Below are 140,628 nucleotides of genomic sequence, written 5' to 3'. Positions count from 1 at the left end.
CCCGACGTGCGTCGTGGCGGACTTCTGCCAGCCGTGGACCACGGTGCTCGCGACCAACCTCGGCGTCCCGCGCCTCACCTTCTTGAGCATGTGCGCCTTCTGCCTCCTGTGCCAGCACAATGTCGAGCGGTTCAACGCGTACGACAACGTCGCCGACGACAACGAGCCGGTCGTCGTGCCGGGTCTGGAGGAGAAAAGGATCCTGGTAACGAGGGCGCAGGCCCCGGGCTTTTTCCGGGGGATCCCAATCCCGTGGTGGGAGGAGTTCGCGGACTACGTCGAGCGCGCGCGGGCCGAGGCCGACGGCGTCATCGTGAACACCTTCGAGGAGATGGAGCCGGAGTACGTCGCCGGCTACGCGGCGGCCAGGGGGATGAAAGTCTGGACCGTCGGGCCGGTGTCGCTGTACTATCACCAGGAGCGCGCCGCAACGCTGGCGGCGAGAGGGAGCACCGCCGACATCGACGCCGGCGAGTGCCTCCGGTGGCTGGACGGCAAGGAGCGCGACTCCGTCGTGTACGTCAGCTTCGGGAGCATCGCGCAGGCGGACGGGAAGCAGGCCGTGGAGCTCGGCCTCGGGCTGGAAGCGTCGGGGCACCCGTTCATCTGGGTGATCAGGAACGCCGACGAGTACGACGGAGCCGTGCGCGTCTTCCTGGACGAGCTCGACGCGCGCGTCGCGGCCGCGGGGCGCGGCCTGCTCATCAGGGGGTGGGCGCCGCAGGTGCTGATCCTGTCCCACGCTGCGGTGGGCGCGTTCGTGACGCACTGCGGGTGGAACTCCACGATGGAGGCCATCACCGCGGGGCTGCCGGTGGTGACGTGGCCTCACTTCACGGACCAGTTCCTGAACCAGAAGATGGCCGTGGAGGTGCTGGGCATCGGCGTCAGCGTCGGGATCACGGAGCCGCTCATGTACCAGAAGGTGGAGAAGGAGATCGTGGTCGGCCGGAACGTGGTGGAGGAGGCCGTGAGGAGCGTGATGGGCGGCGGGGAGGAGGCAGAGGAGAGGCGGCGGCGGGCCCGCGCGCTGGCGGTCAAGGCGAGAGCGGCCATGCAGGAGGGCGGGTCGTCGCACCGCAACCTGCTGGATTTGGTCGGGCGCTTCGAGGGTGTCATGGCCGAGACTACCAAAGGCGCGTGAAGCAACAGAGCACTGCATAGTGCAGGTCTACTGTGGAGAAGGCGCTATTATATTGGCTACGTTTTAATCGTTTTCGATTTTACAGCAAGCGAGTGTCTGCGTGTTGCTATGGGGAAAAAACTTTTATACGTGTGGATGATTCATTTAAGGTCTTGTTTACTTCCAAAAAAGTTTGTAAAATATGAATAGTAACACTTTCGTTTGTATTTGACAAATATTGTCCAATTATAGATTAACTAGGCTCAAAAGATTCGTCTCGTCAATTACGACCAAACTATACAATTAGTTTTTATTTTCATATATATTTAATACTTTTTTTAGATAATGGATAAAAAATTATCCGACATATATATTTAATACTCCATGCATACGTCTAAAGATTCGATGTGACGGGGAATCTGAAAAATTTTGCAAAATTTTTGAGAACTAAACAAGGCCTAAGTGTAACTATCATGATAACGTGCTTTCGAGAAATTAGGCATAAGTTACACGAAAAAGGATATCATGATCTTTAGAAATGTTTGTACATGGCTTAATAGCAAAAAAGTTCAAAAAATTATAGGCAAAGAGGATTATAAGAATATCAATTATGGTTATGCAAAGATTATACGTCCCTTTTCGAGCCTATTTGGTTGGCATTGACCTAGCTAATGCACAGTACACTTGAGCGCGTGCGAGTCATTTTAGTGTATAAATGAGACCTAGCAACCCATACAAAGGCACCACCAACATGCATTGCGACTTCTGGGTTAACCCCTTCGGCCCTTCACGATTATAACACATGACCTTAACAATGGTCTGCTACAAGAGGATTGAACAAAATGGATCCCACAAACAACCATGTATTAAACACTTAAGCAAAATGAGAGAAATGGGAAAAATATTATGGTAAAGTCTGAATACAATGAGCCCCATGTAAGAGAACCTACCACCGATTCTTTTTTTTTTTGAACATGCCATAGCATGTGTTTCATTAAAGAGAAAAACCTACCACCAATCTGAGAGCAAACCCTTCAAGTGATGTTTTCTTCCTTTTCTAGTCAAGTTATTTATGCGGATATCTAGAGTTTAATTAGTTGCAACTCAGCTCAGAACAAGCGACACCATTCATATCCAATATCTTTGACCTTGCAAGTGCCGAGTGTTGCATTTCTTAAGTCAATAGTAATAGGCAGCCAGCTAGGCAAACAATCGTCAACACAAAATACAAGTCAATGATAGTGTACCTAGATGTTACTATTGGCTTCAAAGACAAAAATTGCTTAGTGAATTGGTGTTGCCATCCCCTTCCAGCGACCATTTTAGATCACCCCTCTATAGCTAGTAAATTTCTTGGTAATGACTTATATATGACAGTCCGTCTTTAAGGGCTAGAAATAGCCACCCACGTGCAACTCCGCACGCGCATGTGACTCTCCACTCGCCACGCGCACACTCACCTCTCTCTCTCTCTCTCTCTCTCACTCACACACACATCTCTAGCAACTTCCTCCCCAACCCTGGTGAGCAGATCTGGCAACGACATATATTCTTGTCTTCCCCCCTGTCTCTCTTTCCCCGGCGACCTCCTCTTCAACTCCGACGTGCGGATCCGGCGACGGCATGGAGTCTTTAGGTGGATCGAGCGACGGACATGGCGGATCCGATGAGGTATGTCCTCCTCCACCTGGATCTTCGAGCTAGGGTTCTAGTGACCTCCTCACCAACTCCGATGAGCGGATGCAGCAATGACATGGAATCTTCGGCCGGATCCGATGAGGTATGTCCTCCTCCACCTAGATCTTCGAGCTAGGGTTCTAGTGACCTCACCACCAACTCCAATGAGCGGATGCAGCAATGACATGGAATCTTCGGCTGGATCCGATGAGGTATGTCCTCCTCCTCCTCCTCATCCTAGATCTTCAAGCTAGGTTCCGACAACCTCCTCCCTAACTCCGACAAGTGGATTTGTAAGCGACATGGAGTCTTCAGGCACATCTGGCAGCGGCCATGGCGGATCCGACGTGTCCTTCTCCTCCTCCTAGATCTTTGAGCTAGGGTTTTGACAACCTCCCCCCCAACTCCAGCCAGAGGATCTTGCGATGCCATGGAGTCTTCGGGCGGATCCGACACAGACATGGTAGATCCTGCGAGGTATGCCCTCCTCCTCCTGGATCTCCAAGGTATGGTTCCGGCAACCTCCTCCCCAACTCTAGCGAGCGGATCTAGCGACAACATGGAGTCTTCGGGGAGATCTGGCGGCAGGCATGGTGTCGACGAAAGCTGGTCGGCAGTCTACCTTGGGGTATGCCCACGGTAGTAGTTTATCGGTAGACGGTGCGCAAGCTACGAACTTGATGGTGACGCAAGACACAGACAAGGTTTTTATCTAGGTTCGGCCGCCGTGTGGGCGTAATACCTACGTCCTGCGTCTGATTGTATTGGATTGTATTGAAAGAATAATATGTCCTAAGGGGGGTCCCTTGCCCCTCCTTATATAGTCCGGAGGGCAGGGTTACAGATCTGGAAACTAATCCTAGTCGGTTACAATTGCCATAGATAGTTCGATATCAATTCCTATTCTAACCGACTAGAATCCTGCTTGATCTTCACATCTTGTTTCCTTGCGCGAAACTCCAGGCAGTCGGATCAAGCCTCGGGCTTGTCTCGTAATGGGCCAAGCCTCCTGGCCCAAGTCTAGCCGTAAGGGTATAGGAGTTTATACCCCCACAGCTAGTCCCCGAGCACCATGTATTGTGATGTAACACGCCGTCTTGAGCTTCTTCGACCAGTGAGGATTGACATCTTCAATAAGCAGGAAAGTCGCCAAAATAGTTGCAACGGTATTTTGACCATCTCAAAAGATAGTTGATCAACACTGATATCGAAGAAGCAGGTTGTTCGAAGAGTGCATGGTGCTCTTGAGAAAAAATATTTCTTTTCTCGATGAAGTGTGCCCACTGTACTTTTATGAAAAGCACAGTCTATCAATTCTGCAAGCACATTCACCGCAAGGTGAAGTGTGCCCACTTAGTCCCCGAGCCTGGTAGTAGGTGACATTGACACTTGGTACCGATGTAGTCCCCGAGCTTGCTGGAAGGCGAAAAAAAATTGAAGTTACCAGTCCCCGAGCATATCATGCTCGTTTGCAATCATATAGACTAATCGACCAGTCCCCAAGCATATAACGCTCGGTGATCGGTACAGTCCCCGAATTTTCAAATTGTGGGCTGGTCGACCAGTCCCCGAGCGTATAGTGCTCAGATTGGTCGGTGCAGTCCCCAAGTCTCCAAACTGGCAGACTGGTCGACCAGTCCCCGAGCGTATAGTGCTCGGTGGTCGGTGCAGTCCCCAGGAATCCAAACTGGCAGACTGGTCGACCAGTCCCCGAGCGTATAGTGCTCGGTGGTCGGTGCAGTCCCCAGGAATCCAAACTGGCAGACTGGTCGACCAGTCCCCGAGCGTATAGTGCTCGGTGGTCGGTGCAGTCCCCAGGAATGTCAGTCCTCCACCAATTCTGACTGTTATTTTGAAAAAAGCATCTTGCCACATTAATGTGTGATGTGACGAGACATCCTGGCATATTGTCAGATGGCTGCGTGAAAAGGTGCGCCTGGTAACTATGCAGCCGCTCTTTGCGCGGTTCAAGAAAAGGAAACCACCAATTATACAAAAAAGCCGCCGTATTAACTGCCGGTAATTGTTGGAAACCGAAACGCCGCATCCGCCGCTGGGCCCGCCCACTTCCCAAGAATACGGGAAGTGGAAGAGGTGGAGCTGTTGCTTATAAAAGCTTGACGTTACACCCGTAATCTTTACCCTACCTTTGCCTTCGAGCTTTCCATTCTTGCCATTCCTGCCTTCTGCAACCACCACCAGTTCTCCCAGCTCGCAGTCGTTCCCGCAGCATCAATGGCGAAGAGTGACTCCAAGAAAAGGGCCGAGCTGATGGCAAAAGAGAAGAAGTCCCGGAGCAGCACGAGGTCCCTCAACGACCTCGTCGGAATGGGGCTACTCCACAACCAGGAGCTCGGTGGCTGGAGGGCGCCGGAAGGGGAAAGCTACCCCGACCCTCGTGCAGGTGAGATCGTGGTTTTTGAAGATTTTTTCAAAAGGGGCTTTGGGATTCCTGTCCATCCTTTTCTCCAGGGCCTTCTTCTTTACTATGAGATCGGGATCTGCAATCTGCACCCGAACTCAATTCTTCTTATCTCCACCTTTATTCATTTGTGCGAGGCCTATGTTGGGATAGAGCCGCACTTCGATCTTTTTCGTTATCTGTTCTGTCTGAGGAAGAAGGGAGCAGTTGGAGGCTCCAAGATTGTAGGTGGAGCATACCTCAATCTACGCGATGGAATGAAGAACCGGTACCTCAACTGCCCATGGAACACTTCTCTCACCGAGTGGTACAAGAAGTGGTTCTATATCAGGGAAGAGCCGGGCAGCTCCACGTTCTGCGACGTGGGCCACATCCCCGAGAAGAGGGTCAGCTGGAAAGATCGCCCAGACTTCTCCGGTCAGGTTGCAGACCTGATGAAGCTGATCGACTGGTCCCGTTTAGACGGGCCAGGGGTGGTCGGGAACTTTATTGTACGTCGGGTGATGCCCTGTCAGAGGAGGGTACACTCGGCGTACGAGTACGCGGGGAGCCAGGACCCGACCAGGATGAGCCCCGATGGTCTGGAGAAGACGGAGGTGCAACAGCTGATGAACGAGTTGTTCAACTTTACGGATGACAACCTCATTCGAAGCAGTGATCGGGTGCATGCCTTCAAGCTGGGGCGACCAGCTCCAAAGGTAAACAAATAGTGTTATTGACTGGTATTGCTTTTTGAGTACTCGTCTGCCTAGTTTATGACTTGTCGATGGTTCTACTGCAGATTGGAGATGTTGACCGGTGCGCAGTGTATGTGTCACTGGCACCTGGTATGGAGAATCCTGCGAGGGTGGACCTGCCAGAGGACGACGCTGCTCGGTGTCATCAATACACCAGCCGCGAGGAGGAGCAGAACCATCCCGCCCCGACCACCGAGGACAAGGTAGCAGGGAAAAGGCCACTGGCAGTGGATCCGCCCCCTGCGGAGGCACTGCCGGCAGAGAGCAGCCAGACGCCGAAACGTCGTTGGCTCGTCAGGATCACCGACGACGACGAGGAGGAGGAGGCGACGCCATATTTGGTTCGAAGGCCGCGTAGTCGTCTGGACGTTGTGCCAGCCACTGCTGGTCGGATGACCAGCGACCCGCCTGGCCCACACGCCGAGCCGACGTGTGTTGGAGAGACAGGGGCAGCGGCGGCGGCTGGTAGGACGAGGAGAAGGTTCTTCACAGCAACGCACAGGCGTTCCGATCTGTAAGTTGCTCAATCTCACTTTTACGCTTCATCCTATTTTTGTTATTGCTGCTTTTGACATTGGTTAAATGTCACATTTTTGTTAGCGCGGCATCGGACGTCGACCCTGACCACATTGCTGGCCAGAGGACGGCTGAGCCCGTGGCTGTCGTTGGAGACGCCGTGCCACAGACCACCCAGGAGCATGCCAAGGAGCAGCCCGCGACGACGACCGCGGCTGAAAGTGCCGAGGAGCATCCGGCCCCGGCAAGGGCCAGAGCGGGCACCCCTACAAGGGACGGAGAGGCTGCGAGGACGCCTCCCCCAAGCAATGCTGTGGAGGAGGAAGGTAGAGCTCCAACCCCCCCGCCAGCTGAAGAAGGGAGAGTCCCAACCCCGCCCCGAGCAGGCGCCTCTTCACCAGTAGGCTCCCCTTTCCTGGATCAGGGTCCAGTGATGCCTGCGACCACGGCCGGGGGGAGTGCGGAGGGCGAGGAAGCCCGGACGGCCTTCGACGATGAAGTGGAGGAGATCCAAGGTCGTCCCCAAGACGGCCGCCAACACGTGTACGTGTGGCGCCAACGTGGGGACCACTTCATTGGTCATGAGGAGCTCGCGGAGACGGAGGAGGCCGCGAGGGTGGAGCGCGCAGCGAAGCGGCTTGTGGACGAAGTTAAGGTAAGTGGTCTTTTGCACTGCTCAAAGTTTATATGCATTGTTTCTGGATTCAGTATGTATTCTTCTTGTAGGGCGCAATGAAAATGGCGAAGTACCGGAAAAGGTGCTTCGACCAGATTGAGGGCATCGTGGCTGAGAACAAGGCCCTGTCCGCGGAGTTGGACCGGCTTCGGTCGGAGGCCGAGGAGAAGACGGCCGAGATGGGTGCTCAGGAAGAGCGCCTGCTCGACCTCAATCGGCGATTAGCTGACAAGGATCGGGAGAGAAAAGGTTAGTCATGTGTTCCGAGCAGTTGTATATAACTGTGTAGTCATTTTTATTGACCAAAAATTGCCCCTGCAGACTTGGAGGAGGAGGTTGCACACCTCCGGCAAGAGAAGGAGCGGCTCGACCAGGAGCTTGCCGGGGCGCTGGAGACCGGGCGCCGAGCTGGCGAGGAGCTAAGCAACAGGAATCGGGAGTTGTTTGGTGAGAACCGTGCTACCCCTTTTTTCTTTGATTGCTCAACGTTCCTTTTCTTATTTGCAAACTGACCTCCTGCTTGGTTTGTAGTGCTCAAAGTGAATACCAAGAAGCACTTTGACGAGCTGATTAAGGACCGGGACTCCTGGAAGGCCAATTGCATCAAGCTTTGGAAAGGAGTGGCCCCGAGCTCCCTGAAGACCAGCCTCGCGCGCCGAAGCTGACGACAGTCGAGAAGGCGCAACGGGCGTGGGACTGGCTCCAGCAGTTCGTCAAGGACGCTGGGGAATTCGCTGGTGCGCACGTCCTTAGCATGGTGCGCACCCACTATCCCCTGGTCGACCTATCCCGACTGGAGAGAGGGTACCCCAAGGAGGTTGGTCCGCAAGAGGCAGACAACCTTCGTGCTGGTCTACTTGACCTATTGTCGACGGTGATCGGCGACATCAACCTCTGTGGGACGGCAACTCCCCCCGACCAGCCCGGGTCAGATAGATCGGCCAGGGAGTTATCGGGAGCTTCCATTGCCGGAGATGGGCGGTCGACGCCTGCGGTCTCGACCAGCCAGGCGCCGGTGGCCCCGACCCCTTCGACCGGGCAGCAAGGCCGAGCGGGTGATCAGCCCGAGCAGTAGGCCTATAGAGTAGTCTGTAAAAATAGACTAGGAACCGCCCAGAGGTGTGTTTATTGTAAACTCTGTACATAAAGTTTGTAATAAAGTTTGATTTATCATGACCATGGTTTTGAGCGCTGTAATATTGTCTGAGTGATGTATCACTGAGTTGGGTTAATAACTCTTAAGGACTTTCGTCCTAAAGGTGGTTGTTGCACTTTGTCGAAGGCTCTGCATATAAAAGAAGTACATAGGAAGAAAGAGAAAATTTATTATTGCTGATCATAAGAGATTTACAAATAAAATGTACTAGAACTTATGGGTAAAAACGCCGCAGGTTGTTTATGTGCCAAGAGTTAGGTAGACGTGTTCCGTCTGGGTACGCCAGTATGTAAGATGTAGGGCGCGTGACTTCTGCGACCACAAAGGGTCCTTCCCATGGTGTGGATAACTTGTGCGTTCCCTCTTGGCTTGTTTTCCACTTGAGCACAAGATCACCGACCATGAAGGAACGGTCTTTGACGTTCCTGTTGTGATACCTCCTAATGGCTTCGAGATATTTTGCTGTTCGAAGGCACGAGAGTAGGCGCTTTTCTTCCATGCAGTTGATTTCAAGCTCCCTGGCGATGTCAGCCGAAGGCTGGTCGAAGTTTTCGACTCTTGGAGATACAAAAGTTACATCCGACGGAAGCATTGCCTCGGTGCCGTAAACCATGAAGTAGGGTGACACGCCCGTGTTGCGACTAGCCTGTGTTCGGAGGCCCCAGACCACGGCCGGTAACTCTTTCGTCCAACGTCCCGGTGCTCTGTCGTTTTCTGTGTACAGCCTTTTCTTCAAAGCATCGATAATCATTCCATTTGCTCGCTCTACTTGACCGTTGGCCCATGGGTGAGCTACTGATACATACTTTATGACTATGCCCCTGTCATCGCAGAAGTCCCAAAATGTAGTGCCAGTGAACTGAGTGCCCAGGTCGGTGATTATGCTGTTGGGAACCCCATATCTGTGTATGATTTGGTTGAGGAATTCCACAGCCTTCTCGGAGGTTGCTTTGACCAGTGGCATGTACTCGATCCACTTCGAGAATTTGTCGATTAACATGAAGACGAACTTGAAGTTACCGGGGGCCGGCTTAAATGGCTCGATCATGTCCAGGCCCCAACAGGCGAAAGGCCTGGATGATGGGATAGTTTGAATCTCGTGAGCAGGCACGTGAGTCCTCTTGGCAAAGAACTGGCATCCTTCGCAATGTCGGACCAGTTTCTCGGCGTCGGCGACCGCAGTTGGCCAGTAAAAGCCTGCTCGGAAAGCCTTCCCGACGAGTGTTCTGGAGGTGGCGTGGTTGCCACAGGATCCGGCGTGTATGTCATCTAGGAGCTTGATGCTGTCATCTTGGGATATGCACTTGAGCAATACTTTGGAATTTGCGTTCTTTCGCATAAGTTTGCCATCCGCCAGTATGTAATTTTTGGACCGTCGAATGAGGCGCTCGTTCTCTGTTCTGTCTTGAAATCCCAATCCATCAGATATATACCTGATGAAGGGGGTGCGCCAATCACGGCTGCTGGTCGCCGGAGTGGTGTCGTCTATGAGCATTGCCTCGTTGGATTGCTTGTCGATCGAGTCTATGCCCACACTTGGCGCGTGGATGTCCTGAACAAAAACGCCCTACGGAATCTGGGCCCGAGATGATCCTAACTTTGACAACGCATCCGCTGCCTGGTTCCTGTCCCGAACCACGTGGATGTATTCTATGCCGTAGAAATTGGATTCCCATTTGCGGATTTCTTTGCAGTAGAGGTCCATCTTCTCATGGGTTGTGTCCCATTCCTTGTTGAGCTGGTTGATGACTAAGGCAGAGTCGCCGTGGACATAGAGGTGTTTGACTCCCAGTTCGACGGCTAGTCGTATGCCATGTAGGCATGCTTCGTATTCAGCGACGTTGTTTGATGCCGGAAAGAGGATCCTAAGGACGTAGCATAGTTTGTCCTTGTTAGGGGACACGAAGAGTATCCCGGCGCCGGCGCCGTTGATGCTTAAGGAACCGTCGAAGAACATCGACCAGTGGTCGGAGGTGTCGGAGACGGAGGGCTGATTGAGGTCCGTCCACTCTGCAATGAAATTGACCAGGGCCTGAGACTTGACGGTGGTGCGGCTCTGGAAATCCAGGGAGAATGGGCATAGTTCCATTGCCCATTTTACAATTCTACCGTTGGCGTCCTTGTTGCGCAAAATGTCCCCCAGAGGAAAACTGGTGGTTACGAGGACCCGATGACCGTCGAAGTAATGCTTTAGCTTTCTTGACGTTATTAAGATAGCGTAGATGAGCTTCTGTATCTGAGGGTACCTGGTATTGGACTCATTTAAGACTTCGCTTATGAAGTAGACTGGTCTTTGGACTTTGTATACGTGGCCTGGCTCGTCTCGCTCGACCACAATTGCCGTGGAGACAACTCTATCAGTTGCTACGATGTAAAGGAGTTGGTCTTCATTGGGCCGAGGTGCTGTGAGAACAGGCGGTGAGGTGAGGAAAGTCTTGAGCTGGGTGAACGTAGCGTCAGCTTCCTCTGTCCAGGAGAATTTTTCCGATGCCTTTAAGAGTTTGAAGAAGGGGAGGCCTTTTTCTTCCAGTCTAGAGATGAAACGGCTGAGAGCAGCCATACATCCGGTGAGCTTCTGGATATCCTTGACATTTTTAGGTGGTCTCATGTCGAGCACTGCTTTTACTTTTGAGGGATTCGGTCGTATGCCGTCGCGGCTGACGACGTTGCCGAGTAGTAGACCGGAGGGGACCCCAAAGATGCACTTTTTGGGGTTAAGCTTCCACTTGTATTTATTTAGTGCCTTAAAAGTTCGGTCTAGGTTGTCGATTAGAGTGCTTGCTTCCCTTGTTTTGACGACGACGTCGTCTACATAAGCCTCGATGAGGTCATCACGAATCTCGTCGTGGAGGCACTGCTGAATAGCCCGTTGGTAAGTGGCTCCAGCATTTTTAAGACCGAAGGACATGGTCGTGTAGCAATACGCATCGAAAGGAGTGATAAAATATGTTTTGATCTGGTCGTCTTCCTTTAGTGAGATCTGGTGATAACCAGAGTAGCAGTCTAGAAAGAAGAGGAGTTCGCATCCGGCTGTTGAGTCGACCACCTCGTCGATGCGAGGGAGACCAAAAGGATCTTTAGGACAGTGCTTATTGAGATCGGTGTAATCAACACACATTCTCCATTCATTATTCTTTTTGCGTACAAGAACCGGATTGGCGAGCCAATCGGGATGATACACTTCTTTAATAAATCCGGCTTCTAGAAGCCGTGTTATTTCTGTCCTAATAGCCTCCTTTTTGTCACGAGCAAATCGTCGCAACTTTTGCTTGATGGGTCTTGCGGTCTTCGAGACGTTTAAGGAGTGCTCGATCAGGTTTCGTGGGACGCCGGGCATGTCTGCGGGTTTCCATGCGAAAACGCTCACGTTGTCCCTTAGAAACCTGACGAGCGCGCCTTCCTATTTAGGGTCCAGGTTGGCCCCGATGAGGGCCGTCTTCTTGGGGCTGCCGTCGACCAGCTGTACTTCCTTGTGCTCTTTGGACTTTGAATTCTTCCTCGCAGTCTCCTGCTCGGGTAGTCGGAGCTGGTCGAGTGGGACCTGTGCAGCTTGGGCTACTGTTTCTGCCATGCAGATTGAAAGATCAATTGCTTCGGTGATCTTGAAGCTTTCCTCCTCGCAAGTGTATGCGGTGTAGACATTGCCCCTAACAGTTAGGATGCCCTTCTCTGTAGGCATTTTGAGGACCACGTATGAGTAGTGTGGAACTGCCATGAACTTTGTCAGCGATGGTCGGCCCAGTATTGCATGGCAAGTTCCATCAAAGTCGGCGACCACAAAGTTGATGAACTCTGTTCGAAAGTGGTCGGACGTTCCGAACTGGACAGACAGTGTTATCTGTCCGAGGGGTACTGAGCTTTGACCTGGCAGGACTCCCCAGAATTGAGCGTCGTAACGCTTTAGCTGTGTCGGGGTTATCTTGAGAGCAGGCAAGCTGTTGCGAAAGAGGATGTTAATGGAGCTTCCCCCGTCGACGAGCACGCGCTCGAATCTGATGCTGTTGATGCAAGAATTCAGGATTAGAGGGAAACGTCCTGGCTCCGGGATGGCGGCCCACTGATCCTTCCTGCTGAAGGAGATTTCCCTATGCGACCAGGGAGGAAATTTCGTATCAGCGATCAGACCATCTGTGCTGTCCACGTTGAGGCAGGCTCTCTTTAGGAGCTTTCTTTCTCGCTTAGACTCGATGAAAACTTTGCCTCCGAAGATAGAGTGGACCACGTCGGTGGGATTGACATACTGGTGTCGTGGGTCCCTGTCATGGTCCTCGTCTTTGTCTTCATGATCGCGCCCGTCTTGTTTCCCGTTCTTCTTGGCGGGATCGTCTTGAGCAGCCCGCCGCGTGTAGATGCTTTTGAGGACACGACATTCTTCCATCGTGTGATTAGACTTGGGGTGGAGTTGGCATGGTCCCTTCAACGTCTTGTTGTAATCTTCCTGGTAGTCCCGTCGCCCGTTGGGGCGTTTGACCGTATTCACCTCGTGGTCGTGGTCGCAAGGGCGCTTGCCCCTGAAGTCATCACGATTGTCACGCCGCCTATCCCAACCTTCTCTGTGGTCGCGGTTGTCGGGGCGATGATGGTTCCTGTTGTCAAAACAACCACGACTGTCGTCCCGTCGAGGAGGCTGGTCGGGACCTCTCGCATCGTCCCGGATGAGCTTTTCTGCATCATCAGCGTCGGCGTAATTTTTGGCCGTGGCAAGGAGTTCAGCCATCGTGGTCGGCCTTTTGCGCAGTAGCTTGTTCCTCAATGCTTCGTGGAAACGTAGCCCTTTGATGAAAGCCGATATGGCCTCGTCGTGAGAAATTTTCGGGATTTTAAGACGCATATCCGAGAATCGTCAGATGTAATCGCGCAGAGGCTCGTTTTTCCTATCCCTTATTCTCTCGAGGTCGTATTTGTTCCCGAGCTGCTCGCAGGTAGCGATGAAATTGTCGATAAACGCTTGGCGCAGTTCTTTCCAGGAGTCGAAAGAGTCCTCGGGCAGGCCCAGGAGCCACTGATGACCAGCCTGGTCGAGGACGACTGGGAAGTAGTTGGCCATGACGTGCTCATCTCCTGCTGCTGACCAGACTGCGATCTCATAGAGAGTGATCCAGTTCTCTGGGTTTTCCTTGGCGTCGTACTTTTTGAGTTTCTCGAGCTTGAAGTTGCGGGGCCACATGACCTGGCGAAGGTGTGAGGAAAACTGTCTCAGGCCTGGGGGACGGTGCGTGGCATCGTACTCAATGCGCCGCAGGTTTTCATGCACCGCTCTTTCCGTGGCGCGCCTGTTGATGCGGTCCCGGGTGTCCTTGGGAGGGATGTTGTATCGTAGATCCCTGTCCTGGTTTACTTCCTGACCACGCCCACGATTCTGCCCGTGGTAGCTGCCGACGTCCCGACCACCGTTGCCACGCCGTGAATCCTTCCGGCGATTATTGGGGGAGCGGCTACGGTGGTGCTCGCTGGGTTGTGGTGAGGTCCAGCTGCGATGAGTCTGCTCGGAGGAGACCTCTGTGTAGGAGATAGCTTGGACTCTTTTGAGTAAGGTGGTTGTCTGTCCCATCGCGGCGATCAGATGTGCGCGTACGCTGGATCGGACACCCTAGCACTCGGGAGTGTCAGGGAGTCGGTCTAGGTTTGCCATAGCAACAGCTAGGTTAGTGCTTGGCGTTTTGTAGACTTGCTGATCTCCGACTATGTCGAAAGCGTCACTGAGGTTATGCGGTGGGAGCTGTCATTCCTCGTCCGCGCGTCGCCGAGCACGGTCGGCATTACGCTGTTCGCGGAGCTGCCTCTGCTCGTCTGTCTCTCCATCGACGACCGGTTCGTCGTTGCTGACATTGAAGACGAGATCTCCCCGCCAGGGCGGAAAGACCGGGAAGCGAGAGAAACCCGGAGGGTACGGTGGTAATTCCAGGTCGTAATCTTCGCCCTCAGAGTTTATAACCTCGGTGGGAACAGATCTGGTGCTGGAGTTTGTGCTGGAAGCATGGTCGTTTGGTAGTTCTCAGATCGTCACCATGTTGACATGGTGACGAGCTGGTCGACTGCTCCGTTTTGGCAACCAACCCGCCCTGTTAAAAAGGGATTGGATGTGCCGTGAGTAGTAAGCGGCTGAGTTGTTTAGCCCGTAAGGAGAACTTTGATCTGGGTCTGCCTTGAGTTCAACGAACCGCCCTGAGGGGGTGGAAGTTATTGTCAGAGACGTCCCCAGCCGTTCGTGTGTGATGACACGAGTTGGCCGGCAGAAGTCGAAAGAGTCCGTTGGCGCGACTTGATCAGATTGGCGCGATATCCCATCTACTAGTCGGGAAGCTTCGAGGAGCTTGAGATCGGCGCGATCAAGGGCTCGAAAAAGGTCCGAGCCGTCGACCTTCTTTCCCTTGTAACGAGGGAGCGGTGGTCGGGTGCTCGGTGTCAGCGTGGTCGGAGTCGACGCCGCCGTCGTCCCAGATCGGATCTGGGTTTCTTCCGCAGCCGTGGTCGTGAGACCGCCGCCATGAGTCGTCCACGTGATCTGGCCGACGGTGAACGTGAGGCCTTCAGGCACGGCCGCGGAAGCTGGAACGATGACCATCTTGTTCGCCGAGAGAGCTGTACGCACACCCCCTACCTGACACGCCACTATTGACGAAAGCTGGTCGGCAGTCTACCTTGGGGTATGCCCACGGTAGTAGTTTATCGGTAGACGGTGCGCAAGCTACGAACTTGATGGTGACGCAAGACACAGACAAGTTTTTTATCCAGGTTCGGCCGCCGTGTGGGCGTAATACCTACGTCCTACGTCTGATTGTATTGGATTGTATTGAGAGAATAATGTGTCCTAAGGGGGGTCCCTTGCCCCTCCTTATATAGTCCGGAGGGCAGGGTTACAGATCTGGAAACTAATCCTAGTTGGTTACAATTGCCATAGATAGTTCGATATCAATTCCTATTCTAACCGACTAGAATCCTGCTTGATCTTCACGTCTTGTTTCCTTGCGCGAAACTCCAGGCAGTCGGATCAAGCCTCGGGCTTGTCTCGTAATGGGCCAAGCCTCCTGGCCCAAGTCTAGCCGTAAGGGTATAGGGGTTTATACCCCCACACATGGTGGATCCGTGCAAGGTATGTCCTCCTCCTGGATCTCCCAGCTAGGGTTCCAGCGAGCTCTTCCTCTCATCTTCCCCAACTCTAGCGGGCTTAGAAAGGGAAGTTTTAGGGAGGAAGCCATGTCAGGTGGTGGGGACGACTGGAGGACGGTTAGGGGTCTGACGAAAGTGTTGGCAGTCGAACCAAGTCGGGGCGGGCGCGTTGCGGCTAGGGCGAGCTCTAGCAATGGGAAAGGCGCCCCACGTCCCCGGTGCTCCAGCCAATCCCTACGCGGGGCGGGGGCAAGGGTGAGGAGGAGCACGACCACTAGGCAAGGAGGAAGAAGGGGGAGGGAGGAGGAGCACGCGAGGTTGAAGACGGACACAGTTGTGCATAGTGGCCGACTATAGTTTAGAAGTGTCTAAATTTCTTCTTTATGTAAATACTTCCAATTGCTTTTCCAAATTATATCTATCAGCCCATTCACTAGAGGTCAATTGCTAGTGCATCCCAATTATTGATTTTATTAAGAAGATTACTTTAATCTTTTTTTGGTCCACCGATTCTCAGTAGGTTCAATCCTTTCCAAATTTTTGTGATGTTAACCAGGCTCCTATGCCAGTTATCAAGAGAATGGCCATTAGGCAACCGAAGGTGCTCAGGCTCATCTTCCAAATCTCGCTGAAGGGAAGGATGATAGTAAAATACTCGTTGGGTTCCAGGGCCCTAGAGCATGAGATGGATGCACTTAGGAGGCCCATCAAACGGCCTGGTATGATGATCGCACGTGTACAACGGCCGAAAACAAATTGCAGTCATGCATACAAAACTGGAACTGCAAGACAGTAACAATGTATCCCCTCAAAAAAGGATAGTATAACACACACACACACAATCCACTCAAAACACGCCACGACAGCGCCGGGCAGCAGACGGAGCGAAGAGCCGGCGCACGGGGTCTCGCCTAGCATGTTGGAGCTCTGCTCGCATGTGTACGGCATCCGTTCCTAAGGGAGCGAGCTCGTGATGTGCGGCGGAAGAAGGCGCTTTCGTCGCGTGCAGAATAATGTTTTTTGGCCGCCGGTCGCGGGGACTACTCCGCTAGAACCGGGGCGACGGGCGTCTGGCGCTACCCTCCGTGGCTGTCGCAGGCGGCCATTATTGAATTGCGGGCGGAGCTCTCAAAATGGCATGATAGGGGGGCCGCGCTGGCGTAGCCTCACAGGCGGGGCCGCCGAGGCGCCATAGAAAATTGCCGAGGAGAGGAGGACCGGCTGCTTTGGGCATTGCTCGGTCAAAAATTTTAGGTTTGGTTATCATACATTTTTTTATATTTAATAATTATTTTTGAATAATAGGCTAATTAGATTTAAAAGATTCATCTCGCAAATTACACATAAATTATATATTTAGTTATTTTGTATCTATATTAAATACTCTATGCAATACGTCATATGATTCGATGTAACGAAAAATCTTGACAGATTTTAAAAAAATTTTGTGACTAAATCATGCCTTAGGCCTCGTTCGATTAGAGCAAAATGAGGTTGGGATTCCTTCCAGAAAGTTAAAGCTTATACTATAAGGGTCGGTTCGTTTATGGGCTGGAATGGCCTCTGTTCCGAGCTTAGAATTATTTAATATTTTGTACTGGACTAAAAATATTCCGAACCGTTCTAAGCCACAAATGGCTAACCGAACAGGCCCTAAATTAGCTAACAGTTCCGGCCACGAATCCTTCCATGGAGTCATTCCCAGCGAAACGAACGACCCCTTAGGCGAAAAGTTGCTGGAACCCGGCAGCCGCTGTGAAAAGACGACGCGAGCAGCAGCCGAGTAGCGGCATGCCATCGCGGGACCCGTTTCACACGATGACAACGTACGAGGCCAGCCACACCACACACATCCCCACGGCCACGCCTTGTAGCGAAAACGACGGGGGTGATTGGGTCCCTCCGTTCGTGGTTTGCGCTCGAGCGGCCGGACAGGATGCCGCCACTCGTTGGGCACAAGCGCACTATACCGTCGCCAACCCGCGGCGTCCTGCAGGCACCGACACGTTGCGGGACATCGCACCTCTTATTTTATTCATTTTCACTGGTTGAAAAGAGAGAACATTTCGCTATTAACATCCAGTGCCCCTGAGCCACATTTGGAATGGCCTGATCTAGACCGACCTGGACCTGACGGTTAGGGTTTATAGCAAGTGTTAGTTTTCCCAATCCCACTCCCACGATATGCGTCCACTCCACTCGTGTACCCGTCGCGCCGCAATCCACTCTAGTTCCCGCCGCATCGTCGTCCACTCAAGTGTCCATCGCCGCTGACACCTCTAGCCTCTGTCGTCGTCCTCTATGGGGGGCTAAGGATCTGTAGCAACCCCACGAGTCCACGACCAGAAGATGAAGTCCCCCCACCAGGATGAACGCGCAGTGCCTAGGTTTTTCGCTGAGGGTGCTTCAATTCAAATGAATTCCAAAAGGGTTAGTTTTCTTGAACCCGTGCTCGTTCGATTTGTATGCCTATGGATGCGTTAGAAAGATTGCGGTTTGAAAGCGTTTAGTTTGGATCTCGTGTTTTTTCTTATTTAGGATGGATCCAACAGCCGCATGTAGGGTGGTGATTAGAGTGCCCACTTGATACCTATGTAGAGCAAAGACTAGACGGGCTCGATGTGGTAGACAAGGATACTATCAATTGGATAGATTTTGAAGGATCAAGCACTGAAACATGACGTTGCGCTGCCTAGCTATCCCGTGGTCCTCTCCTCTCCTCTCTAACCGGGCCACTACTATCTATCCTCCTAGTCAGGAAAAGGAAAGGGCCCCCCGAAAGGAAAAAGGTAAGCTAGCTCACGAGTCATTGAGTGGAAGTCACACAGGGGTGGCATATGCGCACCTAATGCGGACGCTTACGACTTGCAAGTGTATGAACAACAAATCAAATATCACCGACATGGCCATATCGAATAAGAATTTTTTTTCTCCTGAAAGCGAATCAAAAAAGGATAGAGTTCTGATTGCAACATAGTAAATATAAATAGTTTGTTTGGGTTCAACACTTCCGAGCACGTATTAGGTGCATGGTTGGTTGCCACTGACACGCATGGGCAACACCCGCGCCAAAAATACGGCGATGAATTCGTTTGCTCGACTTTCGGCAGCTCATGGCGTCAAAATACACAGGAGTTTTGTGCATGCGGTGCAGCATGCTGCAACTACCGCAAGCAACCAAACGGTTGCCAAAAATATGGCGCATGCCGTGCGGTGCGGCAAGGTGAGGCTACGGACTAAATGCGCTCTGGATCTGTCCAATGCAACATCAAAAGAAAACTCATTGCTTGGCACAATATCAACAAATTAAGACAACATTATTTCTCATCGCCTCTCCCACATGGCCCCTGGTCCTCTATCTTACCATCGCCATCTATTTTTGTCATGTAAGAGATCCCAAAATGTCATTTCGTACAAAATTTATCCTAGAATTTATTCGCAATAGCCATTTTGTTTATTTTTTAGGTCTTATAGATCACCCAAGTAAGACATGAAAAAAACTAGAACATATGTGGTTGTGGATGTCACACACAAGAGTTTAATAAGTATTGTGGCGGAATCAGATTGTAATCTCTTAGTGCTTGTTTGGCGGTATCCAATGCCCCCAACCCCTCCCAGCACATATGGATTTTGGTGGATAGAAATGCAACTAAACTAGCATTAGATGGTTTCCAATGTCATGCTAACTTTGGTAGTTGTCCTAGTCTCCCTTGTCTGTTGTTATAGTAAAATCCCGAGTCAAGAGTTAGAATTGCATTTAGAGTCCGGTTTCTGCCTCTAGGCTCCTTACTTATGTTTGTGCAGACATTTGTATTCTTATTCACGAATGCAAATGAGTTTACTCGGTTCAGAAAAAATAGAATAGATGTCATACTTTGACTTAGACTAACAAAAGCGATACAACCTATGGTTTGTGAAGTTTGATTGGGCATGTGGAAAAAAGTAAATTATAGCCACACAAGTTAAGCTTTTTTTTCTTACCAAAATTTGCTTGTCACAATTGTCATGTACTAGGAATATTACGTGTACACCTTGGCAGACCCATTATCTGTAGGCGGCCCTAGAAATACACTTTACTACCATTGAGTTTGATTAATGTTGTTGGGACAGAATGTCTTTGGTTCCTAAAATTCTCGTCGAATACTTAGAGCCAATGCGTTTTGTTCTTGATCTTGTCTCGCCTAGCCTTATCTCGACTGACAGGGTGGGACCTTGCGTCAGCATTCTTGGATCCTCATCATTGGCCGTGTTCTGAACCGACAGTGATATGAGCCCCCCATCACTGCCGGTTGTGTATTGCCGGTTCAAAATCCGGCATTGATGGGGGATTTTTAACTGACGGTGTTATGAAGAACTGGGGTAGTGCTCGCCTAACCAACATAGAAAATGAGAAGCTTGCCTACATCAATGAAACAAGCCAGATCTTGCCAGCACATGATCCAACGTGCCTAGACAAACTAAACGTGTTCTTAGACTTCCCTGAGTATGAACATAAATGTGGATTTCTTGTTGCGTTTAGCGAACCAGTTTTCACTACTAAACTTTTGATGTGGAACTTTTGTCGCATTTAGCGAGTCAGTTTTCACTACTAAATTATCATATGTTAGATTCACCGCCGCATGAAAGGAACAAATGCAGTCATATTAAGCACATCTTTAAACAAAATTATCATTATATATTAGGTTCTCTTAGAGGCGCTTAATGATGTAGTAGTTTTTCTCTCCTTAAATAGCTCTGTAAGAGCAATATGCATTGTACATGCCCTTATATGAAGAACATATAAAACCGCAAGCCGTGACATAAGAAAACTCGATTATTACAAGAACAATTCTTGCTCGTTCAAGAATGACAACCCTAACTTTTAGCTTGTCCAATGGAATGACCATCGTTTTAACAGTGAAGTGAGCAGAAGTCTTTGACCACATTCCTAAAGCAAACTAATCTCTTTTATTAGCAAAATAAAAGAGAAAACAATTAAAATACTCTATTTCCTACAAGTACTAGGATATGTTCCCATTGTTTCTTGCCTACTTGTATCAATCAATCTACCATCTCCTAAGTTTAAATCATACAATTAACTAAAACAGGAGTAAGAAAATGAAACTAATAGTTGACAAACGAAACTAGTAGAACACTCCTCGCTCATTCTGGCACTAAAGCCCGATGTTGATGATACATAAGCTCAGTGTGTGTCAAGTGTCACTTGTAATTCTAAGTTGTAATAGTGTATCAAAAGTGGAAGTGTTTGACCGACACACCCAAAAACCTGTTGCCATTTTCATCTGGTGTGGTGTGGTGTGGTGTGGATGTCACACACAAGAGTTTAATAAGTATTATGGTGGAATCAGGTCGTAATCTCTTAGTGCTTATTTGGTTGTATCCAATCCACCTCGATCCCTCCTAGCACATATGGATTTTTGCGGAGGCAAGCGCTGCTGTGCAGGAGGCATGTTGAACCCAGATAAACTCTTGAGAAGTGTATGATTAAATGTTGGCAAGTACGAAGCCTACAAGATGCATGACAACTATGAACTTCTTGAGTCCTTGCGCAATGCTTTGCAGGACGAGGAAAGTGGAATTCAGACTCCTTATAGGAAAAGAGGTGATCCAACAGTTATTGATTCGGTTTTCATCGAGACGTGGTCCTACGTATATTGTCAGTCTACTTCGGCTTTCCATGAACACTTCTGAGATCTCTCACTATCGCTGACATGAAAGGAGTATCCATGCAAAAGTTCTACATCATCGCCACAAGCAAGCAAGAGTCTCAAATCTCAACCTAATAAGAATGCTGCTACTAAATTACTTTCAGTAAGCGAAAATAATAACCTGGGAATGATTTGGTTCTGGACAAAACACTAGACCCTATGGAAGGATGTGACTTGGTGAAATAGCGACTAGACCATCTCACACATGATCCTACGTAGGTAGGCACTTCACTGCAAATAACAGACGCAACCATGTTAAGCGTCTTTAAAATGAAATTATCTACAAAGTTAGTTGATAAATGAAACAAGCAAAGCACATTCTAGTACCACAGCGGGATCTTATTACTCAGGACGATACATATAAGGAAAATTGTGTCAAGTGTCACTTGTAAGTTGTAACAGCGTGGCAAGTGGAAGTGTTTGATCCACGCACCCAAAAACCTGCAGTTGTTTTCATCCAGTGTGGTGTGGTGTGGTGGTCCGTGTGCATGAGGCACATGGTGTGGTGGTCAGTGTCACATTTAACAAATTGTTTTTCACAACTAAACATTTAGACATGGATTCCTTATCGCACTTAGCGAGTCGGTTTTCACTACTAAACTTTTAGATGTGGATTTCTTGTTGCATTTAGCAAATCAATTTTCACTACTAAATTTTTAGATGTGGATTTCATGTCGCATTTAGCGAATCTACTAAATCTTTTGGATGGGCCACTTTGCTTGCTAGAATCAACAAGGAACAAACGTGAAGCACTTCGCTAGCTACCCATATGGTGCTACCCACTGGCATCATGATATATTCTTGCATAAGCAAATTGCCATGTGGTTACATAGTGTGGGACATGGTCATTGTTTTTATCTTGCCGGACTAGCACCTATTGCTATCTGGTATTGGTATCTTTTAGATGCATATATCTTTCTATCTCTACCCACAATCGCAAGACTACTACTTCGGTAAAAAAAATCGCAAGACTACTAGCCCTCCTATCCCTTAGAGTTCATTTTGGGTTGTTTAGGGCTTGTACAATACTAGACGTTTATGGGTTCTTAGGCTGTTTTTTTGGCAGCGTGGAGTTTAGCACAAACCAGATCAGGCGTTTACAGCACTTCATGAAGCCGCGACGCTTGGATTGTCTCTCACATGATCCTACATAGGCAGGCACTTCGCTTCTACATGACATAGGGTGTGTTTGAGACGCTGTCTACGAACCACATGGTGCGGTATGTGTACTGTGAACATCCCACTGTGGCACAGGAAACACAGCTTTCACTTCATTTTCACGGCACGGATGCCATGTGCAGTGAAAAGAATTGCTCGTGTCGCACGACATTTGGCATGATTCTTCTCTTGTTTTGGACACCACCACAGAAAACGCGAACCCAAACACACACATATGCAACCATGTTAAGCGCTTTTAAAACAAAGTTATCTAAAGAGTTAGTGGATAAATGAAACTAGCAAAACACTCCTTGGTCATTCTTGCACTGCAGCCTGATCTTATTACTGTGGACGATACACACATAGGTGGTGTTTAGATGGGGTTGGGATAGGGATAGGGAAATATAGTTGTGTAAGAAAGAGTGGGTATGGGTTAGGGATGTGATGTTTTGTACCTATACCCAAGTTTGGTTATCCATATGGTTTGGGTCAGCGAAAAGTTGTGGGGCAAAAAAAGTAACACCTCCTCGCTTGTGATCCCAATCATCTCGTCGTCCCTTTCATTTTGCTCATCCCTGCTGTCAACTTCTGCCCCCTGCTTGGCGTACAGTGGGGCTGCTGTGGAGTGGCAATCCTACCGTTGCTCCGGTAGTGTCGACGACAAGACTGTACACTGGTTCAGGCGGTTGCTACTCCACCAATGCATGCGGCGATGTTGGCTAGGGCTTTGGCAGCACACGTGGTGAGGGTGGCTCGGCCTCTTGCATCATGGGCAGTGGAGGCGGCTGCAGCTCCTACTACAACGGCAACGCAAGTGGGGCCGTTCTCCATGCCCTCGTCCCCATCGACGACAATGGTGTGTTCCGCCTTTCTCTATCCAACAGGTTCGCAATCTGCAGCCTTTCTCAATCTAGCAGACAACCGCCAACCAACATTTGGTGCTCCCCTGGTGGACGCAGTCGATGAGGCTGGCGGCCTTGGAGACACAGTTCACCACGAGCACCGGGGTAGGGGAGTGCGAGCCCGCCCTCATGGTGGAGGCAGCGAGCGCCAGGAGGACGCATGCCACGACGAAGGCAGTAGCATAGGAGGTGAGGGCCATGAGTCAGTGCCGACACTCTGAGCTTCTATCATGGCCACAACCTACCCTTCATGGTGGGATGGGATTGGTGGGATTGAAACAACTTATTTTTTTTTCTTTCCCATATTCCTTTCCCTTAAACCAAACATGGGATCAGATTTTTAGCACTTTTTATTTTTCTATCCCACCTACCATAACCCACAATCTAAAAGCCACAAAGTTGTGTACACTTACAAGTTGTAACAGAGTGGGAAGTGTTTGATCTACACATCCAAAAACTCACTTGCCGCTTTCGTCCAATGTGGTATGGTGGTCACTGGTCCATGTGCGCGAGGCATTGTGGCAATCCGCTGCACCCCGCTGTCTGGCACCCCCACTACCATAATCCTCTAACTGGCTGTGGGGCATTGTCGTCCTCAAGGTGACACCTACTCTCCACCAAAGCTTGAGTTCCACATCCCTCGGCCCCCCTACGCTCTGATCTCTTTTTTTAACCTGAGCCTGCCCTGCTAAACTCGATTTCCTCTTGCTAATTGTGGTATAGCACGTTGGCTGCAACTAATCAAGGTCACACTCCCCTTTGAGCGGAGCTCTTAGTCTCCTCCTCCCTCCTGTTGCTTCTGCCTACCGCTACCACTGCTGCCCGGCTACCCATGTTCGTTTGGCTGATAAGCTATGATAGAAAGTACTGTTGGTTGATTTATTGTGAGAGAAAAACACTGCTGAATGGCTGGCAGATTCAGCTACTTCAAAGTTTAAAAGAGCGGGCTATTGTAAATGGCGGTAACTTTTTTTCAGCAGCTGTGTAACTATAGCGGTGCTATAACGGTGTTATGACAGATAGCGTTTTTTATAAAAAAATACATGAAAAACATGAGTAATTGATGAAAAAGATATGGTAAATATGAATTTCAATGAATAAAAATGTGTTTCCATAAGTCTAGGTAACATTACTAGATACCAATATGACATTACAATATAGTTCATAAAAACTTAATTGTCCAAAATACCAAATTAGTTGCAAATAATAAATAATAATCTAGTCTAAGATGAAGTTTTGAGAGTCACCGTAATAGCGGAGAAAGTTGTCATAACAAATGCAACTTAGCAGCGCTATAGCACATAATAGCGGTGAAAGTTGTGATAGCGAAAAAAATACAAATAGCTTAGTGGCAAGTCTGTCCACCAGCTATAGCACCACTATAGCCGGCTATTTTTTTCTCTTTTTTTTGTAGGGACCGCTATTTTTGCTCACTTTTGATAAGTTCGAGAGCACGCTTGGTGCCGGTGTCAGCAAGGACTTTGGCTTGGTGAACATGGGACGAGCTCCTGCACAACACCCTCAAGGCGATGGAGCTAGAGTACGTCGAGCCGCATGGGCCGAGGTGTCACGCATGATAACGAGCCAGTCGTCGTGTCGGGTCTGGAGAAAAGGATCCTGGTAACGAGAGTGTTGGCCCCGTGCTTTTTCTCGGGGATGCCAATCCCACGATGGGAGGAGTTCGCGGACTACATTGAGCGTGCGTGGGCCATGGCCAATGGCGTCATCGTGAACACCCTCGAGGAGATGGAGCCAGAGTACGTCGTCGGCTACACGGTGGCTAGGGGGATGAAAGTCTCGACCGTCGGACCGGTGTCGCTCTACCACCAGCGTGCCACAACACTAGCAGCGAGAGGGAACACCACTGACACAGATGCCGACATCAACACTAGTTGGACGCTGCAGGTGCTGATCCTGTCCCACGCTAAGGTGGGTGGATTCGTGACGCACTGCTGGTGGAACTCGAAGATGGAGGCCATCGCCATGGGGCGGCCGATGGTGATGTGGCCTCACTTCATGGATCCGTTCTTGAACTAGAAGATGGCCATGGAGGTGCTAGGCATCGGTGTCAATGTCGAAATCATGGAGCCATTGTTGTTCCAAAAGGTGGAAAAGGAGATTGTGGTCTAATGGAACATGGTGGAGGAGGCCATGAGGAGCATGTTGGGGTAGGGAGGAAGCAGAAGGGAGGAAGCAAGGGTCCCGTGAGCTGGCGGTCAAGGATAGAGGGAAATGCAAGAGGGAGGGTCGTCGCACCGCAACCTACTAGATTTGGTCAGGTGCTTCAAGAGTGTCATGGCTAAGACCACCAAAGGCGCGTAAGTCTCCAACAAGGAAGACCTAAAGTCCTAAACATAGCACGTATTTCCGGTTTTGGTTACGCATAGAAAAGGGTCACTCACCTATAACTTATCCCTCTCCAACAGCGACGCAAAAGCAGGGCTCCGCCCCAAAGCCGAGGACGAACGTGCGGTGGAGGACGCCACCGAGCTGTCTACCTCGCCTACCGCTGTGGCGATACGCATCCCGACGTGGAGGATAACTACGCAGCCAAGGACACCGCCGAGGTCCCGTGCGCCTCCTTCCCGGTCCTCATCCCTCCGCAGCGGATGACGGAGAAGACAAACACGGCGATGTGCATGTTCTCTCGGGCAGGCATAGGCTCCTACGACGGCTCCAGCACAGGCATGGCCTCGATGGCTGGTGGAGGGCACCGCGGCTCTAGCACATCTCCAACCTATGGTGGCGGAGGGTGCATCTCCAAGTCGCAGCCGGCACCAGCGCTTCCACTCACGCCGTAGCAAGTGGGCCACCTCAGCGGCACGAAGGCGTGTGCGGGTAGGAGGCGGAGTCATGTAAGGTGGAAGGTGAGTGAACCACCACCAAAGATTTGCGTAGTGAGGAAAGAGGCAACACTTTTTTGCGTATCCTTTGGACTTAGGCAAAATGGGTGATGCGTTTGGGTCACCTGTTGGAGGATGTCTTTGATAGCCAAAGCATTATTTGGGACACAATTTTGAGTTTGAGTCTCCCTGTTGGAGAGTCTAAAGCAACAGAGCGTGGTAAAGGTGTACTGTGGAGAAGGCGCTATCGGCTATATTTAATTGTTTTCTATTTATTACTATAGTCTATAGGTGAGTGTCAACACATTAATGTGGAAGAACATGTTTATATATGTGGATGGTACATGTGATATTCAAATGTCTAGGTCCTTCTGTCAACCAAATTTTCCATGCAGTTACACAGTCTTATAGTTATATTTACAATTAATTCTTGAGTGTAATTTACTGGACAATGTGATATAATTTGCGAATAACATAAATATATGCCATATTTTTGTAAAAAAAACTAAATTATTTTTATGGATTCTAGACATTAAAGAAATAAAAGTCAAATTATTTACAAATATTATTAAATTATTCAAAAAAATTATTTATAACTTTTTGAAAAATACAAAATAATCACAACTTGTGGTGGAAACCACCCCCACCTTATCCCTGCCCTTCCCTAACCTGGGCAACAGCGGCGGCTACCAAGGCTATGGCGGCTACCACAACCAGGGGGCAATGACGGTGGGTACCAAGGAAGGATACCATCGTCACTCAGGGCACGACACTGTTGCCGGCGGCGGGGATGCGGCTACGTACTCTAGCAATGGTTGCTCCCCTACCCCTACCACCAAGCCCATTGTCAGTTGTGGACATGAACTTGTCCCCGCTGCTACCAGCCGCAGCTTCCTCGGTGTCCATGGCGACGATGCAGATCCGATGAGATGGTCTGGCCGTGGATCCAGTGGCCACAAATTCGGTAAATGGAGGCCACAAAGTCATTCTTTTGACATATAGCAATACTATTTTTTCGTAAGTCAAGTGGGTCGTACATTCAACAGATACTGTCATGATATACTGATATCTATCATGATTTTAGAAATATTTGTACATGGCTTGATAACAAATAAATTCAAAAATTATAGGCAAGGACGATTATAGGAATATCACCTATAGTTATGCAAAAATATTTGTAGACTTCCCTTTTGGAGCCTATTTGGTCGATATTGACCTAGCAAGTAAAATATGCATGCTAGGTTGAGCGCATGCGAGTCATTTTAGTATGTAATGAGAGCTAGCAATGGGTCATGAGTTTTTTAACGGGCAGATTTTATTTTCGTAGGCATAGGTTTGGGATGGCAAAACCCAGCGGGTTTGTACCCGTTGCCTAATGCCCGACTTGGACCAAGTGTGTACGAGTAGATCGTATATCTCTGTCTACGAAATTGGCTTTGCTCCAAATGCAGTAGCATTATACGTGGGTACATCTGGGTCTAGGAACATATATTTTGTATTGCAATGCTGCGGACAGTTTCCCTTCAGAATATATGAATATTTTCATGCTTAGACTGCAAACATAGCTAGTCATATACAGCTTTCTCAGCATATAAGAGAGGTACAAGTATAACACAATGGCGCAATGACAACTGGTTTCAAGGCAATATTCTTTACATACATCAGGTTCACTAGACTGTTCATGCTCGATAAGCTTTGGTAGGGCTCAACACTCAACAGCATACAAATTACAACATCACGAGTACATCAGAAAGTACAGCCGGATTACATAAACACTAATACATTCATCATGTATGATTTGAACCTACTGTAATAAGTTTCCAATAGATCTTGGAGTATCTAGTGGCTCCTTTTCCATCTCCGTGGTGTGCTAGTGCTACTGCTACCCTGCTTTCAAGAAGAGCCCAAGTAGACTCTGCACCGGGCAGCCACGGCGAGCAGGAAGACGCCGCTCAGAGGTGACGGCGTACTCCACCGGGGTGGTGATCCCTAGCTGCTTCAAGTGTCCCGGGTGTATGCAGTCGAAGATGGGCTTCGCCTTCGCGTTCCTCTCCATCTCTTCCAGCTTTTCGTAGGCTCTCTGCCTCTCGCGCTTCTTCTCAAAATCCTTGGCATAGAAATGACCAATGGTGCCTTTTGCAGCCGCAGCCCTCTCGCGCTTCTTCTCAAAACCCTTGGCAATTAAATGACGAACAGTGCCTTGTGCAGCCGGCTGAGGCTTCGGTGGCTCGATATGGACGGCAGGAGGCAGGCTGCTTCTGAGGCATTGGCCATTGGTGGATACTGTACTGTTCACGGTTTCAGCAGACTTCTTTGCAGCCACCTGCTCCTCTTCTATCTCGCCATCTTCAAGTAATGAATTGTTGCTTCTTCGGCTGTTCCTGGTTTCAGCAAACTCCTCTTCAGTTATAGCACTGAGAATCTTGTGTGGCATTGCCATGGGAGAGGCGTCGGTCTTGGGAAGAACTTCAGGAGCTGGATTGCTTGTCACACACTCGTCGTCGGAGCCAGAGTCGCTGCTGTCGGAATCTGATGAATCGCTGCATGAAGATCCAGATGAACTGCCGCCGCTGGTGGAAGATCCAGACGAACTGCTTTTTGCTATTTCAACAAACTTCTCGATGGCAATAGGACCGGCATCGCCGCATATGTCGATCTCCTCCTCTGTCATCTCTCTGTCTTCGAGGATTCGTGGCGGTGAGCAAATGCCCTTGGCTGGCATTGCTATGGCAGATGCGTCGTCGGCCTTGGGAATGGGAAGAACGACAGGAGCCACATTGCTTGTCACGCATTCATCGTCGGAGTTAGAGTCGCTGCTGTCGGAATCTGATGAATCGCTGCAAGAAGATCCAGAACCATCGCTGCTGCTGGAGGATCCAGACGAGCTGCTGTTGCTTGGGCTTTTTGCAGTCTCAACGGTCCCAACAAGGGCATCGTCGCCGCATATGGCGCTGGCGCCCTCTTCCTCTGTCATCTCTCCATCTTCGAGTATTCGTGGCGGTGGCGGTGAACAAAGGCCCTTCTGTGCCACAACAGGGGAAGCATCGCCGCCGCATATAGCCGTGGTGGCAGTGGCACCACAATCCTCCTCGATGAACTCGCCTTCCTCGATGATCTCGCCTTCCTCTAGTTTACGGGGCGATGAGCGACTAGTGGATCTGCAGACGTTCATCGACTCCCCTTTCTGTTCAGCAAACTCGTCTAGCAACTTTTGCAGCTCGAACATGGCGGGGCGCGTCATGGATTCCAGATCGATCTCTATCTCGCCAGCCTTTTGATCTGTGTAACTGGTGCACTCCTTGTTCAGGAACTCAACGATGCGCGCCGGCATGTTCGACGAGAGTGACGACAGTCGAGTAACCAAGCTGAAGATCTCGTCCTGAGATATCCGGGGCTCGATGATCTCTACGGGTGGCATCATCCTCCTTTTCTTGGCACATGGAATCGGATCGGCCTTCGATATCCGGGGGGGCTCGATGTTCTCCACGGGTGGCGTCGCCTTCCTTCTCTTGGCACATGGAGTACGGTCGACCACCATGGCTTCTGATCGGGCTTCTGCGGCCAAGAAATGCCCGTCCTTGCGGCGGCGGCGTGCCGCGTAGCCCTTGTCGACATTATTGCGTACCACGAGCTCGGCCTTCCTGAGGATGCCGCGGAGAGCCTCCATCTCCTCGCCGAGCCTCTTCCTCAGCACCTGGCACGGATCAGGGGCGGAGAGCTTCTTCTTGAGCACCTGGCGCGGATCAGAGGCGAAGAGCTCGGCCGGAGCCAACTCCATCGTCTTCGAGCGGAGTTCGTCGCGCGCCGCGGCTCGGTGATAGCCAGGCATCTTCTTGGCGTCGCGCTGCTCGAAAATGGCGGCGGCCGGCGTCGCGCGTCTCGGCGGATGGGGAGGGAGGACGGCGGTGGCTGGCGTGTGGCGTGAGACGTACACGGGCTGGACTCGCCCCTCCGGATCGGGGTTTATAAAGAAAGCGGACCACAAACACGAATTGATTGTGATTTGTGTCCGACTCCGACACAAACACCAATAACCAGGAGGTGGTTACGCTGGCAAACGAAAAATTCTGCAATACACTAGTCTCCTCTTATGGAGAATTGCAACCCTAAGACCGTAGTGGATCAAAATCCATCTGGTTTGGCTCGAGGGCATATAAGGGCAGCACTACTCTCTAGTGCACATACTTCATTATGGAACAGAGGGACAACTAAACTATGGCACCAGTACAATATGGGCATTATGCAGTATTGACTCCAAATCAAGCACAATGTCGCCTAGCATACAATAGCACTGCATCATTGACTACCAAACTCCTATATCAATAAAACAGAATCAGCACTGCAAATTATTGAAGCGAAGGCACAAGGTAGACTTTAGCAAAGGCATGACCTTATGGTGTTAACAGCCATCCTCCGTTTTTAGTACAGGGTCAAAGGCATGAAACAGCGATATAGACTATAGTGGACAACCACTGGATACAATTGAAATGGCAAAGCTAACACTCGCTTTCAATGAAAGTCAGCCCCACATCAAATATTCTAAACTGAAATGGTTGTGTCAAAATGTCCTCGATGGCTCACAACCTCTTGGCTCCACTGTCATCAACGCATACGTGAACGAAGGGTCAAAATTCTCAGTGAGAAAACTCCACTATTACAACTGAAGCTCCGTAGCCAACTTGTTGGGCATGGCTAGATTTGCATGTGTCTGTATTACCTTCTACATTTTCTGTTCTGCGCGCCTAATTGGATCTTGGAAGTATTGGAGGGAAATGAGAAGTGCCTCCTGGAAAAAAAATTATCTACTGTTGTTGCATATCAACAGATGTCATAACAAATGAACTTTTAAAATCTTACAAGAGGCAGGTACCTCTGTTCTTATTGTTCTGCTCCCTTGGTTGGGGCATGTATTCAAATATGATGTGAATACATCATCTGCGTGTTTACCCTGTCACAGAAATAAGCGACTTCAACACCAACAGTAGTAATAGTGCAATTATTAATTAATAAGTGATGAAAGAGCTCCCACAAACACAAGCTGAGTGTTTCAGCTGCCAAATTAGCTCAGGTTCTCATGCAATGTTGACATTTTCAAGTACTCTCAATTTGACCATAGACCAGAAATGCTTTCATAACTCCTAATTCCAATGCAAGAGATCAGGTTTCACTAGAAATATGAAGTATCATAACAGAAAGAACAGCTATACCTTCAAATTTGTATCTTCTTCAATGCTTTCTTCCAAACCAGCAAGTCCACCGAATGCAATGAGTAGGTGCCTATTCAGTAAAGCCTCATAAGTGACAGGATAGACTCACAATGGTCGCTAATATTACATGGCAATGTCATTCATAAAGCATACACAGATGGTCACAATGCTCAGCCTTGAAATATGGCAATAGCACAATACTAGCCAATAGTTACTATAGAAAGAATTTTACTAAAACGTATCAATTCAGTAGTTAAGTGAAGGTACAAATTCCTTGGTTAAATGTTTATCCATTCATGATAATTTAACACAAAGGTAAGTAGCAGCTACTTGCTTACTGCTTAGCAAGAATTATTAGCACAGGTTAGCACATAAAACACATGTCCACACCTATTTGACTATTTGTTGAAATGTACAGTTTAGCATACTCAAATAAAGTTGAAGCATCCTAAGCAAATTGGGAGTAATTTACACATTCAAGTAATAAAACAATGGTAACAAATCTAAATTGGTTTCTCAAGGTGGTCCATGAGGACAGCAGATGACATACCTAAAAGTAGGCAAGGTAAGCTCAGAAGAATTAATTATTTGTCCATGCTCTGAGGTGCCAATGATATGGTCATATTCTTCCTAGGGATAGTAAATAACAAACGAAGGAAGGTGGAAGTGAGTAATCATAACATTTTTTTCTGAACAGCATATTGAGATGTGAAAACAGTACCTTGAATGGGGAATTTTTTAAAACACCACTTAAATTTGAAGTATAACGAACTTTGTAGCCCCAATAAGATCCCATTTGTTCCCTGGGTGTGGATGGGGGGACAACTTTCCTTGCTAGATGCAAGTACAAGTTAAGTTACAGTAAAATGGCAAAATAAAACTGTACACAGTTAAAGTTAATATTGCTCTAGAATGAGGACATAGAGAGACATACTCCACAAGTATAGGGAACATAATTTGGTTTCAAAATTGAGTTGACAAGCAAAAATACATCAGAACAATAAATTGAGAACAACACTTATGAGTTGAAATGAGAAAGACCAAAAGTTGAAGAGGAAGCAACAAGCCAACAAATATCATGAACTGAATTTATTCTAATAATAGAAGTGTTGAACTACGAAATGTAAATGCTTAGGAAATAGGAATAGCCTTTATGTGGATTATCTAGATTACTTAAGACATGTACAAATTCTTCATACATTGGAATAGGTATAGATAAAGAAGTATCAACACGATCATATTTTGTAATCCATGAAATAAATGTTTTACCTGTTGTTAGGTCACGGTTTGTTCCCATGGCTACAGTTACTCTTTTGCCTGGTTCTAGTGTTTGTTCAACCAGAACATTCTGCAGAATCATGATATAGAATCAATGCCACGTTTTTTGCATGGAAGTGGTGATCTGTTCTATATATGAAACCATTAAGTGCAAATCAGATAATACACATTGTGAAATGTTTTTTTATCTGTAAATGGTAGATTAAGGTCTGTCAAATCTTGGGATTTTGTTTTTCCTAACTTCACTGTCTGCCTTAAAAACCCTTATTTGCAGAAAATAAGTCAATTAACATAAGCAAAATGATATTTAAGATTTTCATAAGGTTGTGTCCATTTATATACTCCCATAGATTGTAAGGTATGATAGGCTTTCCCAGTCTTTCAACATATTTTCAAACTCAGTAAACACCTTTCCCCAGAAAAGTGACACAGAACAAAGAAAAGGACACTAGAAGATCCATAATACCTTACTTAATCCGACATCAACAAGAGTCCCCTTTGAGGGATCACTTTCCAATGTTACACCTGTCTAAATTCAGTAACATGTAAGCATTTTGTGGGGTCAGAAATATCAAAATATGGGGAAACAGACAATTTTTCAACATGAGCAAGCTGAACATGATTTAAACAAGCAGTAGAAATCCAAGCAGAGATGCATATTGCAATTTAAAAACAGAATTAGGTGAAGAGACTTCCAGTTTGGATATCAAATCAACATGAGAAAATCCTTAAAAAATATGCAAGATGCACTATATGTTGTAAGACCATTTGAAATTCAACCTCCAAACAAGATACGGAAAAAACAAGCTGTGCTTGGTGTGGATAGCAACGAAACTTCATTTGATTTAACATGTATAAGAAATTTTTTCAGTTTCTTATTCCCAGTACAGGGTGAACTTCAAAGGCCACATAGGTAGAGTTTGAGAATTACATCTCGAATATACCCAGAAACAATTGGTGTACTAACTACTAGCCAAATCGTTTTGCACTTTTCCACCTAACTGTGTGTTTGAATTACATATCTCCTCACCATATATTGGTATTCGTTTACTTTCACTAATCACTAGTTCAGTAGTGTTAAAAGGATGTCAACCTTCAAATCTCCCCTCTGAACAAGCAGTAGCAATCCAAAACCTACGGAGGGGAACACCCCTTTGTCATCAACGTATTGTATACTACACTAACCAAGTTTGGCCAGACCTTCCAAATGCGAGAGCAAAGGCAATGAGTAAAGATTGAACTTTAGAAGGAAGATGTGCAAGCTTGATTAGCAAAAGAGCATTAAATGGCCATATTCTAATTTATAAGTGCACATTTGTGTTCCATTCCAGATGTTCAGCATGTGTTGTGCTTGAACTATGAGAAGACACAATATTCCTAGATTAGCTCCACAAGAAATGGTAAAAGTTATTTTAACTAGTTAAGCACTCTTTTTGACCGACATGAAACCTACTTCAAATTGTGAGCTGAGAAATTAAAATCAATAGCAAGGGCACCAGAAGGGATATCACCTTCACGGAACTCAGACCATTCGTGCTTGCGCACATGGTGTGGCGCATCGAGCGGTGGAAGCAATCCCTGCATACCAGAAATAGCACAGCACCATTAGTACCTAGAGAAACCATCAAATGTCGAATGCAAACCGCATTGCTTGGAATCTCACCACAAACTTCAGGTTCTTGTGCATCGGGAAGAGGCGGCGACGGAGGTACTGTGGAGTTTCCAGATACTCCAGAATCCGAACAAGGAACCGCGCGCCGCTCTCTTCATCATCAGCTGCGCCGCCGTTCTCCGCCGCGGGAGTACTGTCAAAGACGACGACCTCATCTATGCGGAAGACGGTGGCGGCGCGAGCGATCTGGCCGGCCAGCTGGAACAGAAGAGACGCTCTTGTAAGGCTTCGTGCTGCAAGGACTAGTGCAGTAGTGCGACAAGGAGGAAAGGTGAGCACGAACGAGGGTGGCGAGCTCGAGGGACTGGGCGTTGTCGATGATGGAGCCGGCAACGGCGATGCTCACCGTCGGCTTCAGCTTCTTCTCCTCCTTCCCCTTCCCCTCCCCCTCCCCCTCGTCTTCATCCTTCCTCCGCTTCTGCTTCTTCTCTTTGGGCGCTTCTTCCTCGGCCGTCGCGGCGCCGCAGTCGTCCTCCTTGGCTTCCTTGCGCTTCTTCCTCTTCTCCTTCTTGTCCTTCTTTCGCCGCGCCTTCTCAGCAGCGGCCGCCTCGCTGTGAGCGGGGTTCATGGCGGCGGCGGGGGGCGGCTGCCGGCCGGGGAGGAATTCAGGAATGGACGCTTGGATAGGGGTTTTGGGCCGATTGAGGCAAGAGGCCGAGAGGGAGAGGGTTCCGCCGTGGAGGCGTATTGGGTTGCTGGGCCTGTTCAATCCGCTAGGCTGAACGGTGAATGCTGGCTGCCGCGTCTGACGTGTGCAGTTGTGTTGCCCCGTGAAATATTTCTTCGAAATATGAGTATTTTTTTTCAGTTTCAGAAGTGGAAAAATTTAGGGCAATTGTCTAAGATCAGCACTAACATAGTTTCAATCTCATTAGTAAGGTGCTATATAAACAAAAAAATAATGATATAGCATTAGAGTTATGAAGAAACAAAGGAAGAGATGTTTCATCTAGATAAAAATAAGTGTGCTTCCCAAACTTTTTTGTTAGCATTTTTTTGCTCTAGCTAGTCATGCATCATTCAGATCCATGAAACAAATAAACAATAGAAGAAAAAGAAGCAAATTTCTCTCGCCATGGCTTCCTACATGTTTTTTTTCTTGCCTACACCTCGTAATATAGGAGCGCTCCACCTTTGAGCAGGACCACAAAAAGCAACTATCCTAGTGCTTGAGCAATAGGGTGGTAGAGGAGAAGCTATTTTTGTTAGGAGATGAGATCTGAATGGCAATGTTAGGTGTGCGGATGTGAAGCAAATCAGCTTATCTAGCTCAAGTAACCCCTAGACTCAAGAAAGTCGGCTGCCAATTCAATGTTAACAAGTAAGAGCGTCATCACCTTAGCTATCTAAAAGCAACTTTGGTACTCTCCTGCCCTACTTTTAGGTAAAACCCCCACTTTAATAGGCCTCTACTTATGCACCAAGTAGGAAAAAAAGTAACTGCTCTTGATCCAGGGTGGTCTTCTCACGCCTCATACTTTCTTTTTTTTCCCTTTGACTCACTCTTTCCCCACCTATGAAACATTGGCTCCCCTCTTGTCTGTGCATCGTATCCACAATTGTCACGCTCAAATCTGAACATTAGCTCTCCTCGTGTTCGCCAATCAAATGAGCCCCCCTCCCATCCTACCTCCGGACATCCCACTTTTCTAAGAAAATTAAGGTGCACAAAGTAGAACCCTAGGTCCAGCGAATGGATCCCCATTGATGCCCTCCCTGGCTCGAGTTTGTTCGAGGTCCTCCCTTTTGTCCTCTCCGGCTTTAGTTTGCCCGAGGTCCTCCTTCCCTTGGTGCCTCCCTCACTCAGGTCAGCATGAGTTCAACCTCCCTCCACGTGCCCCATCTCCAACACTTCATCTCCCTCCCCTAGCAACCCTCTGCTCATTCTAGGGTTCACCAACGTGATTCTGTCTGGCTCATCCTCCCTAGTGCCTTCTTGCTCGAGCTAGACCTCCCTAATAGGATGCTGTTCTGCTCGCTGAGCAGATAGGTGTGCATTGTCACCCCCCCCCCCTCACGCTTTCTTTCCTGAGTAGGATGGAAACCTAGCACAAGCATGCCCCACCTCCGACCCCTTTAGTCCTTCTTGATGTGAATCTTGTCTTTTGAATTTTAATTTGAATGGTTGAATTTTAATTTGAATTGTTGACACATTCGACTAGAGAGAGAGAGAGAGAGAGTAGAGACATGATTTGGGGGCTACCACTATAGTTCGGCCTAGAAATCAAGCCAATCAAAAGTAGGGGGGACACTAAATAAAAAATAAGGCCCTAATTTAGAGATTATTTCTAGAGTTGCATTAAAATCAGTAGGAAATTGATGCATGCCCCCACATAGATAGATTCAACTCTTATTAGTTACAAAAGTGCGGCACTATCCTACATGCTTGGTGAGAGAGAAGGGAACATCGGCATGTGGTGGAGTGGACATCTTGGTCGAGTAGAAAGGTGCCTAACTACAACTACACAAACATCAGTCTCGAGCACACAAAGCTCTACCATCGTGGACATACTCTTTAGCGGCGCAAAGGTGATAGTGATCTATGTGCTGAAGCTCAGCCTCCTGATGCAAATTACTACTTCCTCTATCGTGTAATATAGTATATTATAGAGGTTTAGAATAAATTAAGAGATAATACAAAAGACACATATATTGTTACTTTATTTCCTAATCAAACACTATCATCAATGTAATTAATAGAGATTAATTGATAAATAATGATTAATGGTATAGTAGTTTATTAAATTTGTTGTACTATTTAATGCAAAACTATCTCTTGTCCTCTGAAGTTTCTTATATTTTGGCATAATTTTTGGATGCTTGAATGCATTATACTCCTTAGAGGGCTGAGGGAATACGAAATTAGGTGAAATGATATGTCCCATACTCACACAATATATATATAGGTTTAGCACAAATTAAGTGAGAATACGAAAGAGACATATATCCTTACTTTATTTCTTAATCAAACACTATCATCAATTTTTGAGTGCGTGGATGCACTATATTAGATCCTTAGAGGGCTGAGGGACTACCAAATTAGGTGAAATGATATGTCCCATACTCACACAATGTACAACCAGTAAAAAAGATGGGCCCCACAATAGAAAAATCAGCAATTTAACTTCAATATCCTCCTATAGGCTTGTTTGGTTGACAACAACAAGGATGCCAGAAAAAAGAATTTTTAATTCATCTGATATCAACTATTAGTTGCTCTTCTTCTACTCTTCACAGTGTGTATCTTAGCGCCCTACTACCTTTTTCTTACCTCCCATTCGGACGCCCTAAACATTTATGTTATGATGTACAGAATCGAAGAGAAGAGAAAGCTTTCCCCGGCCGGGCGACCATACATGCCTTTCCTGGCTGCTACTCGGCTAATCTAACGAGCCAAAACGAGCCTTGCAAGAGTATGCAACCCAAGATTAAATCGTGCAGTAAGCGACGAAGGCTGTGCTCCCGACTGTCACTGTCCAGCCTTGCCGTACCTGCGGGGCATTGTCTTGCTTCGCTTCTATGTTCAGCACTGTACCGATCGTCAGTATGCGTGCTACTACTGCTAACACTGGCGTCAACCAACGATCCAAGCACGCAAGGCACTACGTACGGCATCGCGAACAATTGCTTTAATTTGATGATGTATGTACCTCTGACAAATTAAACTGAAATTTATCCTTGCATACATGTCAAATTTGATGATGTATATACCTCTGACAAATTAAACTGAAGTTTATCCCTGCATACATACATGTCAATTCTGTCCTCGATCTATTTTCCGCGAATTCTTCCACAAGCTCTAATCACACGGCGCACGGGGGGCTAGCTAAGCTAGCTAGCTAGCTATTGATCACGGAGCAGCGGCCCCAGCGAGGCGGCGCCGAGCCTGGTGGCATTCACGTAGTCCTGCGGCGAGTGCGGCGGCAGGCCGGGGATGACGAGCCCAACGACCCTGGCGGCGCGCATGACCCAGCCCTCCGCGTACACGGCGCCGCAGACGTGGCCGATGAGGAACCCCCGGAGCAGCTCCCACGCCGCGTTGGCGTACTTGGGCACCACGAACAGCGGCGAGAAGAAGTTCTTGTTGGGCTCCTCCGCCATCGCCGCCGGCCTGTAGATGCTGTCGAAGTAGAGGCAGAGCCCGAAGTGCTTGAACAGGAGCGCCGCGTCGTCGTAGGGCACCCGCGGCACGACGTCGTTGCAGTACACGAACCGGAAGTAGCGCCGCCGGGGGCGGTCCAGGTGCGCCTCCATGAACCGCCCCAGCTGCGCGTCCCCGACGCGGGGCTGCCCGTACGTGTACACGCCCGCCAGGCGCTCCAGCAGGCGTTCCTCCCCGTGCAGCGCCAGCACGGCCGGGAACAGCACGGCCAGCGCGCCGCCCAGGCTGTGCCCCGTCACCACGAAGCGCGCGCGCGGGTTCGCCGCCAGGAACGCGCGCAGCTTCTCGCGGATGGCGTAGTACGCGTACTGGCGCGTCGTCTCGGCCTCGGCCTCGGTGGCGGTGGGCTGCGACGGCCACCCGGTGTTCTTCTGCAGGCCGAGCGCCTTCATGAAGCCGCCGTGGACCTTGCCCACGCCGGGGATCTCGTACCACGAGAAGTCCACGTCCGTGCACCACTGCTCCGCGTCGAACGGCTGCGTGCCGCGGAACGCGATCACGGCGAGCTCCGCGTCCGCGGGCTTGTCCGCGAGCATGAACGCCTGCGTGGTGTAGTCGCCGCTGAATTCTGCAAACAAAGCACACGCGTACGCGTGTTAATCACTTCCATATCAAACATGCATGCCATTGCCATGCATGCAACAACTGAACGTGGTACTGAGCTACTACTACTGATCGTACGTACCATTCCAGCAGTTGAAGAACTCCAAGAAGGTCATCTGCACGAAGAGCGGAGGAGAAATGTAAGATGCTGATATCCCGTGAAAATCATGTTCTCTTCTGAGAAAGTAACAATTTTTTTACTGCAGAATTCTGCATGTCTGCACCTGCCAATTGCTTTCCACGACGTTTTTTATGACGAGTTTGTTCTCGTAGGCTAGCTTTGCAGCCATGATACCAAGAGCTGCGTTGTAGTTGCTATCCCCTGGTTTGATCTTCTTGTCCAGTTCAGTTCTTGTGTCAACTAATCCGATGAAGGACCGGTAATTTGGAGATGTCCTGTCCGGAGTTCGTACTTTACCTGCGAAATGCATGGTGGAAACGGATGGGTTTATTTAGTTCTTGTTGTCCTTGGAAACCAATGTCATTGTTGCCGTACTAGTTTGAAAAATCAGCGTGATTGTTGTTTGTAACTGAGGTGAAAATTACGGAACATGGATGTGTATGTACGAAGATGTTATGCTCTGTTGAAAACCGAGAGCTACTGTCTGTGTACTTGTTTGAAAAACAAAGCCAATTGACAATGTTTGTCTTGTTATGGAACATGTGGGTTTCTGTTTGACTTTCAAAAACCACATGATCAGTTGTGCGTTTCACACTTTATAACGCAAAGTTCAAATAAAGTAGTATGGCTGATCCATCCAATATCTACAAAGTGAACTGAAATGAGAATGAGGATTATATCAAACATTTGGTGTAATGGAGATCTGCAAAGCAACTTGCTACTTTTCTGAACTCATGCTTGATTTCTAATTTCAAACTAAAAAGCACGCTACATCATCAAACAAAAATATTTGTCATCCTAGAATGCAGCAACCTTTCAGTACTTAATATGTGCGCATTAAGAAATTTTGTATGTCCTAAAAGGTGACAACTAAAGAATACACTACAGGGAAACGATTCCCTTCTATCAAGGAAATGATTGCCACAGTTAGTGCCCCACGACAGAAAGCAAAAGACAATATTCAACTAGATTGCTTAAACCATTAAGACACAACTTATTGTTAAGTATAAGGAACTGACAACATCCTTATCTTCAGAAGCAAGAATGATTGAATTGACTTCTTCACATGTTCATAAAGTAGGAATGCTTTGAAAGTACTTAATTATAGAACGATTTGAAATATCCCTGCACCAGAATGTTTAATCTACAAATTATATATTTTTTATGACTGCTACAGTTGTGTGACACTGACTGACATACATCAATACTTCAATTAATAGTCATGTAATTCTAATGACGTGTTACTAATTAACTCTTAACGGGTGATAACTCTTTCTAAATTCTCGCCGGACAACTAGGCATGCTGATCCTTGCAGCATTTTTAAATATCGCAAAGCCAATAAGCGATAAACTAGGCACATGGTTGTCTATTTGCTGATTATCGAATGGTATAGTAGTTGTGTTTGCTTTCATTCCATCTTATCAGATTGATCAATTTATAGAATGGTGGCATCATTTGACTTTACATTCTTAGCTACATAATCATAAATAAGATTTTTTTAAAAAAAAAACAAAGAATAATACCCACCATCTAATTCGTGGTACACCAGCATTCAGGCCTTGTTTAGTTCACCCCAAAAAGCAAAAAGTTTTCAAGATTCCCCGTCACATCGAATCTTTCGGCACATGCATAAAGCATTAAATATAGACGAAAGCAAAAACTAATTACACAGTTTAGCTGGAAATAGCGAGACAAATCTTTTGATTCTAGTTAGTCCATAATTGGATAATATTTGTCACAAACAAACAAAAGTGCTACAGTACCGAAATCCGAAATCTTTTCGGAACTAAACAAGGCCTCATTTGTTAACAGTTAGATTGGATCGAGAAGGTAACTTTCTGCGTTCCCAAACGGGTGGTGTTAGTTTTACACAAATGCTATATGTTCATTCTTTTGGGAAATTCATTGAAGATTAATTTACCGACTAAACTCTTTTTCTGCAACCATTATATTATGGGTAGATGAACTCCTAGACTTCGAAGAAAACATAAAAAACAAAAGCTGTACATGTACAGGGTGCCAAATCGTGCACATGTAAAACAACTTATGCAAATATCAATATGTTCATTTGTGCATGTGTGCACAAACAAAAGAAGAGATAGACATGATTCAGAAAAAATAAGGGTGCCCGTTTGAAACGCATGAATTTCGGAGGAATCGTATAAGAATTTTCACAGAAAAAAGTTTAGTTGCACATGAGAAACGTAGAAATAGAAAATAATTCCCATGGTTCCAAACAGGGCCTAAAGAACCTTTTCTCTTGTTCTTTTGGCGAATACACAAATGGGAATATATATATAGGCTAGAATTTGGAAACCAAACGCAAAAAAGTGCACGATTTTTTTTCATCACTTTTCAAAAAAATCAAGAAATTAAAAGGCAATAATCGTGCTACATATAGAACAGAAGGCGCATCATCATGGTAAGTATATCTGTCAGTCTGTCTCTGCTGGCGTATATATGGATACGCGTACCCACATCTTTTATATGCTCATCATGCATGTTTAAAGAACAACTGATGTGATGATCATGTATACACACCTTGCACGGCGTTCCTGACAAGCCCAACGACGCCGCCGCCATTGTCCGTGAGCAGGTTCATCCAGTACTCGACGGCCCTCCCGAGCGCCGCCAGGGGCGTCTTGACCGACAGCAGCAGCATCTGCACGACGAGGGAGACGAAGATGGCCCACCTCCGCCGCCGCTCGGCGACCTCGGTGCCGATGGGGCAGTCGACGGCGTCGTTGTCGGTGACCTTGCAGGAGCACAGCAGGTGCAGCAGGCTCCGGACGCCGCCCTTGTCCGGCCGCAGCACCATGAAGTCGCTGAAGAAGTCGTCCCGGCCGTCCATGGCTGCTGCCCCGGTTGGTCGTCGTCGACGCGGGCGATCGAGCAACGGTAGCAGCGCAGCAGGTAGCAAAGCTTTTGGATCGAACAAACTTGAAGCTAATTAACAAGAACTAGCAGCACGACGAGGTATAGCCTGTCTTGGGCGGCACGGGGAGTACTATATAGGAACAATGCCGTGTCGTCGTCTGTGTTAGCTAGTAGTCATGGCATTAGTAAACGGTGATTATATTAGTCGTCGCAAACTATGTGTTAATTATAGTTGATATACTTAGTATAAGCTAGCTAGGCAACGTGCAACTACCATTAGTTAATGAAGATTTTTTAAGTGTTAGGTTTTTGGGGTGAGGACCAGGACGGGCTCAGGTGGAACCAGCAACCAGCTGAGTTCGTCGTCACGCACGCGCGATCGATGGAATTGGAAATGGAACAATGTTCCTCGCACGCAACGAGGCGAACCAGGAAATCTTGGTCGGTAAGAAAAGCTAGCTAGGTGATGCTAGGGATTGCTTTGCCTCCAGTGCATGCATGTCAGATTGAGAGGTGAGGTGATAGCTAAGCTTGGTGACTGGTGCAGATCCGATTGATCCCTGGAGGACGTACGGTGTCACTTTGTGTTGGCTACCAAGGGGTTGTTGGCTTCGATGGTCTGCAGGCCGGTCCTCTTTTTTTTTTCATATTCAGATTTAGTAGTGAGCATCTGCAAGAGTTTCCAAAAGAATGACTTGGTAAACTAATAGTTTTCTAGCTGAGACTAATAAAAGTTGGGAGCTTGCTTCCTCCAACGGTTTCCAAAATCTCGCGACATAAAAGATAATTTTACATCAGGAAAATCCTAAGCTATTTTTAAATCACTCCTAACCACTTTTATACTTTCTTTGTACATTTGTATCAGGATCTTGTCATACAGTTTATTTCTTTCTCATATCCTTTCATCTTAGATTGGCGTGATGACATCGATCAAGTGCTAAAAGATTGGAAGGTGTTGGCGATGTATTTTTCTCAACCTTGCCAAAAATCATGAATTGAGAGATTGATTGTGAACTCTCGGAGATTCTAAGACATTTAATCCCTATAATTCTAAAAAAAAGATTTAGTAGTACTTTCCCTAATCGTGTCATGCATCATTTTTTTCTGTGCATCCTGCTTCTGTAAAAGTAAATGACAATACACCTTGTGTAACAGTTGTGCTATATATTACACCTAACACGTTGGACTAGCGAGGGTAGCCAAACTGAGGACAATTGTAAAGGCTTATTATCCAGTCTCCGTCAGAACGTACGCACCGGGTAATACAATGCCCAAGCGGTTATTATCTATGTGACTATTTGTTGTACTTTCGCGACTAGACGCTTGTTGTAGGGTAGAAATTAATTACAAAAGGAGGGGCTTTAGGTACCGTACGTACCCGTTGACGTGGACAGAGCGCGTGCGATCGAGCGTCGTCAAAAGTTTGCCTTTACACCTCTTTAGCATCACAAAAAGAACTAGTAATAACCGTGTGCTAACTGATAACCACCGCCATATATTGGTCCCGATCGACTATCTGATGACAGTACTTCCGGTCTCGTTCGTGGCATCTCTCAATTTGTCCAAGTCAGCGCACGAATGTGCATGCACTAGCTATAGGAAGTGAATACCACGTGCATGCTAGAAAGAAAAAGGACAGATGATGATGAGATGAATATCATGGGACGACCAGGTCAATTGCAGAGGGCATTTCGGTGCACGTTCCACTTCCAACACATGCTTGGATACATTTGTTCTTTGGCAACTGTAGAGACGACGCTAGCTACTATTGCAAATATCGACACTAGAACTAGATAGCGACCGATGAGAGAGTACGTAGACAGAACGAAACTCGTGCCTGACGAATAGTGACAGCTAGCACTGTGGATCGAGAGCAAATTAAGGCCTTGTTTGGATGTAGCCGGATTTACATCAGTCCACATGTGTTGAGTGGATTGGAGTAGAATTTAAACTAAATTCCACCCCAATCCACACCAACACACATGGATTGAAGTGAATCCGACATCATCCGAACAAGGCCTAAAATGCATGGTGGGTGGAGTGGAATCCGCTAATTGCTAGCCTAGGCGCCAATCCCGTGTACTTCCGGCCGGCTAGGACGACCTGGCGTTGCGAGATATATATAGATACATGGGCAGGAACAGCCGATGTTTGGGTCAATTTGGCGCGCCCACACAGCTGATTATTGGAGCGATCTAGAGGACGGCAGCGGCAAGCAAAAAGCAAAGCACCAAGCTGGAGGATCCAGCTTGCGCAACAGTGTAAGCACTAGTGCAGTAGTGCGCGCAGAAGGTGCTGAGGCAAGTAGGCAACCGGCAAAATAATACGTACGTACGTCTCGTGCGCTCGATCAGCTGCATGTGCTTGCTTGGCTTGTTTGCGGCGGCTAAAGCTGTGTCACATTCGGAATGGGAATCGTGCAGCGGGGTTCCGTGGCAAAGTGCTCGCGGGGCAAATAGAAAAGCCGGCGCCCAGTGCTCCGCCGGGCACTGTTAGAGTCCGGCCGCACCGCAAACTCCGTCCCATGATTTTTTTCTTCGCCATGTCCTCCTTTTCCGCCCACCCGCAGTCAGCCAGCATGTGTATACCGCCCACCCGCAGCCAGCACGTGCATGAAGCCAACACAGGTGGAACAAATTAATTTTTTATGCTATCGAGTTGCGTGCGAGAAGTTTTCTACAAACTAAAAAAAAGTTATAACTACTAAACCGATTATCCAAATTAAATTCTATTTTCACCATTATGTTTCTTATAATAAATCCTTCAAAACAAAATCTCACATGAATATATTTAGATAATTTTTATTAATGAATATTTATTCTATAGAGACATTTTTTTAAATGAACATCGCTAAATACATCATAAAACATCACTAAATACAATATAGAACACCATTAAATACATTATAGAATATCGCATATATATTACGTGAATATCACTATATATATCATCATATATACTAAGTGAACATCAATAAATGAACCATCGAACATCACCAAATGCAATATAGAACATCGCCAAATACAATATAGAATATTGCATTATCAGATATATATTACACGAACATCACAAAAAAAATCGTAGAACATCACAAAAATACCACACGAACATCAAAAAAAATATCATAGAACATTACATGTATAACACATGAACATCATAAAAAATCATAGAACATTATATATACTACATGAACATCATAAAAAACATCAAAGAACATGACATTCTATACCACATAAACGTTGCAAAAAACATCATTTTACATCACATCTCATGAAATATAGAAAAAAAAGTAAATATAAAAAAATAATTAAGTAAGATAAAGTAGAAAAATAAAAAAATCTATAAAAACATAAAGACAAAAAAGAAATAAAAAAGAATAAATAAAACTAATTAATGATAGTAAATAAAAATAAAATAAAAAATAATATAAAAAATTGAATGAAACAGAAACAAAAAATAATATCACTCACTTCCTATGATATTAGTCCACTAAAAAAATTAAACAACCATCGTAGGATCAATATCAAGACGTTTGTAGTGTTTCAATCACATGCATGCATGTATGCCTCAAAAAATAATCTAATAAACAACTTTGTAACCAGCACTAAATTAATGTGTTGCCAAAAGAAACAAAAAAAATAAAAAAGATGAATGAAATAAAAAATGAAAAAAAGAAAGAGAAAAAATGAAGCAAAAAGGAATAAAAAAATAAGGAGGGAAAAAATAAAAGAAAGATTAAAATATAAAATAACATAAAAGAAAAATAAAAATAAATTGGATCTATAAACATGAATTAGGGAAAAATAAAAAGAAAAAAAAACAAAAATAAAACAAAATAAAGAAAAGAAAAAATACCAAGAAAAAACAAATAGGAAACAAAAAAAGAAAACTAAACAACAACGGGCAGGAGGGAAAATGAAAAAATAAAGAAAATAAAATAAAATAAGAAAAAAGAAAAGAAAAGGATATAAATAAAAAGAAAAATAAAAGAAAAAAGCAATTTAGTACTTACCTGGACATGGATACAACTGTCGCGCATGCAAGTGGGCCGCTGCTGCTTGCGTTCATGCGTGGAAAAGCATCACGCGGGACTCAACGGAGGGAGCAGAACCAGCCTGCGAATCATTGGCCAGGTCTCGCGCGGGAAATACTAGCGGAAAACATCGGACGACAGTTCTCGTTCGAACGTTCGGACGGAAAGAATCTCGATGCTCCGTCCCCCCCTCCTCGGGCTACCGCGGAATAGGACGGCTGGACGGGGAGATATATGAGCCGTGTTCCTAGGTATAGCTAACCGTGGCATGCGCGCACACGCGACGTATGGTGTACCGTGCGGTGTAGTAGAGAATCGGAAAGATGTATAGAGAGTCGGAAGGAGATCATTTTTTTTATTTTGACACTATAACTCTTTCGTTTTTATTTGACAAACATTATTCAATTATGAAATAACTAGGCTTAAAAATTCGTCTCGCGATTTACAGTCAAACTATGCGATTAGTTATTGTTGTATATTTAATGCTCCTTGTATATGCCGCAAGCACTAGTAGAAAAAAAGTACAACGCTGACGTCCTCTTTTTATGCTACAGGCGGTTGTAGTTATCACGCGCCTGTGGTGTAAAAAAGGCGGTGTCCGAACTACGAACCGTCTGTGAAGATGCATTTTCACAACCGCCACTAAAAATCATATTTCTACAGGCGGTTTTCCTAACAAAACCGCCTATAGAAATCATGTATTTCTACAGGCGGTTCTCCTAAGAAACCGTATGTAAAAATCATATTTCTACACGCGGTTTTTTAAGAAAGCCGCCTGTAGAAATAATTTGAAATTAAATTTTTTGAGTTTTTAAATGATCTTGTTTGAAAAAACTGTCAAAATGAAAGTTGTAGATCTCGAAAAGTTATGAAACTTTGTAGTTGATAATTTTTTTCATTTGACATCATCTTTTCGTCGAAAACTACGTTTGAATTTCTTAAATTTGAAATTCAAATTTTGTAAATGACCTCGGATGGAAAAACTTCCAATATAAAAGTTGTAGATCTTAAAAAGTTATGAAACTTTGTAGTTGGCAACTTTTCCATTGGAATTCGTTTAGGGCCTCAAATAATCAATATATGCTCGTTTTGGATAATATGTGAGGAACTAAACTCTAATATAGACACAACTGAGTGATAGGTGGAGTGGTAGAGGAGGCTATGCGTAAGGGTAAGGTCTCAGGTTCGAATCCCACTAGCCGTGAAGTGAACCGCCTGTAGAGATTCATATTTCTACAGGCGGTTTATATAACTGAACCGCATGTAGAAATTGGCTCATTTCTACTGGCCTCCAGCGCAGACAGTGCTGAAAAACGCCAGTAGAAATAGGTTTCCAGCCGCCAGTACAGTATACCTCTGTACTAGTGAAGATTTTATGTAACCAGGAATAAAGTTTTTTGTTTTTTGGGTGAACTAAACAAGGCCTCGGACCCCATTTGAATGCGAGATTCCCCCTTTCATCTGCTTCATGAGCCTCCGGATTGTGACATCTTGGCACATAGGCACACCGATATGGCACGAGAAAGTCTTTACTTCAACCAAGCATGGTCCATGGCACGGTGAAAAGTTCATATCATACAAAGCCAAACATAGACCTTAAGATATCTTTGCTAGTTTTCTTTGTTTGCTTGTGACACACAAAAAAATTGTATCATTCTTTAAGTTTCGTTAATTTTCATAATTCGCTTAAGAATTAGTTTCTTTGTTTGATTGTCACACAAAAAAAATTGTATCATTCTTTAAGTTTTGTTGATTTTCATGATTCGTTTAAGAATTAGTTTCTTTGTTTGCTTGTCACACAAAAAAATTGTATCATTCTTTAAGTTTCGTTGTTTTTCATAATTCGTTTACGAATTATATAAGAGGTAGTATAGTAAATATTAGAAAATTGCATTGTCGCGGTGTTGATACGCTTACATGCCATGTCGGATAACTCATCGTGTCGAGATCCTAAGCATGTCGTAGGCGCGACTGAAGCCTGAATGACACTCACCACCTGCGTGGCTAAGGGAGTGGCGGTGGCCGAGCGATGGCTCACCTTGGCGGCTGTGAGCCTAGTGGTGGCTTTTTGGGTGGGCGGTCACGCCACGTGCCATGTCTCATTGTGCTGATGGTTATGATCCTCGCGCCATCTCACCTTCTACCTTCCTCTGCGTCTTCTCCCATCCTGTGCTAACTCACACGACGGATCTCGCACTCAGCACAAGGATGCACGCTAGCGACCCTAGCTCGCCATAGTGACAACTTCACTCTTATTCTTTTTCCTATGTGGAATCTTATAGACAGCGACAACTCCTCTCTTACTCCATATCTTATAAATAAGGACAACTCTCTGCTCCATTCTCTTTTCTATGTGGAATCTTATAGAGTGAGTTAACAACCCTATTGTGGGTGCCCTAATGTATTTGATGGGGAATGGCAATTGAGATTGGAAAATCGAGAAGGGCAAGTACTATTGGCCTGCCATAACCACAACTCCTCCACTCTATTCTCTTTCCTATATGGAATCTTAGGGCACTCTTAATGGGTATTTATGGTGGTTTAATGAAGAAATAGAGTATAAAATAGAGAAACTATTTTTTCTCAGGAAATCGAGTCGACGCTACCACCGATGTACCGAAAAACTGCCCAAATGCCGTTGGAAAGACTCAAGTCGTTTCGTTTCCATCCGGATCCGTGCTGCTGCCGCCGAGCCGATGGCACGCGCTCGGCCTCACCATTTTCCCGTCGCGCGTGGCGTGAGTCCGCCCCACGGTTGTTGAGCTAGCCTCTGCCCTCCGCCCGCCGCTGGACCCGGAGGCCCTGCCGTAGCCGTGACTCCAGGGCGCTCACCGACGGTCGCGCTCATCGCCACCCAGGCTGTGCAGGCCGCTCGCCCACCGGCTGCCGCGCTTGGAGTACTCACCCGCGCCGCCGCCGTGCCCGCACCCGCAGTTGTGCTCGCCGGAGCAGCCGCGGGAGCACGCCCGCACAACCGCGCTCACTCGAGCCGTTGCGCTGGAGCTCTGCTTGCTCGCTGCCGTGCGCGGGAGCTCGCAAGCATCGCTGCTCGGCCACATCCGCTCTGCTCTGCTCGACTGCGTCCGCTCTCTGCTCCGCACGGCTGCGTCCGCTCAGCTCAGCGACGTCGGTCGTGCCCGTCCCGGTCGGCCCCGTCCGCTCAGCTCTGCTCGGCCGCGTTCGTTCCACTCGACCACGTTGGCCGTGCCTGCCACAGTCTGGGTACAGGACCAGCGTCTTCTCAATGCCGAAGTCCGGTACAGGACCAGCATCTTCTCCATGGCTGGACGACAGGACGAGCCGACGAGGCGACAACGAACAAGGATTGCAAGTCCTGGCGAGCTATAGTGCGCTTGTCTGAGTTGAAGGAGAGAGAAAATCCTAATATTTGTTGGGTGAAGACTCTACCATTGTGAGTTAGTTTCTATAGTTGATTTTTGCTCATATGGTCTTCTTGGATGCCGTTATAGATACTGTACTACTGCACTATCAAGTTGTGCGATAATGCACCATCGAGTTGTAGGATAATGCGCATCAATGGGTGTGGGTTAATCCATCACATTCTCTCTCCTCTTTTTTTTTTTGTTTGGTTCATAGGATAGGATGGTTTGATGTATCATTACCTCGTTCAGTCACAAGCTAATAATTAATACCAGTGTCAGAAAAGAAATCATTCTATGTTCAGTTCACGAAAATTTTTGAGTTTAACTACTATAGTATTTTCGGCTTTATTTGACAATTATTATCCAATTATAAATTAATTAGACTCAAAAGATTCGTCTCACAAATTACAGGTAAACGGTGCAATTAATTATCTTTTTTATCTATATTTAATGTTTCATGCATGTGCCGCAAGATTCGATGCAATGGAAAATCTTGAAAAGTTTTGAGAACTAAACAAAACCCAGATTTGAAGAATACAATGGACCACATGAGGTCCACCTGATCTTTAGAATGGTTTGGTTCTTGAAACCAAACATCCTACAACTTTCCTTTGTCAATACAACTCTCCTTTGTTAGCCGTTGCTAGAGAATGTTGAATAATATATACCAAAATGAAAGGAAACGACGCTTCCACTGAAAGCAGGATAATGCACAAAGCAACAACCATAACACAAGGGATCTTTAGCTTCAATAAGTGTACAGAGAATTTATCGAAGATATGAACTAGAGCATGCTTGCCACAAGTAGCTAGCACAACAGAATGCTGATTTAATGAGAATGCACAAGCAACTCTTGATTGAGGAAAAACAAAAGCATCTTACTGAAACAGACTGCTTGAATCTTCCCATCACTTGCATGACTGTATATCAAAATTGACAGAATAACTCCTTCGGGAACATGAATGGCAGAATGGCATTCAGGCAGTGTACCATGAATAAACCTTGCCTCAGGTGGAAAACCTGGGCTCCTAACAGTAATTTACCCACCTAAAACTTATTACAAGCACTAACAGTACACTTGAGCAGAACGCTATGATTCCCGGCTTAGAAAGTTGCTCTCGTTCAGAAGATAACCATCCTCTAAAACATTCAACGTATAAGTAGGGTTGAACTCATGTAATGAATGCATACAGTTGTCTCGGTGAAGAATGATTGTTTAGTTATATCTTAATATCGAGATCATGCACTGGCCTTCAATGCAGCCTCCTCAGTAGCAGGAGCTGGTGCTGGCGTGACACCTCCAGTTGTCGGCCTGTGTGATTGCAAAAGGAATCATCAGTTTTTCATCCTTCTAAAAATTTATGTATATTCTGTTAAACTAAGACACTTACAGTCCAACCATGACTTTGAATGCATCATAAATACCCCACTGGGCTCCAGTAAGAGTACCAATCATCACAATACGAAGAGGAAGACCACGAGTGAAGAGGCCCCAGAGGCCAAGCTTCTTAACAGCCTACAAAATATACAGCAAGTGGCTGATGAACAACACAGCCAAATTGGAAAGAGAACTAAACATCTTAAGTAGTTGACAGGTAGAAAGTGCTTACATCACCGACCGTAGCACCCTTGGCATTGTTCAGGAAAGAGACCAAGTTATCAGCAGGGTGAGAAACAATGGCACAGAAAACACCAGCGATGTAGCCACCGGCAAAGCTGATACCCAATTGGAAAGGTTTGCTACACTCTGACTTTGGAACAGGAACAGCATGCTTGTAGATAAGTTCAACAATGGTCTCAAATGAAGCAAACTTCATCATTGTATCTGAACAGAATCAGGTCAAACATAAATAAACAGCTACCAGAAGCACAAAGTATCTGGCACAAATATGAAGTTGAAGTGCGGTAATGATGTAGTCTCAAAATAGGTGCTGCACTTGATCTCATAAAGTTCAAAACCAAGAAACATCAACAAAGTTTCTATGTTAAGTCAATAACCACAACAGAAGCACACATCTGTAGCTCTGTCATAAGTCAACGCAAAGAAACAAACCACTTTAAAACACAGAAATTTAATGTGTTGAGCATGTCTACATTATAAGGCAAGTAATTCCACAATGTGTAATATAAGGAGAGATTTTTTTTCTTGTTTTAAAAGTGAACAAAAAGTATCCTTTCCTACTTTGTTGAAGCAGCATGTGAAGAAATCATAACTCTGAGAATACTAGTAAATACTGTGGATGTTGACTAGGTTTCATTTAACCTTTTTCTTCATTGTGGCAGGAGAATGATATCAATCATTGCTCAACACACAAAAATATTGGCAATGGAAACTGTGAATCACAACTACTTTTATAATTCAAGAACAATGGATATAAAACAAAGCTGAGAGGCATATATACAAATCAGGTTAACTCCGATTTGCTTTTATAACAAAAAGAGGTTAATAAAAATGGCCAGTTTTAAACTCAATGAAATCAGAGTACTACAATTCATCAAGATCAATTTTAACTCCATGAATAAATATAATTTAAATCAAGGCTATTCAAAAAGGTAAGAAACCTTATATATTATAAAGGAAAAAATACAGAGTAAAGGTGAACTTTCATCCAAGTCATCAAAGAGGAATAACAAAACATGAACTATGAAGTGCAGTTGTGTTACTCATACACCATAAAGTTTAAAATAGAAGGCACAAGGTTTGTGGCCTCATGGAACAAACATATGAGGCTAACTGAGAGAAACATGTTGGGTAGGTTTCAACAGGGTTTGATTTGGAAAAGCATACTTTCAAGCAACCAGATGTCACCCAATCAAAGAGACCAAAAGAATACAATTAATACAACTAACATGGAGACTTGGAGAGGCATTAACATTGCCAAAGGGACCAAAATATAAAACATGGAGAAAATATCAACATTACATATTAAAAGAACAAATAAGCTACCAGATCAGATTTACTTACAAGGAATCTGACGACCCCAGAGAGGGACAATTCCCTTGTAAAGCCTGCAGGTTTGACAAGAAAATGTTGGAACACAAAAGAAACTAGTGCCGACAGAAATAAATTAACTAATTAGAGAAAAAAAAGGGTAGTTCCTAACCCCAAGGCACCCTCAGATTTGATGAACTTGGGGAGCCCATCACTGAGACCACGAGCAAATCCAGGTTGTGTCTGCACACGGACCTTCACGGCTTCAAAGGGGCAGAGAGCCACATCAGCAATCACCTCAGCAGAAGCCGACCCAGCCAGGTATATTAGGGTCTTGTATTTCTGAGCATACTCAGGCCCAGCAATATCTGAGTAGTATTTCTTAAAGAATTCATAGAATCCAAACTTGCAAGCTCCCTGGGCACTGTAGCCAAGCAGGGTTGGCACCCACCCCCTGAAGAAGCCCCTCACTCCTTGCTCCTTGGCCAGTATTCCAAAACCAGATGAGATGCTCTTGTATTTTGCCGGATCAATCTGAAAAGTTTATAAAATGCTAAAGTCACAATTTTTTTTTTTGACAGAGGTAAAAACCCTGCTTTTATAGAAAGCATAAAAGTTACAAGCAAAAGTCAAAACTTATACTAAGCTAGCTACAGTTATCAGCAGAATTACTTATCTATTTATACACAAATGAATCATTTATATCAATCTAACTAGTGCATATAAATTGCAGAAACTTGCATAACAATTTGAATAACACATTTGCTCACAAAACTGTGCAAATTGCACTATAACCGTCCGGGAAATAAACCCATAGGATATTTTATTTATTATGAAGCCAGTTGGATACTACTAGACACTAGAGAGGTGAAAGAGCAAAAAGAAATTGATCACAAACATCAATTAACCTACAGTTCTAATTGAATGATTGGCTACAGCATCCCTATTCGTTGGCTAAAGAAAGGAACAACCAAATACATATAACCTAATGCACGATACACTCATTAACAACCATCATCAGTAAATCATACACCATGTACACGACTACACACTATCTACTTGGACAACACAAAGAAAGGAAACGGCTATGAGAATGAGGGTTCTACAGAAAGCGTAACAAGAAAATCATCAGCACTGGATCTATCATACCGCACCCGATAAGTAGCCCTGTCACCAGTCAATCACCGGATCTACCTCCCCAGCCACTCACCTGCATGTTGCACTTGACGAGGTCGAGCGGCGTGACGGCCATGTGAGTGAGCCCGCAGCTGGCGATGCCTCCGGCCGTGCAGGCGGCGTAGAACGCTGGCGAGTACATCTCGATCTTCTCATTGGGTGCCTGGATCGTGAACGGCAGGGCGCCACCTCCCGCTACGCTCGGGGCCGAGGCCGCCGCCGCGGCGGGCGAGGCGGGAAAGCGGGAGGCGCCTGCGAAGGACCTCGTCGCCGCCGGGGAGTAGAGGAAGCTCGGTAGGAGTGACTCGCGGGAGCGGTCAGAGAGCGCCATTGCCGCCGAACTTTGGAGGGTTTGCTCCTCTGGACCAATCCTCTCGGCGGTGGTGGTGCTCTCTGCGCTCTCGCCTTCACGTGGATTTGGCGCTGGGGGAATGGGAGGGGGGAGGCGGCGGAGTCCAGCTGGTCCCCGATCTATTTCGGAGAAAGATTGAACAAACCACCTGCCACTGAACCGTTGTGGCCAACTTCATCTTCGACTTCGACTATACCTGTATGTCATTCCGTCTATTTTAAAATCTAATAACAGTTAAGTGGTCTGACATTTGACTTAAATACCTCTAGGCTAATTGGTGGACAATAAAATCTTCCTCTCCCCAGTGCCACTCACTACCAATTTTGACGCCAAAGAATGGGGCTTGCCCTCCTCCTCTCCGGTGTCATCAGCTGCGTCGCTGCAACAGAAGAACAGCGGCATCTCATCAGATCAGTGATCAGGCACATGTATGTACGCACTGATTGTCGAAGCTGACTGGTCGTTATTCGGTATGTGCATGTGGTGGCCACAACTACAACTACTGAGCATGCTGTCTTTTTTTTACAATCATTGTCATAGTTAATCAAATTAAGTGTACTAGCCGATTCAGTAAGCAAAACCTTTGTACTTGGACAGTCATTTCAGGCTCCTACCAAGGATATTTTTCATCCTATGCCTATTGTACTTTTAGGACAAAAGGTTTGTTTTTTTACTTTGTTTAAACAACTTGCAAGAAAAAACACACTAGTACTTGTGACACATCCATGTGCCTCGATCACGGCAAAACCTTTGTGGCTAATGCCGATGCTTTAGTCATTAAACTAGACTGTATTCAGATGAACAAGAAGAGCACAGCGGGAATTTCGATCTCGTTTACCCAAGTAGAATGTCTTGGCGTACTCCTGGTAGACCTCCCCGCAGCGGTAAACGAGATCCTGTGCTGTGGAGCGGGGGTGTTTCCAAGCGTACTCCTGGCAGACCTCCCCGCAGCCTTGAGCCCGCCGTCCATGGGCACGGGCTCGATCCGCGCCGTCCTCGGCGCCGCGGCCGCGAGCGCCGCCTGCTTGAGCACGACCTCCTGCACCCTCTGCTCGAACGGCACGGCGAGCGCGTCGCCCCCGGGCGCCGGCGCCTCCACATGGAGGCTCGGCAGCAGCAGCGAAGGGGCGGAGTCGGGGGCGTGCCAATGGTGTTGAAACCCGCGGTGCGCACGGAGCACGGCGCCACGCCGCGGCCTCCTCGCCGCTGCCTCCCGTGTCTGGCCGAGAACTAAAAGAACCTTTGCGCCGACTGTCAAGGTGCCAACTGCAGATGCCGCCGCCGCACGCGAACCGCGTGGCCTGGAGCGCAAGCACCGGGGTACCCGCGTCGTCGCCGTCCCCTGGTGGCGCGAGGCGGTCGAGCAGCGCCGAGTAGGGGCAGTCGGTGTCGACGTCGGCCGCCGACAGGCCGGACTCCGCGAGGACGACGGGCATGGCGGCAGCGCCGACCACGACGTGGCCGTCGCAGATGCGGAGGCGGCCCGCGAGCATCGAGAAGAGACCGAGCGCAGCCTCGAACGCGGGCTGGAGGACCGTGTGAGGGTCAATGGAGTGAGAGGGTAAGAAGGACATTTTCCTATATAGGACCCACGTGCTAGACCTTTTAAACATCACAAAACAAACGGAATGGAGACGGAATGGCATACGGCTATAGCCGAAGATGAAGTTGGGCACAACGGTGCGAAACAACTGTTTAGTGGCCTACTGGTTTGGTCAATCTTTCATAATGGCATAGAGGTAAAAGTCTCCTTCGGCGGCCGCGACGATGCCGATGCAGTTGCCCTTGTGATTGGCTTTGCGGTTTCTTGCATGTGTTTTGTAAGCTTATAAAGGCCTTGTTTAGTTCCTAGAAAATTTTGCAAAATTTTTCACCTTCTCTGTCACATCGAATCTTTAAACGCATGCATGAAGTATTAAATATAGACAAAAATAAAAACTAATTGCACAGTTTGGTTGGAATTGACGAGACGAATCTTTTGAGCCTAGTTAGTCTATGATTCGACAATATTTGTCAAATACAAACGAAAGTGCTACAATGTCAATTTTCTAAAATTTTTCATAACTAAACAAGGCCAAAATATTTTAGTCAGAGCATCTCCAAAAAATTAGTTAAATCATTTTCTAAAGGTAAATTTAGTTATTGTTAAAGGAAAAACATTTTCAAAGGACTCTACAAACGATTCTTTAAATTTAGTAGCTCTCTAACTCACCTTATTCACTCCCTACTTTTAGATAGTTTACCTCACTAGCCATCTTTTATAGAGTCTGTTGGAGTACTCTAATATTTTTTTGTGAAATCTATTTTAGAGAGTAGTTAGAGCATCTCCAAGAGATTAGTCGAAAGAATTAGCTAAAGTTAGTGATTTTGATGCTATCTAAAATAAAAACCTCTCTAAAAAGTTAGACTAATCCAACAGTCGGTGTGAAAATTGCCATTATCTATATTTAAACGTGCTATATCATCGTGTTGCCCATAACTTTCTCTCCTACCCAGCACGTTCTGTCGTGTTGTTCACCGGCAGTAGCTCCTCTTGCATACGTACTCTCTCCGTCCCAAAAAATTTTAGATTTTCGTGCCACAAGTTTAACTTAATTTGTAGAAAATACGTACAATATTTATATCTCTAAATAAATTTATTAAAAAACTAGACTTAAGATCTTTCCAATGATATTAATTATGTATTATAAATATTAATATTTTTTATTATATATTTAGTTAAAGTTATTTCTCGAGAAGCGAAAATAACACTTATTTTGGGACGGAGGGAGTACATGTATATAGCATGGGGAGTGTCTTTAGTGCCAAGAACTGCAAATAGGCAGGAGATATCTGATGGGCCGGCTGCTGCCCTCGCCTGGTGGCGCAGGGGTAGGAGCCGTCGTGAGTGCGGCGCCGGGTCTAACGGCAGGCAACTCCAAGAGCTCCGATGACAGCAAGGAAGGGAAGTGTCCTTCGTGGTTCTGGTCAACGCGGTGGCCGGTGCAAGGCTTCTACTAGCGCGGCAAAGTCACGTTTCTACCAGAAGAAGGATCCCTATGTGGCTAGTGACGATGGCTGTCCAATACTAGCTAGCGAAATTTATGGAATGAAGAGAGTCTAAATTTGAAGAACCATTTACACAATCTGTTGGAGAGGTTTTTTTTCTCAATAATAGCCATATTTGGTTTTACAAAACGTCTTACCTAATCTCTTCAAGATGCTCTTTAATCAGTAAATTTGGCTAGTGTTTTTGACTAATCTCTTGGAGATGTTGCTTAGGGTGTGTTTAGTTCCCCATAAAAAGCAAAATGCAAAATATCAACTATTTTGGAATGATGGAATGCAAAATACTAAATTTTTTAGGGGTATATTTAGTTTCATCCAAAATGCAGAACTTATTATCCTCATGAGAGGCTCTTTTGGTTTTTTTGTTCTTTTGAGGTCAAAATCCAAAACAGAGAATAGCTACTTTTGCCAAAAAAATTTACATGGTATTTAGTTCCATTATGCAAAATAATGGATTAGAACCCAAAATTTGTTTGTGGTGAAATGGGAACTAAACACCCCCTTAACAAAAAAAAGTAGAGAAATTTGTAAAGTCATTTTTTTATGAAAAGCCAATATCATACACTTTCTTATATAGTTAGTTTATCTATGTTTACATATTTTCTATATTGGTATGTTTTGAGTTCATATGATTTAGAAAATTGACTCCATTGTTGAGGGTGTATCAAGAACAAGAATATGTATATATATATAATGTATAATGCATCAATCAGCCCACTTATATAGTAGTGAGCTTATTTATGACCCACCTCTTTCTTTAAATGGTATACCTCTTATTTTCTCGCAAAGTTTGTGGATTTTTATACACAGGCACTATAATCTTACATGCACTTCTCTCTCTCCTTCACCTCAGTATTCTTACTCTAAGACAATCAGCTGATGTAGGCTATGAGTCAAGGAGACATGCCTTTTGTGTCTAGGAGAAGGTGAGGTTCGACCATCCGGGTGATGTAGGTTGTGGATCAAGGAGACATGTTTTTCAGGAAAAATAAAATCTATATTAACCGTCTCAACTTTTGTGAAAGTTTATTTTTCCTCTATAAACTTCAAAATCCGAAAAAATATCCCTCTCTCAACTTTTAAAATTGTTCATCTTACCTCCCTGACTCTGTTATAACCAGTTTTGAATGCACTTTTGTCCATTTTTATTTATTTTGACTAAATCTTTGAAAAATTATAGTAAATTATAAAGAAAATAAAAATAGAAAATCCAAATTTGTTGGACTCTAAATGAGTAGATCTACACAATGAATATATACTATAATATATTTTAATATAAAGATTTTGCTTTGGCTTTAAATCCTTGCTTTTTCTGTAATTAATTAGAATAGTTCATAACTGCAGTTTGTTTGGTCCAATTGCGATGAAATTTTTACGGTGCGCTAATTATTATATGATTGAACTGTAGTAAAATTTTCATACTCGTTGCATCATATATATAGCTTATTTATAGGTTTATTTATATTTAACACGCATAAAATTCTTAGCTCTTGTTTGTTCTCTTTTTGGGTCATGGATGCATTCTAGAAATTGTACTATCCGGGAAACTCAGAAACACGATACTGCGATACATATTTAAGCTTAGAATGATTTTTTTTTTCAAAAAAAAACAAGGAAATGAACCCATAGACACAAGACAAGTGAACTAAATTCGGGTTGAATGAAGTATAGCATCGGCCACAAGTTTGTGTCACTGCCGCTGCCAAATGCCATGTCAGTATCCCATTCACCGGCCTCTCGCAGCTCGCAGTCGCATGGAGGAAGGAACTTGCAATGCTTTGCTTCAGATTTCGTAGGCACGCACCGTAAGACAGAATCGTGTTCATCTCTTGGCAAAAGGCATTCCTTCCCGCCAACCCTCTCTACGCTAACCTTGCCGCTGTCCAAATCAAGTTGCTGTCCCGTTCCCTAGGAATCCTCTTATACTAGGTCCATATCCATGCTCCCATCTCGTACGCGCCTCCTTCAAGCCACGGCGAGCGGGCCGGGGTGCGGCGACTACTCCGATCGACTAGGCAAGCTTAGCCGCCTAGCTCTGCTCTCCAATCATGTCCACGGGCGCGGCGGGCGGCGTGCGACGGCGCCGGCGGACGTGGCGCCTGTACTGGTGCTACGTGTGCGGCCGCGCGGTGCGCGCCGTCTCGTACCCGACCTCGGACGTCTTCTGCCCGCGCTGCTTCGGCCGCTTCCTGCACGAGATCGACCTGCCAGCGCCGCGGCCCGTGGTCCCGCCGGCCGACCAGTTCTTCCAGCCGCCGTTCCTCCCGCACGACGGTCCCCGCCGCTGGGTCATATACACCGGCGACGCCAGCGCGGACCCCACGGCCGACGACGCGGACACGCCGCTCCGTCGCCGCCGCCGGCGCGTCCCGTCCCCGCCGCCGGCGCCGGCGACGCGGCGTCCGGACGAGGACGAGGACGACTACGACGTCGACGCGCCACCGCCATTGCCACCACCTCCCGTTGGCTGGGACGAGTTCTTCATCGGGGCTAACCTGGACGCTCTCATCGAGCGGCTCACGCAGGACGACCGCCCTGGGCCGGCGCCGGCGCCGGAGTCAGCCATCGAGTCGCTCCCCACGGTGCAGGTCTCCCCGGCGAACCTGTCGGACGGCTCGCAGTGCCCCGTGTGCAAGGAGGAGTTCGAGCTCGGGGAGGCCGCGAGGGAGCTGCCGTGCAAGCACGCGTACCACACGGACTGCATCGTGCCGTGGCTCCGGCTCCACAATTCGTGCCCGGTCTGCCGACAGGAGCTGCCGCAGCAGCCGGCGGACGGGGCACAGGATGACGGCGGACGCGAAGAAGGAAGTGGCGAGATGGAGACGGAGACGGAGGCGCCGCCGGGGCCGGTGGTGATGGCTGGATGGGGTCCCCTGGCTTGGCTGCCATTGTCACGCGGGCCGGACGGGGACGGTCGGGTGAGGAATGAAGCGAATGACGGTGACGGTGACGGTGACGCTGACGCCGCCGGCGGTGGTTCTTGTGCACCGGCTATCCTTCAGTCTTTTGTCGTCGTCGCTGCTTGCTTTGTCGTCCTCTCGTTCTTCGTTTGAGACTAGTACGAACCGCGCGCAATGGCTGAGTAAACACATGTAGGTTTATATGCAGGTTTTGCATGCTACACATGCTAAATATAATGACATGCAGGCGGTGGTGCTCGACTACAGAATTTTCCTTTTGCTTATTGGGTAGCACATCCTTAGGGCCTTGTTTAGTTCTAAAAAGTTTTACAAAATTTTTCAGATTCCTCGTCACATCAAATCTTTATACGTATGCATGTAGTATTAAATATAGACAAAAATAAAAACTAATTGCACAGTTTGGTCGGAATTGACGAGACGAATCTTTTAAGCTTAGTTCATGATTAGATAATATTTATCAAATACAAACGAAAGTGCTACTATTCCTATTTTGCAAAATTTTTTGGAAGCCTTACCCGTTAATGATATACGTCAACACATCGAGCCTGAAAACCTCTCGACTCCTACCGGCCACACGACTCCGCGGCGACCCTTCTCCCCCAAATCATTGACCGCGCCGCCCTGCCCTATTCCGACGCGGCTGTGGTGGCCATCTCTCTCCCGACGACAGCGCTCCTCTCCCTTCCATTCCGACGACGACCACTATTCCCCGCCTTCTTCCTCAATGGCGGCGGTGGAAGCAAGCTGTCTCTCCTCTCCCACCGAATGGTGGCAGTGGCAGGCACCCTCCTCCCGCGTGGATCCGGATCCAGTTCTCGATGGCGCCTCAAGAGTCCTGCAGCAGGGCGCATCAGGCGCATGGTGTGCCCCTTCCCAGACCGACAGCGGCGGTGGTCCCTCATCCCTAGGCGGCGCCCCTATCACGCTAGGCCGCATGCGTCATCTCTGCCGGCCGGGCGGGTTTATCCAACGCGAGCGGTGCTTCTCAAAGAGGTATGAGTCCATACCTCCTCTGAAATCTGAATTAGGATTGTTGATTACTGCAACATCCATCCATTCACTTGTTTCTCATTTAGTATGTAGTTAATCCGGTAGGCAAATCTCTTGCTCACTCGTGTTGCTTCTTTCCTGATTAAGAGATCTGTCATATGTGTTGAACACGGCAGTTGAAATGTTTTTATCTTTCACTTTTGTTATGTCGAAATCATTTGTTTATCGAAATGAGATTCATATCTTAAATCCCAAATTTATCTTCTTCCTGTATCTTTGAGTCCCAAAAGTTTGTTGCTGATCTGTAGTATTTGTAGTATTTTACAGGGACAGGAATCGCACAAGGAATGGATACATAGTAGTGTGGATCTTTGTTGTGTTCTGTTTTTTCAGATAGTCTTGTAGCTACTACATTTAGTTTTCCTTTGTACATTTTTTAGAAGGTTTAACTTTACATGCTGCTGATATGACCGAAAGTGAGTGTAAAGTTTTGTTCCACAAAGGCAGTTTCTTGTATATATAATTGATTTTAATTTTCAGATTGATTTAGTGGAAAGAGTAAATACAAATTTCTATTTTAGAAGAGTATGTCCCACCAAGAACTACAATCTAATAGTATGAAAATGTGATCCTTTTAAAAAGAAGTATGCATACATACTCCTTTTTGAAAAGCATGAATATATACTCCTTTCATGAAAAAGGTATGCTTATACACCCCTTTTAAAAAGTATGAATATGTACTCCTTTCATGAGAAAAGTATGCCTATATACCCTTTTTTTAAAAAAAGTATGAATATGTAATCCTTTCATGAAAAAAGTATGCCTATATACTCCTTTTAAAAAGGTATGAACATGTACTTTTTATATCATGAAAAAAAAGTACCATTACATACTTAAAAAAGTACGATTACATACTTAATAAAAAAAGTATGAATACATACTTTATAATGGCACGTATGTGAACATACCCTGATTAATATACTCAGTTATTAATAAAAAAATGTAATAGTATTCTGCTCCAACCAGATTTTGTTCATATACTCTTTTGGAATATAGGTTTTTGCATGTCATTTTGTATTCAATTAGAAATAGTTAATATACTCTGCTCGAACGCATACTCCATGTATGTGCATATACTCCCATGAAACAAGTGCTTATACTCCTATCCTAAAAAATGTGAATGGAATTACATATCCTAAAGATAAACATTAAAATAATCATCTAAGTATATGGATATACTCCTAAATACAAGTTTAGAAATATACTTTTTTTCTTATTAACTTCTATACTTGTTCATGTAAAACAATATAGATTAATATTAATATATATATTGTCCTTATTAAAGTATGCAACCATACTTCAAAAAAAATTAGGTATATACACATAATACTATTTAATGCACACATTTCAAAAAGATAGTACTCAATTGCATGCCAACCCAACGTCAAAAGCAAACAATTTAAACTAGATCCGCTTTTCATGGAACCTATGGGCATGCATTAAACTGTTTTCTTCCCATATACATAATCTCAACCCGTTAAGCACCACATGGAGCTCTCCGTTAACGTCCGCGGGACTCCTGCCCTCCAGTGCGTGCTAAAAAGGTACGAGTAGCTACTCGTACGAGTAATAACAACCTATCAAATCCTTTATTTATATATATATATATATACACACACACATTAGGTTCGTGCCCGTGCGTTGCTACGGGACAACAAAACTTTTATATTAAGAACATAAGTATCGCACGATAAGATCACAATATCGTAAAATTAATATCGATGTTAAAATGACATTTAATCTAAAAAAACAAAATTCATGGAATTAACACAAAGCATGACATTGGTATAATAAATATTGTTGAATCTTGTAACACAGAATCACCACTGAATTGTATCAATATATTAAGCACCAATCAATTTTCCATAAAATGTATGCTCCAGGTCAATGAAGAACTAAGAGCATCTCTAAGAGTTTCCAATATTTTCTTTCCAAAACCACAATGTTTTTCAACTCCCAAAATAGAATTAGGAGGAATAAACAAGATCATCTCCAACCTATTCTAAAAAATTAAGAGGGTTTTACTTATGTGCCATTATAAAAATTAATAATTACCCATGAGCCCTTAAAAAATTAAGAGGCTTTTACTTATGTGCCATCTATATATAAATTTCAGTAAGTTCACATGTGTAGAAATTTGGTTGGATGAAAGTGCAGATGCAGAATCAAGCACTCCGTCAAGGAACTCGTAAACAGGCATATAGACTGAAATTGCAACGACGAATCTGCTGTCGGATTGGGAGGTGTCACCCTAAACCCTCAACATCTCTGAAACACATGTGTCATCAGTGAGCTTGTCTATAGTAGCTTCAAGATTATGTTCAGGAACGGCATAGAACAGAGTGTCACTGTCCTTGGAACCTACAGTTTTGGCCAGTTGTACTACATAGAAGTAGGACATTACATCCTTCTCAATATTTCTGAAAAGGCAGACTTCACCTCTACAATAATACTAAGTTAGTGGTCCTTCCTATAAAAAGCACCCCTATAGTGGATCAAGATGTTGACATACCCTGGAGCCATCAAGATTGCTAGTTAATTGGAAAACTTATATCGTTAAATGAACACAGCCAATGCAGAACCAAGACAAAGTCAACGCACACATAATATGGCTTTCCCTCTTATTTTTCCTGCACGTAGATCTCCTGCATAACAGTACAACCTAACTCTATTGCGATTGAATTGATTACATGTGTACAGACCTCCTAATCCAAAATGCAGGGAATGTATGCAAGCTAAATATTCAATTTTCTCCAATCTTGCTGCTCACCGAACCATCAGGTAGGCCAAGGAAGGAACAAATTCAGGTACACAAACTATCAAGAAAGAAATGCAGGAACCATGGTCATCTATCAAACATTCGAACTTAGAAATCACTGGCAAAAAATGCAATAATCTGACAATTTAAATAAACATAAGTCACTAATCAAGATTAATGTCCTCACAAGTCACAACAAGGATGGAAAAATGGTTGCATAGTCACCTATAGACAGTTTTTCATATCATCGTTTGTCAGGCTGTCCACCATCATCACCTGGAATCTTCACAAAAATTTTGGTGGAGGCAATAGTTGATCAATATTCAGTTTAATTTTCTACATGCCACTGAACTGTAAACATAAACAAAAATCCTTTTATAAAAGAAAATTCATTCAATTTAGGAATATTCATCCTGCATGCCAGAGAATACAATCAAACTGGAACATACATAAAATATGTCAAATCAGGGGTAATTGAATAATACAGAGGTACAAATTCAGTTTATGCTTGCATATGCTAACTCAATAATGCAGAGGAACAAAGAAGCACATATGCAAAATAATGTCTTCTTATATAAATGGTAACCAGTAACACAACATGCACACGAACCAATAGAAAGGAAAAATATAGGGTGCAGCTGGTTATGCAACAGAGGCAGGCAAGAATGCAGGACCATCTTGATATGCATCAGCTCAGGGCTATGAATATGATAATTCAAACAAAGAGAGGCTGGTCCATTGCCGGATCTACAAAAGTGGTTAGAAACACTGCAAAAATGATGTTCCTCTGTATTAGTACAAGATTATTTTACACAACTGGTATGAGCCTAGGCACCTTTTTTCTTTTTTTTTGCCGACCAGAATACCAGGGGACGCAATAAACTTGCGAGACCTACCGCCACTCCCAAGTCCCAACAAGGTACTCTGATTCGTCACAATCCATTGAGTGTAATCCTATGGGATGAGTAAATTTCTTCAATATTACTGCCAGAGGTTCTATAGAATGAAGAAATCTTGCACAGATCCATGAGAAAGCAACCAACCTTCCTAGTGGGAGAGGCCAAAAATATTATACGGTCAAGACTGCGCATGACCTGAAGCTTAAGCTTAAGTAGCAGAAATAACTCAAACCACCATAACCCTCTTTCCATGAACAAGGATCAACACAGGCCTTGTTTAGTTGGCAAAAATTTAGGTTTTTGGCTACTGTAGCACTTTCGTTTTTATTTGACAAACATTGTCCAATCATATAGTAACTAGGCTCAAAAGATTCATCTAACAAATTACAGGTAAACTGTGCATTAATTTTTATTTCCGTCTATATTTAAAGCTTCATGCATGCGACCAAAGATTCGATGTGACAGGGAATCTTGAAAATTTTTGCGAACTAAACAAGGCCACAAATCGATGAAAACAAGCTTCGCGTGCATTGGGCTCGGTTTGGCGTGGAGCGATGACAGGAGGGCAGACATGGAGGCGTGCATCAGGCATGGGCTAGGAATCGCTGTGCATCGAGGCCGAGACGACGGTACCTGCACCCTCGGTCACCTGCGTGTTGAGGCTGGAGCGGTAGCGCTCGCCCCATGTCAAGGCTCTGTGCTTAGATTGTTCATACGACACACGCTCTGGAGGCCTAGCAACTTCTCCCATGCAGAGCGAAGGTGCAATAGCTCGAACCATGGGTGGGTTGGTGGGAGATGGAGGCCATGGCGTGGAATCACACATCGATTTGAGACTGCCAAGAGAAGGTGATGTGCGGGATCTCAAGTAGTTCATCGAAGACACCGGGACACACGAGCAAGAGTTACCCGAGCGGGAGAGAAACAACGAGCCGGAGAAGAAGGAAGCTCCTGACAGCGTTGGCGGCGAGAACTACGCGGCCAGAGATGCGGGGGAAGGAAGGACAGAGAGGGCATGTGGTGCGTGATTGACGGGCGATATTTGGCAATTTTGTTTCGCACGATGGAAGGAAGAAGCGTGGGTCGTAACTTTCTTTTGCACGGGGAAGCGGACGGTGGAAGCGATAGAATGTCGCACGAAGTAATAGTCTTACTTTTCTTCTTTTTAGTTGTAGGAGATATGTATTGTTCAGTACTCATGTTTCAGTATTGTTCAGTATTTCGTGGTCCTGGGTGTGCCACTGGATGATAGTGAACGTTGTTTAGTACTACTCAGTATTTTTTCAACTCAGTTTTGACTTACGTTGTAAAATAATATTCTACACCTAAGGTGTAGAATAGCGCTGTCGTATATATATACGCTAATTGTACTTGTCCGTGCATGTATTGCTCGTACATTTGATCCACTATGGTACAAAAGTTAGGGAAATCTCAGGAGATAGACACAATCTTCAAGATGTGGTTTTTTCATACTTGATTCATGATGTCAATTTGACCCATCTCACGTGCCGCGTAGAACAGTGGTTAGTAGATACATATCGCGTAGAGCGTTTGATATTGTTATAGATTTGCATGCTTGATGACGGCGATGCATGTCGATGTAGTACAAATTTAGTTATAGGTAGAGGTAGTAGATCGGTTCCGCTAACAACGTCGGGATGTTGACGTTGTTGAAGTAGTCATGGCAGGAACGTTGGCATGAGCACCAACGTCGAAGTTCGGCGACGACTTCAACGATGATGTCGACGTAGAGCTTTTCGTACTGATAACGTGTTATAAAACATGTTGCTAGCGGTTAGAGCCTTTCCCTCTCCGTCTCTCATGATCAACATAATAGATTGAAAGTAGAGAACAAATAGACACTAGATAGAGAGACTATTCTTTTATTCCTATGAATATTAATCATTACAATTGCCAAGGTTTAAGAGTTTTGATAAAAACCCACGTATAAACGAACTAAGATTAGGATTTTTTCTTCTCAGTTTCAGTTTAACGTATGTTTTACAACAATTCATCCCGTAAGGCTGTATCAGGGTCCATACACTACTCAACCCGAGTGTAATAGGCCGCGAAGGTGTAGCAGATTTATTTCACACGTTATGTGCAAAGCCCGGACCCCACTGACTACGCCGTGTGTACGATATACCAGGCTCCTCTCAGGTTTCCAAAAAGATCCATTTGCGCTGCATTTGGCTCTCAAAATCTGGGCTCATAGGAGAGCCAAAATGGCTAGCCTAGCTTAGCTGAGGCTAGATGAGGCAAGGCAACGCTGATAAAAGAAAAACAAGCATGCCATAACTCGCTCGGTCGTCGCAGGCACGAGATTATTATTTCTTTTTTCAATGGCTTTGGCTCAAACCGAGTGTAATATTATTGTGCCAATCGATCATTTTGACAATAATTTTTTTATTAGGTTGCAAAAACTTTAGGACATGTAATTTACATGGGTTCGTCACAAAAAGATTCGTTCATATATGATAACATAGTAATGGGGAAAAGTTACACATATCATTTAGGCATAGCATGCTTACATATATACAACAATTGCGTCCAAAATAAATCTGCTACACCTTCGCGGGACAAGCCCGCACCTACGTGGTTTATCTGGCTTCTTGACCCGTTGCAAAGCCCTATCAAAGAGGACTTTAATTTACAAGGGGCGTTTTATCATACTTCAGTTAAAATTGGCCACTTTCCCGGTATTTTGTTTTGGATAGCAACGTTCTGGTCCAGTTCCAGCATCTATCGTGTATTACACTTCAGTTAACTTCAAGCGTGGAACAACATTCATTGCATGCAATTCCTGAAATAGAAAATCAAACAAAGTGAATGAACATAACCAAATCAACAAATGAGGAGATAGCTATACCTACCATACATTCATTGAACGCAGCATGGCATAGCTATACCATACATGTACTAGCAAAATTAGTTAAGGTAATGCTTGACTTGGCCTTGTTTAGTTCCAAAAAATTTTGCAAAATGAACACTGTAGAACTTTCGTTTGTATTTGACAAATATTGTCCAAATATGGACTAACTAGGCTCAAAAGATTCGCCTCTCAAATTACAGGTAAACTATGCAATTAGTTATTTATTTTATCTATATTTAGTGCTCCATGCAAGTGCCACAAGATTCGATGTGACGAGGAATTAAAAAATTTGGCAAAATTTTTTGGGAACTAAACAAGATACTTTCCCCTACCAAGAAATGAGATTTATCATTTTGGGAATGGGACCGATACCAGGATAGTTCATTTGGTTAAGTGGATTGTAGAATTTTGTGCAGGCAGATTTATATAAAGTCTACTTTACCCCTCAAACTACCTCTCAACTTCGAAACTGGATGTAACTTTCCAAAACTGTTCAAATAACCCCCTTGGGCGGTTTTCGACGGTGGTTCGCTACAGTAACTATGGTCTGCTACAGTGACAGCGGTTTTGTGTTTTTCAGCTGAATTTTTGAAAAATCGTAGTAAATCATAAAAAAATTATAAAATAAAAAATCCAATCTTGTTGGACTCCACATGAGTAGATCTACACAGTGAATATACAATATGACATACTTTAGTACAAAGTTTTTGCTATAGATTTTACAGAAAATGCATTAAAGTATGCCATATTAGATATTCACTGTGTAGATCTACTCATGTGGAGTCCAACAAAATTGGATTTTTCCATTTCATGATTTTTCTATGATTTACTATGATTTTTCAAAGATTCAGTTGAAATAAATAAATAAAAAAAGACAAAACCATTGCCACTGTAACAAAACCATAGTTACTGTAGCGAAATCACCGTTGAAAACCATCTAAAGGGGTTATTTATTTGAACGGTTTTGGAAAGTTCAGTGGATAATAAGGGGGTTAAGTTGTCCACCCCCCATAATTTTTTTTTTGGGGGTGGGGAGGAGTTGAAGTAGACTGTAGCATCTCCATTGACGAAAATGCATATAGCTCTAACATGTATTTGTCTAAAAAAACTGCAAAAAAAACCTATGCATGCAACCAGTCAAATTCCAAATGTACCACTTCAGACTTGTGAATAAGGCTTAAAACATCACTGCACTTCATTTGTGAGTAGTAGCATAATATCAAGGTGGCAACGAAGTAAAGAGTAAAAAAAAAAGGTCTAGGATTTCTCCAATTAGAGAGAAGGCTAAAACAACCTACATTTTGGGGCTAAACATAGTAGTCCATATAAGATACTAATCTTAACAAAAATTCAAAAACAAATGATCTGTGAATACATATACCTGAAAAAAAAATTTGTTCCTAATTTTTTGTGACAATTAAGAAGTCTTAGAAAAAACAATTATTGCAGGGCCAAAATAAATCAGGTTCTATGATTAAAGCAATACATTACTCTTATGCAGTACCTGGAACAAAAGCTTGCAAGCATATGGCAGCCTCATCTTCGCCATATTTTCTCCATTTTTGCACATTGAACAGTATGATGTCTTCAGTTTATGATTGTAGTAGCCTAACAAGCCACATTTTCTGCAAACCTGAAAAGTATTCACATTCATACACGAGGTGAGGCCACAGCAATACCCATTGGGGAAAAAAAAGAGTGCTTCATGATACTGGTTGAAATAAGTAATGACATAAATAACAGAAATTATCAACTGGACTGGCCATTGGGCTAAGTTAGCTCCATTATTACAGTACTCTAATATGAATTACTCCATCCTGGTATATAAGGTGTAACCACCTCTGGTTTAAAGACCAAGAACGCATTTAATTCTCTCTCACAGCACTAGTAGTACTACATTTATGTTTATGAGAGAGCATGCCTTATATTATGGGACATGAGCAAAAAGTGGTTACGCCTTATATACTAGGACAGAGGGAGTAGATAAGACCTGATACAACAGTTTGTCTCTAACACCCACCCGTAGATTTTGCTAGGTGCTGAAGAAAACAAACATTTTGGAGATCGGTTAAAAAGACCATTATGCCTTTCTCATTTTTCTTTCCTGTTTCTCCCCAAGTCGGCACTTATCATCTCAAAACTTACCAGCAGACTCAGGTTTGTCTCTCAAAGCCTAAACTATTTCTAGTTCCACATTTTTTCTCAAAAACAAAATCAAATATGATATTAACAGAAACAGTATTGTGAAATGTAAACAAAAAGAAAAATCAATTGTCTCTAGTGTTTTTAATTCCTGCGTTCACTTTATTCCGTTGCCATTTTTATTGTCACTTTATACAAGAATTCAGAAACAAGCCCAAGTAGACGAGATTTTTGTTCTAGTGTAAATGGAAAGGAGGAGTATGACGTGGCTGGCATCCAAGATGACCAAGACGCTGTATGCAGAGATGTAATGCTCTTTATCTTGTCTGAGTTGAGAGGTGATGTAATCAGGATAGACTGTCAAGGTGCCTCAAACAAAGTAAACTAGTGGGATGTCCTAGGGAGTAGGGATCAAACAACATTATGTGTCCTGAAAAAGATTCACTTTCAAGACAAGAGGCCCAATGGTCAAGAGGCAAATTTATTCTTTGGCAAATATATATGATAGAGTACCATGCACTAGTCACCTCAAAGTGATGATCGATCCATCATACTTTTTAAGTGGGTTAACAAGAGGTGATATTTCTCTTAGAGTGGACCATTTCAAAGGTTGAAGGACTTAGATCCTTGCTTTTCGAGTTTATGCACAAAGTGACAGTCTAGGAAATGCTCAAAGATCCAGTATATTTCACTCCATAATACTATTAGAGTTTAGGCCACCCTGCATCATTCAAACGTCTAAAAAATATAAGTCACAAACTACTTCTGATATCACCTGGACTTGATAAGGATCACTTGACAACATTAGACGTTCAAATATTAGCATGCTAGCACCATATGCAATTAAACAATCACGTTCCATTTCACCAAGACGCAAGCCTGTAAACAATATTATAGAATGAGAATAAGATAATCAACAGGTACTGGTAAATATAGCCATATGACTACAGCGCAAGAAGATATTGCCAACCTCCATCACGGCTTCGCCCCTCAGTTGGTTGCCTGGTCAGTAACACCCGTGGTCCACTAGCTCGAGCATGCATCTTATCAAGAACCTAGAGAATCCATGTTTTAACAAAATTAGAATGGTACCAAAAAGAAATAATCCACCTTTAGACATCCAAATCTTGCCAAAGTCTGACACTGGTGTAGCAAAGATTGCTGTGCTGCTTAGCTGGGTGCTGTCGGGCGGATTAGTGTTCCATGAGCGTAGCAAACACATCAATGTGTACCACCACTTCATTAGGGAGTGCTTGGATGATAGAAGGATTTAGGTAATAACAGTGGCCCCACATGTTAATGAATTTGATCTACCCCTCAACCTTATCCTTTCTTTTACCTACTTGCCTCTCGTTCAATTTTTTTGGTAAGCTGTGTAATTTTGTTAACACTATCCATTATGTAGCCTCCTAATTTTAGCAAATTAGTTGGTGGACCAGACCATTAATGTGAGGCGTTGTCGAAACTGTCCTTGATCACAATCGTTGATTAGATCTTTTCCTAGAGTTTTGGACTGAGATCTTGCTATGTGGATTCAGATTACTTAACATGTCATCTCCTATCACACTAAGCTGCTCATTAAACACTTTATACTCATTCAACACTATTTCTTCTTAATGAAAAAATTGCTCAGCATGTCCCAAAAAAAACTTTGGAGGTTTGACTGGTAAACTTTTGCTGTGTCGATGAATATAGTCGATTCAAGTGAAAAACACTATTCTTCCATAATTTGGCCTTGTACCAACTGTTGGTAGAGAAAAGCTGGTTCATGATACACAATTGACACCAATTTATATGTAATGAATGCATTTAGAAACCTTGTGCAGTAATGTTATAGAGAGAGCCCAGCATAAAAATGACACAGAAGCAATAGAAAACAAAGCCTAACCAAGTTAAAGGAACAAAAGAATGGAACCATCATTACCATGTGCTTCAGTTTCTGATAGTAGATTGGTCCCATGAAGATGTATGCCTCAAGTGGCTGACCAAGAATTCCTGAGAGGAGAAACATTAAGACTGAAAAATTATGGCAGGAACATGAGTCGAGAACACATGTCAAGAAACAAGAATATCAAAATCGCGCTTTCCGAATTTACAAGATATTACATGACTAGAAGTAGTGTAGTACACTTGAAGCCATTAGCTTTTGTATATTATGAAGATTGTCCCCTTTTCCCAATGTAGCTTTTACACCAAATTTAATCGTAATATTTTTACATTAGCTTATTGCAAATTGGTGCAGCAATGACTCATTCAATCCACAAGTCTGCTACAGGACTATTGAGTTAAGTGCTTTCTAATTTTATCGAATCTAATCAATATATTTAACATGATAACTAAAGCTCAAGTATAAAGTAATCTGATATTAAGTATACCTGAGTACAAGAAATCTTTTCCATTATAGCTGAAGCCGTGCTTAATTAGAGTAGAGCTGGTATGCAAGAAATGGGTGTTAAAACTCGTAGTAATAAACACACTTACAGTCCCAAGATGACCAAATGCCAAAGTATACCTTATGTCTGCAACATTGTCAGCATTACCACTTGGCTCACCAAATGCACTGCCATAGTGAAATCGACCACAAGAAACACCAGCCTTTCCACCAAGAAGTTCAATCATTTTACCTATTGTCATACGACTAGCGAGCAAAACAAGAGTAAGGCAACCTTGAAATAAGCATAAAAACAGAAAATATAATCATACCAACAAAATCAATTTAGTTATATAAAACCTTGTAGCATTGGTTATTTTTGCATGCCCATGATCAATGGATCCTATAGGGCAAATATACTCCTAGAGGATCCCTCTCTATAGCGGCATACTCTAGGCAGCCTTGTTTATCATACTGTTATCGTTCATGGTATTGTTTTTGCAGTCCACATGTTGAGTCCATTTGTCAGTGCTCCTACTTAAGTCCATTTTGGGCATTGCCTCATGTGCTACGATCATATCAGCGCTTGTTCTATGCCCATGTCAGTCTGCTTCACCCTCATGCTTACTCAACAGGTCATCATTTAACAAGCATGAACTTCAAGCACTACCACTTCATTGATTACATTGTTTCATTAGTTGTTAGCTGATTCTGGCATTTCCTACCTCTTATAATGTGATAATTCTAAAACCATACAGATTGCTAATGATCCCATGAAGCATGAACTTACAAAACACATTAGTGCATGCCACTTTCACCCAGTCTCATTTTCATCAGAAAGCAATCTCTCCAGTATGTGCCTTCAAAATTGCAAGTGGCAATCATATTCAATTATAAGCACAAACTTCAGTGCTTCAAGTGCTCCACTTCCACCTTGAGTTTGAAGGGAATGTTAAGTTTATCAAGGTCCATAACTCCATATACTATAGACCCATATGGCTCATGCGGTTCTCTAATATAATGTCATCTCCACTACTGGAAACATCAACTTATAACAACCCCATAGTTAGTGACAGCAAAGAATGAGCTAAAGAACCCAAATTCTATATTAATTTGGAGCTAAGCTAAATACCTCAGATGGTATACAGTTACAAAATAAAACTACAATTACAATATTCATATTAATGATCATGAGAGAAGAAACTTCCTCAGATAAAAAGAGATAGGTGAGGAAAATAACAAAAATAAAACAAATAACAAGCAAATAAAACCTTGGGAAACCATGTGGATTCATGATTAAATCAGGACAGATTCCTCTCTCAGAGAAGGGGAAGTCTTCTTGCTGAATAATCGTACCACAAACACCTTTCTGCCCATGTCTGCTACTAAATTTGTCACCAACCTGAAATACAAACATGAAAGAAAAATTTTATATCCATCCATGCAAAAAAAAAGGTGCATGGACCATACAAACCATACCTCTGGCCTTCTAGTGTGACGAATAATACACTTAATGGACAACTTATCATTTGTATCTGAGCACAGCATTACACGATCTACGACAGTAGTCTCACCATCAACACCTTTGTAAATGGCAGGGGAGTCCTTGTAGCAACTAGATGGTAAAATTACAGGAAAGGGATATAAAGCATTCATCAAGACCAAAACTTAATAACCCCTAAAATTGAGAAGTGCACACATAAACAAGGAAAAGTACAAGGGGGTAAGAATCCTTACCTGTCTGTCAATGGCCTACCTATACCTTTTGAAGTGTTCATGGGAGTTTGCTTGTTCACATAGATATCATGATTGCGAATAATTTGACCAGGTGCGACAATTCCATCATCATCCAATGCCTTTCAATAAGTAACCATATTGTTAGTGTTAACTAGAACATGCTTAGGTGAGAAAAATGAAACAGTCTAAAAAAAAGTCACAGAATATGGGCAGTGACAACTCCATATCCTTACTCTCATATTCTGCTTCATCAAAACACCATCTTTATCTCTTTGGGGTTTAACAATCCTATCCGATACACCATCTACATAGTTGTCCTTTAAAACTGTGTACCTGTAAGTGGAAAATAACATATGTACAAGGGTTTTGCTATGGTACACCCAAATAACTGTGGACCGTTAATCTGAATGGATATAATAAAATATTACCTCCTAAGAGGTAATAAGAGAAATATTTTTTTATTTTGAGAAATAGGAAAATAAGCAAAATTTAGGTACAATATCTATCAATTAGATCTAACATGCATGCATGCAAACATGTAACCTCATGGATTTGTATGCATGTTTTCCAACATGATATGTAACGTCTTTCAATTAATTTGTCTATGAGTTCAAACTTGTCACAACGTTAATTTTACCTAGACATTAATCGTAATTTTTCTACAAACAAGACAAATGTATATGTGTATTCTAATTATTTATTGGTACTGGTATTTTAATTATTTATTGTACAATGTTAATTGTACCTAGACGTCAGTCGTATTTATTTTTTCTACAGCATAACAATGAGAAAATCAGTCTTGAACATATTCGTATTTAAATTATTTATTTATATTTATTTTCATAATGCCGACATGGTGTACCTGTATGTGTCAGGTCTGGCACGGTGCTACATCTGTATGCCTTTTGTTGAGTGCATGCCATTGATCGGTTTCTATAGCAACAAAGGAGCTATCTTTGGGTAGCAGATATTTTATACATTTGTTTAATTCGTTTCCTTTTATCCTTTTCTTTTTTTTCTAAATGTTTTAATTAATTAATAACTATTTTATTATTATATAGATCTCAAAAATCAATGGCTTAGATTTTTTTAAGATCTTACCTCTTATGAGGTAATAGTTGTACCTTAGCAAGGCCCTATGTACAGAAAACCAATAATATAATTTTCACTAAAAAAACAAAAAAAAATAATATAGGAGACCAACAGAACTAGAGACATGAAAGCAAATGTTAGAGTATGAGTGATGCAGGTCCATGTGGCTAGGCCCATGAGGCCCATGTATGGCAACTATATTGCCACCCTCGTTAGGGTTGGCCCATGTAAGGAAAACCCTAATTCTAACATAGTTCAGGCTAGTTTTTCTCCCTCCCTCCTACCAGCCGCCAGGCACCTTCCTGCGCCGCTGCCGGCCGGCGAGCCCCCCTGGTCCGCCGCCGCGGGCGCCATGGCAGGCCGGCCGCCTCCCCCTCCTCCTTTCCCAACCTACTTCGGCCAGTTCCCGACCCTTCAGCCCACCTGGGCGCAGCTGGCGACGGCCGCCGCCGCACTAGCTCCGTTGGCCTCCTCCTTCTGGAGCGGCCCTGGCCCCGACCGGCGCCGCCACCGGCCTTCCAAGGGCGAGCGCGGGCGCGCACGGCCAGACCGCAGCCGGAGCCTGGCCCCTTCCTCCAGGTGCGGCTCAAGGCGCGCCCCACCTACCTCCTCCCTGCGCGGCGCCCCTCATGACTGCACAGCCACCTGGGACGGGCGGCACTCCCCTGCAGCCGACCGCCGGCGACCCTCCTCTGCAGCCAAGCGCGGGCGCGGAAGGCCAGCCGCGCGTAGGCGCAAGGGGCTCCGAGGCAGTGGATGCAGCAAACACCGACACTGTCGTCGACCCTACCTCTGGCGCCACCGACAATCTGGTCGTGGGCGCCGTGGCTCCTCCCTTCCCCTTCGGCATGCCGCCGTGGACTCCAACCAACAGGATGGTGGGTGCAGGGACCAGCACCAACTCTTTCCCCGCTCCACCACCCCCATCGCTCAATGCGGCGCGACCCGACTCCGCCCTCGCCACCGCCCTTGTTGCTGCTCGGGCGGAGTTCGTGGCGGGACAGGCCCGTCTGCGGGAGGCCGCACTCGCTTGGGAGCGCGAGCGCGATGCAGCTGATGCCCTGGCCAAGCAGATTGCCGACTCGGAGCAGCTCCTCACCTCCATCTCCTCTGGCTTGGCGGGCACAGGGGCTGGAGCAGGTCACCCCTCGTCCACCACCGCGGTCCTCTGGCATGACCCGGCTGACCCACTCATGGCCCAGCTTCACTACCAGGCTGGAGGTGTCCAGAACATACGGCTCCTGGTCCCGGTTGTCCTTGAGCCGGAGTCGCCGGAGCCGGTGGCGGGACCTGGTCCTCCTCACCCTCCGCCGCTACGCCCTCGACGACAATGTCCTCCTCGACGACGTGGGCACGGTCCTGACCGCCTCGTGGCTGCGCCTCGACAGCATCGTCCTCTCCTGAATCCTGGGGACGATCTCCCTAGACCTCCACGACCTCGTCTGCAACACTCCGAGCGCTCGCGGGGCCTGGCTGGCACTTGAGGGCCAGTTTCTGGGCAACACCGAGGCCCGGCTCTACATCTCGATGCGAGCTTCCGGACGTTCGTCAAAGGCAACCTCTCTGTCAGCGAGTTATGCCGCAAGATGAAGGGCATGGCGGACTCTCTCGCTGACCTTGGCTGGCCCGTGGAGGACCGTATCCTGGTCCTCAACGTCCTTCGCTGGCTCAGCGATCGCTACGCTCACCTTCGGACGTGGATCACTCGTCAGCGACCTTTCCCACCTTCCTGCAGGTCCGTGACGACCTCGTCATGGAGGAGCTCCAGCAAGGACTTCAGGTCGTATCGGCCTCCGCGCCGGGGACCTCGACCTCCTCGACTGCTCTCGCCGCCACTCCCCCACCGCGTCCGTCCACTCCATCGTCGTCGTCTCTTCTTGGTTCTCCTCCCGGGCCGAGCGGGGTGGGGGGGGGTGGCCGTGGCGGCCGCCGTCGCCGCGGCGGGGGACGTGGTGCAGGCCGTGGGACCAACACGACGCCTACACCTCAACGGGGTGCACCCTGGCCATCCTTGCACAACCATGGTCAGGGCGCATCTCCATGTGGCCGTTCCATTCCGGTGGTGAGCCACGCCTGGAGGCCATGCTCGCTGGTGCTCCCCCGGGTTCCCCTCAGCGACCTCGTGGGCAGCCTCTCCAAGCGCATACACCGCTTCCTCGTGGCCTACTCTACCCGGCACCTTGCCCGGGCGTGTCGGTTAGGACCAGGCAGTCTTGGCCCACTCCTTCAGCACCATAGCCTTGTCACCACCTGTTGGGCCGGAGTGGGTCACTGATTCTGGGGCTACTTACCACACCACTCCTAACCCCGGTATACTTTCTTCTGTTCATCCTCCGTCTTCCTCTCTTCCTTCGTCCATTATGGTCGCTAATGGGTCGTGTCTTCCTGTCACTTCTATGGGTGCCGCGGCCCCCATGGCTCTTTTCGTCTTTCTGACGTTCTTGTTGCTCCTTCTATGATTCACAACCTTCTTTCAATTCGTCGTTTTACAGCTGACAATTCCTGTTCTATGGAGTTTGACTCTTCTGGTCTTACTGTGAAAGATTTGGCTTTCCGGCATCCTCTGCTCCGATGTGATAGCACGGGGCCCTTTTACACTCTTCGCTTTCCGACATCTGCCTCGCCGCCTTCACCTGTTTTGTCAGCTGCCTTCGCCACTACTACTTCCTCCACTACTTCGCACCGGTGCCTCGGCCATCCTGGACGTGACGCCCTGATGCAGCTCAGTCGTAGTTCCGATATTCGATGTACTCAGCCTCACGATGAGCATTTGTCATGTGTGTTAATTGGGCCGTCATGTTCGTCTTCCTTTTCATAGTTCTTCTCATGTGGCCCGCATTTTTGACCTTGTACATTGCGACTTATGGACATCTCTTGTAATCAGTATTTCTGGATACAAATACTATCTTGTGGTGGTTGATGATTATTTGTATTATTCATGGACTTTTCCTTTACGTGCGAAGTCTGATGCTTTCCCCACGATCCTCCACTTCTTCTCTTGGGTGTCCACACTGTTCGGCCTCACCATAAAGGCCGTCCAATGTGTCAATGGTCGCAAGTTTGATAACTCCACCTCCCATGCCTTCTTCCTCTCTCACGGTGTCTAGTTGCGCATATCTTGCCCATATACCTCCTCTCAGAACGGCAAGGCTGAGCACATGATTCGCACCACAAACGACACCGTGCATACTCTTCTGCTTCAAGCCTCGCTTCCTACTCGCTTCTGGGCTGAGAGCTTGCACACCTCCACCTACCTCCTTAACCGCCTTCCTTCCGCTGCCTGCCCAACTCCCACGCCACACCACGCTCTCTTCGGTACCCCTCCTCGCTACGATCACATTCAAGTCTTCGGGTGTGCGTGTTACCCGAACACCATCGCCACTACTCCCCACAAGCTGGCTCCCTGTTCGACTCTCTGTGTCTTCCTTGGGTACTCCCCGGATCACAAGGGGTACCGATGCTACAACCTTACCTCTTGTCGCATCCTCATCTCTCGCCATGTGGTGTTCGATGAGTCTGTCTTCCCCTTCTCCACCACCACCACTCCCGCCTCCACCCCGGACCTTGACCTATCCTCTATGTTTCCTACTGACCCGGTGGTTGAGCCACCTTTGGCGTTGTTTCCTACAGGTACTGCTACGCCGTGCCCCAGCCCGTCGGTCGCCCGTGACACCACGGGGCCTGTACCCGGCCCAGGCCTCGAGGGGTCACCTTCCGGGCTGGCCCCTACACACGACACAAGTCTTGGGTCAGCGACTCCGACTCCGGCCCCACCGACACGCTTTGCCTAGCCGGTGCTCGTCTACTAGCGATGTGCCCACGCCGCGGGTCCCAGACAAGCGACTCCGGCCCCACCGGCACGCTTCGCCCAGCCGGTGCACGTCTACCGATGACGTGCCCGGCCAGCGTCGCTGCCTCCATCGGCACCGGTGGCCCCCTCTTCGCCGGGGTCACCTACGCCATCGGCGGCGTCTTCTCCACAGGTGACACCGACACCGCCACCGAGGCCCCCAGCTACCCGTGTCGCGACACCGGTGTACCACCCTCCGCTTCTTCACCGACACCCGCGTCATGTTCACCCAATGGTGACGCGACACGCGGCTGGTACCCTGCAGCCCTAGGCTCTTGCAGCGATGCCCGGGGACTCACAGGTCTCCCCGGTACCCTCTTCCGTCCGTGAGGCCTTGCTGGACCCTCAATGGCGCCGCGCGATGGAAGAGGAGTACGTGGCCCTCCTCGCCAACTAGACCAGGGATCTGGTGCCTCATCCGCCGGGCTCCAACATCGTCACCGGCAAGTGTATCTGGACTCACAAGCGTCGGGCTGACGGCACTTGAGCGGTACAAGGCTCGCTGGGTTCTCCGAGGCTTTACTCAGCGCCCCGGCGTTGACTACAACGAGACTTTCAGCCCGGTGGTGAAGCCGGCTACCGTCCGCACGGTGCTCTCGCTAGCTCTCACACGCGAGTGGCCCGTGCATCAGCTGGACGTCAAGAATGCCTTCCTGCTTGGCGTTCTCACTGAGACAGTCTACTGCAGCCAGCCGACAGGGTTTGTTGACTCTTCCTGTCCCGACATGGTGTGTCGGCTCAACAAGTCTCTCTACAGCCTCAAGCAGGCCGCCCGGGCGTGGAACCATCAGTTTGCTGCTTTCCTACTGACCCAGGGGTTTGTGGAGGCAAAGTCAGATACTTCTCTGTTCATCAATCACCATGGCGCTGAGACTGCGTACCTGCTGCTCTATGTTGATGACATTGTCCTCACAGCCTCTAGTGAGTCCCTCCTTCGCTGGATCATCGCCTCTCTTCAGCAGGAGTTTGCTATGAAGGATCTCGGTGCACTCCATCACTTCCTCGGGGTCACTGTTGACGCTCATCCTGCCGGGTTACTCCTTCACCAGCGGCAGTACACTCTTGATATCCTGGAGAGAGCTGGAATGACTGACTGCAAGCCGTGCTCCACTTCGGTTGACACATAGGGCAAGCTCTCAGAGGCCGGGGGCACCCCAGTGACCAATTCAACTGCATATCGGAGTCTTGCCGGTGCACTTCAGTACCTCACCTTCACCCGACCCGACATCACCTATGCAGTTCAGCAGATATGTCTACATATGCATGATCCCCGGGAGCCACACCTCACTGCTCTCAAGCGGATCCTTCGCTACCTCCGCGGCACCATCGACTTCGGCCTTCCTCCTTCACAGGCGGTCGTCCTCCACCGAGCTTGTTGTCTACACTGACACCGACTGGGCCAGGTGTCCGGACACTCGCTGCTCCACCTCCGGCTACGCCGTCTTTCTAGGTGGCAACCTGGTGTCCTGGTCATCCAAGCGCCAGCCGGTCGTCTCCCGCTCCAACGCCGAGGCGAAGTACCGCGCTATTGCTAACGGCGTGGCTGAGGCTTCCTGGCTCCGGCAGCTCCTCGCCGAGCTCCATAGCCCTCTCTCCCGGAGCGCGCTGGTCTACTGCGACGTCGGTGCGGTGTACCTCCACCAACCCGGTCCAGCACCAGAGAACCAAGCATGTGGAGATCGATCTACACTTCATCCGGGATCAGGTCGCCATCGGCGATGTTCGGGTCCTACGCGTCCCAACCACCTCCCAGTTCACCAACATCTTCACCAAGGGTCTCCCGTCCTCGACCTTCACCGAGTTCCGATCCAGCCTCAACATCACCAGTGGCTAGTTGCGTCTGTGGGGGGCTCGTGTGTTGTACTTCTTTTTGTGTTCAGTCTGCAAACTCCGCTGCGCCGGTAGTTCAGATTGCGGGGGGGGTGTTAGAGTATGAGTGATGCAGGCCCATGTGGCTAGGCCCATGTATGGCAACTATATTGCCACCCTGGTTAGGGATGGCCCATGTAAGGAAAACCCTAATTCTAACAGCAAAGCACTTCAATCAAACAATCAAAACAAACTACATGGCACTGATTGGAAGTACAATATTACTTTTTCAATGCTATGCAACGGCCAAACCCTCGGTCAAGGGATGACTTGTTCATCACAATTGCATCTTCAATATCATAACCACTATATCCCATGACAGCAACAGTGGCGTTCTGCCCAGCACCAAGTTTATCATACCCCACCTGAAAACAAATTGCAGTAAAATATCCACCATACTGATTCAAAGAACAAGTGTGGGTGAGATTTTAGACACAAACCAACTCAATAGTTTTCGTCGTTAGCAGTGGACGTTGTGCATACACTAGTAAGTACAGTAGTGAATCTGCTCTGAACAACTGCAGTGCATTACAAAAGAAAATAAAACATTACTTTTGCCATAAAAGGTAAAGAACCTGAGAAAGAAGATAGAACCAGATATCACAGCATCAAAAGATCAAGCAAGTCATTAAATACAATATAAGTTTCTGAATATTCTGAATACATGCAATAATTACAACCAAACCAACCAATGTAGCATTTAAATCGAGAGATTTTTCAACAAAAAAATGCAACAATTAACTGGTACAAAAATTATGAGGTTCCTTGCCTGATTATATGCAATATTTCCCATCGCTTGCTTACCCATTGCACACTAAAATAAGTGAAATGTCAATAGAAAAATAAACCAAGAAACAATGAGATATATAATGATAATCTACATCCTTGCCTGATAAGTATTACGTGGAGATTGGTTGTGGTGTGGATATGGAATAAGTCCAGATACAACCCCTAAGATACTCAATGGCTCTATTTCAATGTGTGTGATGCTGCTTCTTTCAACATCATCTTGATCCATGTGCTCATACAACGCAATCTGTTTGAATCATATTAGTACACATCACCACAATTTGGATAACAAACCATAAAAAGGCAAAAGAATCATGATGTACCAGTGCATTGTTCTCTTCATTGACGTCAAGATATTCAATCAGCCCACCACTCAGAAAATCATCAAAATCATAGGTTCCATCCTGAGGGAAAACCAACTTATGAGAGAAAATAAAGGATGACAAGTCAAGAAATTATGGAACTCAAAATGCCGACCCTCAGTTTTGTCATGTGAGTCTCATCGATCCTTGATATCCCCATATCAGCAATTATAAGTGGGCGACAAACACGGCCACCATCAGAGGCAATGTGAACGCAACGCTATAAAAGCAGGTCCAAGGTTAGTATCTTGCAATTTATTCCTTAATAAAAAACATACAAAGCATTAAATTAAGATAACAAGTAAAAAAAGATTACATGTTTGACATGGAAAAGAACACATTCAAGAAGTGTGTCCCCCTAGACCTCCTTCCTTGGGACAGATATTGGTTCAGGTTAAGTTGTTATGACCTCAGCAGTGATCTATCTAGCTATCGCCAATTCGCCCTAGACCTCCCTCCATGGGCCATCAAGGTCAAGGCTATAGACAAAATCGGCCGAAGTTTTCTTTGGAGGGGAAGAAAAGAGACAAAGGTTGGACATTGTTTGATCGCTTAGACTAAAGTTTGTCGCCTCAAAGAGCTTGGAGGACTTGGTATTTCATGATCATAAATCCTTTGGATAGGCATTGCGGATGTAATGGCTTTGGCTTGCCAACACGCAACCTAACAAACAGTGGGCTGCTTTTCCTATCCAAGTTCATGCCTCAGTCAGGGCCTTTTTCCCAATTGACATGGTTACTGTTAGAGAACTGTAATTCATTACTTAGGCCAACCCTAACCAGGGTGGCCATATAGTTAGGAATACATGGGCCTCATGGGCCTGCATTACACATACTCTAACACCCCCCCGCAGTCTGAACTGCCGGCGCAGTGGAGTTTGCAGACTAATGTGGGTAATGGAAACACCACCTTATTTTCGACTGATAATTGGCTCGAAGGAATATCAATTGCTGGTTTGGCCCCTAATCTTCTTGCTTTAATCCTAAAGTGAAGAAGAACCAGCTTACTGTGAGAGAGCCCCTAATGGATCATCGATGGGTCCAGGATATAAGTGGTGGTAATGGTATTGCCCTCTATGATTTTCTTGATGTCTGGGACTTGGACACAATCGTGCAGCTGCATCCAAATGCAGAGGATGATCATCGTTGGAGATTCACAGAATAAAATCAGTATTCAGCAAAATCGGCTTATGTGGCCTTCTTCAATGGGGCTGTTAATTTTGAGCCATGGGAGTTTATTTGGAATTCTTAGGTACCTAAGAAGTATCGGTTTTTCCTATGGCTAGCAGCACATGATAGGTGTTGGGACTGATGATACACTTGCTCGCAGAGGGCTGCCTCATCCAAATCAGTGCCCATTATGAGACCAAGAGCAGGAGACAATTCAACATATTTTGACAAATTGTATTCTCTCGACGGTATTTACTCTTATGACGTTCTAGTTTAGCAGACCTCCCTCCACGGGTTGAGGATGAGGTATTCTGTGTGTGGTGGCTTTGAATTGATACTTTAATTCCAGGACATTGGAATAGCGGAGTAAACTCAATGATCAACTTAGGAGTGGCTTTGAATTGATACTTTAATTCCAGGACATTGGAATAGCGGAGTAAACTCAATGATCAACTTAGGAGCATGGACGATTGGGAGACACAGAAACGATTGTGTTTTAATGGTGCTGTACCAAATGTCCAGGTTGTTCTTAGAAGAATTTTTGAAGGGAACCTCTGGTGTAAGTCTGATGCAAAAGGCTTGGCGCAGCTTTGGGCTGCTGCCTAATAAAGGTCATTTTTAGTTGTTCTGTTTGAGTGTTTTATGAGTTTCAGGCATGTGTATTCTTTGAACAAGTAAGGTGTGGTGTGAATTTTGTCTTGTAATGTAAATTTTTTTTTCCTTCTTAATGCAATGAGAAACATAAATCACGGGACAACAAATTTGCAATATACAACATTAAGGCATAACTTAAAAATATTAAACCAGTAGAAATGCTGATGCAACCATTTTTGTTCACTTTTGTTGAAAAATATGATATCATAGGTCTTCTTATCTGAAAGTATTAAAGGCTTAGCAAGATGTCATACAAAATGCAATTCAGAAAAACAAGGAAATCAGTTTTCAGATCTGTGCTATACTTACCTCCCTAAGAAGTTCAAATGTATCTAGCTCTTCTATATGACTATATCACAATCCCATTCACTCATGAACTCATGACCAAATGGTATCCAACAAGAGTTTCAGGAGTCAACAGATCCAAAGTTCAGTTACAAGATAGTTTTCATGTATTGATTTCCCGTTTCGATAATTGAACATGAAATTATGAGTTTGTCTTGAAAATCTTGAAAAAGTAATTTCATATTAGTATATTTTTACTATATTTTAAAAAAATTGTATTCAGAGTTTTGTTTTGGGGACAGAGGAACAACTGAAAATTAATTTCCAAGTTTTGTTAGGATAATATCAGCTAATAAGTACACAACTTCTTTTGCATGATGGTCAGATTTGTTATATTATAACCTAATAGTTACAAAGAGAAAGGACATACCTGTTTCTCATTAATAAAAATGCTTACAAACTCGCCAATTACGTTGGATCGACGTAAATTCCTCAAATGAATAACAAGCCTCTGAAAGCATGAGACACTACTTTATAATGGAAGAAAAGTCAAATAAATAAACACGTATGTACGATCTGAAATGAATAAGACCTGAGGATCTTTGTGTTTCCCCAGTATTAATCCATTGAGCATGACCAAAAATGAACCCGGCGCATGAATTTCTTCAGATGATAGAAACAATAAATCCTCCACGCCTAGACTATGACACTACAGTAAAGAATGAACACAAATAAGAATAACAGATATAATATTATAGATAGACTGATGCACTTGATTATAATAGAAGTCGAGAAACCAAGTGAAAAGAGAGTAAGAAAATTTTGAATCGGCATACCAAGTTATAGTTACTAAAGCAAACAGACAAGTATCTTATGTAACTAAGGATCAGTTTGTGGTTGTTTTGCTGCTCTGTAAGGTCTGGCTAGTTACAGGAACTTTGTATTCAAGTACAGTTTTGCTGTTGTGGTGTCCAAAAGGTTGCTTTTGTGTAGTTATTACTACATTCAATACCGATCGTACTTGTATGCATTTTAAGCACTTTCAAAAGAAATTTAAGGGCACACCCAAAAAGATTGAGAAAGCTTGTAGCTGAAAACATTTAGAAAAGTACAATGCAGATTAAAATCTATACTTCTGCAATCAAGGTATTGCAGGATCTACTGTTGTATGCAACAGGTTTGAGATGGTAAACAACAAAGCGCGCTTGATAGCAATTCGGGTACTAAAGATTTTGATGCTAGAGTTGTTACAGAGCATGAAACTGCTATAGAAAGCTAGCTATCTAATCATGGTCTTTTTTTTTGGGGAACATATCTAATCATGGTCTTAATGGCCTATCGGATCATTAATGCACTCATATAGGCACAAAACATCAACACCAAAAAGTACAATTAAATGAACCAAAATATAACAAACCAGATCTATCAGTGGGCCCTCCTCTTGGTCTGTGGTGATATGAGAAAGCAAAGCTAAATTTTTTGTCAATCCACAAGCTTCTCCTTCAGGAGTATCACATGGGCAAAGCATACCCCACTGTTACAGATAAAATTATTACATTATTACACAGTATAGGAAGAACAGATGGGTTTTAACATTCTTGGTTTCCACGAAATTTTTCTCTATGATGTAGCAACATTGTAAGATTTCTCTTCACCTGGCTAGGCTGCAAAGCACGAGGACCACTTGTTTTACGAGTCTTCTCAAATTGGGGTGTTATCCGCGTCATGTAGCCTAAAGTTGCCATGTAGGATAGCCTTGAAAGAACCTTTAATCATAAGAAAAAAGGTTATATTTAAAAAAAATAACTGGGGGATAAATAAAAATCAAATGTATGGAGAACTTGGTACCTGAGATACACCTTTCCGATGCATCCTAAAACGTTTAATATCCCAATTTCCTGTGGAAATAGCCCTCTCCAAACCAAAGGTAATGGTGTCTTGCATTATCAACTGCAAAAAAAGGGAACAGTTATATAAACAAGACACCATTTCTGAGCATCCTAAGTGGTTAACAAATATGGTTAATGAGACAACACCCTCAGATATATTTCGAAAGGGGGGGTAATTTGATGATAAATTTGAGAGGGATTTGAAGAAAGAAGAGAAGAAAATCCTAGGCTAGCCATCTCTAACTATGAAAAGGAGGGGATGACACACGCGGCAAGGACGCTACCAGCATAGTGGTGGTGAAGGGCAGTAGCATGAAAGCCAGGGCATGGGTTGGCTTAATTCTTACTCTATCCAAAAAAGGTATGGCTCCCCGTATATTTATAGACGATCCTGCATAATTTTAGAGAGGATCCCATGATTTGGCAACCCCTAGTATCTAAAATAACTCTACCAAAATTAATGTGTAGGTAACCACGCTTTACAAGAGTGGGTCATTGTTAGTTACTTAGTTGCTACTGTCCACACGTGCTACCGACCTACCATGCACACTGCAATCAACAGTCAGCTTTTTTAACTTTAAATAATCAAGAAATAGTTCTAAAAGCTCTGATATCTTGTGTCGGTTTGGAAAAGAGTAACCAGTAATAAAACAGATTAAGCTCTGGTTTTGAAGTCAGCAAATAGGTCTTCCAAGAAGTATATGTTACCCAAACAAGCATATAATAATAGAAAAATATTAAAGCCCCAGCAAGGTTCTTAGATCGTCCACACAAATTGCCAACCAAAGACAACAAGGTTATGCAATTAAAATGATAAAACTTACGATATTACAGCTAGAAATGTAACCTGTCACATTGGGTTATTACAGCAATATTAGATATTCAGAACTCAGGTGAACCTTTTAGGTGATTACAACATTGCAAGAGTAACAGAAGGCAAAATGGGAACAAATGAATATCCATAAATGTGCACTTGCATCCTATTACCTGGCTAAAATCCAAAGGACTAGAGCGAGTTTTGTCACTATTTTTATTCATGCGCTCCACAGCTTGGGAATTCATTGTTTTGAATAAATCCTTCAAAAGAAACACCATAAGAAACAAAAAATGTAATATCTAATAAAAACTATGAGGAAAATATGCACCTCAAAAAGAAGGGATATTAGTTGGCCAGATAGCTCAAATCTCTTATTTCCAACATAATCCTGGAAAATGTGAGAAAATATGTCAACTAGATGATAAGTATGTGGTCAAAAAATCTTCACCCTTCTTTTCTAAGTAATATTCAAGGACAAATGTTGTAGTAAATCACCATCCATCACTCCATGTGTCCATTACTCACAATCAAGGTATATTTTATTTATGAGCTCAACAAACATAAGGCACATTTTGTTTCTTTGCAAGAAAGAGTAGACCATAAAGAAAGTACAAGACAATTTTTTTTTTGAAAGCCAACGGGAGGGACGAAGAGTCCCTAACTGATATATTTCCAAAGATTCTGGTGTGTTTCCGGTGGTAAAAGGTTAGGCATTGTAGCCTTGAGTCATACAGATCTCAGCAAAGAGGGGGAGTAAGATTACATCTGAAACATGAGCCTCCAATATGAAACTTAACAGGCTTTTTGTATGGGTAGGCAGCACAGCCATAGCTTCGCTGTCTCTCTGCAGGCTGCAAGTGCTCAACATTTGGTGCTTGGGACCTGAACACCACTCACTGTGTTTCCACAGTTCCCAGCAGCAGAGCAGAAGGGGGCTTCCTTGGGTACTTGGGTACTCCTGGCAGGGCTGTGGTGGCCCACAGTTCTTGCACACATGGCAATCATGTATGGGTTCCATCCGATTCTCATCCAGAAGGCTCGAGTGAACGGACACAGGGATAATGAGGTCTGCGTCCTCACCATACCACAGGTGTCTATGTCAAAGACATTCTTCTTTCTCAGGTTGATCTTGCACTGGATGCAATTCTGAATCAGAAGCCAAGGAAAGAATTTGACCTTCGGTGGGGCATAGTTGCACCAGACGAAGGCATACGACAGGTGCATATAGTTTCAATCTGGACAGAGGCCTTGTAGATGAGATTGGTGGAGTCGATGGTCTTCATCTTCAAAGAAGCATGAGCGCATGTCCGGGTTGTCACTCAGGTTCACACCTAACAGCATGGACTCCAGTTGGCGCAGCTCCATTGCCACATGCCGGCTCAAGCGTGGTTGGAATTGTGTTGCAAGTCCAGAAGACAACTTCCTCAACTGAAGCTCCTTCTCTCAGGAGGTGGCTGTGTAGAGCTGGCAGTTGCGAGGACAGCGGCTGGTCACCAATCCACTGATCTTTCCAGAAGAGGTGTCTTGCCCATTGCCCACCTGAACATGTGAGATCTGACAGTAGGCCAGGAGGAGGCCCCGAAGGGCATCCCAATGGTTTCCAATGAGCACTCCATGCAGGTCAGCAATGACAACTTCCTCTTTTGTCCCACGACGATTCTCCAGGGTGGTGCAGCCGGTGCAGCAGTTTCATCAGTAGGCATGTGTTTTGTGTGTCTAAGAGCATCTGATGCCAAGCCCGCCATCTTCCTTCAGAGTACACACTCTCTCACGCCACTAAGCACTTGGCGTCGGAGTACAAGACAAATTTAGAACTCTGTATTAAGTCAATGATTGTTACGAATGTAATTTTCCTTTTCTTTGGGTCACTAGGTCAACCCAAAACACACAAACAAAACTGAGTGACCCAGAACCACCCATCGGGTACCACTTCATCCGAACTAACCTAACTCCCTATAAAAAAAACTAACCTAATTCTACCATATGGACACAAAGATTCTGCATGATTTTTTTAGTAAGAGTTGGTAAACAAAAAAATAGCTTTAGCTGATAGAAAAATATTTTGAGTCCTCCACTTAAGTGATATATGGGGTCATCATTGAACTTGCCTTATCATCAAAGGTGTCAGAATTTAAGATTGCATCCAGCATGCGCCTTAACATTACAGCAGTGTATATACACTTTGGCCGTAGGTTCCCATCTTTAACCTAAAATAGAGATTTGCACGTGTATGAGCTATGACATTAATTTCAATTTTGACTTGCAATAAGTAAAAACATTTATCTCACCGGCACATGGGCAATAAACACATCATGGAGGATTGAGTTTGACCGACCTTCCTGAAAGTGAGAAATCAAGAAAAACAAATATAGATGGTTTCACAACAACAACAAAAAATGATGTGCATTTTGGATGCATACTTTTAGACAGGTACAAGAAACAGTAACTTTATTGATTAATAAGAAGCTGAATTCTCAGCATCAGCTCCTCATCCTTAGAAATCAATTTCCCAATGGAAGAGCCAAGAAGAGAGGTGTGGTCAAGAATTACCTTATTATTTGTGGCACCAGGATACATCACCTGCACAAATTGTATACAGTAAACCAGCCTGTTTGGCATAATTCAAAACGAGAAGAATGGCTAAACAGCATAACCGATCAATGATGTTAAGTTAATGATTTTTATTTTGGTGTTTCACCTTCTCATCCATGTACTGCAGGGCTTGCTGACGTGTATATATTCTCTCTGAAGCACATTCCTAAGCAATAATGAAACATTTAATTAGCCAGAGACATAAGATATAAATAAACTATTGAGAAAAATGAAAAAAAATGGATGACAAAAAATATTAAACACTTAGCACAGGCTTAAAATCAAATTACCAATTATTGAGGTACTATCCATTTTATCATGGCTATTTAAAAAATAGTTACCTGAATAGATGGAAATAGGAGATCTCCATATCTTGGGTCCCTGCCAACCATTTGTACAGCCTCCTGATCACTTTCCATTCCCATCGCTTTCATCACCACTATAATAGGTATCTGCAAAATTCAAAAGCTCAGAAATAGTGATAGCTCACCAACTTAGGCACTCAATATTATATTAGGATCCAAAGAACTCACACACATTTATTACAGAGGCATCAAGTGTTAATCAAAAGATAGATAAGGCAACTAAGGTCAACATGCTATATATGAAATGAGATGGTCCATCATTTAAATTTGAGGTCAGTTCAATACATTACAAGCATTTATAAAATGTAAAAATAAACCAAAACTCATGACTAACAAGTGGGCTTGTGGCCATTGAACAGTGACACACTGATGCCATTGTCCAACTCAGGCAGTGCATGTAATATCATTAAGATCTATGACCCCTTAAATTTCTCTCAGATTTAGGAGGGTCAAATATATATAGTAACCAGATTTAATGTAGGAATGGAACAGGTTGAACCGTTGAAGCATGACATCCTGATTACATTAGGAGAGCAAACTTTAGAAATTTAAGTAAGGCAATCAGCTAGTTGCTAAGATAGGGTTTATAGCTTAATCATGGAGGTTCTCAGCTAGTTGCTAAGATAGGATTCATAGCTTAATCATGGAGGACTGTTTAAGTCCTATTCTGCCAATGCAAAGCAATTAAGAAAACAAAGGAAATTCCATTGCTCATAGGTGAACGGGTTCTCCTATCAAACAGCCATCCCATAGCTATTTCTACCATTTCGAAATAATCAAACGAACCCCCAGTTGTTACAAAATAATGGAACCAAAAGGCCTGCACAAACTGATGCTTTTTGTATTTGAGGATTGAGATTTAAGTTCAGCTCTGCACTTAGTTAGCACTGCATGTTTGAGAAAAAAATGAAAAAATATCCAAAGCTTCAAATGAAGAATGTCACCAATCAACCCAGTATTTCAAAATGAATTAAAACAATGAAGTATTCCAACATGAACTGATACATAAAGTGGAAAAACTCATTAACAGGACAATGGAGTACATAAACCATACTGGCTTGGTGAACTGATTCAGCTGTAGATAAATCTTCCCCTTATCCATAAGAACCACCGTCTTGCTTTTTATTGCATGTGTGCTACTGGTAACAGATGCGATCACCCTAGTTTGATGTGTGTGACAGTAAGGAAAACAATAAATGTCTAATATTACAGTTGCGATACAAAAATAGTATATTCTAAAGTAATCAAATAACTTAATCAAACCTTCCTTTGCTATCAGTGTCAACAATAATACGATTCTTTGATAGCTGTTCTTGAATTAGAATGACCTGAAAATTAATATGTCACAAGATCATTAATACACACAAGAAGCAAATACAAGAGCATTGAGCAGTTAATGGCCACAACTATGGTTTACAATCAATCATAGCACACAGAACACGGACCACATCAAACCAGCAAGAAAAGAAGAAAATTACAGCACTTTTTTATGTTACCTTCTCCGTTCCTTTGACAACAAAGTAGCCACCAGGATCAAGAGGGCACTCACCTGGCATAACATATTGATGAGACCATTAAAACAGCAAGACAAAAGGTTACAAAGTTTTAGTAATGAAAATATTTTTTAGGGACAAGAATTTAATATACCATATTTTGCTAGTTCATCTTCATCCATTTCATTCAGAATGCAGGCAGAGCTTCTTAGCATAATAGGCATGTAGCCAATGATAAACTTATTCTGAAGAAAAAAGGAAAATAGAAGGCCAACTTAGTTACCAAATCAAATAAACAAACGGGTTTTCAGTCAGGTGGATAGGTACCCTTCTTTTCACTACATGCTGCTTTCCAACAGTGTATTGGATATCAACTTCTATAGGAGCAGAATAACTGAAAGAATAAAGGAAATTTGAGCAAGCACGACAACTTGATAGGTCAAATAGAATTTAAACATGCAGAAGCATGCGCCAGAAACATAAACCACCACTGTACCACCAAGATTGTCAAGCTATTGGTGTTCAACGGATCTACAAATGCCACCATTGATCAGCATGTCAAGCTTTCACGTTGCAAACCAAGAGCAATCCTCCCTTGGTGCTTCACGAAACATCTCCCACCACTATGCGCTATCATGCATAATGAAAAGTTAACTGCCTATCTCTCTATCCATTCAAAAAATCCATCAAGTCAGATTGACCAAGTTTTCCACATCACTCTATCTTCAACAACCATCCTAGCACTCTTCATGCCGTCCTCCCATGGCTAAGGTTTGTGGCAGCCAAGTACTAGTGATTGTACCACCCTGGAACTTGGGTGTAGAAGCGACCACTTCAAGATGACAACGGGGAATTCCCAGTCGGGTCCAGCCTCCCCATCCTCGTCCCTGCGGGGTGAAAATTTCCCCATCCCCATCCCCACTAAGACTCATGGGGGACATTTTCTCCCCATCCCCGTTCCCCGCGGGGATTACGTACTGGACAAGGATCCCCATCCCCACTACAGGATAAAAGAACTGCTCAAATCGACAAACCAAAAGTGTACAAAATACTGAAAAAAACTCATCTTGCAGCAACATCAAACAAGACTGTAGTTTATAGATCACAAATCCCATTTATGGACTCCAACAATCCAACTCACAACTCCCTAGGTGGCCAAAATCTAATGCAGATCTCACGAATCACAAGTGACATTGTTCAGCACCTTGAGTCCTTGACGTTGCCTTCCTGTAGAGTGCAGACCAGAGCAAAGAGAGAATTTGGGTCTCCGGACTGAGCAGAGAGTGAGAGAGAGAGCAGAGAAAGCCAAAGGAATTTTTTTCTCCCTTCTTTGTACTGTTCCTCTTTTCAATGGTGCACAATTCTCTTGCATGTTCGAGAAAAAAAAGGGAAGGTACACAAAACAGGGCCAAAGAACATCACCACGTTGGCAGGAAAGGAAAGAGCTAGACAGGGCAACAGGCGGCTCACTAGAGGCAACAAGCAAGAGAAGAATCTAGGACAACCAAGAAGCTCTGGTATCATGTTAGCAATAGCACATCTCTGTTCAATATGCCCTTAAGGCTAATATATAACTACAAGAACAACTCATCTCTGTTCAACATGCCCTTAAGGATAATATACAACAAAAAGAGGTGTATGCATACACAAATACAAAGAAACATATAAACATTGAAGGAAATGTAAACAAGTATATATATTTACATCTAACATCATCTACAGTAGGAAATTTGATGTGGACCGCCCAAATTATGTTAGGCAAGAAAACAATACCAGAGCCATAACAGTCCCACATAAATCTTTTGCTTATTCCATCTAGCTCTTCTTTCTTAGTTTTGCAAGTACAAACTACATACCGAAAATGAGGAAATGAATTTAAGTTCGGAATACGAGGAAATGTAAGTCTTACGTGCGGTCAGTAAGGCGACAAAGATGTGGTGTGATAGATTCAACGTTACAATTTTCATATATCGAGGGCATGCCAACACGCACATCAAGATACCTGCAATGTGACCAACAAAATACATACTTAATAACAATAGTCAAAAATATAGTTAGAATACATATTACACAAATTGACGAGCATACCTAAGGTAAATGGATGGATCATTGCGCGCCTCAATTCTATTGTTTGCCTCAACGATCTTCTTGATTCCTTTGTCGATAAAGTAGTTAAATGAGTCAATGTGCTCCTTCACAAGCCCTCTAACCTGGTGTTTCCATCAGAGAGAGAGAGAAAATAAATCAAACACAAGCTTCAAACTGAATAGTCGTTGGCACATAAAAAAACATGTGTATGAGTTGATATTTGAGTCACGAATTAGACATAGATACAAGATAACCCAAGTATGGAACAGAGCAAGGAGCTAATTTAATCTGCGGCAAACAGAGCGAGGAGCTCAGAAGTGCATATGACTGTAACAATAATCGGATTAACACACACCTACTGCTTGATCGCCCCAATGCAGGGAGCACTAAAAACTGAGTATGACAAAATTGTTGGACAATAAATCAACAGGCAGCACTGCTGAATGAGAACGTCATGCTGACCTTGAGGAAGGCCGGGAGGAGCGCGAACTTGTCAACAGGCTTCCTGACCGGCGCTGCCAACGAATGGTAGGTTGGTAATGGCATTGTATCGACCACCTTGCCGCTGCACGAAGAAAAAAAAGGAAGGAGAGGTGAGGGTTTGGAAATGTCGAGGCGGTTTGTGGTGGAGGCGAGCTACCCTTCGTTGTCGCCTTTGGCGAGCACGGCCATGGAAGAGGAGCTTGAAAGCAGAGTGCGGAAAGTTATTAGGACCGGACTGGAGATCGAACCGGCGAGGTTGTCGGTTCACTAGCCCAACCGTTTCAAACCGGTTGAACCACTGGTTCAATTGTTTTGGGCCAAACAAATCGAACCGGTATATATATTAATAATTGTCAGATGATAAACAATATAAATTTCAATGCACAACTATAAGGTTCATACATATGTATATATAGAATGACGTTCATAATTTAAACCATCAAGTGCCTGATAACAATAACATAATTTTCATCTTCAGACATAGTTCATACTTTAGACATCATAGAAATATAGAAAATATAGAATCACGGCTCACAGTTACAGAGTTACAGGAACACAACCTCGCAAACAATAAGCTTACTGAATATATCATTATCAGTGCATTCTGCATCGACACTAACAGGGAGCTGAATATATCATACTATTAATGAAAATCAAAGTAATGCAATTACCTGTGAATTGAGACTAGCTCACCATTAGCGGCCATGTCTCATGCCTGGTTCTGAACACTGGATGCAGAAGCTTGAAGAAGAATCAGAGCAGCTGCACGCAGCAGTATGGATCTCGATCCGCCGGCCGCTCCTTAGCTTTGCCCGCCGCTTCAGGAATCGCCCGCTGCCGCTATTTGCCAGCCGCTCGCCGCGGCCACTCGTCTCCCGCTGCTTACCGCCGCCGACCAACACAGCCGCTGCTTGCCCGCTGCTCGCTCGCGGTAGCCTGTTGCGCGCACGCTACCCAGGGGAGGGGAGCTGCACGCCGCCACGCAGGGGAGGGGAGCCGCACGCCGCTGCCTAGGGGAGGGGACAGGGGAGCCGCCGCCGCCGCCCAGTTGCCGGAGTGCGAATGCGAATAGAAGACGAAGGAAAGGCCCAGTTGCCGCTGCTTGGGGCCGTGGAGGAGGTGCGCCGCCTCTGCTTGGGCCGGGGGAGGAGGTGAGCCGCCGCTGCTTTGGCCAGAGGAGGAGTGTCAGGAGTCACCCAGGCAATGGGCTGGCATCAGGCCATGGGCCGAGTGGCCTACTGGGCCATGTCAATTGAGGAACAACACTACAAATGGGACACTACACCTGAGGCGAGGCCATCGAACAATTATCAAGCAAACCAACAGGTTATTCTCTCCTCTAGGATTCCTCTTCTCCTTTTATTGTTCATCTTCTTCCTCTAGAACCCTAGCTTCCACTGTTGATCCTCTACTTCTCTACCTCTTTCTACCAATTCAGATATCAGGTTGCTAACAATTGGTACCAGAGTCGTCGATTCTCGGTTCCTATCACCATGAATCCCCCTACCGAGATCTCTCCTTCTACCCAACTCATTCTCGACGAAATCCGCAAGCTCTTCGACAAGTTCGACGTGAGGTGGGCTAAGCAGGACGTCGTGTGGGAGGCCTCTCGGGGCGTCCCCATTCTGACCCACTCTGCTTCCGTCGAAGCGGATGTAGTCGCTGACAATTGGGGCGGCCTCTTCGACGGAGGCGACGACTCTGATGAGCGGCACTGCGAGGTGTCCATTGTCCCCGACAATTGGGGTGGGTTGTTCGAGCAGCTGGCCCACACCCTGGAGGAGCGCGACCTCGAGTCCACCGACTCTGACGCCATTCCCTTCACGCCTGCGCCCAACTCCACCATCAACCCACCGCAGTAGCTCGACTTCTTCACCAAGGGGCTCACACCGAGCGACACCCATCTCAGCATCGGCTTCTCTGTCCCCAAGCTCGACTATGAGGCCGACCTGCCCGTGCCGAACTACGTGCTTGTCGACACCCTCCTCCTCTCGGACAGCGAAGACGAGATCCCCTCCATCGACCTCTCCACGCCGCTACACCCCACCAACGGGAACGAGTCTGGCCGGGTGATGCCCCACGGCACGGGCGTCGAGCTCGACCTTTGCGACCCGTCGACACGCTGCCCCTCGCCACGCACCCCAGCCGTGAGTTACTTCCCGGAACAGTTGATGGAGAAGCTGCTGTACCTAGCGGATTCGCTGATGGATAAGCTGCCAGACCGCGTCACCACACTCGACCTCCTCGCAGGGCGCCTTCCACGGTCCATCAACCAGATCCGCCATGAGAATGGCCTCACCTCCTCCTTCCCCGACCGCATCCACAACCCCTGCGCCGAGGCCGACGGCGCCAATGACCTCATGTTGGTCGACCCTGGTCACCATGGCCTTGCTGCTGCCATTGATGTGCTGAGTTCAGAACAGAAGCTGCACATGCCAATTCTCCTGAAGCACGCTCGACTGGTGTTTGAAGAAATGCCAAGCAAGTACATCGCCATCGTTCACTGTGTGAGTACTCTGCTATACATCGGCACTATCAACATTTGTGAGGAACATAAGATATTGGTGGAAATGGTTGGTCCCAATCTAGTGGCGCTAGAACTACTACTTGTAGTCAACCAACATCAACCATGGCCACCACCTGACGAACTGAGATTGATGAGCTGTGATGCTGAGTTACGGCCTACACAATGGTCGATGTTCATTATGGCTGAGTGGTTCTTTGTCAGGAGTTACTGTGGTCGACTTTGGAAGCCCCCATGGCCTATACAAATTTGCCAACAAATCAGGTTCATGCTCACTGACCTTGTAGTGTCCTGGAAAAATATGATGATATCAATGCTTGGTGCTATGGTGATGTGTGTTGCTGTTGACCTTCGACCAATACCATGGCCATCCTTCAGCATATTTCATGAATTTACTGTACAATGGTGTTGTGTGTTTGACCGTGGCAAGTGCCTTCGACTTGGTGGTTTGCATCTCTTGCTATCAGTGAGTATGGTTGGTTGTGCACTGATTCATGAGCTAGTACAGCAGAAGTGTGGTGGCAATTGTCGATGTTTCATGCTTGAAGTGGTAGGACAGCAATTTCGAGTTGCAAGAGGACAGATGAGGGATCACTGGCAGGCTAAATAAGATTTGTTGCCACAATTTTCGTCTTCTAGTCCTAGTTGTACAGGATTGTTGAAAAGCTTGTTGTGCTATTTTAAGTTGCTCAACTTAGATCTTGGAGGGGCATGGAATCAATCAGTATCTCCCAGGTTTGTCACTGGAATGCAATCACTAATGCTACTTGACAGTGGAAATTTTGAGATAGAAGTACAAATGCATGTACTGCTGCAAGTCTCTTGGCCATCACTTATTTCGGCATGTTGTTCCACTATTTTCTGGTTTCATCAGTTACACTATTTACAGCAAAACACTAGTGTCGGATTATGAGCCGGTATTCTTGATCCTCTTGGGTTGTTTGTGGCTAGCTTGTTGTGTCAGTCAACCTCTATCCTACAATCAAGCGCACAAGCAGGGAATGCGGTCTCCAGTCATGCCAAGTTTCCAGGGGATTCCAGTGGTTCCATACTTCTCTATCGGCTTGGGTGCAGCTATACCTTTGATGTGTTTAGCATTTGAAGGTTCCTTGGTCACCGTGCATTTGGGGATGCATGTCAGCTCTCATGCTGACAAGTTCAGTATTGTTGGGAGCATTACTTATTCAACAGTCAGTGTCTTTGGTCTTTTGCTGGGAATTGATGCTGCAGTACAATGCTGATTGCTTGAGCTCGACATATTCCGAACCAGAGTTTCTACAGTTTTTTTTGGGATCCCAGCGGCTCCATACTTCTCCATCGGCTTGGGGGCAAGCCGAATTTTAAGGACGGGATAATGTCAGGAGTCACCCAGGCAATAGGCTGGCATCAGGCCATGGGCCGAGTGGCCTGCTAGGCCATGTCAATTGAGGAACAACACTACAAATGGGACACTACACCTGAGGCGAGGCTATCGAACAATTATCAAGCAAACCAACAGGTTATTCTCTCCTCTAGAATTCCTCTTCTCCATTTATTGTTCATCTTCTTCCTCTAGAACCCTAGCTTCCACTGTCTGCTTCTCTACCTCTTTCTACCAATTCAGATACCAGGTTGCTAACAAGGAGGTGCGCCGCCGCTGCTTGGGGCCGGGGAGGAGGTGCGCCGCCGCTGCTTGGGGCCAGGGAGGAGGCGCGCCGCCACTTCTTCACAGGGCCGGGGAGGGTGTGGCGCGGTGGCTTGGCAGCCAGGAAATGAGGCGTGCGGCAGCTACGGTTCCTAGGCCTGGTTTAGTTCGCAAAATTTTTTGGATTTCGACACGGTAGCATTTTTGTTTTTTTTTTGACAAACATTATTCAATCATAGAGTAACTAGGCTTCAAAAATTTGTCTCGCGATTTACAGATAAAGTGCGGAAATAGTTTTTGTTTTCATGTATATTTAGGCCTTTTTAGTTCCCAAAAAATATCCAAAAATTTTTAAGATTTCCCGTCACATCAAAACTTGCAGCACATTCATGAAATATTAAATATAGATGAAAATAAAAAACTAATTGCACAGTTTGACTGTAAATCGTGATGAATCTTTTGAGCCTAGTTAGTCCAAGATTGGATAATATTTGTCAAATAAAAACGAAAATACTACAGTACACGAAGACAAAAAAATTGGGAACTAAACAAGGCCTTAATGCACCATACTTTTTTAGGAACTAGGTTTGCATCTGCTGTTGGAGAAAGAAACTTTTAGGTATGGAACTCTCTTGCACAGCTAGAGATGGCAATGGGTAATTACCCGCTGGGTATATGCCACCCCATACCCTTACCCACGAGAAAATATTTTACCCGTTAATTTACCCATGCAAGGGTAAGAGTTTTTTGCCATACCCTGGCCTTACCCATGCGGGTAACGGGTAACCCATGGGTTATTCTTACCCATGATTCCAAGAATACTTACAAAAAATAAATACATATTTAAATATTTCAGGCTCCTAATTTCAGCCAAAGCATCACAATTTATTAATAAAATCATCAAATATACAAGCTCCATGAACATTTGATCAAGTAATTACTAGATATCAAGTGGCAAAATTCACAAGTTCCCGTATTGTGCGGCCGCTGCAAGGAGATAGGGGAAAGGGGAGGGAGCAGATGGGTGAGGGTCTAGGGTTTGACAGCATTATATATGATTTTTATTGGGCTTAGGCTGTGTATGATCACTTTGGCTCATGATTCTAACTTATTGAATTGGGTTAAAATTACCCATGGGTTAATGAGTATGGGCAATGCAGTCTCATACCCTTACCCGCTTTACCCGCTGGGTAAAGATTTTTTTCCTATTATCTTACCTATGGGTAAAAAAATAGCCATACCCTTACCCTAATGAGGTAATTACCCATCGGGTTTCGGGTTTGGGTAAAGATTGCCATCTTTATGCACAGCGCGACCTATCACGGTTGATTAAAGACTCCTCCAGATTGCTCGCACCTCCAAATTCGTAGCATCGGTGGCTTTTTGTCCGCGAACATGTGGCCTTCTGTGTTTTGCATAAAACCCCTTCACATTTTAGAAAACCAACCCGCAATCCATCCAGCTAGAGCGAACACCGAATAGTAAACGCATTCATATATTTTATGTATAGATCCTTTATGTAAAAATTAATTCAACGTCAAGAAGAAAAATTTAAGACCACTGTAATTTTTACAGAAACTACCCCGCATCATTTTGTCGAGGACCCCCCACTCCCATCCCCAGTCCTAGGTATCTGGTCTCGCCCTCATTCTCTTTTCTCCGTTCTCTCTCCCTTCTCGACACCGCCGCCGCCACTGCTACCCGATCTCGACACCACCGCCGCCACTGCTACCCGATCTCGTCACTCGCGGCCTGATGACACGAGGTATGCACGATTGCAAGATCCCGATGTTCCTGCCTTCCAGCTGCAGCGCAAGTTTGGGATGTGTTGTCTGCTGCCATCCTATGGCCAACCCTACTCCCAGATTTGCCCCATCCGCTTGGAGGCCAAAGTCGGGGAGCTCTCTCAGATCCAGGCTACGACCGAGTGAGGGCGTGACCACAACTGATGGACTTTGGCAATGTGTCGACCAGCGACCTCTACGGTGGCAGCACATGAGGGAGGCATAACACGGCAAGCAGGCGAGGGCCATGAGACAAGGCAACCCGGAAGTAGAGGCGGTGAGTGCTCCTTCTCCTAGACATATCAAGGTGCTTGGGATCTCTTCTGCATGTTGCTGCATCTACACCACAGCCTACATGTCTCCCTTATAGTGTCTGTACTATTATTTAGTCTAATGCAAGACAAGGCCATTCGAGAGCATGCAGGGAAGGTGCTTGAGGAAAGGCCACTGCTGGTTGCGTCAGTGGGTAGTTAGGCTAAAGCGCAGGTCCTTCGTTTCCATCAAACTGTTGGCATCCAAAGGTCTGAATTCTTGTAGTACTTCAAAACTCCCTCCATTAAATTAATGGGTTGTAGTATAACTCTGCCCTGGGTTATTTGGAAACCCGGTAATTGTATTTGATATCATGAAACTTAAGGTTTTAGGTAATGACATATGTGTGTGCCTTAAACTAACTAGCTTAGTAACTAATACACATGGCATATAGTTATTAACATAACTGCAATAAGCTGCAGCCGTAGCCAAATAGTCACAGCTGAGCAGGCTAAAACAATAGTTATCCTTGTACGTTTGCTTCTGACATTTTTCTCCCTGGTAATCTTGCAAATTTTAGAGTGAGTTGTTGATATGAGTTGTCAGTTAGTAATTTTTTTGCATTGATTGCAAAATATTGACTTCAATGAAAGTAGTTACTAGAAGTGCAAATAGAAAATAATATAATTCATTTGAGCATTTGGGAATAAAGCAAATGCTACCAAAATAGATCAGGGTTACCATACAACAAAGCAATAGACACAAAGTAGTTACCGAAAATGATATTTCAAGCACTGGTTAATTCATTTGGGAATATAATGCTACCTAATAGAGCAAAATATTGACTTAAGCAATGCATCTGACCTATTTGTACCTGGGATCTTTAGGAGATAATGATAATATCTAATGACACTTGGTTCTATGTTTGAATAAATTTACTCTGGTGTTGCATTGTGTTCATTCAATAGATATGGTTAGTTGCATTTTGCTTGGCTATAATTTTCTTTCGAAAGTAGGCCAAGTTTATGTGGACCTCACTGTAGCTTCTTTATAATGATTGTTTCAAGGTGGTTATTGCTTTGTTGTGTCTTTGGTTTGTATAATGTCCAGGATTTGACATGTCAGTAAGCCACACAACCCTGTTAACATAGTGCTATATATGCATATGTAATAAAAATAATTAAACTAAACATGAGCTACTAAATTTGTGTCTCCCATCCTGACATTCATGTAAAAAAGATCAATACTATTATTTCCTTTGACAATATTTGTAGATGTCACACTCGCTACAACATTTAATTATTTTGCCCACATTTTAATCTCTTTTGTGAACATCTTTGAATCGCTGGTAGAATCACCTTATGAGTCGTGAATTCAGATTGTTATGTTCTAATTATTTATTTACAATTATGCTTGTGGCCTTTAATGACATGTTTTCTTGCAAAATAGGCAAACAATGAAACATTTGCCTAATCTATTGATATTTTTGATGGACTAACTATTAAGTTAATAAATTTTGGTTATTGGAGAGTGACGGTTGTCATGCGTGGGCAATATTTATGCTCTACAGATCAAATTACTTGTCTATTTACATTCACATTGATCCTTATCCCACTATACCAAGCAGCTGAATTCTCTTTTCATGTTCTGGTTTATCTGTTCCTTTGTAGATGTGATTGTTTCTCTATTTTTATTTTTTATTAGAAGCAATTGTATGGACCTATGATAAGTACCTTAACCAACACTCTTTGCAATTATTTAGATATGCACTTCTTACTAATTATTTGCGATCACTCCTTTTCTTCATTTCTATATTACTATGAGATCACTAAGTATGGTGCTTGCAATTTTGCTGTTGATGTACGTGGTATTTTAGGATGTGCAGGCCTACTTTATGAAAGTCATTCAACGTGGTCTATGAAATGCTGCAAGGTGGATCTGCTTTGTAGCAGTTGGAAGTGCAACCAATCGTAGCATCAACTTAAGCTAACTTGATTTTGTATTACGGAAGTGCAATGTGTACTTGTAGTCAGCTATTTTATGTGTGTTCGCTCAACTGTTGTCGACATATGACATTGAACATTGAGAGAACTTGACATTATGATGATCACCTTACTGTCTTTAGAAAACCCCATGTATGTGAAATGAGTAATTTATTGTTGTCTTGCCTCTTATCGTCGTGAAGATAGTGTAATTATCTCTGTGTTGTCTTGCCTCTTATCGTTGTGAAGATACCGTAATGATCTCTGTATGTTCTTTTTTGAACATAATCTCTGTATATTCTGATCGACATTAATTCTTAAAGTACCAATTAAGGTGTTTGATACTTATGAAATCCGATCTTAAACCATAATGAATAGCTATCTAATAATGTATAGATGGAGGCTGAATATAACCATAAGGGATACAAACTATGTTTTTTTATCAGTTGCTTTGTAATTTGTGCTATAAATCTATTAGTGTTGTATGCTTGATCTTAGTAATGAAATTGCTTAATGAAGCCGTCTGAGATATAGATTGTCTTGCCTTCTCTGAATCATTGCAAGGGCGCCCGAAGGGTGCCTGATGTTCTAGTATCTTACAATGGATCACTAGTTTAAGGTCACATTGTTGGACATAGTTTCAGTCGGCAAACAAGAGGCCTCTTTGGTAGCACAGTTTCCCAGCCTTTTCCATGGGCCAACCAGCCTCGCGCGGGCCAAAATTGTGCGCCCTTTGACAGGCCACGAAGTAGAGGATGGCAGCTCATTTCCCTCTGTTTTCCTCGAGGAACAAATCAACGACTCAGGCTTTGTTTAGTTCCCAAAATTTTTGGTTCGGAATATTGTAGCACTTTCATTTTTATTTAGCAGTAATCATGGACTAACTATGCTTAAAAGATTCATCTCATGATTTACAGCCAAATTATACAGTTAATTTTTATTTTGGTCTATATTTAATACACGCCCAAAGATTTAATATATGATGGAAAATCTTGAAAAGTTTTTGGTTTTTAAGGTGAACTAAACACAGCCGGGCGAGTTTCCCCTTGAGCTCGTAAGCCGCGCGGCTTCTTCTTCTTCCGCTCGTGACGCTGCTCAGTCACGAGGCCGTTGCCGCTCGCCTAGGTGCTCTAGGCGCCGCCACCGGGCTCCATCCAAATTGAGACGGGGAAGGAGCACCACGTTCCCAGAGCAGCGGCCGCCCCTGCACCACCAGCGGGGCGCTAGCAGGGAGAGCCGAGGGTCCCAGAGGTCTCGCATCTAAGGAGGAGCTTGAGGACGCCACATGCATCTTTACCGGTCTGTCCACCTTCATTCACATCTCCTTTCCCACAGAAGTTTCTCAATTTGTTGGAAGGGTGTGGTACTGTGCAATATGTAGATCTAAGCTTACCTGACAACAACGAATAGAGAGGCTCCTTATTTTCTTGATGACCGAAGCCCCTTCACTTCCAAACAAAAATTCTCCGACTGTACGGCCAGGTGCCTATGCACCTAACGTTGCCAAGTGTCTGTTGCTGCCACAACAAGCCTCGGTTAATGGATATTAATGTGGCGGGCAGCTTAAGACGCCCACCTCCGTTAAATCAAGCCACCCGCCTAGGAGGCCGGTCGGCCTTGACCGGCCAAGGTATAACCGAGGCAGGCAGAAGGGGCACACGCCTCAGTTAAGTTTTGGGGGGCATCACGCATAATTAATTTACGGTGCAAACTTACGTTGTACTCGCAGAATCCTTTCAAACATCCGAGCCCAGTTCAGATTCTAATAGCAATTCACGACGGAATAGTAATGCGCCATTATTCTATACCCTTTTTGTTAGGGAAACACATAAGAAAAGTAAGCTGCCTGCAGGAGAAGCTGGAACGTGGCTGAGTTGGCGCTCAATGGTTCCAACGAACTCATCCATAACTCCTTCCGAACGTCCAAAATGCTGGCTGATTGTTGGCTCGAATGCAGCCCTGGCTGCGAGTGCCCTGATCTTTGGAGTCTGCATGCTTTTATCTATACCAGTCATTTGTTCATGCACCTCAATATTGTTGATCTTGAAAGACCCTTCATCTTGTATGATCTCCATTAACTCCTTATCTGAAGGCCCATATAGTGGTACGTAAAATGAATCTAATATGTCTCTACTGATCACACCCTGCTAAATCAGAAATGTATAAGTGTGTTAGTTTTCTTCCCAGAGTACAATGTGTGTAATTGGACACGTGACCCAGAAACAAGAAACATAGTCATGCGGAAGAATTTACCGTACCCTTGATGCCATGTCATTTAAAGGCACAAATAAAAAATCCCATGGTTGAACGGATTGGTAGGCAGTGTCACTGGAAGGTCTGCCTACCATGGAAAGCACCATTTGACCATTAGGGGCCAATTCTTTAGCCCGTGTGTTCAAGAAAATTGTGAAATCCTTTCTGAATTGTTGGCTAAAAGCCTGAACAATGAAGGGGCGCCTTGCTTTCCTGAGACCCTCGTCTTTGTCAGACACAGGGATCCTGCTTTTCTTTAGATCCTCAGGTACCTGAGATAGCCAATTCAAGCTATGTGATGATAAAACTAGATTCACGGAACTACTGGTGAAGAGTTTCTTGTAGAAGGATCCAGGTACAATAGCAGCAACAACTGGACCACAATCCTGTGTGCTTTGCTGGAATGCATGCAACCTCTTTGCCACGTCGTTGAAGTCATTATCCGGGAGATCATTCAGCAGCACTGATATCTCCGGTACCATTTCCTTATGATCTGAACAATGGTGAAATATTGCATCAACTGCAGTTTTAACAAGGGTCAACGCGTTCGGTCCAGCTGAGCATCCCAAATCAGTGATCACTACGCTTTTACGGGTGTTGGTATTTTTCCACAAGCTTCTGACAGCCTCCTGTATCAAATGCTTCATCCTGTTTTGCCCTGCATTCTAGGAGGGAAGTACAGATTTTGTTCAGATTTTTGAACAATCTAACTTTACAACTTTGCTGCATGGAAAAAGACATTTAATCATGCTTCATCCCTGTGATTTGAGCACAAACAACCTTTTTCCAGTTAGGACCTAAAGATTGGAACAAAGAATGAAATTATGCACCAAATCTTTGTGACCTCCACCACTTACCCAACAAGCCAAATTTGTGAAATGTCAAGAACGATACATAAATAGCATATAGAAAGCATATTAGTTCTAGAGACGGTTGAGACATATGAGTTCGGAGGATACCTGAGTGGTAGAGTTTCGAGCATAGCTCGCTTCTCCCTCTCCCGTTTTCATGTGCAGAGATTGCTCGGAGGCCATGGTAATCTAATCGAACCAAATCAAAATTATTATTTTTTTGACTAGCTAGCTAACCGCAAGTCAGAAATGCAAGCCAGATTATACCAGTCAGCATACTACATATACAGTACAAAATGATTCAAAGATCGCGAACTCTGCATTACAATATGAGCTCTCACCTACAGATCTGCGAAATCTGGCAACGTTCCCTTCCGCTTCCGGGTTAAGTCCGTCTCCCTCCGTTTCCTCTAAGTTTTGGGAGATCCACGAGGTTTTTGCAAGCCCTCAGCCTCATCCGATCGAAGAGTTTTTGCGAGTTCCCATCTGAATGTTCGGGTGCGATTGGGGGAAGCTGCTCAGACAGAGGAGAAAGAGGATTGGTTGCGCTGATCTTCTCGCTGATTAGTTGAAGGAAGCTATGGAAATTGGTAGGTGGATCTGGTGCTGGTCAACGCTGTGTTTGCTCAAGCAGTCAAGCAACGGACGAAAAAAGTGGTCCCCGCTGTATTTTGGTTGGGTTTTCTAAAAATTATGGCATTATCACGGTGTGTTTGGTTCCTATATAATGCAAAATACAAAATATAAACTACTTTAAAATAATGAAATACAAAATACCAAAATTTTCAGGGTTATATTTAGTTCCATCCAAAATGTATAATTTATTGCTCTCATTAGACTTTTTTTTTGTTTCTTAAGGCTAAAATCTAAAATAGAAAATAGTTACTTTCTTGTCAAAAATTTTTACATGCTGTTTCGTTCTATTATACAAAATAATGGATTAAAATCTAAAAAAATTTAGGATAAAAAACTAAACACCACTCAATTATAAAAAGACTTCCTTTTAAGGATTAACACTATTCGGACCTCCCACATTCACTTATGAATGATGAGTATATCATATCAAAATATACAAATAGCACTTAGATCACACTCTAGCCAAAGATAGCAAAAAAGATATAGAGGACGTCGTAGTATTCAAAGAATGTATACAAAAGAATGATGTTTTAGCTTCTAGTATGGATCTCAGTCATTACCATAGTACACAATCAGTTCATGCCTTATCTTCCTGTCGTCCTCTATATACGATGGGAGGAGGTTGTGAGTGGGATGGAGACGGAAAAGAGATCATTAATGAACATGTCATCTCAATTAAACAGTAGTGTGATAGGGCTAGTAAAATCTTTTACCCTTAACCTTAGGCCTTGTTTAGTTTTAAAAAAATACATTTTTTTTTCAGATTTTTCATCACATCGAATCTTGCGGCACATGTATAAATATAAATAAAGGAAATAACTAATTATACTGTTTACTTGTAATTTGCAAGACGAATATTTTAAGTCTAGTTAGTCCATAATTGAATAATATTTATCAAATACAAACGAAAATGTTACGGTGCCCGTTTTGCAAAAAAATAACTAAACAAGGCCTTAGTAGCAGCTACTTTTGCTAGAACGTCCTAAATTGTGGAACAGACGGAGTACAACTCTAGAAAATCCCTCAAACCTTCAGGAACTTGTAAGCATAGTATTTTTAGACAATTGTGAGTACAGATTGTGAATATGTCTTAACACTGAACGTAGCTTGTGATTTTTTTGCATGGGATTTTCATTTTTCATAATGCATTTTCACCTTTAAATCGCACTATAATTTTTGGACTTACAGCAACTTGAGGAGGCTCAAGGCCTTAGTAGCAGCTACTTTTGCTAGAACGTCCTAAATTGTGGAACAGACGGAGTACAACTCTAGAAAATCCCTCAAACCTTCAGGAACTTGTAAGCATAGTATTTTTAGACAATTGTGAGTACAGATTGTGAATATGTCTTAACACTGAACGTAGCTTGTGATTTTTTTGCATGGGATTTTCATTTTTCATAATGCATTTTCACCTTTAAATCGCACTATAATTTTTGGACTTACAGCAACTTGAGGAGGCTCTTTATATCCTTACTTAGTGATAGGAATAAAGATTTTGATGAAAAAATATATTTGAACAATTTATTTTTAATTAGAGATATCTAAATATTATCATCATTTATTCTCGATCATTAGCCAAAGACTGAGAGTGAGATTGGCTCTCTATAGTAAGCATAACATAAAAAGAAGTTATTGGAGGGTGAAAAGATATAGATAGCGATTTTTATTAAAATGACTAATAATTTAGAAAGTTAGTTTAAGAAATTGTGATATAGAGAAATGAGATAAAAAAAACTTTGCTCCACAGGATCCCCTTTATCAATCCTCTTTCCCTATATTTTTTTCTCATTCCTCAAAAACTCATCTTAATCCCTCAAATGGAGGGGACCAGGTACATAATTTCATTTTTCTTTTACCATCTTTAGGTCCTAATTGGAAAGTTTTTTTTTTTGTGTTTGTCCAAACCACCATAAGGATTTAGTAACCTAGAGCGTATGATTAGATGTTTGTTTCTGTTAGCAGAGCTGAACAGTTAGAATGTTAAAAAAATCTGAACAAAACATATACTTCGCTCCTAGAATGCAGGGCAAAACAGGATGAAGCGTTCGATACAGGAGTCTATCACAAGCTTGTGGAAATATACAACACCCTTAGAAACATAGTGATCACTGATTTGGGATGCTCAGCTGGACCAAACGTGTGTATGACAAAGACAAGGGATTAAAGTTAACGTTGATGTCTTCTTTTTAAATGCTATTGGTGAAGCTAGTGTTGGAGTTGTGATCAGGAATCACAAGGGCGAGGTCCTCCTAACGGCATGGCGTGTCTTACTTCGATGTGCCTCAGCGGATGAAGCCGAAGGATAGGCGTGCGTGGATGGTCTACGGCTAGCTTCATAGTGGTGTCCGGGACCAACTATTTTGGAGTCTGATTCAGCTAGATTGGTCGCTGCTTTAGGAGACGGCAGAGAGGATAGGTCGGAGCTCCGGTGGACCATCCTTGAAGCTAAAGAATATTTGCAGCTGCTGCCCGAGTGGAAGATTAAAAAGATCAAGAGGGATTGTGAAAGGTCCTAATATGGCTAGAAGGGGGGGTGAATAGTCTATTTAAAAATTCTACAAACTCACTAGACCAAGAGGTTAGTAAATAACAAAGCAAAGTTTTTTGCTCTAGCTCTAAAGGGGTGTTTGCAAGCCACCTATCCAACAATTCTAGTTGATATGATCACTAGACACACAAGAGCTATATATGTCACTACGAGCTACACTAGTGAACTATGCTACACAAGGCAAGACTAGCAACTAAACTAGTTACACTACTTTGCGGTAAGTAAAGAGAGAGGAAGAGATATCTATACCGCTGTGTAGGGGATGAACCAATCACCAATATATGAACAATCAAGCACCTGGAGAATGCCAATCAAACACAATTGAGACACCGATTTTTCTCCCGAGGTTCACGTGCTTGCCCCCGTTGTGTCGACCAACACTTGGTGGTTCGGCGGCTAAGAGGTGTAGCACAAACCTCGTCCTCACTAGACACCGCAAGAACCTACCCACAAGTGAGGTAGCTCAATGACACGCGCAATCCACTAATGTTGTCTTTCGATCTCCGCCGGGGTACGCACAAAACCCCTCACAATCACCGGGAGATGGCCACGAACAATCACCAACTCGTGTCAATGCTCCTCCGCTGCTCCAAGTCATCTAGGTGGCAGCAACCACCAAGAGTAAGAAGAAAACCGTAGCCAAATCGATCCCAAGTGCCACTGGATGCAATCACTCAAGCAAATGCACTTAGAATCACTCCCAATCTCACAAAGATGTTTAATCTATGAAGGAGATGAGTGGGAGGTGTTTGCTTAGGCTCACAAGGATGTCAAGTATGCTAGAATGCCAAGAGGGTGAGCCCCAAGCCGGCCAACACGTATTTATAAGCCCCTCAAATAAATAGAGCCGTTGGCTCCTTCACTGGGCAAAACACGGGGCCACCGGATGTACAGCCAGTGACCACCTGTAATACCCGTTTTTAAGGACAAAATCAGATACGCACCATATGTGAGTTTTAGAAGTCAAATTCCACATATAGCTACAAATTCCACATATAGCTACAAATAAGATAACCCTTAATGTGAGGTGTGAAAAAGCTTGTCATTGGTTCAAACCGGACTTGGAAGCTTAGACAAATCAACATAGTTCAAGTCAACAATTTAAAGCTCATGATGATTAGAGTACAAGAACAAGACAACAATGCAAATGGATATCTAGACTTAAATATTTCTTCAATTGGTAAGCACTCGAGGTGGGAGAGTGTGACTTGTGGGTCACCACTAGCAAGAGTATCGGCGGCAATCTTGGAGCTTGTCTCAACGGCGGGACGTAGCTTGGTGGCAACCAAGTGAACCTTGGGAGAAAATCATCGTGTCAACATTGTTCTTTCTATTGCTTTGCAAGTCCCTAACACAAGCTTGTATTTACATTCATATATTTGTGCTTGTGTAGTTGCTCTTGTAATTAGTTAGCTTGTGTAGCTTGCTAGTTACCTTCTTACTTATGTAGCTAGAAGTAGTTCCCCTTGCGTGACTAATTTGGTTTGTGTAACCTTGTTAGTCAAATTGCTTGGTTTGTGTAGCTAAGTAATTTGCGCTCTCTAATTTGGCATTGGTTGTCTTGTTATTGAGCATTGCTAGTGAGGTTAGGAGCTTTGTGCTTTTGCTTACTAGTTGTGTAGAAGCTCCTCCGATTTGCAAAGTACTAGTGGTATAGTTTGTGTGACTTTACTCCTAAAATTGGTTAGGTGAGCTCTTGCTAAGGTACCACCTTGTTTGCTTGTTTAGGATCTTTTACAAGGTGCTAGAGAACGTAGATAGAGGGGTGTAGTCTCGGCTAGACCAATAGTTTCAATTCCGTATTTGTTTCGGTTAACCGGCGTAATAAATTTTAGAAAGGACTATTCACTCTCCTCTAGTCCGCCATCTCGACCCTTCAGCTAAGCAGCCCACGGGCGCAAAGCCCAGCTGAGCCACCCTCATAAACACACCCCAACTCACCCTGACAAGCCCAAACAGGTTATGTGTTCCCGTGACAAAAAGGGGATAGAACAATTTCTAATTTATACTGACAATAAAGGCCTTGTTTAGTTCACCTCAAAAAACCAAAAAGTTTTAAAGATTTTCCGTCACATCGAATCTTGCACCACATGCACGAAACAGTAAATATAGACGAAAATAAAAACTAATTACACAATTTAGCTGTAAATCGCGAGACAAATCTTTTGATCCTAGTCGGTCTATGATTGGATAATATTTGTCGCAAACAAAAAAAAGTGCTATAGTAGCGAAATCCAAAAAATTTTCAAATCTAAACAAAGCCAAAGTTGTTTTTTTACTCATAAACAGGCAATAGTAAAGAGGTTAACTTCATACATGGAAGCTACCTTAAAACATGTAGCTCCATCCATGAGAGCTCCCCCTACAATGCTTAAAAATTAGCTTATTAGAATTAAATTAAATTATCATGTATATGGAATTTTGTGCCGTCGATGGCAGCAACCAGGTTTTGGTCACTTGATCGGCGATTAGTCAGTAACTGAATTGCTTGCGCTCCTCTGACGCCAATTCGATCAGCAGTCCAGATTGGAGAAGCTCCAGAGCGCAATGCCGCCGTCCTCCACCCAGCAGCAGCCGTCGTCGTCGTGCATCGCCATCGACGCCGGCGGCGCAAAGAATGCGCTGCAGGGGTCCATGAGGGCGTAGTCCATGCACTTGGGCGACTGGAAGAAGGCGTCGATGTCCGCGAGCGAGCTGTAGTCCACCGCGTCGCCGGAGAGGTCACTCTCGCTGCTGACGGTCGACTCCGGGGAGGAGACGTCGGCGTCGCTGGCGGGCGAGCTGCTGCTCCACGCCGGTGTGGCGTCGCCGTCGGTACAGGCGCTGCTGCCACTGTTATTCTCCGCGCAGGGCGCGAATGGCGTGGCGCAGGAGGAGGAGGCGGCGGCGGCGGCGGCGGCGACGCGCTGGATGGCCTTGGGCGACATGGCGGCGGGTGGCAGGTCGAACGGGAGGCGGAGCGGGAAGTTGAGGTCGGCCGTGGCCGCGGAGCCCTTGAGGCAGAGCAGCGCGGCGTCGTAGGCGCGCGCCGCGGCGTCGGCGGTGGAGTGGGATCCCAGCCATATCCGCGTCTTCTGGCCCGGCGCCCGGACCTCCGACACCCACGAGCCCCAGCTCCGCATCCGCACGCCCTTGTACGTCCTCTGCTTGCCACCGCCGCCGTGCTTCGCTGACGCCGCCGACGCCGCGGCGTGGTCATTGCTGCTCGCCACCAACGCCGTCTTCACCATGATGGCTGATAAAAGTAGCTCGATCTCGAGGCTTCGTTCGCTTGGTTGGTTTCCTTGGACACGATCGATCGACGGCCGGCGATGGGTTCCTGTGTATGTGTAGTACCAGCTCGATCAGTGATGGTGTTGCTGCTTGTCTGCCTGGCTGATGATGGATGACCACATTTTATAGGACGGCATGGCGCAACTGTGCTAATGTCAATGTGAGCGTCTTGCTCATTAGTTTTTGCATTTGTTTGGTGGTTGAACAATTTGAATAGCTTTCCTGTTCATATCAGACCGATACGGTGTGTATGACGGGACAAATAGGACTCAGTCTTTAGGAAACGAGCACATCAGCTTGGGTGAGCCGTACAGCTGCCAGTGATGCAGATACCATTTTTAAAGCGAACGAGGAAGCATCCTGCATGCAATTCTGTGCAGTGGTATACTGTAAGGAGTACTACGAGCAATAGTAGTATAGATAGGAGTATAAAACAAAAGTCCTTGGATATCTTGCGTGATGTTCTCCGACTTGCAAGCTGTCATACGAATTGGCAAAAACCTAACTCCAAGTGTGTCAACAGCATCTTATCTGTCCGAAAGTACTGTTGGCAGATTTATCATGAGAAAAAAACATGTTGAATGGCTGGCAGATTTAGCTTATAAGCGTAATCAAACAAGGCGGGGCGCTCACTCGCATCCCAACGGTTAGTGCCGATTATACAATAAAAGGTTGCGGTCAGTACAGCCGCGGCGGACATGGTAAATGGCTTGAGATTCAAGCTTGGATATTTCACTGGATCGGCTACTATTGCGAGCAAACTTGGGTCAGTGACTGCCATGTGACAGGTAATTTCAGTCAATTGGAGCTTATTAACCATTTAGCCCTTCATCTAGAACTAGGAACTGGTATAGTGGAGTACTTTGCACACAAAAAATGGTGGTTGGTTTGTTGGTTAATCTTGCATGCGACTGAACCCAACCCTACATGTGTTGTGTAGTACTCTAATTTGGTCGGTTTCCAGCTGGAAGTGGAAGGTTTAACCTGCCGACGAGTTGACTGTGCTCTGTGCACACTAGATCTTGACAAGTACTTGGATGAAATGACAGCCACATGGCCGTGGCAACTTTTTCCCACGGCGGCACGAGACGAGGCTGCTGCTGCGTCTGCATGATTATGAACAGGAAGAGCAGTGGGAATTCACACTTGGCGGCACACACACACACAGAGACCCTACCAACAACTGCGTTACGGGCATGCAGTAGGGAAGAGATTAGTTAGTCCTAAGTAACATGCGTCGGACGAGCCTTAATAACTTTTGTTTATTGGGGCCGGGCAGCTTCGCGGACTTTGGGGCCGCCCGGACGTAGGCGATGAGACGGCGACAGGAGATGCCGGCTCTAGGGCCGGAGCCGGACGGACGTAGTCGTGCGGCGGCGTACGGCGTCAGCACGGCAGCGACTCGTACGAAGCCGTGTCTGTCGCGGGCATCGGCAGCTGGAGCTTAGCTGCACCGGACTGCAACTTGCAGCGATCGACTCGACTCGACTGCCTGCCAAGGAGGTGGTTGGGTTGGATTGGGTGGGGCCGGCCGCCTGCCTCCGCCACAAACCGCGTTGCTCATCATGCTCAGATGTTCTGCAGTATACGGCAGCTCAGGGAAGGTAATTAACGAGCTAGCGTGGCCATTGGCCACCACTGCTAATGAGGATAGTGTGTTCCTCAAACTGACATGTGGGAACATGCATTCAGCATTCGACCTGTTTCCCTTTTTTTTTAAAAAAAAGAAGAGGAAAATGAATTCTAAGTTGATGCATGTTGCCAAGACTGGTGTGTCATGCATGCACAGCACAGGGCGGCCAGCCATATGCTCACCATGCATGAGGAACGGGATCATATAAATAATAGCAAATCAGCTCCCAGGGTTGCGTCTCGGGCTGGCCCACGCTCACGCGGTTTAACAGCCTAGCTCTCGCTGAAAATCAACCTCGGCAGCAGCAGATGATATCATGATGCGACTCATGACATGACCCACCAATCAGGCAATGATAGATATATCTCGCCTCGTTTCGTCAAAGAAAAGAGAAGAGAGCCGAGGAAATCGACAGCAGCGCAGCGCGAATAGTTAATCAGAGTTTGATTGAAAAATTATGATTATAATTATTGTTTATTAATTTATTTTAAAAGAAAAAATACTGTTAAATAACTAGTACAAATTCGATGACTTAAGATAAGCTCAAGCTAATCTACTGTCTTGGCGTCAGTATCTCTCGGCCCGCCCGTATAGATTTCTATGCAGCCCGCAGCCCGGCGGCCGGCACGGGGCACAGTTTTTCGGCCCGGCCCGTAGGCAACCGGGCCCGGGCTGGCACGGCACGGCGGCACAGGCCGTGCCTGGGCCGCCTATCGAGCCCGCGGGCGAGCACGGCCCGGCACGGCCTTTTTAAGGAGGCACGGCGACGGCCCGCCCCGCACCCCCCCCCCCCCCGCACACCCGCGCGGCCGCGCCCCGCCCAGTATAAATTCGATGCGGACGGGGGACGAGTGCCCTAACCCTAATCCCCACCCCACCCCACCCGCAGCGCAGCCGCAGCCGCCGCTCGCCCGCTCCCTGGCCATTCCCCACTCAGCACTCACCTCGGCACCTCGCCTCGCCTCGCTCCCTCGCCTACGCCAACATCGTCGACCTCGACTCCGGTGACCTCCATAGGACCGCAGCCGCCTCTCGACGCTCACGATTGGCTGGACGTCGTCAGCGTGTGAGAGAGCTGGAAGCCATGGGGGCCGCGACCGGGGATGGGCAGGAGCATGCCCGGAAGCTTCGTGCCACGAGCAGGGCCACTCTCAAATGGAAGGAAAAAAATAAGCTTTTTTTTTCAGGATTTTCCTTTTGAGAAAACCTTTTCTAGTATATGTGTTTAGGGGTAGTGATGTTGTTTGTCATGATCCCACTTTTATCTTTTTTTCAGCGAGAGGTTTTGATTCTCCATAGAAACAAAGAGCTCTCGATTCGCCCCTCAAGAATGCACGAGCCTTGTCTCACTTTGCGCCGGACTGTCACGCTGGTCTGACGCGCTCGTCAGCCAAGACAAGCTGTGCCGTGGTGTGAACCACTGAACGAGTCCCAGCACCAAGGGAAGGAACGAACATGCTGTCCGCTTCTTGAAACCGCGGTTCCAGTTCCAACTCACGCCCACCCACAAATGTGTGTTCAACGGTTCATGATCGACGCTCGGTTTTCAGCGTGCCTTTGGACGACCTTTCCTGCAACACCCTCTGTTTTCCTACTACGCAGCTGCATATATACGAATATGATATTTGCAACGCCTCTGCAGTGGAACTCCAATCCACGCCACAAGCATGCATGTCCTCTAATAATTGCGGTTCGACTTAAAGATTGGAATGTAAAGTTATTCATTCCAGTCATCTTTGATTATTTGCTTTTGCAATGGGGGCAGTGCACATGGGCGCAGGTACGACAGTTTTGGCTGTGCCTGTTACGCATCATCAACAATCAAGTTGCCGACATGGGTAGATCAATCACGCAGAATCACAGATGGAGCAGAGATTTATTAGTCCTCCTGACACCAATGTCGTTTATTTACAGGGCATGGCCTATTAGCTTGGCTGAAAAAGAAGATGGCTCGCTAGTTTATTGTGTAGATTCGTCAAATATTGTTAAATAAGTAACAGATTTGACAGATAATCTCAAGTGAACGGTCTAAGAACACTCATTTAAGGCCTTGTTTAGTTCCACCTAAAATTTAAAAACTTTTTAAGATTCTTCGTCACATCAAATCTTACGGCACATATATAAAACATTAAATATAAATAAAAAATAACTAATGGTACGGTTTATCTATAATTTACAAGACATATTTTTTAATCTAATTAGTCCATGGTTGAACAATAATTACTATAATATCTAAAAACTTTTCATCTTCTCAACTAGACAAACCTAATCCTGCCAGGCAGCCCCGTAATGTATTGTCTTCTCGGTGACGAAACTGTCCCAGGAATGAACCACTCCCCCGACTGTTTCCGTCAGGCGTTGGCAACGATATTTCAGGGTCTTGTTTAGTTCCGAAAAAGTTTTAGATTTTGATATTATAGTATTTTTGTTTTTATTTGATAAATATTATCAAATCATAGACTAATTAAGCTTAAAAGATTCATCGTCTGATTTATAGGCAAACTGTACAATTAGTTTTTTTTTCGTGTATATTTAATACTCCATGTATGTGCCGCAAGATTCGATGTGACAGAGAATCTTGAAAATTTTTTTGTTTTTGGGGTGAACTAAACAAGGCAAACAATCTATTACCTCTTTGAGATTTAGTTTTTGTTTCCTTTCTGGCGACATTCAGTAGCACGAGGAGTGAAAACATCATGGCACTTAGGGACATCTAGCACAAAAATGGATGAGGTAAGGCCTTGTTAGTCCAAAAAAATTTGCTCAATTTCTAAAAAAAATTTGGAACTATCTAAGGCCATGTTTAGTTCACCCCGAAATTCAAAAAGTTTTCAAGATTTCCTATCACATCGAATCTTGCGGCACATGCATGAATCATTAAATATAAACGAAAACAAAAATTAATCACACAGTTTGACTGTAAATCACGAGATGAATCTTTTGAGCCTAGTTAGTCCATGATTGGATAATATTTATTAAATAAAAACGAAAATGTTACAGTACCGAAATCTTAAATCTTTTTGAACTAAACAAAAGGCCTAAAATAGACGGTACACGGTGGCACTGGTCTCTGGCCTGGATGTTTCAGAAAGCTGACCAAACAACTGCAGCGCTGGTCTGGAACACACCGTTTTTTTAGAACGTCTGCGGCACACATCGGAGAGATCAAGCAACAAGCCCCAACAACACGGTTATTACTGTCTCTTCCCACAACAAACTACATTCACCCACTCCGGCCCAAACACGGAGACATACATCAGAGCAAAGAAGGGCTTCAACTTCGCAGTTCGCGCTGGTGCCTTGGCATTGGAAAGAGAGCAACAAAAAGCAGACACAGTTCTCTTGCATTTTTTTGACAGGAAAAAAGTGTTCCACGTGGGGAGAAATTATTCCAACACCCGGTTTGCTCCAGCACACGGGGAAAACCGATACAGCCTCCAGATCAGAAAATATATCAACAGAGACAGTGGTTTTTGGGCTATTGTGGTACAACAGTTCACAACCCCTAAATCATATTTACAGTTCTTTGCTTATCATTCATATCCCTATATTTGACATATCCTGATGGTTTCGGAATGTTTCCTTTGCCATGTTTGAGACTGAACCAATTATTAGAAACCTGTAGGCCATAGCTTCGATGCTCTTACCTTCATTCAGTAAATGAGACGGGAATCCAGCAATGCTACAAATCATGCAAACATCACTTTCCTTTCACGAATCAGCCTTGGAACGAGCTTAGTGCTCTAATAACATGTTCGTACACTTTGATGCCCCTCAGGAACACCTTATCTTCCAGAAACTGCAACATTTAAAAAACATCGATTTTGAGCATCACGTTCTGGAACAAGGAAAGGAAAGCGGTAGCAGCATGGTTTCAGTTACCTCGTTATGGTCATGTAGTAGTATTGGAGTATTTGTCATCGGAGAAAACCCGAGGGCAGGAATGCCCAGCTGCCTCACAAAGCGTGAATCTGTGGTTGAAGATAAGATCTCGGGCTTAGATAGCTTTCCTCCCGCGGAGGTGATGGCCTTCTCGAATATGGACCACCATGGGTTCGACTCATTTGTTGCGGTGAATATGGGACGCCCAGCCACATCTGTTACTGGACCTTTCTGCATTAGCTGTATGACACAACAAGGTATTTCAGGAAAAGCGGAACTTGGTTTAGTTTCATCTATGGAAATGAAAGTGAAACTAATTTTTCACCTGGTAGGTCAAGTTTTTATGAGCTGGTGCCCATTCCTCTTTGACTCTTCGTTTGATCTGTTCAATATCTTCAGTTGGAGGGAGGCGGAGATCAAAGCCAACCTCTGCTTCTGAAGGTTGCATATTCATCACAAAACCCTGAAACAATCTGTCTTTAGGGAATATACAAAAGCCACAAACAAATTGAACAATAATGTTGAATTTGATGCATGCAACTATCTGTACAATTTCTCTTAAAATAAAAGAAATTGGAGATTTGCTCTTTACCTTGATGCAGATAACTGATTTAAGTGCTAATTTTTATAGTGTCATGTGTTGGAGTAAATTATGAGTACAAATTAATTAGTGTTGCAGTACACATGTGATAAAATAATATTTAGTGAAATACAAAAAGAGAGTAAAGAGAGAGTTACAGCATTCTGAGATGGTGGTGTTCATTAATCATTACTCCATAGGCATGTTTAAGTATAGTTCTCGATCAAATGGGATGATCATAAATTCATAACACATAATCACATTGCGTTGCTGATTTTGGGAAAAAATTATGGGACTTCAACCAGAATTATCCTCGTCCTTGACATGGTTTCCTTTGCCCTTTAATTTGATCTGTTCGTTTTGGCCTAAGAAACTTCAAAAGATACAATGTGGTAACCTTGTTCAATTGGTTCATACCCTTGAGCTTGCTTATCAGAACACATGTAAGACAAGTTGACCTCTACCAATTTGATAATATGAGTTATATGGGATTCTTTGTACTGTCAATCCAGGCTTACTTATCCAATTAGTAAAGAGCGGGCAAAATCAAACACATTTTGTCATTACTTTTTTCGCCCCTTTTTTAATTTTTTCCCCATGTGCCTTATTTATTGCATGCAATGAACAGATGCAGATCAAATGATACTTGAATAATAAGAGTATAACTAAAAATTGCATGATATAATTAGTCTTGCAAAGAAGGAAGTAAAGGGATGAAAATGGACAATTAGAAAACCAGGTGACCAAAAACAAGAACAATGGTCTAAGGATCAGATAGGATAACGAAGCAAGAGGTCAAGAACAATTCCACATTTATTTGTAGCTAATTTCAATATCATACACTATTAAGGTCTGAAAGGAAGATAGCCTCCCAAATCGATAATGTCCTAGAAATTGTCTGACAAATGCTGACAGCTACAATGAAAAGATTCCATTATATTCATTTTTGTCGGACCTATTTAACAACTTTATCATGTTTATTATTGTGTAGGTTTTGGTGCTGCGTGGGGTTTTGGGATTGATCTCTCGACCCTCCCTTTGTAACATTCTGGTGGGGGTAAGGATTGGTCTTTGACCTCTCCCTTGCAAGGTTCGGCTAGGCGTCGACTAGGCGGCGATTAGGCACGATTAGGCGCTAGGCGAAGCCCGTCGTCTCGACTATGGCCATAGTCGCGCTTCCAGGCGCTGGGCGGCGCTAGGCGGCGTGGAGTCGGCGCTGGGCGGCGCATAGGCGGGCGCGAGCGCGAGCACGCCAAATCGGAGAGCGGGAGAATTTCCCGCGCGGCCAGGCGCGCGCGCGGCCACGAAACCGAGGCGCGGGAGAATAGAAGGGAGCGCGGCGACCTCCCTGCTCCTCCAATCTCTTCCCCTGCTCTGCTGCTCATCCCCGAGGCGCCCCCCGCTGGTCCTGCTCCTCCTCCCGCCGGTCCTGCTCCTCCCCTGCTCCTCCAAGTTCGTCCCCTGCTCTTCCCCGACGTGCCGCCGCTGCCCTGCTCGTCCTCGACTGGAAGTCTGGAACACCTCCCCGCCGGCCACCCCAAGTCCCCAAGGTGAGCTCCCTTCCCTCCCAGCTCCTCCCCTGCTCATCTCCCCTCTTTGCTCTTTGCTCTTTGTTCAGTAGCATGCACATTAGCTGCTGCTCTTCTCAGCTGTTTCATTTGTTATTGTTAGTGTGTAATAGACTAATAGGGTGTGCTATGTGCATGCTGCTGCAATCGGAGGTATTGTAATCATGGATGGGAGGTATGGTGTCCTATCCACTTGTATTGTAATCACCAGCTGGAGGTATGGTGTGCTCATGGATGGGAGGCTGCTGAAATCATCCAGATAAGTCACAATTTAGTGTCCTATCTAGCTGTCTATTGAGTATTGAGTTATTGACTAATACTAGCTGTAAAAATGTGTTGCAGTTGCAGCCATGCAGGAGCTAGGAACAGGCAGGAGTAGGACTCAGGTATGTCTACTGGCACAAATACTGTGAGTCTGTGACTCATATATAGTAGTTATATACATATATATATATATAGTCAATAGTCATATATATAATATATATAATTTATGGCTATATTGCCAAAACGCCTAGGAAAACGCCTAGGAGCGCCTAGAACCGAGTACTCCCGACTAGGCGCTAGGCAATGGGTCAGCGCCCAGATTACGCCTAGCGCCTAGCTGAACCTTGCTCCCTTGTAGCCCCCTTTTTCTTTTTCTTAATGAAATGACACGCAGCTCTCCTATGTTGTTCGAGAAAAATAAAATAAAGTCACATGTAAATGTTAAAAGCCTGGTGGTTGCGTGCACAACAACAGGTTCCCAGGTAGTTCTGTAAGGGTTTCAATTCGTTATTTATTTTGGCTGTGTAGTGGTTGCGGAAACACAGCATTCAGAGTGCTGCCAGATTGCGGTGTATGGCAGGTGCAAAACAGCTTGGTCCTTTGTGACCAAGGTTTTCTTCACGTTCATGGCCGTTTCCTGCTAATTTGTGGTGCCACTTTTTTTCTGTATAAAAGGTTTGTATGTGTGTGGGTGTGTCTACGAGCTAGCGGAAGGACTGATTCCTTTTACTACATTGATACTCTAGTTCTCCTGGATTTAAGAAAAAAAATCACATATCAAAATATGTCTAAGCCATAGGAAACAACTTACTCTCAGTCTGCAACAGCAATCTCAAACACCAAACAGAAGTACTGAAGTAAACTTTTTGCTTATTAGCCTACTCCAGAATGAGGCCTATAAAGTTAGACATGGCACTATTTGGTTGGAAGTACAAACGTTCAAACTGCAAAATTGTTTAGTAACTAACTAACTACAGGGGCAATTGTGCCCGTCAGACCATTTCAAACTAGAATCTAATTTTTGTACTACTAATTGTATTGTCAAAGTTAAATTAGACAGCACCATTGCTATACTTACCGTGGGGCTTGGTATGCCGGCCTTCATGTACACAGGATTCACCGAGACCACCTCGCCGGGACCCCTCTCCCCGGACTTCACCATCCTGAACTGCGCATCCCTGAACCCAGCGATGGTCTCCACGCAATCCATCAAATTGTCCACGGCGGCGCCGTCGAACATCCTCGACCCATGCCCCGGCACCCCCGCCGCCTTCACGATGAGCCTCCACACCAGCCTATCCGCATAAAAGACCCTGAACACATCCGTCGGCGACGCCTGCCCCTCGTCGAGCATGAACCCGATGTTGAGGGCGCGGAACTCCTCCGACTGGGCGAACTTGTCGAACCCATCCGCGCCGCCGATCTCCTCGTCGGGGACCAGCGAGATGTGGACGGTGCGGGCGGGCGCGAACCCGGCCGCCTGGAGGCCCCGGATCGCCTCGAGGTACTGGACGGGGAGGCACTTGTCGTCCTGCGCGCCGCGCGCGTAGACGCGGCCCGTGGCCGCGTCGCGGTGCGCGGCGAACGGCGGGTGCGCCCAGTGCTCGGGCTCCGCGGGGACCGAGTCGATGTGGGAGTTGAGGAGCACGGAGGGGAGGGACGGGTCGGAGCCCCGCCAGGTGAGGAGGAGCAGCGGCTTGGTCTTGCACGGGGTGAAGTGGAGCGTGGTGGTGTCGAGACCGAGCGAGGCGGCGTAGGGTAGGAGGAAGGCAGCGGCGCCGGCGTAGTCGGGGGACGGGTGCGCCGTTCGGATGCGGAGGTAGTCCTGGAAGCGGGCGATCTGGTCGGACTCGAGAGCCGTGAAGGGGTGGGCGAGACGGGGGAAGCCGGAGAGGAGGACGACGAAGGCGAGCAGGAGACAGCGGAGAGGCGGCGGCATCGTGTGGGTGTGGTGGATGCGCTGCGACTGCGAGCTGAGCTTCCAGCGAAGTGTCCCCGTTCACACTGTTTGTTCGGTTGACTCAGACAGGACCACTGGAGGTCTGGAGCCGGCTCGTGTGCGTCAGGTGATATCTGTCTGACGTGGGCCGGGCCTTGAGACAGGTCGAAGTTCACTTGGGCCCATATGCACATGGTATCCAGTATCACAATTCTAAATTTCTACAGCAATTGTTACTAGTATTTGATTAAAAACAATCTGATACAAGTAAAAAATCTGGATTTAAAGTATGGCAGATATAATGAGGGAATTGCACAAGCAGCACCAATCATTTCCTACCATCTGCAAGGCGATCAGGACGAAAGGACGACCTGAATTCCACACAGTATAAGTTGCTAGCCATTAAGTCATGTATCATGTATCATCAACCAGCCGTTTTGTCCATCATATGAGTTTGCTTTTGAAATAAATATGACAAAACTGTCCTCCTAAGGTAGTTAACACGGGAAGTACACACTGATAAAACGTGGATTTAAATGAGCTTCTTCTTCCGGAAGAACCCTTGAAGGTGCCACAACTGCAGCACAGAGACGGCAACGCAGACTCCCAGTGACAGGATGCTGAACCAGGCAACCCTTGAATTTGTTTTCTCGCTCACTGTTCGCATTTCCGCTTCCCTGTATCGATAACATTCAAGAATGCATCAGACCATGCACCACCACCACAAGGCACCAGCTGCACATAATCTCCCTAACTAGGTTGCAATTGGATCAATATGACAACGAGTTCCATGCAGTGATTTTTTTTTTCACTGGGGTGGGGGCGGCTAGAAGTTCATATAAAAAATAAAAAGAGACAGATAGCTTACCTTGCTTTGAGATACAGCAAGTTATGATGTATGGATTCAACTGCAGCTTCAAGTTTCCTAAGCTCTAGTTCTACGCCCTGAACAAGGAATCCAGATCGAAAATAGTCAGAAACCAAGAGCAAAGCATTACTGCAGTGCAGGTGGACTTCAATTAGACTGTATTTAGCCTCACCTCAATTTTTTCTTTCTTAGCAATAGTATCCCAATCCTTTGCAGCAATCCCTATCTTCCAATCAAGATTTAGAGATGTTCCTGATCCTTTCTCCACACTGTCTATCCAGAAACATGCAAGGTAGTTTCCAGCTTCTGAAGTAGTGAAAGCAAACTGACCCATTGTAGCATTTTCATTATGATGTACAGTATTTCCATAGGGTGACGTAACCTAATAAACAAAAAAAAACAAAAACATTTAGGGATATTGAGGATATCAAAGGAAAAAAACTGACGCATTCAACAAGCTGCATTGCTTAGATATGTTCAACAAGAATATGGACATGTCTGATGTCTCCATTATTACAAGATAAAATATGCAAGGGAAGCCATTCCAGGAAGTCCCTTTCTCAGTGGAATCATGAATACCTACCCACTTAAAAGACATGTGTACAAGTTTTGAAAAATTCTCCAAAATTCCATACTTAAATGAGGAGGTGACATGCATGCATATAAAATTTCAAGTCCAAACTCAATTTGTTTATTAGTATCAAATTGACAAATCATAGACAAAGAGCGAAGAAAAAGAAAAAGAGTACATGTCTTTATGTCTTTTCTTTCCCTGTGATTTGTCAATTTCATTACTCACAAATGAGGTTGAGTTTGATTATAAAAATGTTACATGCGACTATGCGAGCATGTTACTATCTCATCTACAGGTATGGAGTTCCTGTGATTTTTTTTAAAGAAACTTCTAATTATGTCTTTTTAGTGGGTCATCACGATTCCACTGGGAAGGATTGTGCACTGAATATTTTTGCCATATGCAAATAAAATATAAACAAAACAGAGACCCCACTCATACATGCTAAAGTTGCTTTCTGAAAATTAAGGCACTATGAATCACATCAATCGTATGTACACTCGAATTCTAATGTGATTCCTACAAAGTAGGGGAAAAAATATCCCTCTCTAAGCACACAGAGCATTCCTTGCGATGCATTGTGGGATTAAAAAAAAACTGATTACAGAAATCCGATAAAAATGCAAGGCTAGCATAGGATAACTAGATAATACATATGAGCACCAGACTTTCGTGGTTAATCTGTTTTTAAGATGGCAGATATGGCTACAGAACTGCTGCTACCTATAGTGCACCATGTAACCTCGATCATCAAATCTTGTCTTCTGAAGTTTGTGAAGAAGTTTGCACAAGGAGTCAGCAATTGAGCAGGGTTCAGGGTGGGACTCCAGTCAGTTTTTTTAGTCTAGAGTCACTCTAGTAACACTATGCATTAAACTCTTCTGATGTGCACAACACTTGGGTATATAAACAATCGCAATAGCAAGCACAGTCCAACATCCGTTGCACCTTAGTGTTATGTTCACCCCTATTGCATTAGGGCTTAGGGCTAGTAACTGGTATTATAAGAATTCGATTCCCAAGAGAGAATGGAAACCCAGCATAGCACATGCACGTTGCTTGGAACAGAGCCATCCAGCATAGGAATGCCCAAATTGAAGATTATCCCCATCTGAAGTAATGGTCAGGTGCAGTTTTGACTCATAAATCAATTTCCCTAATGTCCCGAAACCATGAATTAGGTGATATACTATGACCAGATTCATGATGAACTGCCGATTTGCAGATTTCCCGATAGATTCATATACAAAATTCACGCTGAGGCTGAGCTACTTAACACGAATTTGTAAACAAAATGTCCCGTACTAGGTACTAGAACCTGTATAATTCCTCCCTCCGTTCATCTCTCATAGGTGCTAGTTTTGACTCGCAGAAGCTCTATCAGCCAACAATAAAGTTGCAGGACTAATTCGCACGAAAAGTTAGCGCAATCTAGCGCCTCAGTTGCGTCCCGATTCGCCTAGACCGAGATCCCAGCACGCAACAGTTCACCGGCCCAGATCGAGATCAAGCACTAGAATGAACGAGACGAAAACCGCACGCCAAGGGCATCCGAGAGCGAGTCGTGGACTCGTGGGGCGCGTACCTTGACGGCGACGGTGGGGTGCGAGCTGGGGTGGGACTCGTACATGATCGAGTAGTCGGCGAGCACCACGACGTTGGGCTGGATCTCCTCGGAGACGCACTTGGTCCCCGACGGCGGCAGCTCGAGCCACACGGCCTCCGCCGCCGGTAGGAGCAGCAGCGCCGCCGCCGCCGCCACGGCGAGCAGCAGCGCCGGAAAGACCGACGCCGCCATCCCCGCCAGCCGATCTGGAGGCGGGCGTCTCTCTCTCTCTCTCAGCCTCCCTCGGTCGCGGTGGAGTCAATCGTGGGAGCTTGGACTCTGCACGACGCGAGACGGCGAGAGGAGAGCAATGGCTTGCAGGGTAGGTTGGGAACTTGGGAAAGGGATGGTCGGGGATTTTCAATTTCGTGCTTTTCTGCGTAGACCCGTACACCGTATATCGCCCGTAATAACATGAAGAAATTCATGATTTTTTTACAATTTGGTCTTTTTTTTAAGAAAATTCTCTTTTGGACCCCTGAAAAACTTAAACTCAGTTTTGGACCCAGGGGGTCGACGCCATGAAGCATGGCGTCGACCTCCTGAGTCCAAAACTGAGTTTAAATTTTCTAGAGGTCCAAAAGAGAATTTTTTTTTAAAAAGGGCTAAATTGTAAAAATTTGGGATGAAATTCCGTTTGGCACGATGTATGTGACTCCCTGGCGGCGGGGCCCACGGTCACGGGAAGAGAAGCGCTTGCGAGCCGTGAGTGCGTGAGTCGTGCGGTTTTTTTTTTTTTTAGCAACGTGCGTGAGTCGCGATTCGTGAAGCGACGTGGGTTGGGAGCATTTGGGCCAGATTATGTGGAATGAAGTATTTGGGCTAGATTAGGCCCAAAGTACACTGCAAGGAAGAGTGGAAGACAATCCTCTTTTTTGCTTATGAGAAAAAAATCAATTTTACCTCCGTAGACTTATGATGTCTTGTTTAGTTCCAAAAATTTTTACAAAATAGGAATAGTACACTTTCATTTATATTTGACAAATATTATCCAAATATGTACTAACTAGACTTAAAAGATTCGTCTCGTCAATTTTGACCAAACTGTGCAATTAGTTTTTATTTTCGTCTATATTTAATACTTCATGCATGCGTTTAAAGATTTGATGTAACGGAGAATCTGAAAAATTTTGTAAAATTTTGTGGGAACTAAACAAGGCCTAGTTTGATTTTTATCCTCACATCTTATCGTCGAACTCTCAAAACCGATCAATTACCTCCATGCAATGGATTCAAGTGGTTATAATATATAAATCGTCATTAAATTCCTTATAATATTTTAAAACATAAAATGTCTCTAAGCTTATAAAAATGATCAAGGAAAAATTTAGAGATAGATAGGGACATGAAAAACCAAAATAAAATGCTTAGAGCTCACGAAAAAAATCTATATAAGCTTTAAAAAAGTATTTAGCTCTAGAAAAGTAGAAAAAAGTATTGTTTTGAAAATTCTCAAAACATTATATTGATGTTTAAATTTATTTTAAAAACTTTACACAATAAAAACATGAGATGACACTATCATTAATGCAGCATGCATTAATGATAAATGCATGCATTCAAGCTATCGTTTGTGTCGGTTGTGTCTTGTGCTTTTGTTGTGGAGTTTTTTTTAAATGTATTTAGACATCAATTAGAATATTTTGGCAATTCAGATTTTTTTAATACTTTTCCCGTTTATCTATAGATAGATCTAATTTCTGCAACATTCTATAGATATTTTAACAATATCTAAATATTTTAGTTGTATTTTCATATTCCAATCTATCTGTAGGATTTGTATAATAGTTTTTAGAAACTTCTAGATATTTTTATGGCTTAAAAACCTTACCGAATATTTACCAAAAATTTTAACTCAGGAACTAATAAACTTGTCTTCACAATCACTTCAAAGCAAGATAGGAAAGTAATTTTAATGATTTTGAGAGTCTATTAAGGGTAATATGTCTGATTTTAGACTTTGAAAATAAGAAACATATTACATCAATAGTTTAAAAAGTTTTCTAATAAAATAGTATTTTTCTTTTGATACGGGTCGCTTGTGGGCTCCGGTGTGTTGCAATGACCTGGCTAATGGGTAAGCCAATCATCGCTTAAAAAATATCGTAGGTCAATCCCATCAATGGCAAAAGGGAGGGAGGGGCGGAGCGGAAATCTTCCGGTCCGAACATTCGGACGGGAGCCTCGGTCCGATGGTTTCCCGCCCCCGTTTTCCGCCCATGTTTCCCACCCCGTCGGATGTTTTATTTTATGGCGCGCTGTGGGCCTGACTGTTTCTTTTGTTCTCGCAGACGCCGCTGTTTCCCGCTCGGAGGCCGATGGTTTCCCAGGCATCATGATGGTTCCAGACGTTAGCTTTTCACGCGATAGATGTGGATGAGACCTGCTGCACCATTGCAGGATTTTCTTAGGATGTACGTATATTTTCTTTTTTATTTTATTTTATTTTCTCGTTTTCTTCCTCCTACTACGTGCGCTGTAGGTAAGTAAGTATGTTTTATTTTTATTTTCATTTATTTATCATTTGTTTTTCTTATCTTATTTTTTTGTTTCTATTTTTCCATTTTCCATTCTTTTCTTTTATTTTTTATTTTTTATTTTTGTGCTTATTTTTTATTTATATTTCTTTTTATTTTTGCGTCTACCTTCACGTAGGAGTATGTTAGTTTCTTTTTTTCTTATTCTTCTCATTTCTTTTTTCTTTTCTATCTTTTCTTTTTGGTACTTTATTTTTTATTTATATTTTTTGTTTTCATGTGATTTTTATTAATATTTTTATGTTTCTCTTTTATTTTATTTTATTTTCTTTGCTTTTCTTTTTTATTTTTTCTTTAATGTTTTTAATATTCATGTAGTATATATTTGATATTTTATGATTTTTTAATGTTTATGTGTTATACATGTGATTTCTGTGATACTTTTTAATGTTTTCGTAGTATAATGTGATGTTCTACAATATTTTTTTTATGTTTACACAGTATACATATGATGTTCTATGACTAATTTTGTGATGTTCACGTAATATATATGCGATGTTCTATAATATATTTAGTGATGTTCTATAATATATTTAGTGATGTTCTATAATATATTTAGTGATGTTCTATGGTGTATTCAGTGATGTTCTATAGTCTAATTTAGTATGTTTGAAAAATATCCTTATGATATTCTTTTTAATTTTTTACTATTATATTTTTAACTTTTTTATATTTTTTGTTTTTACTATACTTAATTATTTTATGTTTTGTGATATACTTTGTGACGCTCTCGTGGTATATAAGTGGTATTTTATGAGATGCTATGTTCATATATTATACATGATGATGTTTTTTCGATGTTCGTGTAATATACAGATGATGTTCTATAATGTATTTAGTGATGTTCGCGTAATATATATGCGATGCTCTATAATATACTTAGTGATATTCTATTGTGTGTTTGTTGATATTCACTTAGTACACGTATGGATATATATAATGTTTTTAGTGATGTTCGCGTAGTATACTGCGATGTTTTATAGTGTATTCAATGATGTTCTATGGTGTATTTAGCGATGCTCGTTTAGTATGCTTGTGATGTTCTATAATATATTTTAGGATGTTTGAAAAGTACCATGTGATGTTTTTTTAAAAATTCTCTATTAAATGTTTTCCCCCTATGCTTTACTCTAGATTTTATTATTTTTATTTATGTTATTTATTTATTTATTTATTCATATATATATATATATTATAATATTAATTTTATAAATCTAAAACTAGAATATTGTTCTTTTAAACTGGGAACATTATTCTTACAAAGATGGAACATTGTTCTATGAACGTAGAACATGCCTCTGTTCAATAGAAAAATGTTCTATCTTTATAAGATAAATATTCGTTAATAAAATTTTATCTAAATATATACATGTGAGATCTTGTTTTAAAGAATTTATTGTAAGAAATCCGATAGTATAATCAGATTTTAATTTGGCTATTTAGTTTAGCGGTTATGACTTTTTTAGTAGATTGAAAGTTATGAATAAGAGGTGGCCCCCTAAGCTGTACGCTAGCTGCATGCTTCCGCGGGTGGGGCGTCTGATTGGCGGGAAACTAGCGTTGGTCATCGGACCGAGGTTGTGGTCCGAACGCTCGGACTGTAGCACCCCCGGGGCGAAGGGGGGCTTGACACCCCACAACATGTTCGCGCCTCCACAATGCTCCCTCAAAATTTTTCAGATTCTCCGTCACATCGAATCTTTAGACACATATATAGAGTATTAAATATAGATAAAAACAAAAACTAATTGCACAGTTTGGTCGGAATTTACGAGGTGAATCTTTTAAACCTAGTTAGTCTATGATTGGACAATATTTATCAAATACAAACGAAAGTGCTACAGTGTCGATTTCTCAAAAAAATTTGGAACTAAACAAGGCCTAATCATTCAATTAGCAAGATAATGATACTAATTAGTGCTTTAATTGCTTGTTAACAAATATAATCAGTGTTTTGCTTGTTTATTCTCAATTCATATTGATCTATATTACTCCCTTCATCCCAAATTATAAGTCATTCCAAAAATCTTAGAGAGTCAAGCATTTTAAGTTTGACCAAATTTATATGATAACATAATAACATTTATGATACCATCTAGGTATCGTTAGGTTCTTCATTAGTTATATTTTCATAGTAATATCTATTTGATGTCATGAAACCTTTCTATTTTTTCTATAATATTGATCAAATTTGAAATGTTTTGACTCTCCAAAATTCTTAGAATGACTTATAAATTAGAATAGAGGGAGTATTTAGGACTAGTTTTTATGTTGTCTTTCTATCTGCTATGTGTTATTACCGTGATATTTTTTTGTCTAAGATGTAGTGGAAGTTAAAGACCTAGTGCAAATTAAACTTTGTTCTCTTTTTCACCATTTTTTAGCGTTTATGTATATAAGTAACATAAACTTTTATTTGGATATTATCTATGCTATTAACGTATAAGCATTTTATCACATATGATTGTTGTTGGCTGGCACCTCCTATGCTCAAATCCTGGCTTCGCACCTCAATCCCATTCTTCTTCCTAAAGAAAGAAAGCTGCTAGAACCTAGCTAGAAGTGGAGAAGAGCGCATGAGCGATCACCGATCAGCGATCAGCCATTCTGAATTCCGATTACGATCACGCTCGTCAGGTGTCCATCTTCGTTTTTCTCCACCAGAGAGCGATCGGTCACTCGGTTCCTTCCTCTCATCACAAAAATGGATGAATGAATTTCCAAAAGCCTGGAAAACGAAAGAAAAAGTCTACCGACCATCGCGCGTGGTGACCAAAAAAAAGTACGAACGGCGTGATGGCTGCCATGCATGCATGGCTCGGGCGAACAGCCCGGCCCTTCCGAGAGTGACCAAAGGCCGTGTATGTCTGATGACCCACTCGCCATTTTTTTTTCCGTTTCGTTCATATCGGGCCACGCGTTCGGAGTCTGGCCTATGTTGTTTTTTGGGCTGAGGTTGACAGCTTTTAGCTAGGTCGTGCGATCCTGCCCGGACATGCATGATGTGTCTGTGCCAACTTTGCCGAACGCGGTTTCTTTTGCTACGCGCTCTCACTCTCTTTACTACTGCATTCACATTAAAAAATGTATAAATATATATCTCAATGCAAATTTGTATTGAGATATGTGTTTATACATTTCTCAATACGAATTCAGTGAGAAGTGAGATCATATGTCCTTAAAATCAAAACTAACTTTACCGTACTTTGCCGCACAGAAATGTGCTAGGAACGAACGAGCCAGACCATGTTGAGCGTCAATTAGCCAAACCTAAAGTTAAAATCCAGCCTCTTATCTGCTTGGGATATATGCAACCAACAGTTACATGAGCTCTTAGACTTAAAGCCTCAAAATAGAGGAGCAAAAACAACAAGAAAGAGATCTTAATAAGGACTATAAAGAGCTACAATGACTAAGCTTCAAAACTTCTTCATTGTCCTTGTTTTCAACATGTCTTGATCTTGTGTAAAAGCAACTCTTCACCTTATACGTCTTCAAGCGGCTACATTCATCTAGTGAAGATAGCATGCATCGTAGGAGCAACTCTCCACCATATGGGATGTCTGCTAGCGTTTAAGACCTCTTGGACTTCATGCCTGACTAGCGGGTAGGGAAGTGGGAGAAGCCATGACATCGGGTCCCATTGGCGGAGTCCAGAATGTAGTGTACTAGCATGCTGATGGAGAAGGTGCAGAATGGCAAGGATCATGACAATTGACGACGCCTCTAGCGAGGGAATGACACCCATAGGCGCCAGACGACGGGTCTCAGTGGAGGAGATGTAGTGGGCTAGAGAAGTTATCATCCATCAATAACATACAACTCATCATAGCCTTCTCAGCGCTAATATATGGCCGCAGATCCGCATGAAACATGACGACGCCTCCAGCGAAGGAACGACGCTCGTAGATGTCACTGTCGTCTAGCTCTCATAGCCTTCCACGGCCTTTGCAGTGGAGGAGATGTCGTGGATTAATGGAGAAGGTGCAAAACGATGCCCGAGCAAGGGAGTGGCGCCCGCAAGTGTCACCATCGTCCACCACCAACGTGCAACCCACCATGGCATTCTCAATGCCGATATCTGTCCACTGACCACGTGGATCGTGTTGTCACCTCGCAGATCTGGTTGGCGTGCATGCCGTTTTGGTTATCCCTTTACTGATTTGGCCGCTGGCCACACAACATTGTCGCCAATTACATGGACTAGCCGCTTGACCGTGATCTAGCCACTGGCCACACTGATCCGACCATCCCTTGCAGACCACAGCCTCTAGATCAACCGGACTATAGCAGCGCTATGATGAGCATATTAGGTCATTTGGCTCGTGTCCTCGGCAGGCCAAGCCAAAATTTGACCCTAGTCAAAACTAAAGTAGAGCCAAATGCTTAGTCCATTGATGTTGTTTAGATTTCTAGCAAGACTAAATCCCTAAACATGGCCAATGCATTCTAGATTGTGACTTGTGAGTATAACAAGCGGGTCCCATGTATTGTGAAAAATATTTAGCATTAAAACATAGTTAACGTAAGTTAAATCAAAGTAAGTGCAATATAATAATACTGCAATCAGAATGTTAATTAAAGTCATCATTCACGAACCTTACTCATTTGGATGTTGTCCTGTCGCAACTAATGCACTTTAGCTATACCTATTGCCCGCTGCCATGTAATGGAGTATTTGCATGCTCTTTGGCTGCTACGCCAAATCAGAGCAAGCAGATCCAACGAAAATCCCAACACAGAGGCCTTGTTTAGATCCGAAAAACTTTTGGATTTTGACACGGTGAAAGATCCTAATATGGCTAGAGGGGGGTGAATAGCCTATTTAAAAAATTCTACAAACTCACTAGAGCAAGAGGTTAGTAAATAACAAAGCGAAGCTTTTTGCTCTAGCTCTAAAGGGGTGTTTGCAAGCCACCTACCCAACAATTCTAGTTGCTAAGATCACTATACACACAAGAACTAAGTCTCTACAAGCTACACTAGTGAACTAAGCTACACAAGGCAAAGTAAGCAACTAAACTAATTACACTAGTTTGCGATAAGTAAAGGATAGGATAAGATATTTATACTACCGCGTAGAGGGGATGAACCAATCAATAATATGAAGTCCAATCACTGGGAGAAATCCAATGAATAATTACAATGGAGACACACAATTTTTCTCCCGAGGTTCACGTGCTTGCCGGCACGCTACGTCCCCGTTGTGTCGACCAACACTTGGTGGTTCGGTGGCTAAGAGGTGTAGCACGAACCTCGTCCTTACTAGGACACCACAAGAACCTACCCACAAGTGAGGTAGCTCAATGACACGAGCACTTTACTAGAGTTACCTTTCGGCTCTCCGCCAGGGAAGGTACAAAACCCCTCACAATCACCGGGAGATGGCCACGAACAATCACCAACTCGTGCCAAAGCTCCTCCGCTGCTCCAAGCCGTCTAGGTGGCGGCAACCACCAAGAGTAATAAGAAATCCACAGCCAAATCGATCCCCAAGTGCCACTAGATGCAATCACTCAAGCAAATGCACTTGGAATCACTCCCAATCTCACAAAGATGTTTAATCTATGAAGGAGATGAGTGGGAGGTGTTTGCTTAGGCTCACAAGGATGTTATTTATGTTAGAATACCAAGAGGGTGAGCCCCAAGCCGGCCAAACACGTATTTATAGCCCCTCAAACAAATAGAGCCGTTGGCTCTTTCACTGGGCAAAACTCGGGGTCACCGGACGCTCTTAAAGGGGCACCGTACGCTCAACACCTGCGTCCGGTGCTCCAACAACAGCCACGTGTCGCCTTTTGAACTTCTCGTGTCAGAGTCTAACGGTCACCTGCAGTGCACCGGACGCTGAGCAAGTTGGCACCGGACGTGTCCGGTGCACACCGGACTCATGCGCAGAGAGTTCCGCAAACCTGCGGGTCACCGGACGCTAAGCACCGGTAGCGTCCGGTGCTCACCGGACCCATGCGCAGAGAGGGTCGCAAAACGCCCGCACACCGGACGCTAATCACCGGACGCTCAAGCCAGCGTCCGGTGCCTTACCCTAGCTGGAACAGGCACTGTCTGCACCGGACGCTCAGACTCAGCGTCCGGTGCTCCAGAAGCTAGCGTCCGGTGAGTCTCCCGCGAATTCTCCAAATTTCCCACCGGCGCAATAGAAAATATGCACTTCATTTTCTCGAAAAGCGCTGAATCCATCCTCTCTCTACACTTCAAACTCCACCTCCTTCTCAAAGTGTGCCAACACCACAACGTGTAAACCAACATGTGCACGTGTGTTAGCATTTTCACAAACATTTTCTTCGAAGGAGTTAAGTTAGTTCACTAGGTTCTAAATGCATGCACAAGAACAATGACACCTAGTGGCACTTGATAACCGCTTAGCCAAAGAATTCCCTCTTTATAGTACAGCTATCTATCCTAAATGTGATCACACCCTCTATGGTGTCTTGATCACCAAAACCAAAACCCTAAGCAATACTTTTACCTTGATCTCCATAGGGTTTTGTTTTTCTCTTTCTTCTTTTCCATGTTGAGCACTTGATCATCTTGTGGTCATCACCATCGCCACCATGATCATCACTTGCTCCATCACTTGGCATGTACCAACCTTATTAAATCTACACACACTTAGTATAGAGGTTAGTACTAGGGTTTCATCAATTATCCAAAACCAAACTAGGGCTTTCACACGGTAGCATTTTCGTTTTTATTTGACAAACATTGTCCAATCATGGAGTAATTAGGCTTAAAAGATTCGTCTCGCGATTTACAGATAAGCTGTGTAATTAGTTTTTGTTTTTATCTATATTTAATACTCCATACATATGCCACAAGATTTGATGTGATGGGGAATCTTAAAAAGTTTTTGGTTTTTAGGGTGCCACACTTTGGTTTGACTTGCTTGGCTTTCTAAATAAAAAAGGCTCAAAATGTCATTTTTCTGCCCCTTTGAGTTAGAATGGTTTCTAAGCGTGTATTGTAGACTATTCTTGGCTAATCAAACGTAGCATAATTATATTTGCTTAGGGCTATTTCAAACAACAGTCGATTGCGTATGCCAAAAAAAACAAACAGCTAGCCAAAAGGTGAGAAAATTCTAGACGTAGGTTGCAGCTATTTCCACGATCATAGCAGGTGTGATACAACTGTTCTGTGGGCTGTCACTCACACATGTGCTCTCCTGATATGCACCACTAGATGTGCATTGAGATTCACGCATCTATTTTGTCTCTCTCTCTCTATCCCGATGTGTATGTATCCTGATGCACATTCGTGCACATCGGAAGAGCACATACCCTTTAAGTCCGAATTTTACTTTCCACTTTTTCACGGTCCAGTCACCAATATCTCAGTGACATACTTTTTAGAAATCAGGACTATACAGAACTATTCTTTGTAGCAATATAAAGTGGTTTGTCGATGAACCTATAAATATAGGGTCTATTTGAAACACTGCTTGATTATTTGTATAAGATTATTATAATCAAAATTATAGATTACAGTAATCGAAGTGTTAATTTGGATCATAGATTATGCAGATTACTATAGTTGATCAAATTGAGATCAAACAGACTCTTAATCTAGTTTGATGATAAAATAAATTGTTTGCTAATTGATTCTAGAATCTAAGATCAAATAGTGCTCGCCCTACAATGTGGGGGCATTGTCCACTAGGTGCCCATCTGATGTTAGCTCTAAGTATAGAGGGGTAGATAAACTGCATGCACAAAAGTATTATATCGTTGTTTAAGATATGTATGCCTTGAGTATGTACCTAGGCAGCTATATGTGCACCATCTCGCTCAGTGGCAAATATTCTACACGTACTAGAGGCGCAAATGCAAAAGCCATTTGACCAAATTTTGTAGAAACCTGTCAAAATTTGGCCTCCAACCAAATACAATAGCGTTCAAATTACAAGGGCATAAGCTAAACTTCGGTTTGGTGCTTGACTTTCTAAATGAAAAAGGTCTGAAATGTTATTTTTCTATCCCTTTGAGTTGGAATAGTTTCTAGATGCACTATGGGCCTATTCCTGCCTAACCAAACGTAGCCTAAACATATTTGCTTAGGGCTATTACAGACAATAGTCTATCGTGTATGCCAAAAAATAGCCACAAAAACACCTAGCGAAAGGTGAAAGAAAAACATTAGAGGTACGCTTTAGCTATTTTCACGATCATAGCAGACTTGTTGCAGCTGTTTTGTGGGCTGTCACTCACGCTAGCTCTCAGGGTTTTTTTTTTACCCTTAACGGTATGTACTCTCCTTATGTGTACTGCTGAATGTGCATTAGGATGCATGTATGAGGAGTCGATGGAACTATTCTTTGTAGCGATATAAGATTATTTGTCGATCAACCGGTAAATAGAGGGTTTGATTAAAATAGAGCTTGGTTATTTATATAGGATTATTATAGTCAGAATTATAGATTATAACAATCGAAGTGTTAATATGGATCAATAGACTATGTTGATTATTGTAGTTGATCAAATTGGGATCAAATGGACTCCTAATTGTGCTTGATGATAAAATGAATTGTCTATTAATTGATTCTAGAATCTAGGATGAAATAGTCCTCGCCCTCATACAATGTGAGGGTCATTGGCTGCTAGGCGCCCATCCGAAGTCAGCTCTGAAGTATAGAGAGAGAGGTAGATAAATTGCAGGCATATAGGGATTATCGTCGTCTTCGATATGTATGCCTTTAGTACGTACTTGAGTAGCAACATGTGCACCATCTCACTCACTGGCACTATACACGTACTAAAGGCATACAGATACAGTCGCCATCTGGCCAAATTTTGTAGGAACTTACCAAAATTTGGTCTCCAACCAAATACAATAGCGATCAAATTATGAGGGTATGAGCCAAACTTCGGTTTGTCTTTGGCTTTCTAAACCAAAAGAGCCCAAAATGTCATTCTTTCGTCCTTCTGAGTTCAAATGGTATATAGGTGCATTTACGGGCCTATTTCTAGGCTAACCGAACGTAGCTTAGTTGGTCGCATATGCCAAAAAAGGATGGCATTCGACTTTTGTTTTTTCTAAATGAGTGGAAATAGAAAGATGTTCTTAGTTGTTTTAGGGAGATGGAGAGGGAATATGTTTCATAATTATTTCAACCAAATAGATTACATCTTTTTCATAATACATAGCTTATAACAGTTTTCCATAGCTTATAGTCGAACCAAATTGACCATTAATCAATATCTTAGGTGGTACTAAGACTCTAATGCACCTTGTGCTTTATTCAGTATATGGCCCAGCACAAAACCAAAACAAAAGTGCTTTCCTAGCTGAACTCGCCAACACCTGTTACAAAGAAACGCTTCCTTATATGATAGGAGGAGATTTCAACATAATGAGATCTCCTGAGGATAAAAGTTCAGGAGATTTGGATCCTAAATGGCCTAATTTGTTCAATGATTTCATTGAATCCCTAGATCTTAAAGAGATTACGATGTCAGGTCGCCAATATACTTGGGCTGGGCCAGGGGATAACCCAACTTTTGAAAAGTTGGATAGAGTCCTCGTTAGCACTGAATTTGAAATCATGTTCCCGTTGTCAACAGTTGAAACTAGGGATAGAAATATTTCTGACCATACTCCCCTAGTGCTTAATACAGGAGCCTCAACTCACTGTACCCAAAATCGTCCTTTCAAATTTGAGAGGGGATGGTTGATACGGGAGGGATTTTATGATATGGTTGCAAAAATCTGGCAATCACCATGCTCCGGGGCTTCCCCGCTTCAACGTTGGCAATTCAAGATCCGCAGGCTCAGACAATATCTAAGAGGCTGGGCAAAACACACTGTAGGGTCTTACAGAAAAGAAAAGAAGACTATTTTAGCGCATTTAGATGATCTTGATAAGAAAGCCGAGAACTCCCCCTTATCTGATCAAGAAATTGATCTGAAACATTATTTAAGAGAGCGCTTAATTAGTCTTCTAAGAGAGGAGGAACTAAAATGGTATGAGTGGGCCAAAGTAAAAACCCTATTGGAAGGAGATGCCAATACCCGATTCTTCCATCTAGTGGCCAATGGGAAACACCGTAAGCAATATATTTACAAACTTGAGAATGATCAAGGAGTGCTGGTGGGTGATGATCGTCTCAAAAATCATATTACTAATTATTATAAAGACCTATTTGGCCTCCCGAAGAACTCCGATATCTCCCTGATGGAGGCTCATAAACTAGATATCCCACAGGTGTCCCCAGAGGAAAATGATATCCTCATTAGCCCGTTCACTGAATCTGAAGTACGGGATGCAGTTTTTCAAATGGAACATAATAAGGCCCCAGGGCCAGATGGATTTCCTGCGGAATTCTATCAGGTGTTCTAGGGAGTGATCAAAGATGACCTTCTTTCCCTATTTGCAGATTTTCATAGGGAGGCCCTCGATCTCCACAGCTTGAATTTTGGCATTATCACATTAATCCCAAAAGTCAATAATGCCATAAAAATTCAGCAATACAGACCGATTTGTGTTCTTAATGTGAGCTTTAAGATACTCACTAAAGTGGGCACGAATAGACTGAGCTTGGTAGCTAAAAAAGTGGTGAGGCCAACGCAGACTGCCTTTATACCGGGTAGGAACATAATGGAAGGGGTCGTAATGTTACACGAAATCATCCAAGAACTACACACCAAAAAAAGAGACGGTGTCATTTTCAAAATTGACTTTGAAAAGGCATACGACAAGGTGAAGTGGTCCTTTCTACAACAAACGCTACGCATGAAAGGTTTCTCCCCCAAATGGTGCCGGTGGATCGAAACAATGGTCACCGGTGGAAGTGTGGGGAATAAAGTCAATGATGAACTAGGCCCCTACTTCCAAACCAAACGTGGTCTCAGACAAGGTGACCCAATGTCACCAATCTTATTTAACATCGTTGCTGATATGCTAGCTCTTCTTATAAATAGAGCAAAAGCCGATGGTCAGATAAGAGGAGTCGTCCCCCACCTTATAGATGATGGTCTGTCTATATTACAATATGCGGACGACACCATCATCTTTTTAGATCATGACCCAGAACAAGCACAAAATCTAAAACTGTTACTATACGCTTTTGAACAGTTATCTGGGCTTAAGATCAACTTCCACAAGAGCGAGATATTTTGCTATGGTGCAGCAAAAGGGATGGAGTCCTTATATACTAGCCTCTTTGCATGCAACTCAGAAAAATATCCCTTTAGATACCTAGGTATTCCAATGCACCATAGACAACTCTTGAATTCTGATTGGAACAAGGTGGAAGAGCGTTTCCAACAGAAACTTTCTTGTTGGAAAGCAAAATACCTATCTTATGGGGGAAGACTAGTCCTGATTAATTCAGTCTTAAGCAGCTTACTCATATTTATGATGTCCTTTTTTGAGATCCCTAAAGGAGTCATTAAAAACCTAGATCATTTTAGATCAAGGTTCTTCTGGCAAGGCTCCACAGACAGATATAGATATAGACTTGCTAAATGGGACATCCTGTGCCGCCCTAGGGACCAAGGAGGCTTAGGTATCTTAAATTTACAGATACAAAATAAATGCCTGCTAGCAAAATGGCTGGTCAATTTGCTAAATATAGAAGGCATATGGCAATCTCTCTTAAGAAATAAATACCTAAGATCTAAGACCCTCACCCAAGTGACAGCCAAACCGAATGACTCTCATTTTTGGAGAGGCCTCATGTATATCAAAGATGAGGTGTTGGCGAAAGGTTCCTTTGATATTAAAGATGGAACTACAGCTCGGTTTTGGGATGATACATGGGTAGGTGATAAGCCACTGAAAGTTAAATATCCGTCCTTATATAATATAGTGCGTGAGCCCCATGCAGCTGTTTCGAAAGTGATGGCCACAAACCCTCTAAACATATCTATCTTTTAGAAGGGCTTTAGTGGATAATAAACTTATGGAATGGCTTAATTTAGTAGCACGGATCTCTAATGTTCAATTGGTGGAAGGATCGGACCACTTTACATGGAGCTTAACCAAATCAGGGTTATTTTCTGTCCGCTCTTTGTATCTCCATCTTATTGATACACGACCACCTTTCCATCATAAGAAGATCTGGAAGATAAAAATTCCTCTAAAAAAATAAAATCTTTCTTTGGTTCCTGCAAAGGGGGATTGTCTTAACCAAAGACAACCTTGCTAGGAAAAATTGGAAGGAGAGTCAGAAATACATCTGTTGTAATGGGAATGAAACTATCCAACATTTATTCCTAGACTGCCCCCTTACTAAAATGTTTTGGAGGATTATCCTTTTTGCTACTAATCTTAACCAACCTAAATCTATCAGCCATATGTTTGGAAACTGGTTGATTAATCAACATAGAAGGGCTAGAGATATGATTTGGGTTGGGGTGGCTGCTTTTTGCTGGGCTATCTGGAGATGCCGTAATGATGTTATTTTTAATAAGATAAAAACTAACTCAATTATGCAGGTAATTTTCAGAGGAGCATATTGGTTACGCTCTTGGGCCCAGCTACAGCGTGACGAGTCAGCCAAGGACGCCCTCTCAAGGATGAGCAAGAAGTTAGAAATAATCGCTCTAGAAATTTTCAATAGAGGTTGGAAACATTTATATTGTTTGCCTTAGCGTTCTGGTCGATTTATAAGACTATGGCTCTCACTGTGATTCTCCCAAACACTGTAATAAGTGGTTGTGTACATCTCTTGATGTAGAGGCCGGATATTTGTTTATCTATTATCTAAAAAACATGTGAGCTTTAGGATTTACTTCATTTTAATTGAATAGAAATGAGCGAATCTCTAAAATCCATCAAAATCTTTAGCATAGATGTTAATGAGATCCTTTTGCCAGCTTCATCATTGGACCGTCCTAAGATCTTTGTCGGCTTTATCTTTAGTCACCTCCTATATTTATATGATAAAGTCAAACTAGTGTACGCTTGACATATTCTATAACGTATAGTATTATTAATATTTGTGCTCCAATACAATTTACTAAGAAAATATATTTCATAATCAATTTAATAATATTTATTTTGTATAATGATATTATTATATAAATTTAATTAGGATTAAAATTTAAATTATTTGACTTTTCAAAAAATGAGAGTTATATTTTTTTAGACGGTGGAAGTCATCTATGCTATGTTGCGCTAGGCATCCACGAGGCATCAGTACCCCCAGCCTGCAGGGGCATATATATCTACGATTTCGACTTTTCGGATTGGATCTGCCCATTGTATTGTACCTAGACAGCAGTGCTATGATTAAGCACATGAGGCCATTTGGCTCGTGTCCTCGGTAGGCGAAGCCAAAATCTGACCCTAGTCAAAAGTAAAGTAGGGCCAAATGCTAGTCCATTGATGCTGTTTATAGATTGTTAGCCAGACAAAATCCGTAAACATGGCCAATGCATTAATGCATTCTAGGTTCTGACTTATGAGTATTACAAGCAGGTCCCACATGTTGTCAAAAATATTATTTGACATCAGAACATAGTCAATGTAAATTAGATCAAATTAAGTGAATACAATACTGCATGCAATGAGAATGCTAATTGAAGTCATCATTCACGAACCCTACTCATTTGAATGTTGTCATGCCGCAACTAATGCACTTTAGCTAGACCTATTGTCCGTTGCCATCTAATATTCGCATGCCCTTTGGCTGCTGGGCCAAATTGGTGCCAGCAAATCCAGCGCAAAATCCCTGCACTCATTCTATGGAACTGGCTGGGTAGACTGAATTTTCTGAGAACCCATCAAAAATTTGGCCTCCAAACAAATACAGTATACGCTCCTATTAGGCTTAGGCCTCGTTTGGTGTTTCTGGGAACCAAATCAAGAGAGATGTGACCCCACGAGGGGGTATGGTTGATCCGCGTGTGGCCACCCGATGATCCCCTCCGGGTTCATCCATGGGAGAGGCCTAAGGCCATGTCGTCCACACTTGCTAGCGGCAACGATGCGAGGGCTGAGGGCCGTGCAGCGCGCGCACGCACATGAGACTGCAAGAGGGACCGAGATTAGTTCCGCATCTCACCTAAGG

General features: G+C 44.4%; 14 protein-coding genes and 1 long non-coding RNA gene across 19 annotated transcripts in view; 5 read left to right on the top strand and 10 right to left on the bottom strand.

Moving 5' to 3' along the window:
- Positions 1 to 1,359, top strand: part of LOC8070759 (UDP-glycosyltransferase 73C5) — a 1,890-nt gene extending 531 nt beyond the window's left edge. Inside the window, exon 1 of the mRNA XM_002437991.2 lies at positions 1 to 1,359. This exon is cut by the window's left edge and continues 531 nt beyond it. Coding sequence (XP_002438036.1) covers positions 1 to 1,144 — 1,144 coding nt within the window. The 3' untranslated portion in view covers positions 1,145 to 1,359.
- LOC110431068 (predicted GPI-anchored protein 58) lies at positions 6,052 to 10,301 on the top strand. The gene is made up of 3 exons (XM_021449760.1): positions 6,052 to 6,473; positions 6,560 to 6,990; positions 10,204 to 10,301. The coding sequence occupies exons 1-3, from the start codon at positions 6,052 to 6,054 to the stop codon at positions 10,299 to 10,301; spliced, it is 951 nt and encodes a 316-aa protein (XP_021305435.1).
- On the bottom strand, positions 27,646 to 30,211 carry LOC8077351 (homeotic protein female sterile). Its single transcript, XM_002436642.2, has one exon. The coding sequence runs from the start codon at positions 29,855 to 29,857 to the stop codon at positions 27,911 to 27,913; it is 1,947 nt and encodes a 648-aa protein (XP_002436687.2). The 5' UTR covers positions 29,858 to 30,211; the 3' UTR covers positions 27,646 to 27,910.
- Positions 30,402 to 34,868, bottom strand: LOC8077350 (putative methyltransferase C9orf114). Of its 2 annotated transcripts, XM_021450492.1 has the most exons (11): positions 34,469 to 34,868; positions 34,177 to 34,383; positions 34,025 to 34,091; positions 32,980 to 33,038; positions 32,505 to 32,583; positions 31,957 to 32,069; positions 31,786 to 31,865; positions 31,236 to 31,305; positions 30,899 to 30,976; positions 30,746 to 30,814; positions 30,402 to 30,624 (listed from the first exon to the last, which is right to left on the bottom strand). In XM_021450492.1, exons 1-10 carry the CDS (start codon positions 34,751 to 34,753, stop codon positions 30,749 to 30,751), a joined length of 1,104 nt encoding a protein of 367 aa, XP_021306167.1. In that variant the 5' UTR covers positions 34,754 to 34,868; the 3' UTR covers positions 30,402 to 30,624; positions 30,746 to 30,748. The 2 variants fall into 2 exon arrangements, with proteins under 2 accessions (XP_021306167.1, XP_002436686.1); XM_002436641.2 differs by having other exon boundaries at positions 30,402 to 30,814; positions 34,469 to 34,867.
- Positions 37,819 to 42,065, bottom strand: LOC8077349. Its single transcript, XM_002436640.2, has 4 exons — positions 41,614 to 42,065; positions 39,175 to 39,368; positions 39,033 to 39,066; positions 37,819 to 38,915 (listed from the first exon to the last, which is right to left on the bottom strand). Exons 1-4 carry the CDS (start codon positions 41,921 to 41,923, stop codon positions 38,029 to 38,031), a joined length of 1,425 nt encoding a protein of 474 aa, XP_002436685.1. The 5' UTR covers positions 41,924 to 42,065; the 3' UTR covers positions 37,819 to 38,028.
- On the bottom strand, positions 50,100 to 53,947 carry LOC8070758 (mitochondrial phosphate carrier protein 3, mitochondrial). Its single transcript, XM_002436639.2, has 6 exons — positions 53,508 to 53,947; positions 52,470 to 52,831; positions 52,331 to 52,374; positions 50,976 to 51,190; positions 50,757 to 50,881; positions 50,100 to 50,677 (listed from the first exon to the last, which is right to left on the bottom strand). Exons 1-6 carry the CDS (start codon positions 53,802 to 53,804, stop codon positions 50,605 to 50,607), a joined length of 1,116 nt encoding a protein of 371 aa, XP_002436684.1. The 5' UTR covers positions 53,805 to 53,947; the 3' UTR covers positions 50,100 to 50,604.
- Positions 54,089 to 55,399, bottom strand: LOC110431067. Its single transcript, XM_021449759.1, has 2 exons — positions 54,664 to 55,399; positions 54,089 to 54,204 (listed from the first exon to the last, which is right to left on the bottom strand). Exons 1-2 carry the CDS (start codon positions 55,397 to 55,399, stop codon positions 54,140 to 54,142), a joined length of 801 nt encoding a protein of 266 aa, XP_021305434.1. The 3' UTR covers positions 54,089 to 54,139.
- On the top strand, positions 58,922 to 60,075 carry LOC8077348 (E3 ubiquitin-protein ligase RDUF1). Its single transcript, XM_021449758.1, has 2 exons — positions 58,922 to 59,161; positions 59,285 to 60,075. The coding sequence occupies exons 1-2, from the start codon at positions 58,922 to 58,924 to the stop codon at positions 59,924 to 59,926; spliced, it is 882 nt and encodes a 293-aa protein (XP_021305433.1). The 3' UTR covers positions 59,927 to 60,075.
- Positions 66,891 to 94,497, bottom strand: LOC8077347 (DNA-directed RNA polymerase III subunit 2). Of its 3 annotated transcripts, none has more exons than XM_021449475.1 (39): positions 94,092 to 94,497; positions 93,578 to 93,619; positions 93,400 to 93,502; positions 92,938 to 93,059; positions 92,759 to 92,851; positions 91,177 to 91,243; positions 91,004 to 91,094; positions 90,853 to 90,905; positions 90,620 to 90,684; positions 90,411 to 90,516; positions 89,333 to 89,443; positions 89,098 to 89,157; positions 88,950 to 88,979; positions 88,688 to 88,738; positions 88,508 to 88,606; positions 86,728 to 86,787; positions 86,570 to 86,659; positions 85,542 to 85,643; positions 85,349 to 85,459; positions 85,111 to 85,227; positions 84,286 to 84,402; positions 84,124 to 84,204; positions 81,701 to 81,805; positions 81,547 to 81,627; positions 81,324 to 81,470; positions 81,204 to 81,248; positions 80,875 to 80,952; positions 80,660 to 80,799; positions 73,857 to 73,956; positions 73,624 to 73,742; positions 73,366 to 73,501; positions 73,158 to 73,288; positions 72,028 to 72,153; positions 71,891 to 71,946; positions 71,440 to 71,510; positions 70,486 to 70,570; positions 70,291 to 70,394; positions 68,878 to 69,006; positions 66,891 to 67,304 (listed from the first exon to the last, which is right to left on the bottom strand). In XM_021449475.1, exons 1-39 carry the CDS (start codon positions 94,124 to 94,126, stop codon positions 67,254 to 67,256), a joined length of 3,510 nt encoding a protein of 1,169 aa, XP_021305150.1. In that variant the 5' UTR covers positions 94,127 to 94,497; the 3' UTR covers positions 66,891 to 67,253. The 3 variants fall into 3 exon arrangements, with proteins under 3 accessions (XP_021305150.1, XP_021305151.1, XP_002436683.2); XM_021449476.1 differs by having other exon boundaries at positions 66,948 to 67,304; positions 93,578 to 93,718; positions 94,092 to 94,496; XM_002436638.2 differs by lacking the exon at positions 93,578 to 93,619 and having other exon boundaries at positions 66,948 to 67,304; positions 94,092 to 94,496.
- Positions 94,710 to 97,837, top strand: LOC110431011. The gene is made up of 2 exons (XM_021449477.1): positions 94,710 to 97,442; positions 97,548 to 97,837. Exon 1 carries the CDS (start codon positions 95,493 to 95,495, stop codon positions 96,552 to 96,554), a length of 1,062 nt encoding a protein of 353 aa, XP_021305152.1. The 5' UTR covers positions 94,710 to 95,492; the 3' UTR covers positions 96,555 to 97,442; positions 97,548 to 97,837.
- On the top strand, positions 98,010 to 101,776 carry LOC110431384. 2 transcript variants are annotated; one of them, XR_002448880.1, is made up of 2 exons: positions 98,010 to 99,629; positions 99,777 to 101,776. It is a non-coding gene; the product is annotated as an uncharacterized LOC110431384 (long non-coding RNA). The 2 variants fall into 2 exon arrangements; XR_002448879.1 differs by having other exon boundaries at positions 99,742 to 101,776.
- LOC8077346 (inactive anthranilate O-methyltransferase 1) lies at positions 103,281 to 105,358 on the bottom strand. The gene is made up of 4 exons (XM_002436637.2): positions 105,032 to 105,358; positions 104,799 to 104,879; positions 103,845 to 104,504; positions 103,281 to 103,730 (listed from the first exon to the last, which is right to left on the bottom strand). Exons 2-4 carry the CDS (start codon positions 104,871 to 104,873, stop codon positions 103,389 to 103,391), a joined length of 1,077 nt encoding a protein of 358 aa, XP_002436682.1. The 5' UTR covers positions 104,874 to 104,879; positions 105,032 to 105,358; the 3' UTR covers positions 103,281 to 103,388.
- LOC8077345 (ethylene-responsive transcription factor ERF014) lies at positions 110,097 to 111,425 on the bottom strand. The gene has a single exon (XM_002436636.2). It carries the CDS (start codon positions 111,102 to 111,104, stop codon positions 110,388 to 110,390), a length of 717 nt encoding a protein of 238 aa, XP_002436681.1. The 5' UTR covers positions 111,105 to 111,425; the 3' UTR covers positions 110,097 to 110,387.
- On the bottom strand, positions 116,095 to 121,145 carry LOC8077344 (aminoacylase-1). The gene is made up of 4 exons (XM_002436635.2): positions 120,153 to 121,145; positions 116,988 to 117,125; positions 116,663 to 116,902; positions 116,095 to 116,579 (listed from the first exon to the last, which is right to left on the bottom strand). Exons 1-4 carry the CDS (start codon positions 121,011 to 121,013, stop codon positions 116,499 to 116,501), a joined length of 1,320 nt encoding a protein of 439 aa, XP_002436680.1. The 5' UTR covers positions 121,014 to 121,145; the 3' UTR covers positions 116,095 to 116,498.
- On the bottom strand, positions 121,291 to 124,443 carry LOC8077343 (transmembrane emp24 domain-containing protein p24delta3). Its single transcript, XM_002436634.2, has 4 exons — positions 124,041 to 124,443; positions 122,054 to 122,263; positions 121,882 to 121,958; positions 121,291 to 121,690 (listed from the first exon to the last, which is right to left on the bottom strand). Exons 1-4 carry the CDS (start codon positions 124,251 to 124,253, stop codon positions 121,546 to 121,548), a joined length of 645 nt encoding a protein of 214 aa, XP_002436679.1. The 5' UTR covers positions 124,254 to 124,443; the 3' UTR covers positions 121,291 to 121,545.

This window comes from Sorghum bicolor, chromosome 10 (assembly GCF_000003195.3).
Source record: "Sorghum bicolor cultivar BTx623 chromosome 10, Sorghum_bicolor_NCBIv3, whole genome shotgun sequence".
NCBI lineage: Eukaryota > Viridiplantae > Streptophyta > Magnoliopsida > Poales > Poaceae > Sorghum > Sorghum bicolor.
This window is presented reverse-complemented; position numbering and strand designations above follow the sequence as displayed.

Bases quoted from the DNA above. Each gene is read 5' to 3' on its own strand.
- LOC110431068 (XM_021449760.1), top strand. From the start codon at position 6,052: ATGGAGAATCCTGCGAGGGTGGACCTGCCAGAGGACGACGCTGCTCGG. The intron at 6,474-6,559 runs GTAAGTTGCTCA...CATTTTTGTTAG, and splicing joins ACGCACAGGCGTTCCGATCT to CGCGGCATCGGACGTCGACC. The intron at 6,991-10,203 runs GTCGTCCCCAAG...TGTCCTTGTTAG, and splicing joins TGAAGTGGAGGAGATCCAAG to GGGACACGAAGAGTATCCCG.
- LOC8077351 (XM_002436642.2), bottom strand. From the start codon at position 29,857: ATGCCTGGCTATCACCGAGCCGCGGCGCGCGACGAACTCCGCTCGAAG.
- LOC8077350 (XM_021450492.1), bottom strand. From the start codon at position 34,753: ATGAACCCCGCTCACAGCGAGGCGGCCGCTGCTGAGAAGGCGCGGCGA. The intron at 33,039-34,024 runs GTGATATCCCTT...GAATTTAGACAG, and splicing joins ATGGTCTGAGTTCCGTGAAG to GTGTAACATTGGAAAGTGAT. The intron at 32,070-32,504 runs GTAAAACATTTA...ACTTGCATCTAG, and splicing joins AAACCGTGACCTAACAACAG to CAAGGAAAGTTGTCCCCCCA.
- LOC8077349 (XM_002436640.2), bottom strand. From the start codon at position 41,923: ATGGACGGCCGGGACGACTTCTTCAGCGACTTCATGGTGCTGCGGCCG. The intron at 39,369-41,613 runs GTGTGTATACAT...TGCATTTCGCAG, and splicing joins TGTCAGGAACGCCGTGCAAG to GTAAAGTACGAACTCCGGAC. The intron at 38,916-39,032 runs GTACGTACGATC...CTTTGTTTGCAG, and splicing joins GTTCTTCAACTGCTGGAATG to AATTCAGCGGCGACTACACC.
- LOC8070758 (XM_002436639.2), bottom strand. From the start codon at position 53,804: ATGGCGCTCTCTGACCGCTCCCGCGAGTCACTCCTACCGAGCTTCCTC. The intron at 52,375-52,469 runs GTTAGGAACTAC...TCAAACCTGCAG, and splicing joins AAATCTGAGGGTGCCTTGGG to GCTTTACAAGGGAATTGTCC. The intron at 50,882-50,975 runs GTAAGCACTTTC...TATATTTTGTAG, and splicing joins AGGGTGCTACGGTCGGTGAT to GCTGTTAAGAAGCTTGGCCT.
- LOC110431067 (XM_021449759.1), bottom strand. From the start codon at position 55,399: ATGTCCTTCTTACCCTCTCACTCCATTGACCCTCACACGGTCCTCCAG. The intron at 54,205-54,663 runs GTAAACGAGATC...CTTCTGTTGCAG, and splicing joins CGCCAAGACATTCTACTTGG to CGACGCAGCTGATGACACCG.
- LOC8077348 (XM_021449758.1), top strand. From the start codon at position 58,922: ATGTCCACGGGCGCGGCGGGCGGCGTGCGACGGCGCCGGCGGACGTGG. The intron at 59,162-59,284 runs GTCATATACACC...CGTCCGGACGAG, and splicing joins ACGACGGTCCCCGCCGCTGG to GACGAGGACGACTACGACGT.
- LOC8077347 (XM_021449475.1), bottom strand. From the start codon at position 94,126: ATGGCCGCTAATGGTGAGCTAGTCTCAATTCACAG. The intron at 86,788-88,507 runs GCAAGTTCAATG...CACATTTTCCAG, and splicing joins CTGACACCTTTGATGATAAG to GATTATGTTGGAAATAAGAG. The intron at 72,154-73,157 runs GTTTTATTTGCT...TTTGCTCGCTAG, and splicing joins AATCCACATGGTTTCCCAAG to TCGTATGACAATAGGTAAAA.
- LOC110431011 (XM_021449477.1), top strand. From the start codon at position 95,493: ATGCCCCACGGCACGGGCGTCGAGCTCGACCTTTGCGACCCGTCGACA.
- LOC8077346 (XM_002436637.2), bottom strand. From the start codon at position 104,873: ATGGCCTCCGAGCAATCTCTGCACATGAAAACGGGAGAGGGAGAAGCG. The intron at 104,505-104,798 runs GTATCCTCCGAA...CTTCCCTCCTAG, and splicing joins CTCGAAACTCTACCACTCAG to AATGCAGGGCAAAACAGGAT. The intron at 103,731-103,844 runs GTACGGTAAATT...CTGATTTAGCAG, and splicing joins TAAATGACATGGCATCAAGG to GGTGTGATCAGTAGAGACAT.
- LOC8077345 (XM_002436636.2), bottom strand. From the start codon at position 111,104: ATGGTGAAGACGGCGTTGGTGGCGAGCAGCAATGACCACGCCGCGGCG.
- LOC8077344 (XM_002436635.2), bottom strand. From the start codon at position 121,013: ATGCCGCCGCCTCTCCGCTGTCTCCTGCTCGCCTTCGTCGTCCTCCTC. The intron at 117,126-120,152 runs GTAAGTATAGCA...AGATTGTTTCAG, and splicing joins CCGGCATACCAAGCCCCACG to GGTTTTGTGATGAATATGCA. The intron at 116,580-116,662 runs GTAACTGAAACC...TAAATGTTGCAG, and splicing joins TACTACATGACCATAACGAG to TTTCTGGAAGATAAGGTGTT.
- LOC8077343 (XM_002436634.2), bottom strand. From the start codon at position 124,253: ATGGCGGCGTCGGTCTTTCCGGCGCTGCTGCTCGCCGTGGCGGCGGCG. The intron at 122,264-124,040 runs GTACGCGCCCCA...TTTGTTTATTAG, and splicing joins ACCCCACCGTCGCCGTCAAG to GTTACGTCACCCTATGGAAA. The intron at 121,691-121,881 runs GTAAGCTATCTG...TTATCGATACAG, and splicing joins TTGCTGTATCTCAAAGCAAG to GGAAGCGGAAATGCGAACAG.